Source organism: Gouania willdenowi, chromosome 8 (assembly GCF_900634775.1).
Source record: "Gouania willdenowi chromosome 8, fGouWil2.1, whole genome shotgun sequence".
NCBI lineage: Eukaryota > Metazoa > Chordata > Actinopteri > Blenniiformes > Gobiesocidae > Gouania > Gouania willdenowi.
This window is the reverse complement of record NC_041051.1, coordinates 32073378-32217556: the sequence shown is the minus strand read 5'-3', so window position 1 is coordinate 32217556 and position 144179 is coordinate 32073378. Positions and strand designations below refer to the sequence as shown.

The following is a 144179-nucleotide window of genomic DNA, read 5'->3' as shown; positions in this document are numbered from 1 at the left end:
TTTTTTGTCTATTTTATAGTTCTTTAGGTCTGTTTATAGTGTGTTTGGGGTTTTTTTTTTTTTTTTTTTTGAGTCCTCTGATTGTGTGTTTTAAGTATTTTCGTGGTGTTTTTTAGTCTGTTTTTGTACACTTCGGTGTTCTTTCAGTTTGGTTTTAGTACTTTGGGAGGGGTTTTAACCTGTTTTTGTGTTTATTAGGTTCAGTTTTAATGTGTTTAGTTATTTTTGTCTCTTTTTAGTCTGTTTTTAGCTTTTTTTAATCTAATTATAAAGTTTCTATAGTGACTTTTTGGTCATATTTTAGCCTGTTTATGGTGTTTTGGAGGGTTTGGAATCTTTTTTTTGTTTTTGTTCAATAGACGCTCTGGTAGTTTGAAAATTGACACATAAATTTCCTCCTAAAACCTGTTCTTTTTGTGTGTTTTTAGTATTTTAGGGTGCTTTTAACCTGTTATTTTTCTTTTTTTGCTTCAGTTTTAATGTGTTCAGGGCTTTTAGTCTGTTTTATAGTCCTTTAGGTCTGTTTATAATCTGTTTTTAGTATATTTGGAGGCTTTTTAACTTGTTTTTGTCTTTTTTATGGTTCAGTTTTAATGTGTTAGTCACATTTTAGTCTGTTTTTAGTCTATGATTATAATTTATGATAGACTAATTGTACTGAATGCTTCTCTTTATGCTGCTAGGAAACTGGACGCGTTCATCTACGACGCGGCGGTGCTGAACTACATGGCGGGTAAAGACGAAGGCTGTAAGCTGGTGACCATCGGCAGTGGGAAGGTTTTCGCCACCACCGGTTACGGCATCGCGCTGCAGAAGGACTCACGCTGGAAACGACCCATCGACCTGGCTCTGCTGCAGTTCTTAGCAGACGGTAAATTTATGCAAACATTAGGTTGTTTATTAGGTGGTAAAAGCATGACATAAAATAAAACAGAGACTGCATCACTGTCATGGGGGGGGGTTCTTGTCGTTTTACTATGTTTTGATCTGTTTTTGGTGGGTTTTTTTATCCTTTTGGTTTGTTTTAGTTCCTTTCAGTGTTTTATTTTGGTTTGTTTATCTGTTGTTGCAGCTCTAGGTCTTTGTAGTCTAGTTTTTAAACCTCAAGGAAAATTGAAAAATTCCCAAAAAGCTTCAAATCGTGCATAATTTAGCACTTATCTGAGCAGATATTTGCATGTCTTTCATGGAATAAGTTGATAATAAAACATATTTCTAAATGCAGACATCAGGACTTTAAAGGGGCGATGCTGAATACAGTTTATACAGTGAGGCTGTAGTAACTGTATTTACACTCTTCACATTTACAGGAATAGAAAGAGCAATAAAAGAAGACAATAAGCGCTGGTGTGCTCATAAAAACAGAGGAAATTTATGAACGACAGGCTCATAAAAGCATGTGAATAAAGTCCAGTTTAAAGGACGTTTTATTCCTGAGCTTCAGGCAAAGAAAACAGAGAGAAATAATAACGCTCAGAGTCGGAGGCCAAAGGAGCACAAAATGTTTATATCATTGAATAGAAAACACTTTGCTGAGTCATGGTTAACTGTATGTGTGACAGATCAAATGGATTATTAATATTAAAGCATTGAAATGTACATTTTCATACAGATTACATTTGCTTCTCCTTCCTTTGAATGAATAAGTGCGAAGACGCGTTTTTCAATTTGCAAACAGAGCGTTAGTTAATGGTATCCGGCCCGCTGCTTTCTCAAAACATTTCATTATCTCATGCAAATGTGTTTGAGTGGAGACGTGAGGCGGGATCATTACTCAGCGCTCTGCTTCGCGCTCCTCATTCACAGGTGACACACAGAAGCTGCAGACCGTGTGGCTCACCGGCATCTGTCGCAACGAGAAGAAGGAGGTGATGAGCAGCAAGCTGGACATCGACAACATGGCGGGTGTTTTCTACATGCTGCTGGTTGCCATGGGCCTGAGTCTGCTGGTGTTCGCCTGGGAACATCTGCTCTACTGGAAGCTACGCCACTCGGTCCGAAAACCTAACCGCCTGGATTTCCTCCTCGCCATCAGCAGAGTGAGTGACACGGTTTCTGTTTCCATCAAACGATCAAAACAAGTACAATCATGTCAAAGGCTGCTGGAAACACACATACAAGGACAGAAATTCACAAAACAATGACAAAATGACTCCCAAATCACACAAAAACACGGAAGATATTCAAAGATTTTCCTCAAATACAGTTCTTCCATAATTAGAGAAATACACAAGGGTAACAAAAATACTTAAAGCATCAACAAAAATATTTGAAAATTACTCACAAATCACACAAAATGCCTGCAAAAACACAAAAATCACAGAACAATAGTTATTCCAAAAACATGCAAAATTATTGAAAAACACACAAAAACACAACAAAACTACTTGCAAATCTCACAAAACTACTACAAAAATTACAGCATATACAAAATGATATCTATAATATGCAAATATTCTTCCAAATACATATAAAATTACAGGAAAAATACACAAAATGACAATAAAAATACGCAAAATTCCTCCTAAATCACACCAAATGTCTACAAAAACACAATAATCATAGAAAAATGACCAAAATAAAGTAAAATAATTCCCAAAAACTACATAAATATACACAAAATGAATCAAAAAAGATGCAGAATTAAAGAAACACGCACCAAAAGACAAAAGAAATATGCAAAACTACTACTAAAAATATACACGTTTAAAGGAAAAAACACACAAAACCAAATAAAACTTGTTGTTCTAATGCTGACATGAATGTTGATCATGTGACTCTTGTGTTCGTGCTGCGTCTGTAGCGGGTCAGTAGTCTCAGACTGACCCGTGTGTTTCTGTCTGTCTGTCTCAGGGTATCTACAGCTGCTTTAACGGTGTGGAGCAGACAGAGCGGAACGGGACCCTCCAGAACCCGGACGTGACCACGAACTACTCCCAGGCCAACATGTTGAAGATGCTGAAGACGGCCAAGGACATGGTTTCCTCCGCCCGTGTGGAGAACTCCCTGGACAACGCCACCAAAACCATCGAGAACTGGAGCAGACGAGGAGCCGACAACGTCCGGGCCGGACTCCCCCCCCGGGTCACAGCCGGGGACCTGAGCCTTGGCCGGGTGCCATACATCTCCAGCATCACGGATAACCACTCCCCCTTCCCTCAGCGGGCCCTCACCCCCACCTTTCCACTTCACTATGGCGACGCCTCTACCCAGCCGCTCCTGGACAAGCCGCGGGTGGTGACCCGCCCCAACGTGCTGCGCTACACGCTGCCCGCACGCAGCAGCCAGCACGTCTTTGAGAGGACACTGCCCATCTCCAGCCTCAGTAGTCCTCACCTGGCCATGAGGGATGCCTCAGCCCCGGGAACCCCAAACCCTCACCACAGCGGCAGGCTGTACGTGGACAGCCAGTCCCGGCACCCCTCCTCCCCGTTCGTCCCTTACAGGGAGTTCCAGGTGCCGGACATCTATGTGGAGCACAGAGGGCCGCTGAGGAGGAAACTCAGCTACCCGCCGGACTGCGTGAGCCGGGGCCGGCGCCCTCACAGCTACGTCTTTGACCCCGTGGACCCCAGAACAAGAGTGGAGTACGACGAGCCTCGGGCCTGCTTGGCAGAGCTCAGGGCCAATCATCTGATGAACAACCACAGCCCAGACGCAGCCGGACACTACCCGGCCGCTAGCAGCACCTGCAACTCCTGCATGAAGTCGTACCTGGAGCCAGAGACGGACGACGTGCCGCTCCTGGGGAAGGACAAGCTCAACCGGCGGGCTTCGTTCCTCAAAGCCACGTGGGGCAACGACCGGATCCGGCAGGTAGACGAAACCAAGCCGTCCACATCCTCGTCGCCTTCGGCCAGGGCAGACGTCCCCGATCTGTTTCCACGCGTGGTCGTGGCCAACCCCAGGCCTCACAAGCTTTACGGAAGTCTGGGACACAACCTTTCCTGCTACCCGTTGTCGGCCGAGCCTGCCTACCTGGACCCGGCCCACATGGGCTCCTATCCGTACAAGCAGAAGCTGAAGTACTCAGATTCCACCCGGCTGCCGTCGTACAGGGAAGCCATGCTGCAGAACGCGGCTGCCCTGCGCCGTTCCTCCTCCTCGGTGGTGCACAGACACTACTCCACCTACCTGAATTCGTACGCAGACTTACCGCTGTACGTTGGGCCCCTGGCTCAGGGAACGCACCAGTACTACGACGGCTCCAGGGACATGTGCCACTTGTTCCACTGCACGGGTCACTGCCCCGACAATGCCGCAGTGCCCCGTGTTAGCGCGAATGTGGCCGAGCGACCGCTGGTTTACCACAACAACCTGTTCGGGAGCTACGACGGCGCCGGGAAAAGGGAGGAGCCGAGCTGCAGGGACCGGAGGCAGGTGTTGGTGGCGCGCAGAGTCAATAGTCCCTTTGTGCCAAAGCCCTGGAGAAGGGTGTCCAGCCTGGAGTCTGAGGTGTGAACCCTCATCCTTACGGGTCCTCCATCGGTCCCTCGGAGGTGGGGGACGCCTGGAGGTTCCGCCCTCAGCGTCAAGCAAAAAGTAACACCGATAGTGTATTTGAGGGCGTGGCCCCTCATTGATCAGTGCAATAACACACGAGAAGGGGCGGACACTGAGACCGTCACTACTGCTGGGACTTTGTACGCCAAACATTACAAAAAGTTTCAAGTATTTATGATATAGAGAATTTAACCCCTTTATTGTTATCTTAAGGTTTTTAAATGCTTTGTGGGAGACGATATACTGTAGCCTCTCCATCGGAGACATTTGTGAAAGAGTGAGAAACATCTTCATCATCATCATCATCAAAGCAGCCACACGTCTTCCGTCTATTTTCTAAGTTAATGAGTGCTGGCTCTGCTTTGAGCAGGATTTAAAAAAGGGAACATTATTATCATGTGTATTTCCATTATTCCAGCAACCTTTAATAAAGACAAAGGCCTTCCCTGAGGCCTGTGAAATCTGCCTCAGTCCTTTAAATACTGTCTTATCTCACTATTAGACCGTTTGTCCTTTAGAAGCTTCTGGAAGCTATAGAAAGACAGAAAACTAGAACATTTAGGGTCGTCTTCTGATCGAGAGGTTGGGGGTTCGATCCCAGTACCTGACTATGTGTCGAAGTGTCCTTGGGCAAGACACTGAACCCTAAGTTGCTCCCAGTGGTCGACTAGCGCCTTGCATGGCAGTCCTGTCCCACTGGTGTGTGAATGTGAGAGTGATTGGGTGAATGAGCTGATATGTAAAGCGCTTTGAGACTGTTTCAGTTTGGTGATGAAGCGCTATATAAATCATGTCCATTTACCATTTAGGGAATGGAGGTGAGGTAAGGCAAAAAAGGGCCAAATGTCAAACGCCTGAAAACAGAGGTAAGTCATAAAAATTTTCAAAAAAAAAAAATGAGTTCAGACCATCATTAGACCCCAAAATTAAGGCATATATTTAAAAAAGTTTAAAAAAAATAAAAATTTTAGTTAAGACCATCATTAGATCCTAAAAACTACTGCAAATATAATGCATATACTTAAACAGGGCAAAGAATACAGTAAGGCACAAAAAACTAAAATCACCCAAATTCAAAAGTCAGGCTATAACAAGGCATATTTTTTCAAAAATTTCAAAAAAAAAAAAAAATTGAGTAAGGACCATTATTAGATCCTAAAAACTACTCTAAATATAATGCACATACTTAAACAGGGCAAAGAATACAGTAAGGCACAAAAAATCACAAAAAACTAAAATCACCCAAATTCAAAAGTAAGGCTATAACAAGGCATATTTTTTAAAAATTTCAAAAAAAAAAAAATTGAGTTAGGACCTTTATTAGATCCTAAAAATTACTGCAAACATAATGCACATACTTAAACAGGGCAAAGAAAGCAGTAAGGCACAAAAAACATAAAATCACCCAAATTCAAAAGTCAGGCTATTAGCAAGGCATATTTTTTCAAAAATTTCAAAAAAAAAAAAAATTGAGTTGGGACCTTTATTAGATCCTAAAAATTACTGCAAATATAATGCACATACTTAAACAGGGCAAAGAAAGCAGTAAGGCACAAAAAGTGACAAAAAACTAAAATCACCCAAATTCAAAAGTCAGGCTATAACAAGGCATATTTTTTCAAAAATTTCAAAAAAAAAAAAAAAATTGAGTTAGGACCATCAATTGACCCCAAAAACTACTGCAAATATAATGCATATACTTAAACAGGGCTAAGAAAGCAGTAAGGCACAAAAAATGACAAAAAACTAAAATCACCCAAAATCAAAAGTAAGGCTATTTTTTCAAAAAGGCATATTGTATATAGTAAGGCGTATTTTTTCAAAAATTTCAAAAAAAAAAAATTGAGTTGTGACCTTTATTAGATCCTAAAAATTACTGCAAATGTAATGCACATACTTAAACAGGGCTAAGAAAGCAGTAAGGCACAAAAAACTAAAATCACCCAAATTCAAAAGTCAGGCTATAACAAGGCATATTTTTTCAAAAATTTAAAAAAAAAAAAAAAATTGAGTTAGGACCATTATTCGATCCTAAAAACTACTGCAAACATAATGCACATACTTAAACAGGGCAAAGAAAGCAGTAAGGCACAAAAAATGACAAAAAACTAAAATCACCCAAAATCAAAAGTAAGGCTATAACAAGGCATATTTTTTCAAAAATTTCAAAAAAAAATTGAGTTAGGACCATTATTCGATCCTAAAAACTACTGCAAACATAATGCACATACTTAAACAGGGCAAAGAAAGCAGTAAGGCACAAAAAAATCACAAAAAACTAAAATCACCCAAATTCAAAAGCAAGGCATATATTTTCAAAAATTTCAAAAAAAAAAAAAAATTGAGTTAGGACCTTTATTAGATCCTAAAAATTACTGCAAATATAATGCACATACTTAAACAGGGCTAAGAAAGCAGTAAGGCACAAAAAATGACAAAAAACTAAAATCACCCAAAATCGGAAGTCATGCTATAATAAGGCATATATTACAAACATTTAAAAAAAAAAAAAAAATTGAGTTAGGACAATCATTAGACCCTAAAAACTACTGCAAACATAATGCACATACTTAAACAGGGCAAAGAAAGCAGTAAGGCACAAAAAATCACAAAAAACTAAAATCACCCAAAATCAAAAGTAAGGCTATAACAAGGCATATTTTTTCAAAAATTGCAAAAAAAAAAAGAATTGAGTTAGGACCATTATTAGATCCTAAAAACTACTGCAAATATAATGCATATACTTAAACAGGGCAAAGAATACAGTAAGGCACAAAAAATTATAAAAAACTAAAATCACCCAAAATCAAAAGTAAGGCTATAACAAGGCATATTTTTTCAAAAATTTAAAAAAAAAAAAAAAATTGAGTTAGGACCATTATTCGATCCTAAAAACTACTCTAAATATAATGCACATACTTAAACAGGGCAAAGAATACAGTAAGGCACAAAAAATCACAAAAAACTAAAATCACCCAAATTCAAAAGTAAGGCATATATTTTCAAAAATTTCAAAAAAAAAAAAAAATTGAGTTAGGACCTTTATTAGATCCTAAAAATTACTGCAAATATAATGCACATACTTAAACAGGGCTAAGAAAGCAGTAAGGCACAAAAAATGACAAAAAACTAAAATCACCCAAATTCAAAAGTCAGGCTATAAAAAGGCATATTTTTTCAAAAATTTAAAAAAAAAAAAAAAATTGAGTTAGGACCATTATTCGATCCTAAAAACTACTGCAAAAATAATGCACATACTTAAACAGGGCAAAGAAAGCAGTAAGGCACAAAAAATCACAAAAAACTAAAATCACCCAAAAACAAAAGTAAGGCTATAACAAGGCATATTTTTTCAAAATTGCAAAAAAAAAAAAAGAATTGAGTTAGGACCATTATTAGATCCTAAAAACTACTCTAAATATAATGCATATACTTAAACAGGGCAAAGAAAGCAGTAAGGCACAAAAAATTATAAAAAACTAAAATCACCCAAAATCAAAAGTAAGGCTATAACAAGGCATATTTTTTCAAAAATTTAAAAAAAAAAAAAAAATTGAGTTAGGACCATTATTAGATCCTAAAAACTACTCTAAATATAATGCACATACTTAAACAGGGCAAAGAATACAGTAAGGCACAAAAAATCACAAAAAACTAAAATCACCCAAATTCAAAAGTAAGGCTATAACAAGGCATATATTTTCAAAAATTTCAAAAAAAAAAAAAAAATTGAGTTAGGACCATCAATTGACCCCAAAAACTACTGCAAATATAATGCATATACTTAAACAGGGCAAAGAATACAGTAAGGCACAAAAAATCACAAAAAACTAAAATCACCCAAATTCAAAAGTAAGGCTATAACAAGGCATATTTTTTTAAAAATTTCAAAAAAAAAAAAATTGAGTTAGGACCTTTATTAGATCCTAAAAATTACTGCAAACATAATGCACATACTTAAACAGGGCAAAGAAAGCAGTAAGGCACAAAAAACATAAAATCACCCAAATTCAAAAGTCAGGCTATTAGCAAGGCATATTTTTTTAAAAATTTCAAAAAAAAAAAAATTGAGTTGGGACCTTTATTAGATCCTAAAAATTACTGCAAATATAATGCACATACTTAAACAGGGCTAAGAAAGCAGTAAGGCACAAAAAGTGACAAAAAACTAAAATCACCCAAATTCAAAAGTAAGGCTATAACAAGGCATATTTTTTCAAAAATTGCAAAAAAAAAAAGAATTGAGTTAGGACCATTATTAGATCCTAAAAACTACTCTAAATATAATGCACACACTTAAACAGGGCAAAGAATACAGTAAGGCACAAAAAATCACAAAAAACTAAAATCACCCAAATTCAAAAGTAAGGCTATAACAAGGCATATTTTTTCAAAAATTTCAAAAAAAAAAAAAAAATTGAGTTAGGACCATCAATTGACCCCAAAAACTACTGCAAATATAATGCATATACTTAAACAGGGCAAAGAATACAGTAAGGCACAAAAAATTATAAAAAACTAAAATCACCCAAAATCAAAAGTAAGGCTATAACAAGGCATATTTTTTCAAAAATTTAAAAAAAAAAAAAAAAATTGAGTTAGGACCATTATTAGATCCTAAAAACTACTCTAAATATAATGCACATACTTAAACAGGGCAAAGAATACAGTAAGGCACAAAAAATCACAAAAAACTAAAATCACCCAAATTCAAAAGTAAGGCTATAACAAGGCATATTTTTTCAAAAATTTAAAAAAAAAAAAAAAATTGAGTTAGGACCATTATTCGATCCTAAAAACTACTGCAAACATAATGCACATACTTAAACAGGGCAAAGAAAGCAGTAAGGCACAAAAAATCACAAAAAACTAAAATCACCCAAATTCAAAAGTAAGGCTATAACAAGGCATATTTTTTCAAAAATTTCAAAAAAAAAAAAATTGAGTTAGGACCTTTATTAGATCCTAAAAATTACTGCAAATATAATGCACATACTTAAACAGGGCTAAGAAAGCAGTAAGGCACAAAAAATGACAAAAAACTAAAATCACCCAAAATCAAAAGTCAGGCTATAACAAGGCATATTTTTTCAAAAATTTAAAAAAAAAAAAAAAAATTGAGTTAGGACCATTATTCGATCCTAAAAACTACTGCAAACATAATGCACATACTTAAACAGGGCAAAGAAAGCAGTAAGGCACAAAAAATGACAAAAAACTAAAATCACCCAAAATCAAAAGTCAGGCTATAACAAGGCATATTTTTTCAAAAATTTAAAAAAAAAAAAAAAATTGAGTTAGGACCATTATTAGATCCTAAAAACTACTCTAAATATAATGCACATACTTAAACAGGGCAAAGAATACAGTAAGGCACAAAAAATCACAAAAAACTAAAATCACCCAAATTCAAAAGTAAGGCTATAACAAGGCATATATTTTCAAAAATTTCAAAAAAAAAAAAAAAATTGAGTTAGGACCATCAATTGACCCCAAAAACTACTGCAAATATAATGCACATACTTAAACAGGGCTAAGAAAGCAGTAAGGCACAAAAAATGACAAAAAACTAAAATCACCCAAATTCAAAAGTCAGGCAAGGCATATTTTTTCAAAAATTTAAAAAAAAAAAAAAAATTGAGTTAGGACCATTATTCGATCCTAAAAACTACTGCAAACATAATGCACATACTTAAACAGGGCAAAGAAAGCAGTAAGGCACAAAAAATCACAAAAAACTAAAATCACCCAAAATCAAAAGTAAGGCTATAACAAGGCATATTTTTTCAAAAATTTCAAAAAAAAAAAAAAATTGAGTTAGGACCATTATTGGATCCTAAAAACTACTGCAAACATAATGCACATACTTAAACAGGGCAAAGAAAGCAGTAAGGCACAAAAAATCACAAAAAACTAAAATCACCCAAATTCAAAAGTCAGGCTATAGCAAGGCATATTTTTTCAAAAATTTAAAAAAAAAAAAAAATTGAGTTAGGACCATTATTAGATCCTAAAAACTACTGCAAACATAATGCACACACTTAAACAGGGCAAAGAATACAGTAAGGCACAAAAAATCACAAAAAACTAAAATCACCCAAATTCAAAAGTAAGGCTATAACAAGGCATATTTTTTCAAAAATTTCAAAAAAAAAAAAAAATTGAGTTAGGACCATCAATTGACCCCAAAAACTACTGCAAATATAATGCATATACTTAAACAGGGCAAAGAATACAGTAAGGCACAAAAAATTATAAAAAACTAAAATCACCCAAAATCAAAAGTAAGGCTATAACAAGGCATATTTTTTCAAAAATTTAAAAAAAAAAAAAAATTGAGTTAGGACCATTATTAGATCCTAAAAACTACTCTAAATATAATGCACATACTTAAACAGGGCAAAGAATACAGTAAGGCACAAAAAATCACAAAAAACTAAAATCACCCAAATTCAAAAGTAAGGCTATAACAAGGCATATATTTTCAAAAATTTCAAAAAAAAAAAAAAATTGAGTTAGGACCATTATTCGATCCTAAAAACTACTGCAAACATAATGCACATACTTAAACAGGGCAAAGAAAGCAGTAAGGCACAAAAAATCACAAAAAACTAAAATCACCCAAATTCAAAAGTCAGGCCAAAAGCAAGGCATATATTTTCAAAAATTTCAAAAAAAAAAAAAAATTGAGTTAGGACCTTTATTAGATCCTAAAAATTACTGCAAACATAATGCACATACTTAAACAGGGCAAAGAAAGCAGTAAGGCACAAAAAACATAAAATCACCCAAATTCAAAAGTCAGGCTATTAGCAAGGCATATTTTTTTAAAAATTTCAAAAAAAAAAAAAAATTGAGTTAGGACCATTATTAGATCCTAAAAACTACTCTAAATATAATGCACATACTTAAACAGGGCAAAGAAAGCAGTAAGGCACAAAAAGTGACAAAAAACTAAAATCACCCAAATTCAAAAGTAAGGCTATAACAAGGCATATTTTTTCAAAAATTTAAAAAAAAAAAAAAATTGAGTTGGGACCTTTATTAGATCCTAAAAATTACTGCAAATATAATGCACATACTTAAACAGGGCAAAGAAAGCAGTAAGGCACAAAAAATCACAAAAAACTAAAATCACCCAAATTCAAAAGTCAGGCTATAACAAGGCATATTTTTTCAAAAATTTCAAAAAAAAAAAAATTGAGTTAGGACCATTATTAGATCCTAAAAACTACTCTAAATATAATGCACATACTTAAACAGGGCAAAGAATACAGTAAGGCACAAAAAATCACAAAAAACTAAAATCACCCAAATTCAAAAGTAAGGCTATAACAAGGCATATTTTTTCAAAAATTTAAAAAAAAAAAAAAAATTGAGTTAGGACCATTATTCGATCCTAAAAACTACTGCAAACATAATGCACATACTTAAACAGGGCAAAGAAAGCAGTAAGGCACAAAAAATCACAAAAAACTAAAATCACCCAAATTCAAAAGTCAGGCCAAAAGCAAGGCATATATTTTCAAAAATTTCAAAAAAAAAAAATTGAGTTAGGACCTTTATTAGATCCTAAAAATTACTGCAAATATAATGCACATACTTAAACAGGGCTAAGAAAGCAGTAAGGCACAAAAAATGACAAAAAACTAAAATCACCCAAATTCAAAAGTCAGGCTATAACAAGGCATATTTTTTCAAAAATTTAAAAAAAAAAAAAAAAAATTGAGTTAGGACCATTATTCGATCCTAAAAACTACTGCAAACATAATGCACATACTTAAACAGGGCAAAGAAAGCAGTAAGGCACAAAAAATGACAAAAAACTAAAATCACCCAAAATCAAAAGTAAGGCTATAACAAGGCATATTTTTTCAAAAATTTCAAAAAAAAAAAAAAAATTGAGTTAGGACCATTATTGGATCCTAAAAACTACTGCAAACATAATGCACATACTTAAACAGGGCAAAGAAAGCAGTAAGGCACAAAAAATCACAAAAAACTAAAATCACCCAAATTCAAAAGTAAGGCTATAACAAGGCATATTTTTTCAAAAATTTCAAAAAAAAAATTGAGTTAGGACCATTATTCGATCCTAAAAACTACTGCAAACATAATGCACATACTTAAACAGGGCAAAGAAAACAGTAAGGCACAAAAAATCACAAAAAACTAAAATCACCCAAATTCAAAAGTCAGGCCAAAAGCAAGGCATATATTTTCAAAAATTTCAAAAAAAAAAAAAATTGAGTTAGGACCATTATTAGATCCTAAAAACTACTCTAAATATAATGCACATACTTAAATAGGGCAAAGAATACAGTAAGGCACAAAAAATCACAAAAAACTAAAATCACCCAAATTCAAAAGTAAGGCTATAACAAGGCATATTTTTTCAAAAATTTCGAAAAAAAAAAAAATTGAGTTAGGACCATCAATTGACCCTAAAAACTACTGCAAATATAATGCATATACTTAAACAGGGCTAAGAAAGCAGTAAGGCAAAAAAAATGACAAAAAACTAAAATCACCCAAATTCAAAATTAAGGCTATATAGTAAGGCATAATTTTAAAAAAGTTAAAAAAATTTCCAAAAAAAAAAATTGAGTTCAGACCATCATTAGACCTGCAAAACTACTGCCATTATGATGCACATACATAAACAGGGCTAATAAAGCAGTAAGGCACAAAAAATTACACAAATCAAAAAATCACCCAAAATCAAAATTAAGGCTATAGTTAGGCATACAGTATATTTAAAAAAGTAAAAAAAAAATTCCAAAAAAAAAATTGAGTTAAGACCATCATTAGACCCGGAAAACAACTGCAAATATGATGCACATACTTAAACAGGGTAAATTAAAGCAGTATGGCACAAAAAATGACAACAACAAAAAAAACATTCACCCAAAGTCAGAGGTAAGGCATAAATTTCAAAAATTTCAAAAAAACAAGGCAAAAAAAGGGTAAAAAACGGAGGTCAGGCTATAGTCAGGCAAAAAAAAAAGGGCAAAACATTTTTTAACATCTCAAATTAGACGTAAGGCTATAGTAAGCCATGAAAAAGGGCAAAAAAATGTGAAACGCCTCAAAATGGAGGTAAGTATATAGTAAGGCATTAAAAGTGGGCGAAAAGTCTACAAACGAAGGTGTTTTAGTTAGCTAAAAGCTTGTAGAAACAGGATAAACACCCTAATACAGGTGAAATGTTGGTTTCAGGAATGACTAATTAAAGTTTTAGGGCTTGTAGCATTAGCATTAATTAATTGCTGGTCGCATTAGCATTAATTAAAGACTGGTGGAAGCAGTGGGATTCTTTCAACAAACGGGGAGAGTGCAGATAACGTATAAGTGGTTAAAAGCTTTGGGAAACTCAACAGCGTGGTGCGTTCACTGTCCTCGTACATAACTCCTCGCCTGACGAGACACTAATTATACAAAAAAGATGAATGCTCCAAGTGACAAATCCCTGCTGAATGTGTATGATTGAAGGAGAGAACAGGAAGTCTTTATTTTCACACAGTAATTACTCAGATTTAATGCTGCAGTCGTTCTCATTTAACACAAAAGTCTCTGATCAACGCATTTCACTCTAACATGAGATGTTCTACATTTTTACACTAAAAAAGTCTTTCAACAAACCATTGACAAGATGAAAGAAAAAGTCATTGAGCAAAATATTCAAAGAAAGACTAAAGGAAAGACTGAGGATGAAATACTGTAAGTTAATAGTCATTTTATCAAAGAAAGCAAAAACAAGGAAATATAAGATTGGTGAAATGTGAGACGTACAAAAGGACAAACAGAATTTTCAGCTATAGTAACTTATGGAACACACTAAAATCTACAGTGACATCACAAAAAGGACAAAAACAGACAAAAACCCACAAAACGGCTACAAAGACATACTAAAAACACTGAAAACAACAACAAAAACCCACAAAATGACTCTAAGAACACACAGAAGCACAGACAAATACAAAAAATAACAAAAGCTTACAAAATGACTCAAAAATACTCAAAACAAAAGCATTCGACATGACAAAAACACACAAAAATACTCAAAACTAACAAAAAAAATCTGAAAAAAAACACAGGACAAACCACAACACACTAAATTACTAAAAATAAATAATACACAAAAGTGTAACAAAAACTCACAAAAAAGTAACAAACACAAATCACTAGCAAAATTGTTCAAAATTACAACAAAAACACACAAGACGATCCCAAAAAACATCATCCACAACACACAAAACAGCTACAGAGACACACAAAAGCATTCAAATAGCAACAACACACAAAAGGATTCTAAAGACACAAAAAATAATGTCAAAAACACACAAAACAGCAACAAGAAAATGACACCAAAATCACACAAAACAATTAAAACACTCAAACTCTTTGATGTTGTCTGTGTTCATGCTCTGATTGGTCGTTATTATAATGCTAACGTGAATGTTGATCATGTGACCCTCAGATCAGATACAATCACACGTTTGTGGCCCCGCCCACTGTGATATAAGTCTCTGCTCTACATAAAGTGAGCACGAGAAATATGAAAGATAAATTTAAATATATATGAAGAAAATATGTAATGAAAATAAAATGTTAATGTCTAACTTAAAGACAAGTAACATGAAATGAACATTAAATATGCAAGGTATTGACTTGTATATGAACTGTAAATATATTAAATAAAAAACTTCATATACACATTTATGTTTTCATTTGGGTTGTTTTATAACTTAGGAATGTTTATGGCATTTCAATGTCAACAAAGGTTGGTCTACCACATTCTAATCACCTGATTGTGTTAAATACGTTTTTGACAAGTGAATATTTTACATTTGTTGTACATCTGTCTTTTCTGGAGCTTGGTTGGGATGGTTGGACGGATCGTAGCGGGCGCCAGATTATTTACCATATTTTCTAAACCAAAACCTGACAGGTATGGTTTGTTATCATTTATTCATTATTTATCCATCATCACAGTCATTACCCAGGACTGTAGATAACTGCAGAGGTGTGTGTGTGTGTGTGTGTGTGTGTGTGTGTGTGTGTGTGTGTGTGTGTGTGTGTGTGTGTGTGTGTGTGTGTTTGTGTCTGTGTGTGTGTGTGTGTGCGTGTTACCTAGCCGGCGCTAACCTGTTAGCCACGGCTCAGAACTTGAAAGCACAGCGACCATATGTTTCCCCTCCTTAGTGCAGCTTTGATCTGTGAATTTTCCCAGCATGCATCAGGACATCAGAGGCGTGACCTGCTGTTTGATGCTCAGTAGAAAAAGGGTTCGTACTCCTGCACACAAGAAGAAATGATATGATACGCTAACATCTACACCATGCAGTCCATCAGTAAAAACATTATTAATGAAACAATTTAGTGATTTAGCCCAAATACAAATAAAATATTACTGTTTTTCTTCCTCTATCACATGAAAGTGGGATTTTCCTTCTTTGACCTCAATCATCTTATTTTATCTGAGGGTCACAATCAACATTCATAACCAATTAGAGCATTAACAGGAAACAACCATTTTTAAAACTTTTTTTTTTTTTTGTCATTTTGTGTATTTTATTTTATTTTGTATGTTTTTTTGTGTTTTTTTGTTGCGCTTTATTTGAATATTTTTGTAAAATTGTCGGCCTTTTCTTAGGAAGATTTTTTGTTGCCATTTATCTCCTATGTAGTATTTTTGTTGTTTTTATTTTGAATATTTTTTGTGTATTGTTGTTTTCCTTCATTTGGAATAATTTTGTTGTCTTTTTGCATGTATTTTAATCTTATTTTGTATGCTTTCAAGTTATTTTGTGTATTTTTGTCCGTTTGTTGAATATTTTTGTCTTTTTTTTGAATAAGTTTTGTGCGTTTTTGTTGCCTTTTTTTTTAGAATTTTTTTTGTGTATTTATTTTGTCCTTTTTTAGAATATTTCTGTATTTTTGTTGTCCTTTTTCAGAATATTTTTTTTGCCATTTTTATTGACAGATTGTTAAAATGCATAATGAAGGTGACTGACTTGAGTTGCCACTGATTTCAGATTTTTTTCAACCTTATGGACAATAAAAACTTATTTATTTCATATACTGTATTTTGCCGCAATGGATTCAAGGAAACATGGAGTACTTTGTGCATGACGAGGTCAGTCCAAGTGTCCTCTTGTTTAGGAATGAAAATATGGTCACTCGAGCTGATGTGAACGTTGGTCATGTTTGATCACTGCCCGTGTGTGTTACATGTGTAATAAATCAGCGGTGCTCTCATCATGTCTCTAATCCTCTCTCTGCTCACGGCTGTTTGAAGGTCAATGAAGGCGCTTTAATGGAATCCTTTCCTTTCCTTTTCCTCCGTCTGTGAGAGGAGGACTGAGAGCCACTAATGAGACACACACCAAGGTCACGTAAAGAAACCAACGTGTGTTGGTCCTGATTGTGTTAGTATGCGCACGCAGCAGCAGCCCTGCAGTAATCCACATTAAATCAATACAGGCTTAACGTCCCCTGAAGAAAGTACAATGTCAACATGGTCCTCCATTTAACCCCCCCATGTTTATCAAAGCAGCACATTACAGCATTCATCCATCCATCCATCCATCCATCTATCCATCCATCAATGAAGACACATCAATGCCACCAGATGAGACAGAAACGTTACACCGTCTATAGCGTTACATCTGTGCCACAAGTCTGAGCAAAAACAATAATAATAATAACAATCAAAGTTCCTGCTTTGTTCATATAAACCACATGTGTCAAACTCAAGGTCCGGGGGCCAAATTCGGCCCTCAACCTTGGCTTCGCGAGACACTTGCAGAGAGTCGCCAGATGCCTTCAAGAAACTATAATTGAGCTCATTTTACCCTTTTTCTGCAACAACACCAAACTTGTCATTTTTTAACCTATTTTCATCACTTTTTCTTGTCATATTTTTGCTTCTTTTAATGTATTTTTGCTTCATTATTTCCATTGCTGACACTTCTACATCAAATTTCGCGCAGTTTTCTGCAATTCTTTCCAATTTCAAGACATTTTTTGCCTCTTATAAACCTTTTCCACCACTTAACCACCTAATGTCATACGTATGTTGACCCAGTATTGTACTTTTAACCTCTTTTCACCATAGCTCATGCTAATCTTTGTCAATTTAACCACATTCATGATTTTTCATGCCCATTATTTGCCCATTATGTTCCAATATTGACACTTTGAACCCTTTTTACCACTTTTTCTGTCCATTTTTGCACACTCTAATTTGCAACTTTTAACCAATTTCTGTGGTTTTTAAATTTTCACCACCTTTTCCACCATTTTTTTTAGCAATTTTTATGATTAAAACAATGATTTACATCTTTAAGATGACTATGTACTATGGCACAAATAATAATACATTTCCTGGATAACAGTGGATTTTATTCAGATCAATAAATAAATGTGGATATCACAGATTCATACAACAATGGACCATAATTTTGAAATTTTATACAGAAGTGGCAGAAATGTAGCAAAAATTCATTTAAAGGAGCAAAAATATGGCAAGAAAAAGTGATGAAAATAGGTTAAAATATGGCAAGTTTGGTGCAGTTGCAGAAAAATGGTAAAAATAAGCAAAAATGGGCTCAAATTGTTCAAAAATATATTCTAGTTTCTTGACGGCTTCTGGCGACCCCCTCCCAGTGGCTTGTGATCCCAAATGGGGTCCTGGCCCCAAGGTTGAGAACCCCTGCAGTAAACAATGCACCAATATGCAGAAGTGGAGTCGTGAGGAGGAGCAGGTGAACCTCTGTTGGTCATGGGGGAAGCGTTCATCTTAACGTTGGAAAGTGGGCAACATACTGTGCACCTCTAGTCTGTGAAATACGGTAATTTTGCCTCAGCAGAAACAATACAAAGTGTTTTAAATACAAAGTGTTGCATTTCTTCGTCTAAATCAAAGCTTTGAGTAAACAGAGCGTGACGCTGTGCACCAGCACCATCAGTTTTCCAGGACAGGAAGTGTCTCCATCCATCAGAGGAACCACTGCTCCTCCATCACACACATTAAAGATGGCCGCCTGCTGAGCATGTTCTACATCAATCTGTGCGCTCACAAGGCCACACCCCCACCTCATCAATCTGAGACGCACGATTGGCTCAGAAAACCAGAGTGAGGACGAGAGGAGCCAATGAAAAGGAGCACCGACAGGAGAGGAAAGAGAGGAGAACATAGACATGTGGAGGATAGATCTACTCCTGCAAAGCTTTGTTACAGACATATACACAATGGATCTGCATCTGTTACAGGCATATAACAGGGTCAAAGGTTAAAAAGGGCGTGGCTATGTTATCATCTCCTCTTATTGGTTAAAACTGTTTATGATCACGTCTGATTTTTTCATGAATTTATTAAATATTTAAATATTAAGCTTTGAAGCAAAAGAGAAGGAGGCGAGAGAGTGTGTGCGTGTGTGTGTGTGTGTATGTGTGTACGTGTGTGTGTGCGTGTGTGTGTGTGTGTGTGCGTGTGTGTGTTTGTGTGTGTGTGTCCGTGCCCTCCGGTGCTCCCTGCACTCCCGCGAGCCTCTCCTCTCCTTTTCTACACAGATTCATTCCCGTGTGACTCGCCCTCTCGACTCCTCGTTTTATTTATTCTGTTTTATTTCTGAAACGTTTCAAAGTCACAGCACGAGGTCACATGAGAGAAGACTTGAAACTTTTAAACTAGACGCTGAAAAAGTCTGAAGTTTCTTTAAATCCTCTTTCTTCTTCAGCTGGTGTTAATGTTGTTCAGATAACAGACAGTTATTATTGCATTTACAGACCTTATGACCAGTCATAGGATAACATGAGGACCAGATAAACCAGAACACCAACTGGAACGTCATTTTTTGTTGTTTTGTATCTTTTCTGTCTGTTTTTGCTCTGATTTTGTATGTTTTTTTCTCTGATTTTGTGTATTTTCATCATGATTTTGTATGTTTTTCTTTTGGTTTTGTGTATTTTTTGATGCAATTTGTGTCATTTATTGTGTGTTTTTTGAGTAATTTTTGTATGTTTTTCTTCTGGTTTTGTGTGTTTTAAAAGTCAATTTGTGTTGTTTTTTCATGTGATTTTCTTTTTTAAGAGTAGTTTTTGTGTATTTTTTGTTTCTAATGTGTTTTTCAAGTAGATTTTGTATGATTTCCCTTTTCCTTTGCGTGTTTTAAGAGTAAATTTGTGTTGTTTTTTTCCTGTGATTTTCTTTTCTAAGAATAATTTCAGTGTGTTTTTTGTCGTCATCTTTTCTTGTCATTTTGTGTGTTTACTTTGGGGGCTGCATGAAATGTGTCCAAGAGCCACGTGTGGCTCCCGGGCCGGCAGTTGTTCATGTCTGGTCTAATTAAAGACCCCATGGTTGTCCCACGGGAATGTGCCGGTGTGTGTGTGTGTGTGTGTGCAGGTCTCCTCACCTACACACTCTTTGGGTCTTTGATGTCCCTCCTCTGAGCAGCAGCTTTATGAGCGATTGATGATGGACGGAGGAGGAGAAACATCTGTCTCCACTGTCCACGCTGACGGAGGAAACGTGTTCACTGAAAGGATTAAAACAACACAATAAGGACATTAGAACAACTTCTTCTGAGGAAATCCATCTTCTCATTCATGAACATTTTTTTTATTCAATCAAAAAGAAAAAGTCTTTTATTGAAATGTTTTACTTTTTGAATGACTCATAAAATGGCCCAAATACAAAAAAGTTTACTTCAATCAAAAAGAAAAACTTTTCAATCAAAAAAAATAAAGTGTTCAAATGCAATTATTTTGGTCTCAAATATTTTTCTGTATTTGAACACTTTTTTTTTTTGATTAAAAATATTAATATTTGATCTTTTTCATTGAAAAGTTGTTGTTGTTTTGTTTTTTTAATTAAATAATAAAGACACAAATCTACCTCCATAAAGGTGGCGCTACAGGAAAAATCTAAAGTTTAAACCTTTAAAAATTCACAGATAATCAATCGCATGTGAGACAGATTTACATCTTTCACCACAATATTACTGAATAAACTGTTTTACATATAAACTTATTAAAACTAAAATTTTGGAGTCCATTTCTGTGTTTTTATCAAAAACTGTAACTAATTCCTCCCACAATTTTTTATCAATTGACTCCAAACTGTCTACAGCTGCTCTTCAGATTGTTCAACATAAACCATCCACACACATTTAGGATTGATCAATAATTGATCCTACAGTGCATCAAAATGTTTGACTGTAAACAGTGAATAAACATATAATCAAAATTCAAATGTTCAAAAAACTTGGAGTCATTGTAGATGATTTTCGAAAAAACTATAATATTTAGATTTAACATTGACATTTACATTCAACATTTATATTTTATATTTATATTTAAATGTAACATTTAGATTTTTCATTTAACATTTACAATAAACAATTACATTTAATATTTAGATTTAGATTCTTCCAAGCTCCAACCAAGTCCACCATCCACTCTGCATAAACTGTAGCGCTCGTTTGAATCAATGAGCTTTTATTTTGGTACTTCCGGTGAATTTAGATATTAGCTAAACATTTAGATTTAGCATTGAGATTTAGATTTTATATTTAACATTTACATTTAACATTTAGATTTGATATTTATAATTAACATTAGCATTAAAATTTGATATTTAGAATTAAAATAAGAATTTAATATTCAGATTTAAATGTAATATTTAGAAAGTAAATATCCCAAATTTCACACATATTGCTGTGAATCTAGTCAAAAATAACATAAAAAAAAGTTCCATATATGTTTTTGAAATGTTTATTTTAGCGTTTGGAACTTTACAATCTGCGGCCCATAAATACAACTAAAAATGTTTTAATATTAAATCAGTAACACTGAGTGATGAAGGTCTCATTTCACCCGAATGATCAATAAGTTCAGCTTTAGCTCCTCTACAATCACAGACTAGTGTGAGCTTTTCCACAGGAAACAAAGTTATCCTCACAAATGACATCTTCACCAAAACCAACTCAGACGTAATTACCTCTGAGACTCAAAGTGGAAATGAGAAAACTACTGATCTGAACTCGGCTTTGTCACACGGTGCCGAGGAAGTGTTTCCAACATTCTGATGGATCTGGACTCCATTCCCACCAAAACCCAACGTCATTTACAGGTTGTTTTTGGACTAATTCAGGTCAATACGCCTTATCCTCCATTTATCCCAAATATAGTCATTGAAATTAGAAGTGTTTTTGGACCGTCCAACATAGTCCAATTTTAGCCCTTATTTAGTCATTGAAATTTGAGGTTTTTTTACACTCAAAATTGGTCCAAATTTAGTCACAATATTGTTGTTGAAATTTTGTTATTATTGGATTGTCCAACTAGGTCCAGTTTTATCCCTTATTTAGCCATTGAAATTGGGGGTTTTTGGATGGTCCAAATTGGTCAAATCATAGCTACAATATAGTCGTTGAAATTTAGATGTCATTGTATCTTCCAATGTAGTCAAATTTTAGCCCTTATTTAGTTGTAATAATTGTTTTTTGTTTTGTTTTGTTTTTGTTTTTTTGAACTTGGTCCAGATTTAGCCCATTTGGTCCAAGTGTGGCCCAAAAATAGTCAATGTAAATAAGATTTCTCATTTGGGGGTAAGTAAGTCAAATATTTTAACTTTGAGTTACTTTGAGAACAAAATGTATTTTAACAACTTCAAAAATACCTACCTACAAACAAGCTCATGCTGGTTTATACTGGTTCATACATTGTATGCTTGGTTCATACTGGTTTGTACAATTCATACTGTTTCATACTGGTTTTAACTTATACTAATAAACACATTCGTGAATAAATGCATAAATAGATAGATAAAGGAATAAATAAATAAATAAATAAATAAGGGGTGTGTCATTTTGTTGCACTTGATAAAGTCTTAAATTAAATCCAAGCAGGACTTTTTTTTTTTCTTTTTTATAATATTAAATGAGTTTTATGTAAATGAGGTAGAAAGTGTTGCTGCTTAGTCAGACGTTATTTGTAGTTTTGTTATCATTATTATTTATTAATTAATTAAAAATGTGCTGCTATTATTTGTTGTTAAGGTTAGTTCACTGAGAAATTGTGCTGCAGGACTGATCAGTGACTCCTGTGGTTAAATGACGACAAACCAAAGGAAGAAGGTTTTCTCTGGATGTGTGCGAACGTTTCCTCCTCAGGGATCGTCTGATAATTGTGTGGATCACAGCAGAACGCCTCAGTGAACTCACACAGGTCACACTGTTATACATAAACTATATAAATAAATATAAAATGAGTTCTCTTCATATTCACGGGAACAAACTTTCCTTTCCTCGAGCTGGCAACACAAACTCCATCATTCAAGCCTGAGCAGATTTACAATTAGAGCCTGAAATAAACCCTGAACATCTCAGCCAACAATCCTGAAAAGAGTGAGATCCAACAAACTTTGACGGAATAAGGACAAAGACCCAAAGTCTGTAAACATTGTGATAATTTAATATGAAGGGTTTTATTTAAATAAAGGCAATAACACAAAAAAAGACTGCAAAAAGACACAAAACGACAACAAAAACAACAGCAAAAATACAGATATGACTTCCCATAAAACAGAAAAAGGTTGTGAAACAGCCACAAAAACACAAAAATGACAAAGAAAATTCACAAAATAACACAAAGTCATATTGAGAAAACACAAAATGACATATCAAGAATACCTGGGAAAAAAAGAAGCTAAAAACATGACACACAACAAGAGAACATGAAACTCCACCAAGAAAGAAACACAAAATGTAAAATAAAAATAATCATACTCTGAACGACTCTAAAAAGGACATAAAATCCGGTTTACAAAATAAAAGTCCTTTGGAGCAACGTTAATAGAATGCTACATTCTAACAATATCTCATCTGAGCTACAGAAGATAGGATCATTTAAATTAGGTGACTTTAATGCTGTTCTCATACATCTTTATATGACATATTGATAATTAAAAAGGATCAGTCAGAATAACATGTCACTACAACTTATATCTACCTTTTAATTATATCTTACTTCATTTTTGACGTACATTTTTGTTTAATTATGGTTTCTTCTTTTATTTATTAGTATATATTTTGTTTCCTCAGAGGAGTTAAAAACTAGGACCTAGGTTTACATTATTATTATTATTATGGCTAAGCAGACATGAGCCAAAAGGACAATAATTCATGTGTTGTAGGTTTATCCACTTTAGGTTTTTTTGAAATGCATGTTTTGTTTGAAGGCCTAATGTAAATGAAAAACTTTTGCTATGCTTTTTTTTTGAAAAGCAAAGGCTATGGAATATTTTTTTTTTTTTAAAAATAGTGAAAAACTTAACTGCATTTGATATTCAGCCAAGCATTTAAATTTCATTTTGGTGCATCCCTAGAAGTTTGTGAATAGAAAAGTCCTTTCTCCGTGCTCTTTGTCTATGTGTGTGTGTGTGTGTGTGTGTGTGTGACTGATGGGACAGCGGAGAATTGGCTGTGGGACGTTTGTCTTCGTCCCTGCAGCTCAGAGCGTTAGTCTTCCTCTGGGAATGGCCGCTGATTGTGCAGCAAGAAGATGAAGAAGATTTTTGGAGCCGTTTGTTAACCTGGAGCTCAACACAGTCAGTGGGAGCCAAATGAGCCGAGAATGACCTTCAGAGTGTGTGTGTGTGTGTGTGTGGGGGTGTAAACAGCTTGAGTTTGTGATCAGGGCCTCAAAGACGAATGGTTTTAATTTGTTTCCTTTGTCATTTTTGTACATTTGTTGTTGTTTTGTGTGTTTGTGTTTCTTGTTGATGTCATCTTTAAAAAAAAAAAAGGAAACTTAAAGATGTTTCCTGTACTCTGCTAAACAGATTGTTTACATTTAATTACGGAGCTGAACATCTGCGAGGCTCAGAAACACAGACTCATGGGAGTTGTAGTCATTTAACACTAACGATGGATGTGAAGGAAAAACGTCTTCAAAGAAGATTTATTCATCACGTGTACGGCAGGGGTTCTCAACACAGGTGTCAGGGACCAAAAAGGAACCTTTATTCTTATTTAAAGAATCATGTTTGTTTTTACACAATTTTATCTTGACCTTTGTTTAAAAGCTTTACAAACTAAAGGCTTTATTAACTCGGGGCAGGCGCGTCTCACCCGTGGGGGATGCAACACTTTTACTTCCATAAAAGCAAAATTCATCCCCCTCACTTTTTACAAAGGGATTCAATGTTGAAAACGTATTGGTTTGATGATTGAATCCAATTACAACCAGCCATTTGATGAGAAGGTAAACGAAGGGTAAAGTGTAAGTCAAGTGTCAAAAAATGGTCCATAAGTGGCAAAAACACCGCAAGAAAAGAGTGAAAAGTGACTAAAACAGACCAAAAGCAGTCAAGAGTGGCACAAAAATTATTAAAAAAGAGGAAACAGGTGGTATGTAATGGAAAAAGTAGCTTAAATTAACCAAATATGGCAAACAATAGTGAAAAAAGGGCAAAAATGTAGAACCAAAAGAGGCAAAATGTAGGGAAAAAAGGAAACAAGTCTTATTTATTGGGCAAAAGGTAGATTATTTGATCAAAAGCGTCAAAAAGAACTTGCAAAAATTGACAAAAATTAGGAAAAAGGGATATTTATTGGCAAAAGGAAAATAACATCGGAAAAAACAAGGCATCAAATTTTTTGGAAAAGGGTCAAAAATGGGACAAAGAAATTTGCAAAACGGCCAAAGAAAAATAGCTTCAAAAGTTTCCCCTTTTGAGGTTTTCTGGTGGAATAATAGTTAAAGTGAAGACACAAAAATCCACATGTTGAATGTCATTGACGTAATAACAGCTTTATCATAGTTTTAGCAAATTAATTTATTAAACTACTTGGTAGTCGACGGTTACCCTAACCTTAGTACCCCCTCACTTTTAAAATCGCTGCTCCCCACCAGGCTCAGGGTTAGCGTGAAACGTTTTTGATGTAGGTTCTTAAAGAGTGACGTGTGGAGAAGCGCTGAAGTGTCTGTGTTTGTTGAATCTCTGAGGAGAACAAAGTGTGATCAAACTGTCAGTGAATGCAACACGACTTGGATCTTTAAAAGCCTCCTCCACGACACACGGATCAATGTGACGCATCGACTCCAGGCTGGAGGAGAATCATCACCTGACCACTGCGATGTAAAATACGTGTGAAAAAGACTGATGTCGTGCACAGAGAGGACAAAAAACACACAAAATGACAAAAACAACTAAAATAAAAGAAGATAGAAAATGACAACATTAAAGTCTAAAGTCTGAATGAGCTTTTATTGTGAAATGATTGCATTTAATAAATTCTCTTTCATGCATTATATTCACACACAAAACTGACATTTGGTCCCTTTTTAACATTTCATTAAAGTCCTGACAAAGGCACACACTGTCCCCACATAGTCTCCTCCCCATCCCTTCACTGTCCCCTCCCCGTTCCTTCACTAGTCCCCACACAGGCCCCTCCCCATCCCTTCACTAGTCCCCACACAGGCCCCTCCCTGTCCCGTGTCCTCTTTGGTGGCGTTACTTCTTCACGTCGGTCAGGATAATGTTCGCTGTGACGAACATCAGACACGATGCCGCCCACAGCAGAACGAACCAGACCCAGAAGGCGTGCCTGAAGGGCGATCGGTGCTTGTTGACAGCGTCCCTGCCCATCACGGGCTCTAGGTGGCGCCGGGCGTAGAAAACCAACAACGCAGGGACAATGTACTGGATCCCGGTGCCGGCGTACGCCCCGGTGATCCCCACCAGAATCTCCAGGTTGTTGGTGCAGAACGCCACCACGATGGGAGGCACCAACGTGATGAGCGGGAAGGCCACGCGGTCCACCACCCACGGGTAGGTGCCGCCGTCGCGGTGGAACAGCGTCTTCCAGTTATTCCTCAGCGTAACGGCGATGATGGGGAAGTTGGTGCTGATGGTGAAGACGGGGAAAAGGCCCAGGAAGTAGCGCAGCACCTGCACGTCCAGCACGTGGCAGTTGTCGGTGAAGTTGAGCGTGTACATGTCGTACAACCGCGCGCTGTCGAAGCAGAAGATGGCGGTGAGCGAGAGCAACACGTAGAAGCCCAGGATCAGCACGTAGTCGGCCAGCACCAGCGCGCCCACACGCTTCTTATCGGAGATGGGCGTGAGCAGCGAGGGCAGTGAGTGCTGACACATGAAAGAGTACACGCACACGCCAAACAGGTTGGGGACGCCCGACAGGGAGGCCACGGGGGGCCGACCCTCACCAGAGCCTTTACCAATCCGGATCAGAGCCAAGATGATCATCATGGTGAACGCTGCAGACATAGAAGAAGAAAGGAAAAAATGAAGATGACGAATAAGAAGAAAAACGAAAGTAAACAAAGAAAGAGAAAAAGAAGGTGACGAAAAAGAAAAACAGAGAAAGAAGACAAAGAAGAAAAAAGTGTCAGGGCAAAATTGTTAGTTATGTTTATTAACATATTTACTCATAGACCTTATTCTTTTTAAGGCTTTAAGTTGAGACTTTTCATTTCTGCTGTCTCATGTTTTCTGCTCTCTTCTCGAGGTCAGCTTCCCAAAACACATCTTATCCCTCAGACACAGAGGCATGACACACTCACATGCCTACACACACTCACATAGTCACACATACACATCCAACACACATCCATTCATACACACAAACACCATACACGCACACACCTCCAACACTCACGACAATCAGGAGATACCAGAGAACTGGTTGTTTTGACCTAAAGAAGAAACTGTCTCTTTTCACCCTCTTCTATCACCTCCACCCTGTCCTCTTTATCTCCTGGGGGGAGGAGGGAGGGGGACTGAGGGGGAATATACGTGATGCCACTCTGTCATCGGACGTCCGCCCGAGGCGGTCACTAATTTTGTCCATCTTTGTACTCCTTTTTATTTAGTTTTATAATAAACCTTTTTTATAAAATCATCAATGCCTCGCCTGGACTCCATCATTCAACCAGAGCAATAAATCATGTCTCCAAATGAGGTCAACCGCAAATTTGCCGTGACAAAAGAAAGAAGAAAGAGAAAAAGAGAAAAAAAAGAAATCAAAGAAAGGGAAGAAAAAAAGAAAGAAAAAGAAAACGGAGAAAGAGAAGAAGAAAAAGAAGACAACGAAGAAAAAGATGACGAAGAAGAAGAAAAAGAGAAAGAAATGAAAGGAAGAAAAAAGGAGAAAAAAGAAAGAAAAGAGAAGAAAAAGATGAAGAACAAGAAAATGAAGAAGAAGAAGATCTTCATTCAGTGTTTAAATTAACCTGAAACACTTTGTTACACAATAAACACACTTTAGTTTACAAACTGGCATTCATGTAAACATGTTACTACATTTGTGCGTAGAATCAGTCACAAGATAAAATGATTACTAGTCAAACTGCAACACCAGCCGCTCTTCAGCAGCATCATCTTGAGTTTAGGTTTTCATTCCTAAAGATGCTAAAAAATTATCACATTCTAACATTTTGGTTTTGCCCTTGAACGTGTTTCAGAATGAACCAAAAGGTGGAGTTTGACAGGTGAGAAAACACATTAAAAATGCTAACTTTAACATACATTATTATTAAAAAAGTTACAAGCTAATATAAAGTATAGAGCTGCACACATTCAGTTCATTGGTATGTAAATAGTATAGAGCGTAATAATGAGATTCAAACACATGCAGGCAGAACGTCACGGAGCTGCTTTCATCTCTAATGGGGTTTAAAGGAGACACACACCTCCATCATCATCATCATCATCAGCTGTGACTCCAGGATTTAGTCACAGCCGGCCGTGAAACCAGAATGAAGCCTCAACATTTCTCGCAGCCAGGCTTTAAAAACTTTTTACATTAGAAAACTGCGAGTGCACGAGTCACGTGACTTCAAAGCTCGTCCAGGACTCCTTTCCTTTGAACGGTAAGAAGTTCTCCCTCTACGCCGATGATACGTTGGTGTTCACTTCTGTTTGCCTGACTTCAACACTTCACTACAACATTAAGGACTTTAATAATATGTTTGAAAAGAGTTTACACATTTCAGTTTCATCACCTTTAACTTTTTAGATACTTAACTGTCTATTAAAACTACTGAAATCATACCAAACATGCTAAATACCATTAATAGTCAACTTCTGTCAATAATTTTGTAATTATATTAGTGGTGGGACTTCAGTTAAAAAATATAAAATTAATCAGAGACTTTGTAATAAATTTGTCTCAATTAAAGGCATTACAATAATTTACAAGAGAAGCATTTTTCCAATTTAAATACATTTTGGTATATTACTGAATCAATGAAAACAACAAATGAGTGTAAATAACTGAATAATGTTTATTATTTCAATCACAGTGCTAACATAATGTGCAATAAGAATAAAGAAAATTATGACTGCATTATTCACAAAGCACTAACTTAAATTTAACTAAGCTATATTCCGGATTTTTAGTAAACTTTCTAAAACAAACATGTGTTTGTGTATTAATTAAAATAAAAAAAGCACTTAGTACAGAACTGTACAGAAAAGTGGAAACTGAACACTGCAAAATAGTTAGTTGCTCTGTTTATTTCATGCCACAGATATTGTGATGAAGCTGATGAATTTAGATTGAAAAACGTTCTTTACATAGCAGTTCATAAGTTGGGTCAGACCAGGGGTTGTCAACCTTGGGGTCAGGTCCCCATTAGGGGTTGCAAAACACTGGGAGGGGGTCGCCAGATGCTTTAAAAATAACTAAGAATATTTGTTTAACAATTCGAGCCCATTTCTGCTTATTTTTACCAATTTTCTGCAACTACACCAAACTTTTCCACCTAATGTCACATAGGCTGAGCCATTATTGTCACCAAATTTCATGACATTTTTGCCAATTTAACCACATTCACAACTTGTCATGCCCATTATTTGCCAGTTTAAACCTTTGTCCGTGCTAGCTGCTACATGTTTAGCATTGAGCTGCTAGCTGAGGCTAGAAGAGCTCCGGTGATTCACAAACTCTTTCTTGCATAATTTGCATACAACTAGTCTTATGTTTTCCATCCGGTCTGTGCATCAGCATTATGAGTATACTGGGAACTCGTGGAATGAGAAACGTTCAAGCTGTTTTGAGTGCAAAAAAAAAAAGAAAAAGCAATTAACTGTGTTGTTTTGTTTTGTGTGTTGTTTTTCTGTAATTAATAAATCGCAATTGACGCGATAAAGTCCCAGCCCTAATTTATATGCTTCAGATAAAATCACGAGAGATCATGTCTTGTGAAATGTGTCGTGTCTGTTTGCTACACGTGTAGAATATCATGGATATGGATATTAGTCCACGTCATACAGATATTTCAATTCCATTTTGGACAAAATTCTGTACAGTTTCACAATAGTAAATTTCACATTTCCAGTGATCACTACAACGGCCAGCGCTTAAAGTTGTCCTCAGTCCGTCACATGAAACCGTTTCCTGTGCGTGGTGTTACACTCTCCAGCTCTAAGTGATCATGTGATATAAAGGAAGCCGCTTCTATCCTGATGTTAGAGAGTCTTTCATTTGTTCGTTGCTTTGAAGGAAATGATGATGTGACAAAACTGACAGCTTGCAAGTCCACGCTCGCAGCTTCTCGCCTCGCACACGCTGAGTGTCTGTGTGTCGATGCATCGCTGGCCTTCGTCCAATAGCCTCTGCTGCTCCGCCAACATTCTGACCTCACGCTCCTAATACGGAGAAGAGCCGCTCGACATGGACAGCGCAGCACATTCTCAAGGACGGACGTGGTTTATCTGCAGATACAATAAAGTCATCGGGGGAACTGAGGTTTTCCTTTACCAAGGAGGTTTCCACTGCTTCTGAACTGATAACAGCATTAAAAACACATCCAACTGGAATAATCCCAGAAAACCAGGAACAGGAACTACTGCTGTAATCACCAACGAAGAAGAAAGGGAAGTGCAAACTGAAATGATGGAGCTCCTCACTGGCACACGCAAACATGACCGCATTTCCCCGTCCTGTCTTCAAGTTACTTTTAGAATAGATTTTAAGAGTTTAATGTTTGTTTTTAAAGCTCTTAATGGTTTAGCCCCCCAGTATGGGACGCAACTTGACTCAATGTCTATGTACCCGGCAGGACATTAAGATCCTCTGGACAGATGTTACTCGTCACCTCCAAAACCAGATATAAGACCAAAGGTGACCGAGCTGCACCTCAGCTTTGGAACAACTTGCCCGGACATATCCGCTCTGCAAGATCAATCAAGGACTTTAAATCGGCTTTAAAAACACACCTCTTCTCATTGGCTTTTAATCAGAGTTAAATGAACATGGGAAATCTTAATTTTATTGTGTTTCTGCATTTCGTATTGTTCTTAAAGCTGCAGTATGTAGGCTTTTTATGGCGCAATATGTTCAAAAAATCCAAAATCATCTTTAAGCAAATTGCAATACAAAGTGCTCTGAGTGGACAGTGATTCTATTCTCCTTCTCCTGACACTCTAAATTAAGTTTAGAAAACCAGAAACTTGACGCTGGACCTTCAGCCAATCAAAGATATTTCTACAAACATGTGTGCTCCGTGTTTTGGCTGCTTGACTGAAGTCAGGCACCAAATGCAATGGAGTTCCTGCAGAAGTCTCCATAGGCACAACAGTTACAAGGCAAATCAAGCGGTAAAAGGCAGACAGAGGTTGAGAAGCAACAGTTTGAAGTCACAAAGATACTCGGGAGCAACGGAATGCTTTGCGTCCTCGCGGATCCTTGTGACTGTGCAGGGTCTGCCGCACGTACTGGTGTCAGAGGGAGAGTTAGAACAGATGGGATAAATCATATGTAAACCTAAGAGAAGCTGATTCAAGGTGAATTCATTTTACAGCCTCTGCTCCTTTTCAGTTTTGAAACGGAGCAGAGGGAGGATTATACATACTGCAGCTTTAACCATTGTAATCTGTACAGCATTTCATGTAAGAGCAGAAGAAACAGAGCGAAAGAAACAGAAAGAGCAGCCTGTGATTGATAATAGTGGCACCGCGGCGACCTTGTGAGGTGAGCGTCCACTTTAAAGTCCTCCGAGGGCAGGGGCGCATACTGCGTGTCATCTCCGCGCTGACAAACACAGGCAGCATTTAATCCGAGGACTGTTAAAGCACCGGACACTCAGCGAGGGAAACGTTAGAGTGGAAGACGGTAGACGAGGAGAGGTGATCCATCTCCTGTTCGACGGACGAAAGTCGCGTGGGAAAACGCCTTCTCGGACACTTGAACATGAGCGATTGGTGAGCTGAGGGTAATCTGCCCCGTGAGGTCACCAATTAAAACATCACAGCTGCTCGGGTTAAAGAGTCGAGTCTCTAAATCAGGAGCTGAAACAAAATTGACGTGACACACAGGATTGGCTCTTAGAGCGGCTCAAATCACAGCAACTGTAGAAAGAAATGACGTTGCAACATTACCGTCGTGATTGTGAAAGCAAGAAAAGAAGATGAGAACGGCAACAAACGTGGTTTCTGAATCTGAGAAACGTCTCATCAACGTCACACCTCCCATGCACTTCGGTTTCAAAAAATTCTGAAATTTCTATCAATTGTTCTTTAATTATTCAATAGGCACACTGTAATTTTTTTGTTTAATCGGATGAATGCTTTTTGAGATATATATAATTTAGTGAGGCGTCGATTTTCGTGCGTCCTTATTTTTCTTCCATTTTCAGCTTCCAATATATCAGGAAATACATCACATAGGAAACGGAATATTGGTCCAGTAATACAACTCCACCTACTCTCTCAGAATATACAAAAATAATTAGTCACATATCTGCATTGGTTCTTGGGTGACAGTCTCTGTCAAATTTACTATTTTCCTTGGTCCATAACTGCATGTGTGAATGTAAGAAAAAATCAGATTTGTGTTTTAAATTTTAGTATAACGGTTACTCTTTCTTGAGATACAAGACAATTTTTCTTCATGTGATGTCTACATTTTTATTTTGGACCCCAAGGTTGGGTTATTTCACCACTCAAGAATATTGAAAACCCTTTACATAAGGCTATTATAGCTTGCCTTGTCTTATGATTATTTGTTGTTTATTAGTTTTTCGCAAGTAACGTACAAAATATAAATTGTAGAAAATGTAGAACATGAGAAATTTGTTCATAATTAATAATATGTTTTGAAAATATTTTTTTTTCTGATGCAATGGTTTTCATATTTTTTACGCTTTCTTGTTTATTAGTTTTTCACCAGTAACAACTGGTAAAAATTTCAGAACTTTTTGAGATCAAAGTGTGTGGGCCATTTGAAACTTGTCCAGGTTTTCCCTCCACTTAGCATGTTACAGCGTTGCCTGAGCATGCAGGTCAAAGGATAAAGGGGTGGGGCTATGTCATCAGGTGACTTATCTGCTCAAATTGAAAAGTTTGGGACTGAAGTCTGCTGCATTCAGAGTGAATATGATCCAATGTTGATATTTTGCAGCTTTTTCCTTGTTTCCTCCTTAAACTCACTAGAATCACTTAGCGGCTGTGTAAACACCCGGTGGATAATTTCTATGATTGATTCCTCAGCAGGGTTTTGTGATTTCTGACTCTGGTAAACCTTTTATCACTTTAAACCAATCAGAGTGCTGCTGCCGCTCCCTAATGGGACGACTAGGTTCATAACCAGTCTGCTGATCGTAGCATCGGCACACACGGCACAGAGCGGCACGGCGGGGGGGCCGGCTGCGTGGATCGGAGGCGTGAGACGATCATCTAACAGCTTCATTAAACGCTCGTCTCTGTCCTCGACGCAGCAGGAGCACCAACGTTAGAAACTAAACAGCAGCACACGTGGACGAGCGTGATGGGAAACATCCACAGCAAAGATTGCGAATGAAAGATCAACCCAGGACGAGATTTTAGAGCTCGAGTATGGAATCAGATTTGTTCTAAAAAAGAAACAAACAAAAATTTGTGAATTGTAAACAAAAAAATAAGACTTTGCCAAAAAAGTCATCTCATTCTTTTACGACTGCGTCCGTTAAACGGAATGGGAGTGAGCCTATGCTTTTAGCTGGGATTCCATTACAGATTTTTGCAAAATAAAAGCGATATTGCTAAATGTTGACAAAGTATAATTGCGCTTTGAACATGTTTCCGTTGAAGGTTGTTTTGGTACCTCATAACTCCCGTGAAATCTCATCCCGTGAGACTTCGCCACAGGAAGATGGACGCTCCAAACCTCCTTATAACTCTCCGTGTTCCTTTGTTGATTTGCGTCTAATGTGGGACTAATAATTTTTAAGTTTAATGCTAAGAACTGTCCCATTCTCCTCTTCTGTCTACATGTACTGCATCATGTTTTCTCAGAGAGAAGTGGTCATGTGACCAGATACATCATGTTCTGATGTGTATTTGCAGAAAAGATGTTTCCATAGCACTTTTGGGACACATTTCAATATGGAAACATTGGAAATTCCTCCTCATGATAGCATAAAAACTTTTATTTCCATTACCAGTTGTTATTGAACTCAGTGGTAAAGTGGGTCGTCCAATAATCAAAGGGTTGGGGATTCGAATCCCGCTCTATCCAAGTCATTGCCGTTGTTTATTATGCGCAATATGCTGTTTTTAAGCCTTCAATCAGATTCTGCTCTGAGCTCTCCCAACCCCACCAGACCCGCCGGCGGGGGCAGCTCCAGCCTCCGTGACTCTTACAGGTCTTAATGTTTTAAAGATGTATCAAATCACACATTCTATACCTCTCCATAATCGTAAGAAACTCAGCTAAAACTGTAGCCAACCTACATTCTGAACAAAAGACAACAGCACACACACCAGGCCATATGTTCAAAGAGGGAAAAGTCAATAACTCTGCAAACTCAGCCTCTTTCCACTGCGGTGAGTCACAAAATAGTCGAGAAAACTGTCCAATGAGGCGCATAGCGCTCTTGAGTAAAATAGCCGGTCCCCAGTTTGGCAAAGTTGTGGCAAAGTGGGCTTTCGCCTGAACTTTTTTTCAAAAATATGTGTATCTTTGACCTATTGTTTATTATTATCCTCAAACTTGCTGCAGTTGACGTCCATACATTAGTTCAATTATTTCTGCTTTTACAGCACTCAATAATGAGAATTGGCTTCACATTTGATGCAAATCTCTAGTTTTTTTGGGCGGATTACAGATTTCTGTATTTAAAAAATGATTTACTGTCAGTATCATATATTTCTAAAATTTCACATCTGTAACCACTAAGGGTCCTACTTCAATCTGAACTAAAATTAGCCATGTAGGTCATGTACAAGCTTGGAAAAACATTATTTGTTATGGGTATGTGCTTTTAGGCGTAAAGTGGCTGGGGCTTAACAGATTAAGGAGACTAAGTAACGCCATAGTTATTCATCTTCTGTTGGTTTAATGCTGTGGTTGGGTTAATACTCCCGCTCAATGTCCCTCAAACACTAACTAGCAAATGAGGAAGTAGTCCGAATAAATTCCACCCACGCGAGACATTTGTCTCAAGAATCACAAGCAAAAAAAAAAGGACACACTAACAAAAAAGAAACCTGTTTGGAGTCGGGAGGACCAGACCTATCCACTGATACCAGGCACGATCCGATCCCAGCTCTCAATGTGTCAGAAACAGGCAGCTGAAGTCTAGTCCTCCCTATGACATCACAATACGGAAAAAAACGGAAAATTTGCCCTTTGGCAACCTTGTCATAATGTGGCCCCAAGCAAAATTAATTGGGAAACCTTGCATTTTTAATTTCATTAATAAATTTGCTGTAAGAATTTCTTTATTTTATTCACGCTTTTATGATAATTTGTTATTAACTGAATGTTGGATGCGTCGTTTCGAGCACAGGATCCATGCACTATTACACACACATACACACACTGATTAACGGTGTGTGTGTGTGTGTATCTGATTGTGGTCCTTTGTATCACTTAGAGGAGCCCTGTAGTGCTCTGTGTACACACCATGTAAACATGTAGGACCCTCATACATCATCGCCCCCCGATGGGTGCAATAACTCATACTGATGACCAGAGGACGGGTTAAAGACATGCAAACTGTGGGACGCACGAACTAATGAGGAAACAACAGGACGAGAGAAAAGAGAGGCTGAGGAGGAAAAGAAAAAAAAAAGACAAAAAAGAAAAAGGGTTGCCCTCCAAAGTGACTTCCCAACACATTTCTGGTGTTTTCACTGAAAACTGCAGCAGGTGGTATCACTGGGAACACCGGGAACAAATTAAACAAAAATGGAGTCAAGCCAATCATTATACTCTTGTCTGGAGAAAAAAAAAACACAAGAAATCACAGTAAAAAATTAAGTAAAAACACTTCTATGCATCCGTCTACAGCAGTGGTTCTCAACCTTTTCAGCCTGCAACCCGCAAAATAAAGGTTCCAGAGACCGGGGACCCCCATTGAAGGTGGTTGAACAAAGACATGAACATTGAAGAACAGTCATATGGTTGAAAAAATAGTTGAAAAGGTGGTGAAAGGGGATTTTAAAAAAAACAAATCAGAAATTAGTTAAAAGCTGCAAGTTGCACGGAAAAAGAGGTAAAAAGGGTTCAAAGTGTTAATATTGGCTTGAGTTGCAGAAAAAGTAGGAACAATTAGTTGAAACTGGAAAAAAATAGGCAAGACAAATAATGAATGTGGTTAAATTAGTTAAAAGTGACAATAATGAGTCAACATATGTCACATTAATTTTTAATGAATTAATTGATAAATCCCTCAGTAAAATAAGTATTTGGTCACCTACAAACAAGCAAGATTTCTGTCTCTCACAGACCTGTAACTTCTTCTTTAAGAGGCTCCTCTGTCCTCCACTTGTTACCTGTATTAATGGAACCTGTTTGAACTGGTTATCAGTATAAAACACACCTGTCCACAACCTCAAACAGTCACACTCCAAACTCCACTATGGCCAAGACCAGAGAGCTGTCAAAGGACACCAGAAACTAAATGGTAGACCTGCACCAGGCTGGGAAGACTGAATCTGCAATAGGTAAGCAGCTTGGTGTGAAGAAATCAACTGTGGGAGCAATTATTAGAAAATGGAAGACATACAAGACCACTGATAAACTCTCTCCATCTGGGGCTCCACGCAAGATCTCACCCCGTGGGGTCAAAATGATCACAAGAACGGTGAGCAAAAATCCCAGAACCACACGGGGGGGCCTAGTGAATGACCTGCAGAGAGCTGGGACCAATCAGTAACCATCAGTAACACACTACGTCACCAGGGACTCAAATCCTGCAGTACCAGACGTGTCGCCCTGCTTAAGCCACTACATGTCCAGGCCCGTCTGAGGTTTGCTAGAGAGCATTTGGATGATCCAGAAGACGATTGGGCGAATGTCATATGAAACCAAAATAAAACTTTTTGATAAAAACTCAACTCGTCATGTTTGGAGAAGAAAGAATGCTGAGTTGAAAGTCAGTGTTGCCCAGCGACAGCCCCAAAACATCACTGCTCTAGAGGAGATCTGCATGGAGGAATGGACCAAAATACCAGTAACAGTGTGTGAAAACCTTGTGAAGACTTTTGACCTCTGTCATTGCCAACAAAGAAAACATTACAAAGTATTGAGATTAACTTTTCTCATTGACCAAATACTTATTGTCCACCATAATTTGCAAAAAAATTCCTTAAAAATACTACAATGCGATTTTCTGGATTTTTTCCCTCATTTTGTCTCTCATAGTTGAAGTATACCTATGATGAAAATTACAGGCCCCACTGTAAGTGCTGTAAATGTCTTGAAAGTGGAAAAAATGTGCAGAAAAGGCATTGAAATTTGAGTGGCAGTAATGGGAGAAACGTAGCAAAAATGCATTAAAAAAAAAAAAGCAAAAAACATGGCAAGAAAAAGTGATGAAAATGAGGTAAATATGGAAAGTTTGGAGTAGTTGCAGAAAAAGGGTAAAAATAATAATAAATAAAAATTGGCACCAAACATTTGTTTACAGAAGAAACAAAGTTTCGAGCGGCAAATTAAACCTTTTACCTCTTTTTCAAAGTAAACTGATTTATTGATGTCTGAGGCCGACACCGTGTCTTTATCTGATATTAATGATTGTTTCCATCAGTTTTAAATACATATTATGCTTTAATCCTATATATATGCTTACAAAATAATAATATTTCACTAACGCACTCGGTAATGTCCATGTCAATTTACAGGTTTAGAGTTAACGGTGAATGAAAGTGGATTTTATTAAATGGAATTCATGGAATCTGTTAATCATGCTTCTCTAAATCAGGTAAAAACCCAATAATTATCATGCAGGTATGATTTCATCTCTATGTTCCTGGGTTTGTGTGAGGAAGCGATGGTTCTGATGGTTTGTGTACGTACTGAAGACTGAACGACTGCAGTCAGGATCCGAGCTGCTGACCTCTGATTGAACACCAGCCAACAACAGCAACAAGGGCTCGCCGTACAGTGAGGTGGCAGCATGGGAGGGCAGAGGGCGGGGCCTGGACACAAGCAGCCAGCTGCTACCCTCCACACGTGAGGTGAGCAACGGTCAGACAATAATCACAGTCTGCCACCCACAGCTTTAACACCACACACCTCAGACCGACTACAGTTCATTGTAATTAAAAAAAATCTGTAGCTGTTGTAATTGTAATTAAATTGTAATTGAGTTTAGATAATTGACAATGTAATTGTAATGCCATGAAAGTTCAATGAAAATTGTCAATTATAATTTAACACAAAACTGGGAAACCATATAACAGTTCTATGTACAGTTCTACACATATGTACTAGTTAACAATTATTAAAATATGTTTCATATCATGTTTCCCCACATTTTATCATTAAAAAAAATTGATATTGGTATAGTGACACAAAAAAGGCTCAGACGCCCACACTAAAAATATTAAAACCTATATTTTCACTGATTAGGAAGCCTAACAACATAGATAAGAAATAAATTAGATGATATATATTTGTTTTTAGTGTATTTTACAACTGATTTAGGACCCGTTAGTATGAGAGATGCTAACAGAAAGCTAACACAAGAGGACTTTGATGAGGTTATTTATTTCAGGCTCAGTAATTGTGATTAATTGTAATTGAACTTTACTAATTGAGAACGTAATTGTATTTAACTTTCTGAGGATAAAAAAAAATATTGTAATTTTATTGTAATTGGAAAAATGCTGGTAATTGTAATCGTAGCTGAGTTGTAATTGAACATGGGAAATTGAAAACGTAATTGTAACTGAAATATGTAATTGACCCCAACCCTGCCCTGGACATATCTATGTTTCAGAAGAAGGAAAAGAAGGAAGGAAATGACAAAATGTGTTTGACAATTAATTCATCTTTGGGTTTCAGGAAAATATAAAAACAAAAAGCTGCTGCAAAGGAGAATCAGAGAGGAGAGAGAGATATTCAGCCAGTCGGAGGTGACCGTGTGTGTGTGTGTGTGTGTGTGTGTGCGTGATGTGTCGCCCTCTGAGTGACGGTCCAATCAGGCTGAGGACGGCCTGTCAGGCCTGTCAGGCTGAGGAATGAGAGAAGATGGGATTCAGAGAGTCGGACCGTGATGGACGGAGCGGGGCAGCCATCACGGCGATAAAATGGAAATATGTGAGAAGCAGGATGAAGAAAAGGAGGAAGAGGAGGAGAGAACGCCGTAAACAAAGCTGATCTAGGAACCTGCAGGTGGATCAGTTCGAGGTTTAACTAAAACTAGCTGAGGGTTCATCATTAAACCACATTCCATGTTATTTCACAAATGAAATGAAATTAATTATTATCAGACACAGAGACGAGCTACATTGGTCTCATGGAAAGGATTTTCAATATCATTGAGTGGTGAAATAACACAAAGTTGGAGTCCAAAATAAAAATAAAGACGCATAAAGAAAAATTGTTATTAATTCCAAGAAAGAGTAACATTTATACTATAAATTCAAACACAGATCAGATTTTTTCTTACATTCCCACATGCAGTTATGGGTAAGAAGAAAAAAAAAAAAAGTAAAGTATTTTTTCAAATTTCCAGAGACTGTCACCAGGGTTGGGGTCAATTATAATTGTAATCACATAATTGCTAATTAATTACAAGTGTGGCTTAACTAAAATTGTGATTCTAAAAATCTGTTGCTGTCGTAATGGTAATGAAATTGTAATTGAGTTTAGATAATGACTTTGTAATTGTAATTACCATGAAAATTCGAAAAAAAAGGAAGAATATAGTGAGTGACACAAAAAAGGTTCAGACGCCCACACCAAAAATATTAAAATCTATATATTCATTGATTAAGAAGCCTAACAAGGTAACCAATAGTTAGGAACTGATTTAGGATCTATTATCATGAGAGATGCCAACAGAAAGCTAAGTGGTGGCCTAGTGGTTAAGGATGCTGGGCTTGTAATCGGAGGGTTGCCGGTTCAAGCCTCACCTGGGCCGTCACTGTGGGATGTTGAGCAAGTCCCTTAACCCCGAACTGCTCCCCAGGCGCCGCAAAAATGGCTGCCCACTGCTCCTCAGGGATGGGTTAAATGCAGAGGACGAATTCCATTAATGTACTAACATTACATGGCCAATTAAAGGCGAAAGCCCCGATTTAATCTTTAATCTTTAATCTAACACAAGAGGACTTTGATGAGGTTATTTATTTCAGGCTCAGTAATTGTGATCAATTTTAATTGAACTTTAGTAATTTAGAACGTAATTGTAATGGGCTTTCTGAGGATAACAAATAATCGTAATTTAATTGTAATTGGACAAAAATGCTGGTCACTGTAATCGTAATTGAGTTATAATTGAACAAGTGAAAAATGTAAGTGATCCCAACCCTGACTGTCACCCAAGAACCAAAGCATATATGTGACTAATCATTAGTGATGTGAGGTGAGACATATGCAAAATTGTTTACTGAAGGCCCAAACATGTTCCAGACCCAAACCCCAACAAGCTTTTTTCAAGTTTTGAGGGTCTGGCATGTCAACCAGATAGGATCTATAGTAGATCTTTTTATATATTCTGAGAGAATAGGTGGAGCTGTATTATTATATCATATTTACCTTTCCTATGTGGCCATACCAGCCTGTCATTGCCCGATCCCGTTAGATCTCGGAGGCTAAGCAGGTTTGGGCCTGGTTAGTAGTTGGATGGGAGACCACTGAGAATTCCAGGTGCCACAGTGGGGTGGCAGTCGCTGCAGTGGTATCTGTCATTGTGTCCTTGGGCAAGGCACCTACATTGCCTAGTATGAACGTAGTGTGTGAGTGAGTGTTGGTGGTGGTCGGAGGGTCCGATGGCGCACTATGGCAGCCTCGCTTCCGTCAGTATGCCCCAGGGCAGCTGTGGCTACAACAGTAGTTTGCCACCACTAAGTGTGGAGTGAAAGAATAATGCCTAAATTCTGTAAAGTGTCTTTGAGTGTCTATGATAAAGCGCTATATAAAATTGATGCATTATTATTATGTGATGGAGTTGAAATATTGGAAAGTGAAAATGGAAGAAAAAAAAAGTGTGAAAATCAACACATAACCCCTTCACTAAATTGTCTATATCTCAAAAATAATTTATCTGATTAAACTATAAATTTACAGTATAATAATTAAGTAAAAATTTCAGAATTTTTTGAAGTCAACAAATCAATAATCAAACGTTTCCTCTTACCAATCCAACGCATGAGCGAGGTGAGAATCTGAAGATATTTGGTCTTCTGGGCGTTGAAGAAAGTGAAAGGTCCCAGCAGCAGGGTGAAGATGCTCTGTGGAAAAAAACACCAACAAAGGGCTTTAGCCACAGCTTTAGCAGAAACATAGCAGCCTGTAAAACTAGTCCAGATCAGTGTAGAACTAGTTCTAAACTATTGTAAAAAAAAAAAACCAGTCCAAACACTGATCTAAAGCTGATTCAGAACCCTTTCTCAATGCTTGTCCAAAACAAAACCAAATGTGCTGTAAATGGGAAGGTATTGCTGTGAACCTGTTTGATTCCTGCACTAAACATTGGTTAAATAATAGTCTGAGACTAGTCCAAGTTAGTCCAAAACAAGTTCTAAACAAATCTAGAAGCAGTCCAAAGCTTTCAGTCAAAACTGCATTTTCTTGACTCTAATTTTGCTTTAGCGTCTGTTAGCGACACAGTTCGCTAGAGCACCGGACGGCTTAAGGTCGAGCTAAAGGTCGAGCCAAAGCACATCAAAACTTCCTAATCCTCCACAATCCTCAGCCATCCACTGGGTTTTCTATCCAAAGCCCTCGTGTAATATTTATTCCCCGTAGAGTTTGGAGATCTCAGAGGAAAGTGGGAAAAAGCAAAGACAGCCGGCTGGTTTCCAGGGTTCTGTGGGAAGAATGGACAACTTTGACAATCACCTTCTTCCTTTTTGTAAATGGGATTTATAATTAGAAAGTTTACATCGTAAACAGAGGACATTTTGGACTGGGATTAAACAAAACACATAGTGCTTTTATTTTGAAGGGGGATTACTTATCAAGTAATTAACTCTGCAGACAAGACAATTAGAACTTAATTTATCCAAAGCGCATTGGTTGGGACCCCAAAAACACAAATAGACAAGATAGAGAGAAATAACTGACAAATACACAAAAAAAACGTACTAAATGACATCAAGAACACACACGTGTCAAAATAAATACACAAAATGAGAGAAAAAATACTAAATGACATTAAAAAGACACAAAACAACAAAATAACAGGAAAATATACAAAAATGAGAAGACAAGAGAAATGCAGAGTACACCAAATGACAAAAAAACCACAAATGACAACAGAAACACACAAAATTAGAGAAACATGTCCTAAATGAGACCACAAAGACACGAACAACAAAAATACACAAATAAAATAAAAGAATGCTGAAAATGACACCAAAAACACACAAAAAGAAGAAAATTACATAAAATGGGAAAATACACAAAATGAAACAAAAACCACAAACAACAACAACAACACAAATACACAAAACAACAACAAAAATACATGAAAGTAACATGAAAATAAACACACAAACAACAATAATACACAAATAGGAGAATACTCGAAATCACCAAAAATACATAAATTACATAAAATGAGACAAAAACAGAGATGACGAGAAAAATCTACAAAATGAGGAAAATTTGCCAAATAAAGTAGAAAAACATAAAACGACAACACAAATACACAAAAGTAACATTAAATTATACAAAACAACAACAAAAACACACAAATGAGATCAGAAACACACAAAATGAGAGAAAAATGTACTAAGAGATACCAAAAACAGACAAAACAACAAAAAAATTACATAAAATGGGAGAAAGATTCACGAAAACATAGCAAGAACAAACAACAAAAATGAGAAAATACACAAAATGAAAAGAAAACACACAAACGCTGTCATGAGTGTTAATAATGTGGCCATTCTCTGGTCTACATTATTGACTGTTTATGGTCCACACACACTTCCTTTGTTGACCTGTGGGGGCAGCAACGTGCCTTTGCTGCTTATAGTCTACTCAAACAACAACAAGAACAATAACAAGAGCTTTTATTTTGAAGGAGGCTCTGTGCACAGAGTGGATATTAATTGGTCTTTGTAAAGTTTGATGGAGGTGCACAAGAACAAGCAGCTGGACACGCAGCAGGAGAGCAGAGACGACTCTGACGGACATCTGGACAATCGGCAGGAGAACCAGGTTTAATTCTGCTGAGTAATGCCCACATTGACGAGTCAGCACATTATTAAACCAGCAGCTGTGCTGTTGGCCAACGCTCAACCAACGGTTCACACAACGAGTGAAATATTTGGTTTGAATTGTCCGACCAGTGCAAAGGAGATCACGGAGCTCATGCTACGCTAACCCTAACGCTATAATCTCCACTGGGCTGTATTTGGTCAATTGTGGAGTGTTTTCCAATCACATTCATAGCTGTGACAGCGAGCTGACTGACAGTTGCAGCACAAGTAAAGTGAAGCAAAACAAACACTAAACTTTAAAAACAGCTGAAGCTCATCTGGAGACAGAAAGCAGTGAATAGAGGAAGGCGGGGCTTAAAGTCTGAGGAAACAGGAAAATATCCACCTTGAGCATGTTTACAACAGGCAATGCAGCTAAGATTTCCTGTGTTGTATATTTTTGCTTTCTTTTTATGCATTTCTTGTCATTTAATCTGTTTTAGAGTAATTATTGTATTTTGTTGGCCTATTGTGTATTATGTATTATGTATGAGACTCATTTCATGTATTCTTACTGTGATTTTGTGTGTTCTAAGGAGTTATTTAGTGTATTTTGGTTTTCCTTTTGTATTTTCCCGTGATTTAGTGTGTTTTTGGATTAATTTTGTGTGTTTTTGTTTGTCCCATGTGTATTTCTGTGATTTTGTGTGTTTTGGAGTAATTTTGTGTATTATTCTTTGATTTTGTGTTTATTAGGCCTTGTTTTGTATTTTTGTTGTCCCTGTGTGTATTCTTCTCTCATTTAATTGTTGTTTAACTATGCTGTGTATTTCTCTGTTATTTAGTGTATTTTTGTTGTCCCATAGAGTATTCATCTGTGATTTTGTGTATTTTGGAGTCATTTTGTGAGTTTTTTTAGTCCTTTTTGTGTATTTTTGTTGTCCCTATGTGTATTCTGTTATTTAATGTGTTTTTTGATAACATTTTGTGTATTTCTCCATCATTTAAAGTGTTTTTGGAATAATTTAGAATATTTATGCTGTCTAGTGCATTTTTCTGTTATGTTATTATTTTGTCCAATATTTTTTGGGACTAATTTCATGTATTCCTTTTGTCATTTTGTGTGTTCTTAAGAGTCCTTTAATGTCGTTTTGTTGTCCTATTGTGTATTTTTCTGTCATTTTGTGGGTTTTTTGGAGTCATTTTGTGAATTTTTGAAAGACCTCTGTGTAATTTGCTGTCATTTTGGACTGAATCATAAAATAATCTAGTCGCTAGAGCGGACATGGGCTCACATTTACTGGTTCAATAAACAGGGAGTGAGGCCCAAGACCAAGACAGGCTGACTTGATAATAATGTATCATGTTTTTCTGCAGTCAGTGTCTTCTCCTCGTCCTTCTCTCTCTGCTCTGTTTCAGGTGTCGTGAAGCTGATGATGTCAGTTCCTGATCTGTGGTTCACGGCTCAACTAGTCTGTGACACTCTGATGTTCTATCTCTCTATCCTGTTCTGTTGGTCCTTCTGTCCACTAACTCCAACCAGTCGACGCAGATGGCTGCCACCTCTGAACCTGGTTCTAATGGAGATTTCTTCCTGTTAAAAGGAAGTTGTTTCTTCCCACTGTCACTAAATGATGTTCATGTGAATCTTGTTGGTTTTTTCTTATCAATTTTATATTTTGATAAGCGCATTGAGATGACTGTTGTATATTGCACCATACAAATAAAGTTGAATTGAATTGAATTTTGTGTGTTTTGAAGTCATTTTGTGTATAATTTTATTAGTTTATTAGGCCTTTTTTGTTTTTTGTTCCTATGTGAATGTTTTTTGTTACTTAATTGACTAATTTTGTGTAATTTTTTTGTCATTTTGTGTGTTTTGATATCAGTTTGTCTATCTTTCTGTCATTTTGTGTATTTTTGCTGTCCCGTGAATATTTTTCTGTGATTTTGAGTAATTTTGTGTATTTTTCTGTAATTTTGTTAGTTCTTTTAATCATTTTGTGTATTTTTGTTGTCCTAATGTGTATTCTTCCATCATTTTTGTGTGTATTTTTGTATGATCTTTGTGTGTTTTTGGAGTCATATTGTGTATTTTTGTTGTCCCATTGAGTATTTTTCTGTGATTTGAAGTAATTTTGTGTATTTTTCTATGATTATGGGAGGGTTTTTTTTTTTTTTGTAATTTTGTGTATTCTTTCGTCATTGTAAGATGTCATTTTGTATATTTTTCTGTCATTTTGAGCATATTTGTGGTCCATTTTGTATTTTTTGGTCAATTAATGTGTTTTGGACTCATTGAGTATATTTGCTGTCCCCATTGTGTAATTTTCTGTGCTTTGGAGTAATTTTGTATTTTCCTGTCATTTTATGTGTTTTTTGGGATGTCATCAGACCGAGGGCCACATGTGGCCCACATGTGACACACACCCTATACTACACCATGGCCACTTAAAAGCCCGTCCGCTCCGTTGTGGTTTGTTGAGCGCCGAGTCTGACAGGCGGGAATAATGTTTGTGTTCCGTTCCTTTCTCCCTCCTCCTGCTGCTGTCCATCATAGGCTGCGACTCGTCTCAATTATTCCAGAGCAGTCAGACACAAACGGGGCTTAGATACGCTGAGTGATCTCCATCATTCCAAACAGGCAGCATTGATTAGCAAAGCAGGCTCCAACTGTCAATCAGCCTCACACTGGGCCACCAACTAAGATGGAAACGGTTTGTATGCAAATCCGACGCCGATCCGCTCTCACCATTTAACTAATGATCAGTAGCCGCCCGGTCATGTTCGGTGACACCACAGATGTCCTCAGTTCAGCCCACACCACCAGGGAGTGACCAGTTAGCCTTTTATTCCCCAAATGATGGGTGGGATTGGGAACAGGATTAAAGATCAAACGGGAACAAAACAATCAGCGACGACATTCTGGAAACAGCAGAACCATCAGACGTTCCCCGGTGGATCCATGTGGTGGTCCAGTCTGGACTGGACAATCCAGTCAACAATAAACACACAAAGAGGGATTATCCCTCCCAACGCCCACAGTTGGAATCTGATAATCTTTAAACACAAAAACACTTCAAAGAGGGAGTGACGCAACTAAACCATAATCATCATTTTAGTGCAGAATTCTGACTCCAAGTTATAATCTATTCACAATATCATTTAGTTTGTATCTTTTTATTTACAGTATTGGTACGTTCAGCCTTTAAATCCAAAAGTTTAGGAGGTCAAACATATAAAACTCCCATAAAACATGATGATAAACGTCAAACCAAACAAAAGACACAAGTTATTACAGTCCTTTGTTACAGACCTATAATGCATAGATCAGCATACATCCTTCGCTACAGACATAAAAATGATATATGTTCTTGTTCTTTGTCAACGATATATAAAGTATAGATCTGGTCTTATTCTTTGTTACAGACATATAAAGAATAGATTCACATTTTGATGTCATCAAAATAAATTAGAACTGGTCCACAACAATAAATTGGTTAGCTTAGCACGTAGCAACCACTCCCACATGTTTCCGTTAGCTTATTTGTCAATATCGGCTGTTAAGTTAGCAGAAATAGCTCTAAATGTTTATACAAGACCGCCCATTTTTGTCTTTACGAGAGTTTGTGATTAATTTTGTGTATATTTTGTATTTTTATCTAATCTACTTATTTACTCGGCTAAATAAAGGTTTGATAATCAAATAAATGGGAATTAATGACTACTGCCAAGACGACATTCAGCGCTAATGCTAAGTTAGCATTAATCAAACTGCAGACAAGTTTTAGGTATTTGTTCCCACGTGTGCTTCGTTTCGATCTGCAGTGACTCTACAGATGTGCAACATCATTTAAAGCTTCGTCACGCTGAATGAAGCTACGCACGTGATTTAAGTCACTCACGTGCATCATTTAGCCTTAATGAGAGGCCTGAGGTAAAGCAGTCACAGAAGCTTGTGAGTTTGACAGAAACTGAGACATCACTCCTGTTCTCCCGTGTTAAAGACCTTCCTTTTCATCAGCGCTCACGGGAATAATCAGCAGAAAGAAACGACTTCGGTATTGCACAGGCTGAAGGTGCAGATTGCTCACTGCCAAAGTTAGCAAAGAAAAGAGAATACACAGATTCCACAGCGATTCGTCAGCTTAATGACTCATAAAGGGAGAAAGTGCAGAGAGGAAGGATTCCCGGGACATTCCATCGCTCAGCACAGCCGAGTGGAATAGGAATGAGTCAGAAACAGGCCACAGAACAGCCAGAAGATACGAGCCAACACTGAGGACGCAAACAACATGGCTCAAGTTCCACTGGTTCCCTTCAGGGATCATCCATTCATCACCAACGAGGAACTACATTAAGAACAACAACTGAAGCCTTCAGACGGTGAGACCAGAACCAGAACCAGAACCAGATGGACCAGGAGAGTCCACAAACAAACATCTACACAGATACTAATGGAACCAGGACTGAGGTGGTTTAGTTCTTCACATTTTCATTCACTAAGTTCTGGTTGGTTGGCTATGTTTAAGACGGTCAGTTTATTTGGATTAGTTAGCTGGTTTTTGTCTTTCTGTATGTTGGTTATATTTCAGTTGGTTGGTTGGTTGATTGGTCGGTTTTCATTAACTGCTATGGTTTGTTTAGTGGCTTGCTTATGGATGGTTGGTTATATTTTAGATGGTTGGTTGGTTATTTTGGTTTATTCTATTTGATTGGTTATTTTGGATAGTTGTTTGGTTGGTTGGTTGGTTATATTTAGTTATTTGGTTGGGTAGTTGATTGGTTATATTTGGTTGGTTGGATGGTTATATTTAGGATGGTTGTTATATTTGGTTGATTGTATTTTTAATGGTTGTTATATTTTGTTGGTTATATTTAGTTGGTTGGTTATATTTGGTTAAGGATGGTTGTTATATTTGGTTGGTTATATTTATGATGGTTGGTTGTATTTATTTGGTTGGTTGGTTGGTTATATTTAGGATAGCTGATGGTATTTGGTTGGTTGACTGGCTTGTTTTAGTTATTTGCCATGTTTTGTTCACTCGCTTATTTTAGAGGACTTGTTGGTGTGTTTAGTTACTATGGGCACTAACTTCTGGTTACTGTCAGGATACTACAGCTTCAGTCGTTCTGTCTGTGATGAAGCAACAAATGAGCACATGTGACTAACACTATCTAATCTGTGTGTGTTTGTGCGTGCGTGTGTGCACAAAGCGACTATGACAGAGTGCTGATCTCCAGCAGCAAGTTGGTCTCCATCCATCTCCGTCTGCCTGGAGACGCCTCTCTCAACCCTCTGGGTCTGCAGGTCAACACTCAGCTTCATCAATTCAGACGCACAATGAACAGCTTGCGGCAACACACGCCATGACACACATACACCATAAGTGTTATAAGTGAAGGGGCATGTGTGGAATCCCAAGCTAAACATGAACCATCCTGAAACTGGTTAGTTGGTTATCAACCAGGGGTGGACTGGCCATTTGGCATACCAGGCATCGTCCCGAAGTAGGTCAGTCCCGTCCACTAAATTTTTTTTTTTTTTTTTTAATCAGCGAATGGAGGCAGACATGGTAACAGATGGCCAAAAATGGTCCAAAAGTGGCAAAAAAGAGTGTAAAGTGACTAAAATGGGCCAAAAGCAGTCAAGGATGGCCAAAAAATGGGCAAATAAAGAAAAACCAGGTGGTATGTAAAGTAATGGAAAAGGGTTGCTTAACTTAGCAAAATGTGGTAATAATTCAAAAAGGCAAAATGTGGCAAACACTAGTGAAAAAGGGCAAAGGTGAAACAAAAAGAGGCAAAATGTAGGGTAAAAGAGGAACAAGTGGTATTTATTGGGCAAAAGTTAGTTTTATTTTGGATGAGAAGTGGCCAAAAAAATTAAAGAAAGGACAAAAATTGGATAAAAGTGTAAAAAAGAACTTGCAAAAATGGACACAAAATAAGAAAAAATTGGTATTTATTTGCAAAAGGAGCAAAAGTCTGAAAATACTCAAAAATTAGACCAAGAAAATAGGTAAAAAATGGTTACTGAGGAAATAATTAATACAATTAAGACCACATAAAAAGCCTTATGTTGAGAATCACTGACTTAATAACGACTTCTACATGGTGTCCACTAATAATGTCGTAAAATAATCTGGATAAAAAATGCCAGGGCTAAAATTTTGTCCCAGTCCACTCCTGTTATCAACTGAGTGAGAGCAAACTGATCAACCAGAACATTAGGATCTTCCTGGTGGGAAAAGGGGCGGAGCTATTTTTTTTAGGTCAGGTTAAAATTGTCCAATAAAAAGGAGAAATGTTGTTATTAAAGCAATAATTATCAAGCTTCATTAATCATGTCAGATTAAATGACGCCTTTTATTTGTTAAAAAGGGATAAAAACAAAGTGAAACATGGCCATTATCAGACCTCATTACAGAACAAGACGAGGCCTGCTGTGCACGTACCATCTGTCAACACACAAGTCCAAACATTGGATGTTTTCATCAGCGATAGTGCAGCAGGTCACTGGATATTATACAGGCAGAGGCTCGATGGGAGGCCCTCATTTAAATATCCAATCAATTCAAAGGGACAACAAGCTGCACGAGGGGACGCCAAACGAGCTGAAGGTCAAACCCAAGGACAAACAACAGACACGTGGACCAACAGCTGATCGAACGTCACATCAGCTGATTTTCTACTCCGAGTCCAAGGAAGAGACAAAACAGTAGAATGACGATGCACTAAGTATTATATAACACGTGTGTACAAAGGCATCTTCACATTTGTAGGGCCTCTGACTTTCTGTTGGAAATGCATCTTGCGCTACGTAATCACATGGCTGTGCAGGATTTCACTAAAAATGAAAGTAAATGTATGCCTGACTTGCATATTTGTGAAGCAAACTGACATCATCGGCATGTACAAAAAAAAAAAAAAAAAAAAAAAAAAGTGAATGTAACCATGTCGGGAATAAACTGAATAAATAAATAAAATAAAAATAATACCCCATATAAATATAAAACAATTAGAATATTTATCACCAGAAAAAGGGTTATTGAATGTCTAGAACAGTTGTTGTCAAATGGGGGGGTCGCACCCCCTATGGGGGGACGTAACAGCATTACTAAACCTTGAGCATGAGGAACAAAAAAAATAATAATATTTGCACTTTATTAATAAAAGGCTTCTATTCCAAATTAAGTGATTTTAAATGTTACTTTATCTTTATGAGATTTTGAAGAATAGTGCCTTTTTTTAAATCACACTTTTTTTTTTTTACCTTTTATTTATGTATTTATTTTTTTAAATGTCACGATAGTGGGTCCCTGAGTGTTTTTCATTCTTCCAAGGGGGGCGCAGCAGAAAAAGTTTGAGAACCACTGGTCTAGAGAGTTACTGAATAGACGAATATGAATAATTTCCTCTAATCGTGTTCCAAATCTCACAACTCCCTGTTTGTGTAGCAAACGTGCATCATGGGAACGCATATACATTTAAACTTATCAACAGTAGTTGGCTCTATTAACACTATTTAGCATGTTTGCCACAATTTCAGGAAGATTATCAGCCATTAAAGTCAGAGAACGATGATTCTGAATTTTGAAACAGGAAATAGCAGAAAGGCAACTTCTCATATAAACTGCTCAACAGGAGAAACCTCCTTTTCATTTATTTTATTACGTTACATTATGTAGATTAAAAACAAGTTGATTGTATCATGAGGTTCTGTTTTGACATATAATACGTTTTTCTTCTCCTCATCCGTCCTCGCTCCTCCCGAGACGATGCTGGACCAGGACGGGACAGCTGTTCTCTAGACTAAATATAACTCACAATCTGTGAACACAACGCACCCTGAGTGCTGCACACCTCCAGTCCCAGGACAACCTGCCAACGCCACTCAACACGCTCACAACCAAAGTTAGAGGAGAAGAAAGGCAGAAAGGACGCCGACAAGTCTTCACCGACAACTTTAGAGTCGGTAATTATCTCAAACAGCTACAATAAAACATATTGGTCAGTATCCACTTTAAAATAAAACCTCGTCGCCAAAATAAAGGTTCAGGAGAGCGGGGACCCCCACTGTAGCTGAGGGTGGTTGAACACAGACATGAACAGTAAAGAACAGTCATGTGGAGACAGGACCATCTATAAGGGGGAATAAAGGGGAGAACCTATTGGGTTCATCCATCCATAAAGTCAGTAAAATGATGGTCCATTGTCGTGAATAATATCCACTGTTATCCAGGGCATTTATTATTATTCGTGCTATAGTAAATAGTCATGTTAAAGATGTAAATCCTTGTTAAAATCAGAAATAAAATGGGTCAAAAGTAACAAAAAATGGTGGAAAAGGTGGTGAAATGGGATTTTAAAAACAAAAGAAATGAATTAAAAGTTGTAAAGTGGCCAAAACAGACAGAAAAAGTGGTAAAAAAGTGTTCCAAAGTGTTAATATTGGAACAATTGGAGTAATGTAGCAAAAATGCATTAAAAGGAACAAAAATATGGCAAAAATGATTTGGTGGTGTTGCAGAAAACATGTAAAAATAAGGAAGAATTGGCTTGATTCATTCATAAAATAATTTATTGAAAACATCGGGCGACCCCCTCCCAGTGTCTCGTGACCCCAAATGGGGTTGAGAACCTTTGTCTACACGTATGAATGAAAATAATCTTTAATGTTCCTCAGGCAGAAGAAAAGCAGATAAACACTTTGACGATACTTTGTGACCTGAGGGTTTGTGGGCAGTTCAAAATAATAAGGCGTCCACCCTGCAGCGTGCAGACAGTAATAAAGTTGGATTGGATGAAGGCGACGCTTTGATAAAGTCTGATGTAACGTTTGAAACGCGCGAGCCAATGGGAGCGTCTGTGAGCGCTGCGGGGAACACTGAGATTAGATTTTCACAGACTAAAGGAAATCAAAGGTCAGATTTAAGAAACACGAGTTTTTATCTTTCAGCTTCTGCACAAACAGTAGCAGCAGAACAAAGGACACGATGATTAACGCTCGTCCTTTAACGCTGACTAGTTTAAGAGTCGGTATTTCAACAACCTATTGTGTGGCTTTTCCTTTGTAAAACTCAGTTTTTGCTCTATTGATCTAGCCATCCTCAAATCACGGAAATACATGGAAAACCAAGAATTTAGAAGAAATATGACCCCCAACACAACACACAGAATAAGTCCAAAAGTCAGAAAAAAAAAAAAAATCACAAAACAACAACAAAAACATTCTAAGAATAGTTGAAACGACAAAAAGAAAAACAACAACAGTAATCCCCAAACTGGGATCGTGTCCCCTAAGGGGGGGCATAACAGCATTGCTTGGACCTTGAGCATGAAAAATGGAAAATAGTTATTTTTCTTTGCACTTTATTATTACTGTACTAAAATATTAAATTTGTATCTTATTTTTATGAGATTTGAAGATGAATAGTCCAAATTTTTATTTTACCCTTTTTTTTTTCGATGTGGGGGAGGCTCTGAAAGTTTTTCATTCTTCAAATGGGGGCGCAGCAGAAAAAATAGACGAATACGTCAAAGCCCGCTCATAATTGCGTTTAAAATCTCTATAAATACATAAAAAGAAAGAAAAATACAAGAAAAACACACAAAACAACAAAAAGACACAAACAGGGGGTGCTAGAATGTATTTATTTTACATTTTTGTCACGATGGGGTGCTCTGAGAGTTTTTCATTTCTTAAATGGGGGCGCAGCAGAAAAAGGTCTAGAAAGTTTGTCAAATAGACAAATACATCAACGCCCGCTCATAATCGCATTTAAAATCTCTCGCTACGTAATTACACGACTGTGCAGGATTTCACTGAAAATAAAATCTAAATATCTTTATGACACAAACAAAAGCCTGACTTACATTTTTTGGGACCATATCACACAAAGACATACAAATTTTAAAAATTCATAAAACAACAAAAAGATTAAAAAAAGAATACAGAAAACAACAGAAAAATACAAGAAAAACACACAAAACAACAATAGAAAAGGACACAAACCTATGGTAATGCTCAGATTGGTCATCATTATAATGCTGACATGAATGTTGATGATCATGTGACCCTCAGATCAGACACAGTCACATGTTTGTGGCCCCGCCCACTGTGATAAAAGTTGCCCATCTCTGCTATAGATCCATCCAAAACCATCCAGGGATTATTTGAGCCACAAACACTTCCAGAAGTTGAAAATCTAAACATCAGCGTTATTTAAATGTGTACCATGCATCCCAGAGGAAAGGAAGAGGTGAGGAGGGGGAAACTTATCGACCAATTACGTATGGCCTGAGCTCCGTGTCAATATGCAAGGAGGGGGCGGAGTCATCTGAGGAGGGACATCACACATCCATCACTGTCACTGAATTAACAACTCACAGCATCACAAGGACACAAAAACAGGCCGTGATGAGGACGCAGTGTGTGTGTTACATTTTCTGCAATTACAATTGAAATTAAAATTACTTCCCCCTAAAAGTCAATTACAAAAATGTTCTCAATTACTAAATAATTTCAGAAAGTTTATTTTGTCTTCTTTTAATCATATATTTCTTTTTTTCAGGATGTTTACTTTGATCTCCTGACATGTTTCGACAGCAAACTGCCAGTCTTCCTCAGAGGCATCTGCTGATTGTTTTTTGCCCATGTTTCCGCATAATTAATCGGATAAGTTCATTTTGAACAATATGTTATGGTTTAAGGTCCAAGATTGGACACAACAAAATCCAGAAAAGCAAGAATATAGCTCAGTTAAATTAAAGTTTGTGCTTTGTGAACAATGCAATCATAATATTCTTTATTCATATTACACTTTATGTTAGCACTCAGTGATGGAAATAATAAACACTATTTTGTTGTTTAAGACCATTTATTGTTTTCATTGATTCAGTCATAATCCAAAATACATTTAACTGGAAAAATGTTTCTTTTCATGTCAAATATTTAGATCAATCAAGATGAATTAACTACAAAGTCTCTAATCAATTAGATAATTTTTTTTGATTGAGTCCCACCTCTAACTTGTATGGTTTAGTACCTAATTTTGGAGTTAAATTGTCTGTTCATAATCTTTTTTTCTAGTCGCATGAAGAAGAGAAAATGAAATTAGAGTATTGATCTTTTTCCACTGGTACCATCCAATGACAACGTCGGTATGGATGTTATTGATCCGCTGCCTGACTGAGTGAAGCGGTACTCACCAGAAACACCCGGTACGCGTCTTTTCTGGTGACCGAGCCCCAGCAGAGGTCAGTGTCATTGTATTGCACAGTCCCAGCACTGCACGAGTGGTTCCCGCTACACGCACACACACACACGCACACACACACACACACACACACACACACAGTTAAACAAAGGTTGGACTATTTAACCTGTTACGCCACAGCCAAAAATCACTTACCCATAAAAAATAACGTTTTCTAAGCTTCTACATGACCTATATCATCACAACGTTTAATTTTTTTTATATTATTAAAGTAAGACCCTTAGAGGTTACAGATGATATGAAATTTTGAGAATATATGATACTGTGTGACAATGAATCATGTTTAAAATACAAAAATCTGTAGTCAAATATAAAGCCAATGTTCATTATCAAAGGCTATAAAAGCAGAAATAATTGAACTAATATATGAACATGAACTGTAGCAAGTTTGGTGATAATGATAAACAATAGGCCAAAGATACACATGTTCTTGTGAAAAAAAAAAAGTTCAGGCGGTAGCCCACTTTGCCACAACTGTGCCAAAGTTTTCCACAAGTTTGGGAACAAGTGTGTAACTGTAAAATGTCAGTTAAATTGATTACGATCATTATTAGTCTTATTTTTGACCACTAGATGTTGCAATTTGGCTTGAAATAAACACATATTCATTTTTATTCAGGTTTCTGCTGTGCCATGCGTAATGCTATTTTTTCGAAAAAGGCAGAGTTTGCGGAGTTGTCGACTTTAACCAGTTGCCACTCACCAGGCCACCTCCATCAGTGATATGGGCACGGCAGCGGCGTAGATGGCCAGGTCTCCGTACAGGTAGATGATGATGCAGATGTAGAACATGTTTACTCCAACTGAAACACACACCGACATCATTACTCATCAGTACTTTCAGAGCAGGACAGACCACAATGACTGGAACGAGGCGCGTCTCACCCGTGGGGAATGACACCCACACTTTTATAAAAGCAAGCAAAAATGAATCCCCCTCACTCTTTTTACAGAGGGATTTATTGTTGAAAACCTATTGGTCCAGTTAGACTGATTGAATTGTGATCAAGCCAATCACAGCCATCCATTTGACAAAGCCGCTGTTCCAAGAAGGTAAACAGAGTAAACTGCAATGAGTAAAGTGTGGCAAAAACGTGGCAAGAGAAAAGTGACTAAAAGTCTTTTTGTGTATATTTGTTGTCATTTTGTGTTTTTAGGGATAGTTTTTGTGTGTTTTTGAAGTGATTCTGTGTATTGTTTGCACGTTTTCTCATTTTGTGAGTTTGTGGAGTCAGTTTTGTTGTCATTTACATTTGGGGTTGTGCAAGTTTTTCGCTCAGGGGAGGAGCTTTGAGTTTCCTAAGCTGTAGTTTAATGTTTGATAAATATTCTTCAGTAGAAGCTCCGCCTCTATAACTAAACCTGCTGCCAATGCGGGTTTCCAGTGTTTATCTTCTCCTAATCATCTCCTAAGATTCCGTGTTGGATCATTTGACTTTGGGTGCAATTAGAGCGATTTGTTTTAATTGGAGCTGAGTGATGACACTGAGATGAAGTGAGAAATCAAAGGATTAGGATGTGTCGTATCGTAGAACACATTTTGCAGACACGAGTCTCAGAGGAGACAGCACAGACACATTTTTCATTTTTGCAGCTGTCCAAACGCCTCACGGTGAAATATGCTTAATGGAGCATGTGTGTCAAACCGGCCCGTCTCCATTAAAAGCCACTCTGCTCTGAGCTTCCTCTGCCCCTGCTCTGGGACGCCCGTTTGTGCTAAACCGACTCGTCTGATTGGTTTGATGGAAAATATTAATGGTGTTAATTAAAGGGCTAATCACTGTACGCCGAAGGTTCCTCTTTGATGCTGGACAGTAACAAGATTTGAACCATCTGTTGTCCTGCAGACGAAGCAGACATCCGTCCATCGAATAAGGCCTTAAGTTGGGAGGACAAGTTTCAAATTAGTCTTTCAGTCGTTATTTTGATCCCCAGTCTTCAGGTCCCGAGTCGTCCTGTCCTGAGTCTTTCAGTCCTTAGTCTTCCAGTCCTTAGTCTTCCAGTCCTTAGTCTTCCAGTCCTTAGTCTTCCAGTCCTTAGTCTTTCAGTCCTTAGTCTTTGGTTTCTTTGGAGCTTTGTCCTTCCAGTCCTCTTCCTTGGGTCCTTCGTCTTCTTACTGTAACCTATGTCATTTGGTCTTGAATTTTTGGGTCCATTGGGTGTTTGTCCTCTGGGTCTCTCTCCCTGAGTATTCATCCTTGGGTCTTTTGTGTTTTTAACCTTTGTCCTTGAGTCTTTCATTCTTGCGTTATTTTAGCCTTGAGTCTTTTGTGTGAGCACCCTTTGGGTCTTAGCTCTTCTTGGTAAACCTTTGCCTTTCAATCTCTAGTCTTTGGGTCTTAGTCCTTGGTCTTCATCTTCATCATCTAAAAAAACTGAAGTAAGACATGAGGAATCACTGGGTCCATTCCCAGCGGACAAATAGACTCTTCTGGAGGCTAAAAGTGCTACTCGATGAGCTTTTGACGCAGGAATCGATTATTTCCTTCTGAAACATTTTTTTTCTAACTTTAAACCTTTGCAGAATGCCACAGATATTCAAGATCATCATGAGAAATCAGCAAAGAAGTCAAAGGTCAAAGCCCTCCAATTTTTCCACGATCACAAAAAACACAAAAAATACGAAATTCACTTCCTCAAATAGAAAAGGCAATATTGTTAATATTATTTATTTTTTAAATGAAATCAAAAAGAAACTGCAATCTAACCCTGAATACATGTGATAAGTAATTGATGTCCTAAAGACGTTGCATTCAGCTAGATTTTATTTATTGGTAATACATTAAGCACATTTTATGTGAAATGTTTACATACATTTTCTTTGTGTGAAATATGTGAAAAATCTGAGTTTTGAGACACAAAGCCTCGGTTTCTAAAGGATCTTGGGTTCAGGGAAACAAATTAAGCCTTCAGGCTACAAAGTGTCGCCCTCGCACTGAATATCGAGCTGTTGGGTTGAAACCGCAGGTCTTTCCTACTCCTGAAATTAAAGTAGAAACAGGACGCGTTGTGACGCTTTGGAGGAAACGATCGCAGCCCAGCAAACGATAATGACATCATTTATCTTCCTGAGGTTCGGCGTTCTCCTCATTTTCAGTTTTGGTTCTGTGAACAAGTGTGACATTTAGGTAAAAGGCACCAAGTAATTAGAAATGGATACTGGGCCAAATATATAACACTTTTTTCCTTGATCTGATTTTTTTTTAACATATCCATCAATGTAGACGAATGTTTGGCCACGATCTGATTTTTAAGTGTTGATTAATGGTCAAAATCTACCGAACCAACTTTTTGGGGTTTTGAGTATCTATCCATTGCTATTTTTTTGTTCCAAGATCCAATTTTTGGGGTTTTGGGTATTTGCCAATTTTTATAAATACAGTTTTATTATTTTTTTAGTTTCTGTCCATTTTTCCCCGATATTTTGCGTATTTGCAGATTTTCTGGTTTTGGGTATCTATTGATTTTTTTTCCCCGAAACTGTATCTGATTATTATTTCTAGTTTGTAGATTTGCAAACTGCTTTTGTAATTAATGAAATAATCAATTAGGTAATAAATGCAATTATAACGCGTTTAAAACTAAAAGCACCATCTTTATTTATTATGATTCTCACATAAAAACAAGTTAATAATAAGGATCTTAGGGCTTGGTGTCTTACCCGAGGACACTGCTACACATGAAGAGGTAAAGCCTTGGACATCAAACCTCCAACCTCTTGACATTCTACTACTTGTAGTTAAAAATGGCAGCTTTCCCATTCGTAGCAGCTTGGATCTGATCCAGACATCCCTAATATTCACCTGTTTGCGTGGTCAGTCAAGGTCAGAGAAAGTCCAAACACAGGAGGAAGTCAAACGCCCTCTAAAGAGCCGCTCGTCAGCAGCAGGAAAAATGCTTTTAATTGGCTTCAGAGGTGTGGAGGAGAGAGCTGAGGTGCCATCACGCCTCTCTTCATTATCTCTGAGCAGCTGTGACCTCGGGACGGCTTCACGTCTTCTTCTTCTCTTATCTGACGACTTTAGCAGTCACAGATCACAATCACGAGTTTCCTCTGACTGTTTGTTCCCAGAGCGAGAACAGAGCAGAGCCTCGGCCTCTTTCTAACGAAATAACCTTCAGCTGCACTTCAAGACCAAAAGTCACATGACTGTACGTTCAGTTAAAGCCTGGTTCGAGACTGAAAAAGAAGAGAACTGCTTATTTTGTCTTTGCTTTTCTGTGAGTTATTGGTGTTTGTCCAATAAAAGGTGATGTGTGTACACGATTCTGTGTGGATCAGATCTGACAGTCGACAGGAGAGAGAATATTTAGACATCGAGGCAATCCTTTCCTTTACCAACCTTACCGACATCCTATAGGAAACAGAGATTTTTATCTGACTGATAAGTAAAATAAGTCAGCTGATAAAGCCTGCATGCATCGGGCGCTTTCAGACTAATAAATTAATCAAATATTTAATTCATTAATTCATATGTTCTGGGGTAATGCAAAGAGCTTCGGTCCAGAAAGATAATGTCAAAAATAAATATATTCCACCTTATGATTTAGGTTGATCAGCATGAACGCAGCATCAGAGATACAGACAAGTTAAAAGTGAAAGTGATCAGAGTGTCTGTTTATTCTCAATTTATAACCTCATCAATTCCTGCATTACTACTTTCTGCTTTTACTGCAGCACCAGTGTGGTTTTTAGTCTGAATTATGGATTTTAATTCTTCATAATTTTTGAGAATTATTCGTCAATTGTGACGTAAGTTTCTCTGTGATTGTGATTGGTCTGAAGCTGTAAAATCCACCTCCGTCACTAGAGCATGCACGTAGCCAGGCTGGAATTAGCACGCTTAATTCAGCTTGTTGTAATCTAGATTCGTAGGACAGCTTCTGTCTGACGGACAATAGTTGGTTAGGTGAAGCTAACGGAGATAAAACCAGGATATAATTATCTAACTTCGTAGCATTAGTTTTGATCTTTTGGTGACTTTTTTTTATTTTATTTTATTATTTGAAGTAGTTTGTGATTTTGATGTATTGTGTATTTTCATTTTGTGTGCTAGTCAATTAATTTGTATCCTTTGTGGGTTTTTTTTTTAAAAACTTGTTTTTTATTTCAGCTTTTCTCGTATTTTTCTGAGGTAGTTTGTGTGGTTTTGTAATCAGTTTGTGCTTTGCAGCTTGTGTGTTTTTGCTGTAATTTTGTGTGTTTTTGTTGTCATTTTGTCTATTTTGTTATCAGTCTGGGTTTTTGTTGTTAGTTTGTGTGTTTTTAGTGTCAGTTTGTGAATCTTCCACCTGACAGTGTTCAGTCAGTGAGTTTAAATCGTGGTGAAGTAAGAAGTTCCGGCTGTTGTTTCTTAATCCTGATTTATTCTATATCAGCGTTTCAACAGACGAGGAGAAGCAGAGCAGAGCGGGGACACACACACACACACACACACACACACACACACACACACACACACACACACACACACACACACACACACACACACACACACACACACACACACACACACACACACACACACACACACACCCATGTGAGTGTGAACGTGAACACAGCGTGAGAGCGCCACCTGCTGTCAGAACTTCCTCCAAAATGTGAAAGTCAGTTCAGCACCACAGACAGCTCAGTTTCAAACCAATAAAACCATCATATATTGTTAATAACCAATAATAAAAACAAACTGTGTAAAAAAAAAACCCTACAAAAAAAAAAAACATTCTGAAAAAGTTCACAATATATAAATTAATTAACACCATTTATTTTGTTTAATGTTTGTTCAGAATCGAGTTGTTTACAAAACTTGCCAAATTCTGTCTGTGGAATATTTATTTTTAATCAAAATATCAACATAACTTTTGTTTAAACTAATGAAGTCATCAAGTCTTTCTGTCATTTAGTTCATTAAAATAATTTCATTAATTAAAATGTGATCAAACTTTCAGTTTATTTGTTTAATTTGGAAATAAATGTTTCACTTTGTGTCTCATCATGTCTGAATCTGAACAGAAAGAGTCCCCCCCCACCCCCTTCAGAGGATGAATCAAGCCTGATCTTATCCAGGCTTGTTTTATCTCATCATATGAAATCCTCACCTTTGTTGAAGAACATGGAGGCCATCTGACCCATCTCCACCCGCTCCAAGATGTCAAAGTGATCCGTGTGACCCGACCGCTCTGAGGACACAACACGAGCATCAGCATTAGCATTATCATCACCATTAATCTCATTATTAATGCTACTATTATTATGATTGTTAAGTAAGTAAGCTTTATTTGTTTATTCTAGTTCAGGAGCCAAAAACAGAGGGGTTTGACCTAAAGAGGGCCACAGATTTTAGGCGGGAAAACGAGCAATGTCAACACTGACGTTGCCCTCGTTTGCACATATAAATGATACGTAAAGTATGTGAGACAGACAATTATGACCAAACAATAAACAACCTTAAACTCTTAATCAGATAAATACATAGGAGCAGATTCACTAACGGTTTAGGGGTATTAAAACGTGTGCAAACGTCACTCCAAGTGCTAATAAGCCGTACAATCTCCAGAATCAGCAAAGCGCCCTCAGTCCATTTAGCGCGTTTCCCTCTAATGAATATGTAAAATAGGCGGAGCTCACAAGGCGAGCAAAAAAATGGGAGGAGGAAATGAAAATAAATGAATGCAGTGGGCGCAATGCAATTCATCAAACCTGGAACTGTTTGCAGTGATTGTTTTAGCACCGGAAAATAGTACGACTGACAAGCAGGTGCAAACACGCACGCAGAGATCAGCTGCAGTAAATGTTGATCCAAAATACAGCGGAGATGGAAAAAAAAGGCTCCAGTTAACCTTTATAGTATAAGAAAATAATTCAAATCAAACAATAGTCAATATTTAACATCCAGTAAAGTGTGTGTGAGGGAGAGAAAAAGCTGGATGCTGTGCGTGGACCCCCATGGAGGTCGCTTCGGATGCACAGCTCCAGTGAGCTTCTGTGTCTTTCTCTCCATGTTTTGGCCGTCAATAAACTCGTTGATGAAGGAGCATCAGACCAGAATCAGCTGATCAGATACATAATTTACGCAGTGATGGCACAATGTTCACATATGAGATTGTGGTGACACAGCGCTACTCAGGAGCTCAGACCTGCTGGATGATGGTCAGTAGATCATCTTCAAATGGTGCTGATTGATTGATTGTCAGACTGTGTTGCTGCATTAACTCAGATCAATAGGACAGTTTGTGTCCAAATCTGCCTGTTTTTCATGGACTGATCAGAGCAAAGTCACGGGACCTGATGGAGCAACCACATTAAATTAGGGGGAAAAATATCATTAGGTTTTGAAGTTGTTTAAAAAATAAAATTAAATTTTTTTTTTATTTAGTTTTCTTCATTATTAAATGTTTGTGCAGCAGACAGAGAAGCCCATCTGCGATTCTCAACTGGTGGGTTGGGACCCAAAAGTGGGTCGCAGACCTTTACTGGGTGGGTCGCGGACAGCTGGTCAAAAAATAAATAAATACTTATATCTCTCATATTGGACTTGTCTTTTATTTTGAAAGACACTTTTTTTTACAGGCATGATGTGAACTGTATGTTGCACAGGAAAATATACAGATTTATGTAAAAAAACATATATATACAGTATATATATATATATGTGTGTGTTTTCAACATTTTTGAAAAACTACATTTGATTGGTTGAATTAAAAAAGATAAAATAAAATTGGGTCGCGATTTAATGACGAGGGCAAAATGTGGGTCCCAGGGTGAGACCAGTTGAGAACCGCTGTTCTAAAGGGCCTATGTTACGAATTTAGTTTAGATTAATCTACGCTAGCTGGTTTCAACTAACCAAACATTCCCTGTCAGACAGGAGCTGTCTTACGACCGTCGATCACCTATGATAACACGCTAATTGAAGCCGTGTTTACAGCCTCGCTACGTGCACGTGCACATGAAAGGGGTGGAGATTGCAGCGTCTGACCAATCAATGGAGAGAACAGGCAGACTGAGCGTCTTTACAATGAATGAAGGAACTGCTTTTGATCTTAAACAAATATAATGAATATAAATCCACAATGACAGTGAAGAGCAACAGTGAATCAGTGCAGCGCAGCAGGAGGCGGAGCTTTTATATTCGCTCAGATCTGATCCACTTCATAACTTGGTACCGACCAGGTTAGGTGTTCAGCTTAAGTTTAAAATGATGAATAATTAAAATCCATAATTCAGACCAAAGACAACCCTGTTGTTACAGAAAAGGCAGGAATGAGAGAACTCAGACAGGAAGTTGCTGACACTGTGCAAAGCACGAGATTGTTTATTACATTAATCCATTGGATGATAAACAGATAGCGCTCTGCAGTTAAACTTTATTACAGCACACACATGTTTCTATTCAAGTAGATCTCTATCACACACACTGGGATGAGAACACAATGTGCATGTTCCTGCTAATAATGTCATCCCCAGCGTATGAATGAATGAATGAATGAATTAAATTATTGATTTCACCCGTCCGCACACACGGATGGACACACAGGCTTCATCAGCTGACAGCAAATCAGTCTATTGGATATAAATCTATATCTTTCCTAAAGGATGTCGACGGTAAATGAAAGGATTAATTTATCATTAATAATCTTCTTTCCTAAACTCAGCTGTCAGATCTGCACCAACCAGGATCATCTGTCAATGGGCAGGTCATTTTCTAAAATATCTGATTGGTCAGGAGGCGGGGCTTCAGGACTCGCTAACGTCCAAGCCAGAGCCAAACCTGCTGTCGACCAGGTTAGCCATTCAGCATTAATTGCCGTAGTGATAAAGCTCCAGTGAGCTTCATAGTCCAGTACACACTGATTAAATCTCGGAAGTTAGCGCGATAAGAGGTAATCTAGATTCGTAGCATACCCCCTAAAGGGCCGGATTTGGCCCTCGGGCCTTGAGTTGGACACAGTGATGCTGTGTGCTGAAGTGTGAATAAATACTCACGGACTGACAGGATTGGTCGGCTCTCCGGCTCTGATCGGCCTCGAATCACCACGTCGTCGTCGGAGTAATCAGAGGTGGAGTCGCTGTCGTCAGACTAAATAAACAAACGCACCCAGGGTTGGGGTCAATTATAATTGTAATTGTGAAATTGATAATTACAACTATGACGTTATCATAATCATAATCTGTTGCTGTTGTAATTGTAATTAAATTATTATCGAGTTCAGATAACTGACTTTGTATTTGTAATTGAAAATGAAAATTCTATGAAAACAGTAAATTACAAATTAATTAAATGCAAAAACGGGGAAACCGTTACAGTTCTTAGGCTTACACACACGTAGTTAACATTCAATAAAATATGATTCATATTAACTTTTCTCTTGAGGATCACTTTACCATTTAAAAAAAATGTGAAATCTATGAGTATAGTGACAGAAAAAAGGCTCAAATGCCCACAACAAAAATATTAAAAACCAACATTTTCATGGATAAAGAAGATTAACAGTAACCAAAGTATGAAAAACAAATTAGATGATAGACAATGTTTTTAGGGTATTTTACAGCTGATTTAAGACCCCTTATCATAAGAGATGCTAACATAAAGCTAACACAAGAGGAATATTGCGTTTAATAAGAGTTATTTATTAAAGGCTCAGTAATTGTGATTAATCATAATTTAACTTAGTAAGTAATTGAGAACATAATTGTAATTTACTTTCAGAGAGGTGAATAATAATTCTAAGTTTTATTGTAATTGGGAAAAATGCCGGTCACCATAATCATAACTAAGTTGTAATTGAACATGGATAACTGAAAACATAAATGTAATTTCAAAATGTAATTGAACTCAACCATGACACACACTCGTCTTCACATTTTACGTCATGTGACACCTGCAGGCGGGCTTAGGTCATGTTTCAGTTTATTTGTTTCAGTCGAACAAAAACATATTCAAACATAAATCACAATTTAAAAATATATAAGAAGATTGAAACAGGCAATGAACAAAAATGCTTTTATACCTGACATAAATCATTACAATCAAGTCACTTTTTTCAATAATTCACACAAAAGAAATGCAAGCATTCAACAAGTACATTCGAGTTGCCTTTTTTCAAGCAATGCAAAAAATATATGTATATACATATACACACAGATGCATCATCTTTTCTATACAACATTTAACAAAAAACACAAACGTATTTCTACTGCTTCACATAACTAACATATAAAATAATATAAAATAAAATATATTGACATGTCACTCATTTTTATTTCTTTATCAAAATGAATCCACAAATTAACCCCTAGAATAAACAGACGTCTTTGTTTTACTTGCTTTTGGTAAAATAAACATAAATTGATCTCTGAGGCTGTAGTGAGAAGTATTTTTGAAAACCTTCTGAAAGAGTATTTATTCTTGCTTCCAACATTATCTGTGTTATTTTATCATAAACAATATGTTTAAATTTCATAGATTTTGATTTAACGAATAACGGATGTGTGTGGTCATAAAATCATGTGACCCGGGCTCTCACCTCCTCCTGTTCTCTCCTCTTGTAGCGTAGCTGAGCGTTAGCTGCCGCCATTGCCTCGATCACGAACGTGGTCGTCATGTAACTGCAGACAAAGCATTAAGAATCACAACATTTAGTAAATACCTGCTCCCTGATTGGATAATAAACAGATAACATCCTGTTATTACAAGAAGAGGAAAAAGTCTTTTAAATTGTACAATAAGATGCTCATTTTATTTTCATTTTCATTTATTTTTAAAAAGCAAGAGTTTCTCAAACTTCATTCAATTGATTCAGTATTTTTGGAAAATGTTGCACTTTAGTTAACATACAAGAAATCCTGATTTGTGAAAAATATTTAAGGAATTGTATCCAGGACTCATAGAATAATTAAATGGTAAAGTAAACTATAATGAATAATAAAAGCTGCAAGCAGTGATGAACGGGTCCTCGCACTCACACGCATGTTGGGACGTGGCGCACGTTGAGGTGTGTTCCATGTCGGGGTGTGGCAGAAATGTTAAAGTGTTGAGACGTAGCTGATCATTTTCAAGTATTATATCACAAACTTTCCTGCAATGTTCTGTGCAAATATAATGTCTATGACTTCCTTTTTCCAATAGGTGGCGCTATGACTATGAATGACAGTCGGGTTAAACCACAACTCATTTCTTGGGCATACAAATGAAAGTTGCTATAATTAATTAGCATCTACAAACTCTTCATAACGTCCATAAACGTGGCACATCATCTAAGTGAACAGGCTGCTAAGAGGAATATTTCAATCTATAAAGATTAAACTCTATTGTCTATTGTTTAATAACAACCAAATAAACATGTATGTTTAAAACAAAAATATCAATGTGTGAAGTACTTTAACAGTGCAGTGTTGAATGAAAGACGTATCTCTCTATAAAAGCAAGGAATGTCTGTCTGTCTGTGATGATGATGTCATCATAAAGCTGGGCAATTTGTAGGTAAAAATATTTTTTTATTTTGCAAAGTTGCGTTTAAAAAAAAAAAATTGACTTTTTTTTTCTGACTTTTTTGCGTTCCGTCCTTGTGGGTTACCGTAGCGCGATATGAGCCAGCCCGCTCTTTGTTTTACATTTGTTCACTACGGTGGCTGGGAAGTGTCAGGTGAATGCATTTACAGAAACAAACACAAATGCAAAAAGGTCACAACACGAATGCAAAATGGCCGCAACAGAAGTGTTTCCGACGGGCCGGTATTACAGACGAACACGTTTCTGGCGGATGTTTTCAACACGCCAAAACAGAGAAAATCAAGAAGAAGACATCGAAACACATATGAAAGTAAGTGAAAGTTGCTTAGGATACTCTTATATTTTTTATATCAGGCTATCATATCATAATACCGGTCCGTCGGAAACACTTCCGTTGTGGCCATTTTGCATTCGTGTTGTGACCTTTTTGCATTTGTGTTCGTTTCTGTAAATGCATTCACCTGACACTTCCCAGCCACTGTAGTTTACCCTTTGAGTAGGCTATGTGTGTGCAACAGGCATGTTTAATTTTTTATTCGCACTATGCTGAGATGTTAAGGGAAGAGTTTATCATTTTTCCAATTGTACTGTTACATGTTATAAAATATGTAGTTATCTGATTTCTTAATCAGAAAATTTAAGCTACTGTTTCAAGCTTTAACCTGGGTTAAAGCTTGAAATTGTTGAATGACAGAGCCTCATTTACTTTTTATTTTGGGATTGTTCTATACATTTTAACTCTTGAGGAGAATCACAGCATTAAAGTTGCACTTTTGAACATATATCTGATGTCTGCAGTCATTTTTAAATGCATTGAAAAAAAAAAAAAAAAAATCGAATCAAAAATAATTTTTTTCTTTAAGGCAAAATCGTCCAGCCCTATGTCATCACTGTAGAGAGTGATGATATCAGAATTTTGCAGAAAGTTCCACAGTGATGATGTCATCAGTTCCAGGTGGGAGAAAATACAATTTTCAAGGGGGGGCGCCATTGGGTCATTTTTCCATTCACATGTCAAATTCCCCCAAAATATTAAATTTTGGGTTCAAATTTCCATGAGTTTTTTAACGTGTTTAGGCACTCAAAAATGTGATCACTTTTTTATAGGGTCCTACGCACCGTTGTGCTCGCGCCCTAATCATGAAGATAATTAGGGTGCATGTGACTGACCTCATAAAGCCTAAGAAGGAGATGAGAGCCAGACTGACGACCCAACCCGCCGCCGCAAACGCTTTAGGCATCGTCAGAGCTCCGGTTCCCACAATCAGATTAAACATGTAGACCAGCCCCACCTGCGCACACGCACATACACACACAAGTCAAGTTTATTTATATAGCACCTTTCATATACAAAACAGTTCAAAGTGCTTTACACAAACCAAACATCATAGTAGCACAATACAAAATTACATTTAAAAAACAAGGAAGAATCAAAACATGTAAAACATCAATCAATAAAACAGGATAATATCAGATTAAATAGCGTGACTGTTTATTTATAAGAAGTGTCGAACAAAAATGTCTAACATTAACTTAAAAGCGCTGAGAGTTTGGGCAGACCTGCAGCTTTCTGGGAGTTTATTCCAGAGATGAGGAACATAAAAATGAAATGCTGCTTGAATTACAAAGTCTCTAATTATTTAGATAGAACATTTTAATCAATATTCAAGTCCATCTACTAATATATATATATCTGTATATATACACATAATCAAAGGAACTCACAAAAGCGGAGTACGGCTCTCCTGTGTCTGTGATTCCTCCGGCCATGGCTGAAGCCTTTTGTCCTCACCTACACAACAACAACAACAAAACAACAACAATAACAACAACAGGCCTGTGTTTGCCTCTGTGCTTCACTTAACAGGTTAAAAAAGACTGTTTCACACTTTAAAAAAAAAAAGAGAGGCCTAAACACAAGACCTGAAACAGTTCAACAGGCCCAGTCAACTTTATTTCATGACTTTTTGGTAGTGATATTATTGTGAACAATAAACCTTAAATTTCCCAATATTCAAATTGAATTTCTAATATTTAAAAAATAAAATAAAATCATTCATTTTAATTCATTAATTTGTGCATTGTGCTGACGAATATTTAACATAACCACATTTTAAAGTGCTAATTATTAATATTATTATTATTATTATTGAATACAAGAGATACTAGATTCATTTTTTATTTTTTTATTTTAAACAACTAAATAAACCCTAAATTTGATTTATTTATTTATTAATTGCTGGTTAATACCCGGAAGTTGTAAATGTGCTAAAAAGGAAAAGTAACAGCCGAATAGGAAAACGATTTGTGAACTTTATTGACAAATTTAAAAAAAACTATGTATGTTTGTATTTTTTACAATAATGACGCAGAATCTTAAACTGCACATTATTCAAACGGAATTCTGTGGTCATGAAAAAACCATTCTAAAAAAAAATTAAAATAGCCCAATATGAAAACGCTTCATTATGTGTATTAACAAACAAGAAACCAAAGTATAATGTTTGTATTTCTTAATAATGAAGCTGAACGTTTAACTGCACATTATTTAAACGGAGCTATATTGTTATATATAAAATAAGATAAGTAAAGGTACGTAAATAGTAAGAGTAACAAAGCACTGCTCACCTCCTCTCTCCCAGTCAGTTAGCTTTGCTTGAAGCTAAACTATCGTAGCTGCTGTTGGTTTAAATCGCGTCCTTCCGTTATTGAGCACCGTAAAGCAAACATTAGCCTCTGTTTAATTTAATTTAGTACTAACTAGTATAACTGCACTCAAAGTGCAAGCTAAGCACTAGCTGTGGGTAAATAAAACCAAAAACCAGCTGACATACTTCCTCATTATCACGTGTCACTCCAACATCCGCCAGGCACTTTCAAAATAAATACCAATTTTATTTTATTTATTTATTTATTTTCCCCCGATCTGGTTTGGATTTTGATTTGATTAAAGTTTAAATAGATCTGTACAGACATTAATAATGAAAATTATTCAACAGTAAGTTCACCCCTAATGTTGAAGTACTACGATGAAGATTTTGACTTCTTTATTTTACTTAAGTTAATTTTTTTACTGTAATTTTTATTATTTATCATTATATTTCATTATATTTATTATTTTTTATTTAATTTACAGTCTTTTACTTAATTATATACTCTTTCTTTTCTTTGTTTAGTATAGTGGCTAATTGGGGCCACATTAAAATGAATAAAAATCTTGGCAGTACGAGATTAAAGTCGTAATATTTCGAGAATGAAGTTGTAATTTTATGAGAATAGAGTGGTATCTTTATAAAATCTTAATATTTCGAGATTAAAGTTGTAATATTTCAAGATTAAATACTGCTTTATTCTCTTAAAATTACAACTTTATTCTCAAATAATATGACTCTAATCCTGAAATATTACGACTTTAATGTAATAGAATTACGGCTTTATTATTATAAAATGAATTATAACTTTATTCTCAAATATTATGACTCTAATCATGAAATATTACGACGTTAATATTGTAGCACTTTTTTTTTTTTTTTTTTTTTTTTTTTTAAATGTTGCCCTGTTTCGTCTTTTCATCTGTAATATTTCTCGGGGTTTCTGTAAAAAAGCACTTTCCCACTGGAATAACAATTAGTGTTTCTGATTTTTAAACCCGTCTGGTAGACACATACAGGGTCTTAAACTATACCCCATAAAAATACTCAATATTAAATTCATATGTTTGCATGTACGCCTGTCTGGAAACCATATAAAGCAAAAAAATTTATCGTTTTGTTTTTTTTTTTCTGTTATTATATTATTTATTAAATTGTCCAACACAAGTACTATCGTTTTGCTAAAAACATTGAATAAATTAAAAGTGATGCCAAGATAAAAAGATAAGACTGTTGAATGTTTTGTGTTTTTGTTGTTAAATGTATCTTATTCACAGCACGCTCGTCTTTTATTCAAATATTTACCAGGAAGTTTTGAAGTGGCTGTCTGTCACATGACATGTGGGTGTCACATGACATGCTCACCTGTCGTCAAACCGGTTTGCAAATCAAACAAGATAAAATATTTAAAAACTATATCAAACCAATATCCGTATGATAATGTATATGATTTATTGAATGTTTTTGTTATATACGTTTTGTTATAATTTAGAAACTAAAAATCAGTGTTTCTTTCATATCAAGGTTTATTATTATTATTATTATTATTATTATTATTATTATTATTTTATTTATTTATTTTTTTATATTATATAATAACGTGCGTGTGCGTGTGTGTGTGTGTGCGTAAAATAATTCATAGTTGACAAAGTTTCCACACGTTCATGTTTCTTTAATCCAAATTAAAATCAGGTAAAGACACATTTTGGTCATTAAACAAACTTAAAGTTGAGCTTTTAAATGAAAAAAAACATGCAAAGTAAAATAAATCATCAATCTGCGTGTGTGCGTGTGCTATCAGTCCAACAAGTTCCTCATCCAGATCATGTACATGTAGATCAGGAACACCGTCACGGTGACAAAGTAGAAGAAGAAGAAGAGGTGGTCGAGCACCTCGGCTAAATGCTTGTATGTCTTCTTCTTCTTCTTCGTGGTGGTGGTCTTCTTCTTCTTCCCCGAGGTCCTCCGAAACCCCCTCACCTCCTCCAGGATCTTCTTCAGAACGTCGTGATCCGACAACGCCTCCAAGGGCAGGAAAACCTTCCCCGGGTTCTCCTGGACCTTCTCATCCAACTCCATCGACCCTGAGAGGAAAAACAGCTTAAGATATTTTAAGACAAGATTACATTAGTAACATGGTTAGGTTAGGTTAGGTTAAGTTAAAATAGGTGAATCTGTATGAAGTTCAGATGACAAGAGTTAAGATATTAATTTTAAAAATAAAGTTCCATAATACTAGAATTTATTTAAGATAAAATTGAAAAAGTAAATGATAAGATACGATAACTTTAGTTTAGATACTGTGACACTACTTAAGTTAACATAAGTTCAGTATTGATAAGATGAAATAAGTCAAGATAATGAAATGAAATAAAGTTAAGTCTGGTTAATTCAATATAAAAGTTATGATAACATAATTTGAGTTAAGTCAGGTTAAGCTAAAACAAGATAATGAAAGATGAGCTAAATTAGAATAAAATTAGTTATGGTCAAATAAAATGTATGATAAGTTAAGATCAGGGATGTTTATTGTGATGTATTGCATTCGTTACGTCTTCTTTTACCTGATTTGAAATATTCCACCTCCAGGGGATGGTCCTCCTCCTCTTCCTCCTCCTTTTGATTTTTGATTGCACCACAATAATTGTCCAGATCCACTAAGAAGGTGACCAGCATGGACTCTAGCACGCTGATTCCCACCAGGGCGAAGATCCCGATACAGTAGGATGCTGAAAGCACGAGGACACAATGTCACTCAGTGACATTCTACGCTCATACGTCTATGTCCATTAGTTGTGATGATGTTGACACATTTATGACAAACTTCAATAGCCACTGTTTGACTGTTTTGGACACAGTGGCACCAGCTAAAAATACTCCAGTTTCTCATAAGAAACCTTGTCCGTGGATGAATTAAGCTATTTTTAGCTTTAGGAGAAGCTGTCAGAAAGTGGAACGGTTGTGGAAAACCACTAAACTAGAGGTGCATAGACTCCGTCTTAAAGAAAAGATAATGGAGCTAAATGAAATAAAGATGAAACCCTCATCGAGCGATGTAGACATTGTTCCTACTTCACTGCTCTTAAATGTTCTTGACGTTATCGGTCCTTGGGTGGTAAAATTGAGAAACCTTTTACTTTTATCTGGCTTGGTCCCCAGCTTCTTTAAACATGCGATAGTGAATCTTATTCTTAAAAAAAAAACAATATTGATCTGGGGGAGCCTCTAAACTACCGGCCCATATCTAAGCTTCCCTTCATGTCAAAAATCAAGTAGAAAGTGGTTGCTAAGCAGCTAACCTAATACTGTCGATTCACTTAAATCTGAGATGGGTTTTCTGGGGCGGTTCTCCAGTGGTTTACTTATATAAATGAAAGAACTTCTAGTGTTGCTATTAATGATGTAATGTCCAATATGTCCAACCTGTCATGTGGAGTAGCCCAGGGCTCTGTTCTGGGGCCTGTTTTGTTTTTACTGTATCAGATGCCTCTTGGCCGGTTCATCCGTGGTTTTAAAAATGTGTCTTATCATTTTTATGCTAGTTGTACTGCTCCTTTAATGACTCAGAGTTTCACTTTTTATCTGAGTTCTTAGATTGTATATCCTGTATGTGACATCTTTTATCAAAATCAGATCTGGAACTGGTCATACACACATTTATATTGTCATGCATTGATTATTGTAATTCTGTTTTCACTTGTTTTAATAAGTCGACCCTAAACAGACTCCAGATCGTACAGACGCTGCTGCCAGACTTTTAACTGGTGCTTCTAGAACGTCCCACATCACCACCATTTTTTCTACTCTGCACTGTCTTCCAGTTAAGTTTTGAATAGATTTTAAAATCTTAGTTCTGACTTTCTGAGCATTACATGGTCAGGCTCCTCAATATATCTCGGACTTGTTGTACCCCTACACTTTGGGACGCAGTCTTCTGTGTTCAGGTCAGGGTCTCCTAAAGACCCCAAAAACTAAATGTAAAACCAGAGGAGACCTGGCGTTCCAGGCTGTAGCTCCCAGACTCTGGATTAACCTGCACCAGTCTCTCAGGGAGCTCAACTGTGTGGTCACTTTTAAAAAACTGCTGAAGACTACACTTTACAGTAAAGCTTTTAGTTACTGGATTTAAAATTTTTATTATCCTTTTATGTTGCTGCTCCTATGATTTATATGCACCCATGTTTTATTATTCTATTATGATGTTGCACTTGTATTAATTTCTCCAGCTCTGTATAGCACTTTGTGATTTTATCTGCAAAAAGCGTTTTATAAAAAAATAACTTACTTACTTCCATTACATCAAAGAGTTTTCACTAAATTTGTCTATAAAATACAGTTGAACCTTCATCGATTCATCTGCCAGCAAATTCCCTTCAAAGGGATCCTCTATTGTTTTTACAAATTTGGCCTAAACTTTTAAAAATGTACTTAGTAGATTATGTTGTATTAGTAGAGTATAGTATATATATTATATGTTATATTATTAGAGTATATTAGTAGATCTATGCCTAACAAAACACATTATGCACCAAATTTATTTAATTGCCTTTTAAAAATGGGACTACTTTACACTTCTAGAGCCTGTGTTCCTCCATCTTGAAATCACGTGATTGATGATGTCACACGGCCCCACTGCCTGTAAACATCCCATTGTTTTCTCTTCGAGTGAAGCATTCAGCCTGATTTTTTAGATAATTTAGCAGCTTTTTAGATCATTTAGTAGCTTTTTAAGTCAAAATAACAACTTGTGCTGCTTTTGTTTGCTCGCTCTAAAAAATACAGGAAATGTGAAAGATGTCAATGTAAACCTCTTTTGTTTACAGAAAAAGGATGACTGCAGGGGGCGACAGTTCCAACTCTGCAGTTTCGTAGTAGACAATAAAGCAGAGAAGAAGAGCTCTCCTAAGGGACCTTTACTCTCCCTTAAACAGTGTGCTGACACGCTCTGGTGGCTGCAGTTAGCAAACAAATCACGGACTGTCGAAGACACACAAACCCTGAGGATAGAAGTCCTTTTAGGTGGGAACCCTTCAAAGTAAAATGGTCCCATTTTCAAAAGGCAATTAAATGAACATGGTGCATAATAATGTGTTTTGTTACAGTAGATCTTCTAATAAGGACATTTCAATGATTTTAGGCCACATTGAAAAAATGGTGGAGGATCCATTTAGGTCATTTTTTTTAGTATTTGTAATACTTTGTAAAGTAACAGCTGCTTTCATTATTTAACTGCTTTGTCTTAACTTCTGATTGGCTCATTTAAAATATGTTCCCGCCACATGATTGGACAAACATGGTTACCTTTGAAGTTATTTAGTAAAATAATTTTCTTTACTGGCAATTTTAAATTTTCATGCATTTCAATCACAGTTTTAGGAAACAGCTGTAGGTCGGTCAGTCAATACGTGTAGTAGATCAGTAGGTCAGCAGGTAGGTAGTAATAACATAGGACGTTCACCAATGTGGGGCAGGTTGTCTTCGGTGGACGGCAGCAGATCCTTGAGGATCAGCAGGAGGACGGAGATGGACAGTAGGATGGTGATCTTAAAGCTCATCTTCTCTCCTCGAGCTTCGCTGATGAAGAACGACGTCAGGTCCAGGATCAGGAGGTAGAAGAGCGGAATGATGAAGTTTATCACGTAGAGCAGAGGCTTCCTCTCAAAGCAAACCTGAAGATGGGGGAGAGCAGCGGTCACCAGTTAGCACCATCTCCACTTGTGAAACATCAGCAGCATTTTTTAGAGTTTCACGCTGAGCAAACGAGCCACTACTCAATGGTAAGCTCTCAGACGTTCTCCTACCTCGTAGGTGAGCTTGCACTTATCCGTGTGGTTTGGAGAAATGAGGCAGTATTTGGTTTGGATGTCGATGAGGCTCCATTCCCCACGAGTGATCACGATACGATCAGAGAGGGTTGACAATTTGGTGTCATTAAACAAGGTGCCCAGCAGCAGTGTGTTAGCTACACACACACACACATCAAGAGAACATCAGGAGAACATCAAAAAAGACAGTCAGAACAATAACAGAATATTAAGATAACATCAGGAGAGCATCATGAGAACATGAGAATGTTTGAAGAGCACAAGGAGAACATAAGAAGAATGTCAGGAGATTATCTAGAGACTATTGTAAGGACAATATCAGAGAAACGTAATAGAGGAGATTAGTAACAGAATGCCAAGAGAAACATGGGAAAACATTTATGTGAAGGAGAAAATCAGTCGAACATCAGGAGAGCATCAGAGGAACGTCAGGAGAATATGAGGAGAACATGATGTCCTACAATTGGCGCTATGTGAGAGGAAGGTGATCTTGCAGTTCTGCCGGTCGAAGGGGAACATCAGGAGATTGAGCTGACAGGTGTAGGTGAGTTTCTGACGAAGTTCTGTCCTGATGGTTCCATTGGGATAAACGTTGACGAACTGTCCAACGTGAACGCTGCTGGTGTCCGTTGTACTGACAATGAAACCATTAGAACACAGAAAATAAAACAATTCCATAATAATAATAAAACAGACAGTTCATAATGGTTAATACAGATTTGTACTGGTTCATAACACTATTTCAAGTTTTTTTTCATGGTATTCCTCAGTTAATATGACAAAAATTACTATACTGGTTTGTACTAATTGATACTGGTTTATAATAATTGATACTGTTTATATTAGTTCATACTGGCTTATATTGGTTCATATTGGTTCTACTGGTTTATACTGGTTATACTAGTTGATACTGGTTCACACTGGCCATACTGGTTATGCTGGTTATACCGGGTCATACTGGCTTATACTAGTTGATACTGGTTGTACTGGTTTAAACCGGCGTATAGTGGTTCATAGTTCCTAATGAAGGACGGTTGACGACAGAGTCAGAAAGTTGTGTCTGTGTTGGTGTTTTCAGACTTCATTGCTTCAGATGAGGCTGATTAACAGCACCAGCACCGCTCTACACTCAGATCAACGTGTGTGTGTGTGTGTGTGTGTGTGTGTGTGTGTGTGTGTGTGTGTGTGTGTGTGTGTGTGTGAGTTGACGACTCACTCCTCCTGGATGCCGATGTCTGGAAGCCAAAGGTTCGACCTGAGAACGGAGATCATGCTAATCCCACAGAAGTCTGCAGGGTTCCACGCCAGGAACTCATTCTCCCACGACTGTTCAAACCATTAGAAACCATTAGAAACCATTAGACACCAACAAACACCATCAGGCAAGGCAAGGCAAATGTATTTGTATAGCGCATTTTATACACAAGGCAACTCAATGTGCTTTACATGATCAAAAAGTGCAACAGAAAACATTCAACAGCTTAAAAATCAATACGAACATTTAAAATCATCAGTAAAATCATTTGACAGTTTGTTCCACTTCTTTGCAGCATAACAACTAAAAGCAGCATCACCATGTTTACTGTGAGCTCTGGGCTCCACTATCTGACCTGTGTCCATAGATCTCAGAGACCTGCTGGGTTCATACCTGACTAACATCTCACTGATGTATTCTGGACCAAACCCATTCACACATTTATAACCAGCAGCAGAACTTTACAGTCTCCTCTGAGGCTGACTGGGAGCCAGTGTAAAGACTTTAAAACTGGACTAATGTGTTCTGACCTCTTTGTTCTGGTTCAGACCTGAGCTGCAGCGTTCTGAACCAGCTGTAGATGTTTGATGAAGACCATTACAATAGTCCAGTCTGCTGGAGATAAAAGCATGGACCAGTTTCTCCTGATCTTTCTGAGTCATTAAACCTTTCACTCTGGAGATGTTCTTTAGGTGGTAGAAGATGTTTTTGTGATAGATTTGATCTGATGCTGAATGTCAGATCTGAGTCAATCAGAACACCAAGGTTTTTGACTTGGTCTTTATCTTCTAAAGATCCAGACTCAGATACTTGCTGACAGCAGTCCTCTTTTCCTTGTTACCAAAGACAATCACCTCCATCTTGTCATGGTTTAGTTAAAGGAAGTTTTCACTCATCCATCAGTTTACTTTTTCTAAGCAGTCACACAACACCTCAATGGGACCATAGTCATCTGGGTTCAGTGATAGATATAGTTGTGTGTCATCTGCGTAGCATTAGACATCATTAGACACCATTACACTTACTATGCTGAGCCAAATGTGGTTGGTCACCGTTTGAAGCTTTTCATCCTGCAAACAGTCAACAGCAGACAGAATTAAGTCGAATCTAACTTCAACCTGAGTCACAGATTTACTCTGAGATTAAAGATAAATTTGGCTTCATCTCCCCAACCATCGCAGTAAAAACACCTCAGGAAGGAAGGTTTAGTCATTCATGAGTTAAGTTAATATGAAACTAGGTAACAAGATCAGATCAGATAAGATCAAATGACATATGATGAGAAATAAGATATGGGAAGAAAAGACACGTTAAGATTGGATAAGTAAAGACAAGATAAGAAAGATAAGATAGGATAAGTTAAGATGGGACAAGGGAAGACAAGATAAGTTAAAATAAAATAAGTTAAGATAAAATAAGTTATGATGATGGATAAGATAGGATAGGATAAATTGAACAAGATAAGGAGGAGGCCCTGCTATGTTATGACTACCTCTATCAGCTACATACATAACACTGAATAAACAATAAAGATACATTTTCTGTTCCACCTTGGACTCACTGAAAACAGATTGACTGATTGAGAACCTGTAAACCTCTCCTCATGTGTTCATTTATGTGGGAATGTAACCAAACTTTCTCTGAGGTTCTCTATGGTCGTCTGAGCTTCTCCAAGGATCTCTGTGGTCCTTTTCTGAGGCTCTCTGTGGTTTTACAAGGTTCTCTCATCTTCTCTAAGGTTCTCTGAGGACTCACCACCTCCAGGATTCCAAATATCAACATGTCGAGCCACACAATCGTAGACGTGGTCCAGTTCTTTACAGGCCGGATCGCCTGCAGGGTGACGTTAGTGTTTATCAGCCCTAAATGATTCAGCAGGCTCATGTAGGTGCAGTCTGAGCTACTGGGAGTACTGGGAGTACTGGGAACTCCAGTCGTGTGGGACATCAGACCTTTGAAAACAGAGAAAAGCAGTTTAGATTTAGAGGCAGACTTCAACAGAGGTAAAGTTACTGAACGTTAGCATGAAATCAGCTTTATTAGACAGGAAATATTGCTACAGTCACCAAAATAAAAGACCCCCCCTAACACACACACACACACACCACTGACTCATCCTCTGTTCATCTGAATGTATTATTATTATTGTATTTTTGATCATTCCTGGACCGTTACGCACTGATCACTGATAACTGCTCTCCTAGGGGTGTTATGGGATGTAGGGATGGATTGATCAGGAGATTTGGGGGAAAAACCAAAAAACAAAAGGAAGTTCTCTTTTTTTCAAAGCTTCTTCTGCATTACACTTTGTTGTATTGTTACTTGTGAAACTGCTTCCAATAAAAAGAGTTATTAAAAATACACAAAATGACAACAGAAATGTACAAAACTACACCAAAAAAGATACAGAAATACACAAAATGACTCCAGAATCACACGACAATGGCAACAAAATACTATAATTATACAAAATGCACAAAAACACAACAGAAAGATGCAAAAATACACATAATGACCACAAAAAACATACATTACAGAAAAATACGGGTAAAAACAACAGCAAAGACATTTGTCATGCGCATGTCCCATAGAATTTAACCAGGGAAATTACACATGCTATTTTACTTACATACTTCCGACAGGCACTGTATTATATAATTTAAGACTTTTGAAATAAGTATTTAAGACATTGTAATGACAATAAAGGCCTTATTTTTGGATTCATTAATGTAATGCCTTTTAAGACTTTTTAAGATATTTTTAAAATTACAATTATAATTGACCCCAACCCGGGTGTGTGTGTGTGTGTGTGTGTGTGTGTATCACTCACAGGCCACAGACAGCAGTAGTCCAGTCATCCTCACAGCCTCCATGATGGTCCAGTGATGCTCAGCAGCAGCAGCGACGCTTTTTAAACACAAAGCAGCGTCCGTGACAGCCTTTGATCAACCACCTCCTGCCTTTTGTTTGAAGGAACAACTGCAGCTCAACCCAAAGTCAACAGTAGGTATTAATTTGTCCATCAGACACACACACGAACACACACACACACACACACACACACAAATAATATGTAATATCCAACAAATCCCCTAAGGACCAAACATTAGGTACAATCCTAATGTCTATGGTACTTTTGTTATCTCTAGGTTAATGCATTTTTATGTTTTATGGATCATTATCACTACATTACTATGAATATTCATTTATTTACTAATCATTGTTTCATCATTATTTCATTCAGTTAAATTCTGTTTTATTTTTTGGTTTTCTGTTATTTTATTTTGTATTATTATTTTGTTATTGTTGTTATTTCTTATAACTGTTACTTAATAATCCATCCATCCATTTTCAGACCCGTGCACAGGCTGACAACAATTCACACTCACTCCTGCAGGCAATTTAGAGACCACTTCATTAGTATTATTACTATTATACATGTTTTTCTTTTTCTTCTATGACATATGGTTATGATTTGATTGTTACTATACAGTCATGTACTTCTATATTACCGCTGGGTTATAGCTAATGTTATATTCATAATAGTTTTTCACATAATTCTACTCATATTTACACTACTTTGTTGTATGTTATATTTATTTTTTATATAATTAACCATTTACACTGTTATCATGTATGTCATATGTGTGTTTTATTGGCATTATTCAGAGCTCTAATGTCTAGTTCATGTGTGTACATACAGTATGCAGATATCATTGTACACACAGAGAAAGAGAGTAGACTATGGACTCTACGTGATCGCTCCTGAGGCTGATAGTTCATGATAAGAAGAACGGAGGGAGTGAGTGGTGGATCTAAATGTAAAGGGACTGATATGCAGACGTGGAACAGTGAGGATGAGACTTCATGTGGGGATTGAAACTCATCAGCTGAAACAAATCAGTTATTAAAACTCCAGGCTTGTCTTAATGACATCACATCCTGGATGAGCCGTAACTTTCTCCTTCTTAACCAGGATAAAACCGAAGTGATTTTATTTGGTCCAAAACACCTCAGAGATAAATTATCAGAGCAAATAGTGTCTCTGGATGGCATTACTCTGTCACCTAGCAACCACAGTAAAAAAGTGATACTGACTTATCTTTTAATTCTCATATTAAACAAATCACAAGGACAGCCTTCTTCCACCTCTGTAATATCTCTAAAATCAGGAATATCTTGGCCCAGAGTGATGCTGAAAAACTAATCCATGCATTTGTTACATCTAGAATAGATTATTGTAACTCTCTACTGTCAGGATGTTCTAGTAACTCACTAAAAAGTCTCCAGTTAATTCAGAACGCTGCAGCTAGAATACTAACAGGTACTAACAGGAGAGAGCATATTTCTACAGTATTGGGTTTTCTTCATTGGCTTCCTGTAAAATCTAGAATAGAGTTTAAAATCATCATGTTAGCATACAAAGCTCTACATGATCAAGCTCCTGTGTATCTTAAAGACCTGTTAGTGCCCCATTGTCCAGGCAGAAGACTCCGCTCTCAGTCTGCTGGTCTTCTAAAAGTTCCTAAAGTGTCTAGAAGTAGAACAGGAGGCAGAGTGTTCAACTACCAGGCTCCTCCCCTTTGGAACCAGCTCCCAGTCTTAGTAAGGAAAGCTGTTACTCTCTCCACCTTTAAAAATAAACTCATAACCTACTTATATACTGAAGCGTATACCGTATAATAGTGTTAACTCAACCGCTAGAGCAGACATGGGCTCGTCCGTAGACGGTCGCATTTACAGTCCTTGGAGTCGCTGTTAGATTACAAATAAACAGGAAGAGATTCAAATTCTGATGTAGTTGGTTATGATTTACAGTCTGCATAAACAGGACTGAATCATAACATAACATAACATAACATAACATAACCACTAGAGCGGACATGGGCTCGTCTGTGAACAGTTGCATTGTTAGCTTACCAATAAACAGGAAGAGATTCATCACATTTATAAATAAGTGCTGACTAGGCACAGGGAGTGAGGCCCAAGGCCAAGACAGGCTGACTTGATAATAATGTATCATGTTTTTCTGCAGTCAGTGTCTTCTCCTCGTCCTTCTCTCTCTGCTCTGTTTCAGGTGAAGCTGATGATGTCAGTTCCTGATCTGTGGTTCACGGCTCAACTAGTCTGGAAAACTCTGATGTTCTATCTCACTATCCTGTTCTGTTGGTCCTTCTGTTTACTAACCACAACCAGTCCACGCAGATGGCTGCCACCTCTGAACCTGGTTCTAACGGACATTTCTTCCTGTTAAAAGGGAGTTGTTTCTTCCCGCTGTCACTAAATGCTTGTTGGGTTTTTTTTCTTTTGAATAAAGAATTTTATATTTTGATAAGCGCATTGAGATGACTTTGAAGTAATTTGCGCTATACAAATAAAGTAGAATTGAGTTTGAATCCCTCTTTAGCCAAGTCGTTGTCGTTGTGTCCTTGGGCAAGGCACTTTACCCACATTGCTTAATTTGAATGTGGTGTGCCCGAGTTTTGGTGGTGGTCAGAGGGATAGATGGCTTCTGTCAGTCTACCACAGGGCAGCTGTGGCTACAATAGTAGCTTACCACCACCGTGTGTGGAGTGAAATAATGCACATCAATGTAAAGCGCTTTGAGTGTCTATGAAAAAGCACTATATAACATTCAATGCATTATTAGTATTTTCATTATTAATACAGCGGTGCGTTCAAAAGCCCGGAAAATATAGTATTTTACGTAGTTTTGTACGTTATTGATTGATTTGTGTGTTTTTGGAGTAATTTTGTTTGCTTTTGTTTTGGGGACACCTGTTGCCTGTGTGTGCGTGTAATGGGATTTGGCGCACAAACTTTTCTACTTCCTGGATATGGGGAAAAGGAAGTGTAGCTGCTGGGAACGATGAGAGTTGGGCTGCATCTGAATATTCCCTCCTATCTCCTTTTCCTTAACCCTGTATACAACATTAAAGGGTTAAGGAAAGGTGTTAGGAGAATTCCTGAAGGAGTTAGGAAAAGGCGATCACGTTGTTTTGACAATCAGACCCACTTCCACTAGGTGACCGACAGCGGTGAAAAACTACAAATTTCCAAAAAAGCTCATTTATAACACTTTTTGCTGCTATAAGCTCAAATATCACAAGGTTTGAATTGAAATCAAAGTAAAAGAACACAAGTAAAACTAAGAGAATGTCACATTGAGAATGGCTGCTCACACTCACCTTCCAAATCGACATTAATCCAAAAATAAGTATGATTTTAATAAATTGTTACATTTATGCAAGAAATAGGCCTACATACCGTTGTAAACATACAAATGTACAACCGCACAAAGCATTCCTAGATGAATGAAATATGTTGAATAAAACAATGTGGATAAAAATGTCTCTGATCTATTTTTCCTGAACCAGTGTGTCTGTTTTATGTCAGTTATAATCTGAAATGTCTGCATATCATAAGATATAGTATAGTTGTTCAAGGCATATTATTGCATTGATAACTTATAGGTTATGAGTCCCTTTTCAGTCATCGTGAGTTTCCGTGAACACTCTAATGAATGAGTCCCTTTAAATGTTGTTGCTGCAATGAATTGTGGGTCAGCATTATGTGGTCTCCTTTAGTAAAGGATGCATCAGTGTTTTCTATAGGCTAAAGGAGGTTATAAAGGAAGCATTGAGCCTCCTTTCCCTAGCTTTTAGAAAATTAGAACACTCCTTATTATGGGCGCCACTTTAACACTTCCAGGGGTTAAGGAAAAGTGGATAGGAAAGGAGATAGGAGGGAATATTCGGACCTGGTGAATGTTCTGCAGCATCCAGAACGAGATCAGAGCAGTTCACAGACACGTAGTGAGACATCACAGGGTGCTGAGTCATTAGACAGGTGTCCATGAACAGAAACCAGGTGCACTGTGAATACTTCCATGTGAATTCATGAACAAACCTTAAGAGTTTATAAGAAACACATCTCTACAGATCTGGTTTATTCTACTCCTCTACTACTCATTGATCTGGTTTCAATAGATGATCGATTACATAAAACAATAATAATTATTATAAAAGCAGGACAAAGGAAAACAATGATAAACATGTTGACACTGATGAATGTCCTGTGTCCTCAGGAGAAGACGTCTCTGGGCAGGTGGAAGTCTTTGAAGGTGTAGAAGGAGATGTCTCCATAGTCCACCACGGCTACGACCACCGGTACGTCCTCACCGCTCTGACGGCTCAGAACCTTCAGAGCACGCAGGTCAGGGACCGGATCATCAAAGCTGAGACACAAAGAGACACGAGACGTCCAGAACTCAGAGATTAAATTAAATTCTACGGCAGAAAACGATCGAAGACAAGTTCCTTTCAAAAACATTTTGTGCATCTTTTGGTCATTTTGAATCTTTTCCAAGACCTTTTGCGTATTTTTTGGTCGTTTTGTGTCTTTTCAAAGACTTATTGCATATTTTTTTGGTCATTTCTTGGTTGTATTTCATGCCAAAAAACAATCACTACAAAAAGTCCTGAAATAGATCATAGACGTATAAAGAATAGGTCTGTCCCTGTCCTTTATTTACAGACGTATGAATAATAGATCTGTTCCTGTACTTTGTCACAGACATATAAAGAATAGATCTGTTCTAGGGATGCTTTGAAATGAAAATTTGTGGCCGAAGCTGAATAAAATAAACGCTTGACCGAATACGGAATGTGGTTAAGTTTTTCACTATTTTTTAAATAATGCATAAATATCCTAGAAAAAATTTTTCGAAATGTTTTTTTAAAGAAAGCAAATGTTTATTGAATATTAAGACATTTTTTTTTAATATTCCAGTAGCCTTTGCCTTTTTAAAAAAAAGCACAAAGTTTTTCATTTATATTAGCCTTTCAAATAAAACAAAACATGCATTACAAAAAAAGCTAAAGTGCATTAAAGGGGAGGTATGATGAAAAAAAAATCACTTTATAATGTTTTAGCTACAGTGATAAACATCATTTAGCCTCATTCAGAGAGACAAAGTGTAAACAGGACAGTTGGATTTTTCCCCAAAGTTGGCAGGTGACATCACCTAACACGCCTCCTACGATGTGAGCTCCTCCCTCTCCAACTATCTAACAGCTAAAACAAACACTGCTGTTTAATATAGAATATATATTATACTTTATTGCCATATATGTAAATACAAACTGCACTACTTTTTCTGCTGCCAATCTTGTTGGGAGTCACTGCTTGGAGCCACGGACCCATTGTTTATTGTTTTTACATCAGCTGTTAGCACTCCGTGCTAATGCTACACCAGTTTATGCAGCGAGACCCAACATCGCTTGTGAACTGAGGAGGAAACGATGGGGATGTTTACGGATTTGTGGCTCACAGCGCTAACAACGGGCTCAGTTTCCAACTCTTACGCGGTGACGGATGATGGAGAGCGGTAAGCGGAAAGGAGAGAGTCTAAATCACTGAACGTTGTTTGATTGCATCATTGCGTCACACGCTACTATTCGGCCTTGATTTTAACTCACTAAACCGAAGGCCGAATGTGGATTTTTTTTGCAATATTCCGCCGAATATACTCAATTAGCGAATATTCGGTGCATCGCTAATCTGTCCCTGTCCTTTGTCACAGATGTATAAGAATAGATCAGTTCCTGTCCTTTGTTTACAGACATATTACAGAATAGATCTGTTCCTGTACTTTGTCACAGACATATAAAGAATAGATCAGTTCCTGTCCTTTGTCACAGACATATAAGAATAGATCTGTTCCTGTCCTTTGTTTACAGACATATTACAGAATAGATCAGTTCCTGTCCTTTGTCACAGACATATAAAGAATAGATCTGTTCCTGTCCTTTGTTTACAGACATATTATAGAATAGATCTGTTTCTGTGCTTTGTCACAGATATATAATGAATAGATTGTGAGAAAACATTCTAGGTTGAATCCTGGTCAGTGCGTAACTCTAATAATAATTACTGAGCTGACAACTAAAGGCTTCATTATGAATTACTGAGAGCTTTATTGACTGTCGCGTGTCCTTTGTTACGCTAACACACACACACACAGCTCGTACCTGCACACACACATGCGACAGTGCGGTTTCCCCGGGCGGCTCTTCTTAAAGTCACAAACCGTGTCGGGCTGGTAAACATTGAAGGTGATAGTCCACGGGGGCCACGGCTGCAGGCTGAGGGACACAAAGGCACAAAGAGTTCATTAAAGCTCTGAGAACCACAGAAAGCCAGCATGACATCCGACACCATCCAACACACACTCATTCATCCTTTACAGCAGCGCTTTTCAACCTTTCATAACCTTCATCCCTTTTAATCCCTCAGTTCATCTCATGTATTGATTCTTTGAGTCAGCTCCAATATTAACTTATAGACCTGTGGCACTAGAAAAACAATCTGATCCCCATGGTAGAACAAAACCCAACTGTATTTTTTTCAAGTATGATGTATAAAAAGTAAGAAATGGTTCTTGTGGTCGCCTGAATTGGTGGCAGGGGTGTTTTTGTTTTGTTAGGCATAGATCTTCAAAGTACATTTTAAGCCCAAAACGTGTAAAATGTCTCTGGATAATGTGCCCCAGGGGAAGCATATATAAAAAAAGAAAATTGGTCCTAAGATTGACCCCTGAGGTACACCATAGTTAATAAAAGAAAATGATGACCTGTAGCAGTTTGCCAAAACGCAGAACCTCCTAACTGATAAATAGTATAAAAACATCTCAAAACTGTCCCAGACATCCCGACCCACTGTCTCAATCTTTCCAGCACGTTATTGTGGTCAATTGTATCCAATGCCGCACTTAGGTCAAACAACAGTGTATCTAATGGACGGAAAAACAGACCTGGAGGTGTCCTGGAGAAGGTCGGTGGATCTGATGATACTGATTTTCTCCAACAGCTCAACTGGAATAAAGCACAGTATCAGGTAATGCTGTGCAATACAACAATATATATCAGATTATACCAGATTAGATCCCCCAGAGTGACCGAAATCAGCAATTAGTCTGGTTACAAACTGTGTCACTACAGCCAATATGACTCTTCCAAGCCAAAGAGCTGCAAACGTGTCTCACAAATGGAAGTGTTAATTTATCTCCTATTGCTCGGGAAGGACTTTTAGAGAATAGAACATAACCAAACCTCTACTGTCATATATGAACTTTGATGGAGTAAAATTCACTACAGGTACGGTTTTAAAGGATAGCAGTGGCCATTAATGTTGGTTTTTGCGCCCCATGGTGGCATTTCCACATACAAATTTACAAATCAGAACACATATGTAGCAAAAGTCATGAATATTCCATCATTGCAAAGATTCTTAAAGGAGAAACACCAATTATTTTTAGATTTTATTTTTAATAATAATAGGAATGCATTGGAGTTTATATAGCGCTTTATCATAGACACTCAAAGCGCTTTACACAATTAAGGCATTATTCTTTCACTGCACACTTGGTGGTGGTAAGCTACTATTGTAGCCACAGCTGCCCTGAGGCAGACTGACGGAAGCGAGGCTGCCATAGTGCGCCATCGGCTCCTCCCACCACCAACACTCACTCACACACTACATTCAGACTAGGCAATGTGGGTGAAGTGCCTTGCCCAAGGACACAATGACAGATACCACTAGAGCGATTGGGAGCGACTGTCCCCTGGAATTCTCAGTGGTCTCCATTCAACGACTAACCAGGACCAGACCTGCTTAGCTTCAGAGATCTAAACAGATCAAGCAATGACATGAATTCATGTTGGGTGTGGGATACATATGTATGTGTTTATACGTATTTATGCATATGTGTGTATCCATAAAATGAAGAGTCCGTCCTTAAGACTGCTCTACTGTAAAGTGTTTTGAGATACCATTGGTTATGATTTGGCGCTATACAAATAAAAGATTGATTGATTGATTGGTTGATTGATTGACAGAATATAATGAATAGTAATTTTCCATTCATTTCATGTCATTTTAATGAAGAAATACTATATTGTGATCTATATCGTTATCAGGAAATAAATCTACCTTTATCTTGATATATATCGTTATCAGGAAATACCTACCTATATCATGATATATATACTGTATATATAAATATATAGTTTTGGGGCTATTAATCTATCTATAACTTGATATAACATTTTTTCCATATCGCACAGCACAATTGTCAGGGTTCAAAGTTCAGGTTCAGATAAGCCCAACTCATTTAAACCTGCTTTTCTCACCGGTGGAGATGGGCTGGTGGGGGTCGTGTAGGGGCGTGACCTCTCCGCTCCATAGATGATCTGCAGCTTGTTGCTCTCGCTCCGACGCTCGTCTCGACCGCAGCGCTTCGTACTCGCTCCAGTTCCTGCAGCGTCGAACCTGAAACCCACGTTCAGCCTTCAACAGCAGTTCTTATTATCCACCGAAACCAAGCAAGAACACAAAACAACTGAAACTTGCGCTTCACATTTATGAAACTGATCCAGATTGACGCTTAAAATCTAATCACTCTTTCCTCATCCCTTTTGGATTATTTCCTGAAAATGTCAAATATCAGTCCATTAGTTTCAGTTCACAGAATACCAGTGTGAAACTAATCCTAAAATGAGCGTGAAACTAGTCCGAAAACTAGTGCGAAACTAATCCAAAACCTAGCATGAAAACCAGTGTGAAACCAGTCTAAAAACTAGTGTGAAACTCGTCTGGAAACCAGGGTAAAACAGGAAACGAGTTAGCCGCCACCACCGCTAGAATTTTTAAAGAGTAAATCAGAATCCCTGGTACTTCAGTCTGCCCATATAAAACAACAAAACAATGACAAAGACAAAAAAACCACAACAAAATGAAACAAAATGACAAAAAGGTTCCCAGAGAAAGCTAACTAGCTAACTAGTTTTTCTATCTTGTTGTCAGACTGAAGATAAACACACCTCCATGTCTTCATTGACGTCCTTTGGTTCTGTCCGCTGCTCCTTTGGAGACATCTTCACCGCACGCAGGTTAACCCTCTGGCTCCAGGGGGCCGTGTCACAGTAGCCCACGCTCACACTCCCAGGAAGTAGAGAAGGATCAGGAGCTTCCTGCTGGGCTCCTCCTGAGCCCACGTCAGGAAACCAGATGGAGCTGAAGTCCCACCGTGAGGAACTGGAATAGGGACGACCATGATCTGAGTCCATGGGGGGGTGAGGCGTCCACCAGCTTCTGACTCTGCCCTCTTCAGCAGGACTCATGGAGGTGGTCTGATCTTCAGAGATCTCCCTGAGGGGAACATCAGGAAGGTTTCCATCCTTCCCTGATTCCTCAGTGTGGGACTTAACATGACTGAAGAAAAAATAAACATGTCGTACCAGGACCAGTGTGAAACCAGTCCATAGACCAGTGTGAAACCAGTGTGCTAATGGGGTTCTACCTGCAGGTCTGGCTGGTTGAAGCTTCTTCTGGGCTCGGACTGCGTTTCCTCTTCAGCTGCTTTGCCGCGCGCTCACGTGCAGAAGGTAGGTTGAGACGTCTGACGTATGACGTTGTCTCTGAACTGACAGAAGAAGAGGAATCAGCCAATCAGAGAAAGGCATGAGGTGAACCTGGTCTGCAGGGAGAAGTCTCACCTGGAATCAAACCTCAGGACCACGTATCCAAGTCTCTTCAGATGTCCAAAAACCTTCAGCAAAACAGCCATTGATTATTTTATGATCAATCAATTAAAAGTTTCAACAGATCAGTAAGCCTGGTAACAACATAGCCCCGCCCCTTTAACCGTTGACCTTAACCAGTTGACTACGGTCACTAGTTGACGACGCTAGTTGTGATGACTAACTAGTTGTGATGGCAAACTAGCAGTGGTGGCTAACTTGCAGTAGTGGCTCGCTAGAGCTGGTGGCTAACTAGCACTGGTTGCTCACTACCTGTGGTGGCTAACTATTGGTGACGGCTAACTAGCAGTGGTGGCTAACTAGCAGTGGTGGCTAACTAGCAGTGGTGGCTAACTAGCAGTGGTGGCTAACTAGCTGTGGTGGCTAACTAGCTGTGGTGGCTAACTAGTGGTGGTGGCTAACTAGTGGTGGTAGATAACTAGTGGTGGTAGCTAACTGTGATGGCTGAGTAACTGTGGTGGCTAACTATTGGTGGTGGCTAACTATTGATGGTGGCTAACAAGCAGTGGTGGCTAACTAGCTGTGGTGGCTAACTAGCTGTGGTGGCTAACGAGTGGTGGTAGCAAACTAGTGGCGGTAGCTAACTAACTGTGGTGGCTGACTAACTGTGGTGGCTAACTAGCAGTGGTGGCTAACTAACGCTGGTACCTGGTACTGCTGCAGGCTGACTGAGCTGGACGACAGAAAGTGTTCGTAACCGTCCTGGATGGAAAACGGCAAATCCTGATAGAACACCTGTACATTCCCCTGCATACACACAAATGATTATACATTAAACATTGATTTTTTATGTATGACTAAATCCTGGTTACACTCAAACTCTGCTACAGAAGCTTGCGCGTACCAGGCTACAAAATATTCAGGCGTGACATGCCAAATGAATTAGAATGTATTGGGCTCAACGCAAGTCTATCTCCCCAAATGTCAATTATACAGATCAGAAAATATAGGCCCCCATCGACCTTGAGTGTTTTCTATGATGAACGACTTAATCTTAAAAATCTCCAGGTGATATGATTTCCTTCTTCCTGTTGCATTCTTTTATGTTAAAAAATCTAATCTTAAAAATCTTAAATCAGTTGTAAATAATCATAATTTATCTCAAATAAGAGAAAGCCAAACCAGAATAAACAAATCACCTGAAATATGTATTGATCTGGTATTCTCTAACAGAATGGATAGAATCCTTAAAACCTACATCATGGTTACTGGTTTATCTGATCATAACTTGATCTTGGTGATCTAAAAATAGCCATGTCCGCCCCTTTAATAAATAATCTGAATGGCTAAAAATAACAAAAAGTGAAATAAACAACTTAGAAAGAGCCTTAAATAAAATATACTGGTCCATCTATCTCTCACATGATCATTTAGATCAGGGGTCTGCAATCAGCGGCTCTGGAGCCTCATGTGGCTCTTTGACTCTTATGCAATGGCTCCCTATAGCTTTAAAAAAAACTACTGAAATACAGTGTATTTTTTTTACAGAGGCTATTAATGATTAATGACAAATAAAATCAAGATATAACAATTTGTTAACCTAAAAATAAATCACGTTGTGTAATGACCGTGAAAAACACCAAGTGCAGGGACAGTCCCAGGAAAATTATTTCCTGTGAAGGGGACAACATGCTCTTGTAAAAAGTTGTCCGGGTTAGATTTCAAATAGTGAACCTCTCGATAACTTTCGACTTGAAAGCAAACCCTACTAATTTCTTCCTAGTACACTGCACAAAATCTTCAAAAATTCAAACAAAAACCATTGTTCACATTGCATTTATAGCTTTTAGAATTATGATGAAAGTAACAACTGACTGAGTCTGTGTGATGGTTGCTGAGGAGCTGGCCTGACCTGTTTTGATTGCAACACAAGCAGAGAAACACAAGCAGATTACTTGGAAACAGGAGGTATGAGGAAAGATAACGATGACCGACAAGCATGATGGGTGTGACCCATCAGAAAGTTAGTTAACACAGGTTAGGTTTAGCATTCTACCAGTAAGCGAGACACGAGACTGACCGAGGTGCCATTTACTCATTGGCTATCTTCGCACTTCCCTACCTGTGTAGGTGAGTCGTGTATCTAGATCTTTGAATAACTGCTCTACTTAGAAGAAAATTACTACACTAATTTGGGTTAAATTAAATCAAATTCTTAAGAAGTATTTTGAAAACTCTGGAAAATACATCTTAAGCTTTATTCATGATGAAAAATTGAAGGACCAAGAAATATGTTCAATAGTCGTCAAGGTTCTCGCCAGCGCTGTTTAGCGTAGGGACCCCGACGTTGTAATTTTGCTCCCCTACGGAGCGATGCCTCCCCCTACGTTCACTTTTCAGCAACGTAGGGAAGATTTTCTCTTTTGAAATTTTTTTAATCGGTACCGTCGTAATAATTGTTGCTCACATGAACACAAAAGGGACTTACAGATGTGCACGGGTTGTTTTAACCCAGAAACACATACATGAGCCGCATCGTCAATTTAATACAAGCGATTTGCTTGGATGCACCCATCTTCAACTGAGGACCCCTGCAGCCAGCCACTTACAGTAGCTGCCCCCGATGCTGCACGTGTGCTGTGTACCGTCCAATATAAACTGTAGCTTCAACCAGACATAGCACACATGAAGCTGCTAGTCATGGTTATAGCTCGCAACAGATCTTTCTACATGCACGCGCACAGATGTGAACACCATCGAGTGGCCGGGTCTTCTTTTTTCGGCCTGATTAAAGCTTTACTGCAGAGATGTACAACACGTCGATCGCTGAGGCAATTTGTGTCGACCGCGCACGTGGGCTGCAAGACCTCATAAATGAATGAGAACGGCACAGTCACGTACTGTTTACTAAAAATGAAACTTAACAATTCAGCTTTTAACCTCAGTTTGGGGGGCACTAGTGCACCTATGTGGTCATTTATAACCTCTAACAATCAATAGAAGACCCTCCTCCAGCCCTAAAGTCGCTCACACACGCGCTCACAGCGGTCTGACCAGGTACCATATTTTTTGGACTATAAGGCGCACTAGCAATGAATGGGTCTGACTGGGTCTATTTTCATACATAAGGCGCACCGGTTTGTTTATTATTAAGACGCATTAAGTGAAATAAAATAGTCAGATAAGTCAAACTTTATTCATTTCATTAACAATAACTCTCAACATTATTCAGGTTTAACACACAAAATACAGAACAATACACTCACTTTTTCAGTTCAGTACGTTGAAGCACAGTAGTTAATTTCATACATAAGGCGCACCTGATTATAAGGCACACTGTTCATTTTTGAGAAAATTAAAGGATTTTAAGTGCGCCTTATAGTCCAAAAAATACGGTACATTTATTATCAGCATCTTCAGACAACCTACATGTGTGGAAGCCACTGAAGTTCTTCGAAAGAAAGGGTTCCCAAACTTTTCAGCCCCTGACCCCCAAAATAACGGTGACAGAGACTGGCGACCCCCACTATGTGGTGATTGAAATGTGAAGAAAAAAAAAAAACATGCACACAGGACTCGTGCATTGACGGCCAGGGGAGAACGCCGTGCCCGCCGGCACAAAGTGGGGTTTTAGTTACAAGCGAAGGACGGCAAACCGGGCCTTGGACGGTGCCCGCACACCCCCATCAGCGCGTGCGCGGCGAGCCCGCCTCTTGATGGGAGAGGCCAAGGGGCACGAAGTAGCTTCGCGGAGGGAGCCGAAGCCGTCTGTGGGGGGCGAGAAGGTGAGACCCAGAACCCTACGGAGGAAGCGGGTCGGTCAGTGAGGAGGGGGGACCGCAGAGCCACGGGGTTGTGTGTGTTCGCAGCGGTATTTCTGCACTCTTCTCTGTGCCTTTCTGTTTTGTCTTTGGTTGGTATTACTATAAACCAAGGCTTTATTTTTAAATATTTTAATTTTAAACACAGACCATTTATAATATGAACCTTATTCAAGCTTCGACCAGAACCCTTCAAAGCAAAAGTGAAACCTACAGGTGCGACAGACAATAGGTATTTTTATCAGAGCCCGACATGAATCTGACAATTAAAATCTATTTTTCCCTCATACAAATAACATATTTACGTTTGTTTTAGTGATAAGCCTGCTTTTATTAATAAACTGTTAATGTCAACATCAGATCAGCGCACAGAAAAACAAACGCACGTCAAACACAGGTGCACAGTGTGCCTGGCGGCGCCAGAGACAGAAGTGGATCTATTTACATAATCCACGTATCAAATATCAGGATAATCCATGTTGTTGTGCAGAAAAAAAATTGATTTAACAGTGGATAATTGTGTGTCTTAATTTGTTCTCTCTCTGCTCTGAGGACAGCACAGTGACAGCTGAAGCGCATCACTTTTTTTCTTTTTTGCATCGCAGCACGCACTCACACACAGCTGTTGCTGGACATAGAATCATGTTTAGGCATAAAATACATTATATTGATGTTTAATCCTTGTCACCTATATAAATGCATTGCATTTTTTTTTTACGGTATTGAAACTGACACCGTTGCTGGTCGACCAATGAAAATCTTGGTCGACCAGGACGGCATCGACCAATTAGTCGACTAAATGACCAAAGTTGGCAGCCCTACTCAACTCACAAAGTCCTTCCGTGTGCAAACGTCACTCCATGCACTAATATGGAGTACAAAGCCCAGGGAATCAGGACTGCGCGTCAGAACGCGCCCTAATTCCATTTACCGCGTTTCCCTCTAAGTAATATGCATAGTAGGCAAATCTCCCAGGGGGAGCAAAAACATGGGAGGAGGAAATGCAAATAAATTAATGCAAGGGACGCAAAACGATTCATGAAATCTGGAAATGTTTAAGGTGATTGTTTTAGTACGGAAAATACTACAACTGAGAAGCAAGTGAAAACACACATGCAGTTGACAGAAAACACAGTGGAGATGAAAAATGCTCCAGTTGTGTGTGTGTGTGTGTGTGTATGAGAGAGAGAGAAAAAAGCTAGACGTGCGGCGGGTGCAGTGCAGAGGGTCGCTGTACGTATAGATGGATGTATGAATATGACCATGGATCGATGTAGCTTCGGACGCTTTGATAAAAGAAAAGTCTGATAAAAGACATAAATTTGTACATTTCTTTAGCATTTAATATTTTTTAGTGCAGGGAGTGCACTGCAGTGCTGTTTATTGTAGGTGTTAAGGTGCTGTTAAAACCTTTTCTCTTCGTGGTTGTGGTACCGCGTAGAAAGAATGGGCAGAGTGTGTGTCTCGCGACCTGTCCATCTCTCCTCCGTGGGCTCGCTCACTCTCACTCACACAACAGCCGCACCCGTGCATGCACTCAGTGACTCAAATGAGGTTGAAATGCACCTCAAGTCTCACGCCCAATGCGTGAGACTTGAGGGCTTTGCTAGGATATATCAGTGCGAGCGTGGCTGCTGAGATGCCCCTCCCCCTCTACGGTCTAACCCTCCGTCTGGTGTAACCTCCGGTTATTCCGCAGTGATTTCTAAATAAAAAGAAAATTAACATTTTGCAACACCAAAAAAGTCAAAAATAATGGATAAACAAACTTGTGCTATGCGCACGCTGTCAAAAAAGCTTTCAGGTCGACCAGACACTGCGTAAGTGAGATATTCGCTCCACATACACACACGCACACAACACATTCTTCCAGAATAGTGTTTTTGTTGGTTTAGTTACCTTACCAGGGATTTAAAAGGGTAGCCACAGGTGCAGGAAAGTTAATGATCTGTAGATGTTGCAGGAGATGAAGTAGGAAGGTGTTGAGTCATTGCACAACGTGATTTATTTTAGGTTAACAAATTGTCATGTCATTATATTATTTGTCTTTAATCATTAATAGCTTCTGTAAGTAAATAACTATTTCAATATTTTTTAAAGCTATAGGGAGCCATTGCAAAAGAGTCAAAGAGCCACATGAGGCTTCAGAGCTGCAGGTTGCAGACCCCTGGTATATGCTGTGAAAAAATCCTGGTGAGAACCCTGACACACAAACATTATTATACACGCACAGACACATGCAAACACGGTGAATGTGTGTATAATATTTGTGTGCACGTGCATGATACACAGTAAACTGCAAACCCAGCTGTGTAAATAGGAGGTGTGTATGTGTGTGTGTGGTACACTCACACACTCCATCAGGTACAGAGCCTCTTCAGGGTGAAGGAACTGTCGACCCTCTGAGGAGAATCCCATCGTCTGCCAAAACTTTCCCTAGAAGGAAACGAGTGACACACCATCCTTTAATAAGCGTATTGTTAGAAAAAGGACTTTTATTTTGAAAAACACATTCTGTAACCATGACTGTTAAAAGAGTTCATGAGTCAACTCACAGCAGGAGACTGAAGCTCCACCACATGGTCCTCAGGGATCCACAAGGCCTTCACCAGGTTCCCCCTGTAGGTACACACGGAACCATGGATAGATGGAAGGAAGAACGACAGGAAGGAACAATGGATGGAGTGAAACAAGGAAGAAAAGAAGGACGACAAGAAAGAAGGAAGGAATTATGAAAGTATGAAAGAGAGGAAGGAAAAAATGAATCAGAATCTTTTTATTTGCACAAATGCACGTTGATATTTTTAAAAATAGCAACTCTCAAACAGTGTAGAAAAAAACAATAGTGCAAAAGATGTAGACAATAATAAAAGATAAAAAAATAAAGCATACTATATATATATATATATCATATGAAATAAATATAATGAATGAAGGAAAGAAGGAAGGGAGAACAAAATGAAAAAAGGAAGAATGAAAGAAAGACAGACTCACGTCCTCTCCACCCTCTCCTCTGACAGGAGACTCCAATGTTCTCTCAGACTTTGCTCCAAACGCTGCTGCTGATCTTCAGACTCATCAGGAACAAAGTCCTTCTGTCCTCTGACGGGAATCTTATGAGTCCTGGACCGAGCTGCAAACAGCTGAGTGGGACTGAAGGGGTTAAACACCAGTTATATTACTAACCTCTACCCCGTTAATCATTCAATAACAAATAACAACATAACGTCAAACAAATACACTACTTTAGTAACACTGGTACAGCATAGTGGAACACAAAAAAAATCAACTAAAGGAAAAATAATACAATTTTGTAATAATAGCAAAACATAAGCAGTATTAATAATTTCCTTTTAAAAAATAATTATAATATAAATAATTAAATGTAATAATAATAGCAAAGCATGAAAAAAATAATTGTGAAATTATCAGGCACTGATAATAATTAGTAATTAAAGCTGCAAGCACGTGTTGAAACGTAGCTGATCATTTTCAGGGATTATATCAAACTTTTCTGCAATGTTCTGTAAAAATATAATGTCTATGACTTCCTTTTACCAATAGATGGAGTTATGACTATGAATAACAGTCGGGTTAAACCATAATTCATTTTTTTTTTCAGAACTGAGTGAACTCATCCTTTAGTGACTCAGTAAGTTTATCATTTATACTGAAAAAACGGTGTTGCTTATGATAAGGGCGGTGATCCGCCAGTTGTCTCCCCCTGCTGCACACACGCGCGCGCGATAAGCATCCCTGCACTAAAAAATGTTAAATACTAAATAAATAGTTTTATTTATACGACTTTGTGTCTTTTATCAGATTTTACAATAACTGCCGCTCACTCGGAACTGAGTTTAAAACTTAACAGCCCTGTTTACAGAAAAAAGTAATCAATTAATGGTCGTCACTAACTTGGTGAAAAATCTTCTCCTGTATCGCGATTCGTCGATAACCCGTTTAATAAACACTGTGTTTGGGAACACAAACGAACATTGGAGGACACACACGAAGCAATAACATCGCTGTTCTCACAAACAAGCTGAAAAACAAGTGAATAAAGTCAGTTTTCACCTCAAAACCTCGTTGTAAAACTCTTCATCGACGTTTGGCTTGTTTTGGTCCGCCATGATGGAAACCAAGGACAAGGCATCCCCCGGGTCCTAAAGCCCGCCCGAACAGGGACTTATTTTTACAATTTTTTTTTGTATTTTATAACTTTATTAAAATGTGAACAAATATGCTTCATTTGACTAAGATATGTACAAATACGAACTCTTTACATATTTATTTGAAATGTATTTGTGTACGATAATTTATTTACATTATTCCTAAATTACATCTATTGTAAAATCATAATGTTTCGCAGAAGTAGGTGTAAAAATCTAATTTGTAGGGTAAAAAATAAAACATTATTTTAATTTTGAAGCCACAAAAAAATCAAAGGATGCATTTTAAAGAGAAATAGTGATGAGTGGTTGATGATGATGATGATGATATGTTGTATAAATCACCTTCAAAGTAAAAGCAAAGGTCTGTTTCTTTGTTTGGAGACTCTCTAATGTAAATAGAGACAATGCACAAAAACAACATTTAACTTATGTAGAGCTGAAGCTACTTTACACAGTTACACAGAGAAAGACAAATACGGCTAAATTCATGTGTTGTGTAATATAAGAAAAAGGGTAAAACTAAGTAAAAATGGGCTCAAATTGTTCAAAAAAGAAACATAGTTTCTCAAAGGCAACTTGCAAACCCCTCCCAGTCTCGCGACCACAAATGGGGTCCTGACCCCAAGTTTGAGAACCCTAGAGGGACACTGAAGCGCTTTAACCTTTACCCTACAGGTTAATCACCCATAAGCTTCAATTGCAGTTTACAAAATGAGATCCTGAAATATGTTTCAACTTACTCATGCAGTTGAATTAATTATTATTCTCAAAAAAAGGGAACAAATAAATGAAATTGATAATAGTGATTTAGTCCAATTTTAATATCAGATATTGGTCCAATATATATCGGCCTATGTCTGCAATCTCACTCTAAAATCAGCACGTTTATCCATAATATTCTGTTTTTATTTTATTGACGTTATTTTTCAGGGTCCTCTCATTTATTTATTTATTTGATTAAATTGTATAATATTCCTTTGATTAAGGTTTAAATGTCTATAACCTGTTGGTTAATCATAAGCGAGTCAGTTTTTCTAAATCCTACTGTTGCTGAAATGTTAAGAAGGACATTTCTGCCCTTTACTTGTTATTTGATGTATTTAGCGTCGAAGATGAGCACACAAACTTTTTTATAAAGATCTGCCTTTGGCTGTAGGGCACGTGTGTCAAACAAATGCCCTTTGGAGCTTCCAATTCGGCCCGCAGGAGACAGAAAAAAATTACAGGGAAAACATGAATTATTGTGTAAATTAAACTCAACAATATTTGTAGGGGCTGCTTCACAGTTTTCCCAGTGCCTATGTCGCATGATTGCAGTCATTTTTAATGTTTTTGTACGAATCGGGCAAACCTGTCGGTCATGCGGTTCCATTGTATTTTTGGCGTCTATAGTCATGCGCGCATATTTTTAGCAATTTTTCTGATTGCGTCAAAATACCTAATTGTTCAGCAGGTCTGAGGTGCGTGCAAATTTTGGTGAGACTTTGGGCATCTTAAAAGGCAAAACCAAAAATACCCAAGAAAAGCAAAAACAATAGGTTCCTTCTACGGCCAGTATGGCCTACGGACACTATTAATAAAGCGTCTTATTAAATCGCTGTCGTTAAACATACAGAAAATGTATGTCTATGTTTTTAAGTCCTCGTTACTACTCCTAACAGTTTTTCACCTTAGTAACAGAAGCTTTGTGAATTACTTTTATCCTAACAGGGAAAAATGCTAAGAAAAAATCTTAAAATTCAAGGATTTCTAAGATTTTTCTAAGAGTGACATCATCAAGAGCTACTTTTAGCCTGAGGATGTTTTGTGAATATGGACACAGTATTGTAAGTACTTGTAATCTGTTACTTGACCTTTGCTTATTTCTCTGGTAAGGTCGGTTTCTTACATGCTTTGTACTTTATATATACGTAGAAGTGCAAACTAGGGCACAAGAATGTTGAAATTACTCATTTTCTTGCATAAAATATGTGGCCCACTGGGATCAACCTGCGGTGTATTTGGTCCCTGAGCTAAATGAGTTCAACACCCCAGATGTACGGGAAGGAAGTAATCGATCGATATTTAAAATTGTTGGTTTTTTTAATTACACAAAGTCTTCATTAATAAAAGATAATCGTTTCCACAGAGTAGGCACGGACGGGGTTCGAACCCGCGATCTTCGGTTTACGAGACCGACGCCTTACCACTTGGCCACCGCGCCTGGTAGTCCTGACCGGGGCTCAGGTGCAACTTTATAGGCAGTCTAACCATCTTGAAATACGAAACAAAAATAACTTTTTAATTGAGCCGATATTTCCAATTGAGCCCAATTTTATTTAGCATAAACCCTAAATTAAATTTAATTTCATAGCTTTCTTCTCTACGGAGCAATCTACTGGGAAGTATCTATTTATTTACAAGACTTTGGTTTTTATCGCTAACAGCCTGTGGGGGAGGGATGTGAACAGACACTTCCGGTGCTAGCTGAGGTGGCTAACAGCAGCACAGATGTTCTGCTGATTAAAAGACAGTTTCTGTTTGTTTTATGGCAGTGGCTAGCCGTACGGCTGCCGTATCAATATACCAATATTCTATCCGTACGCAGCGCTCCTGTTTGGCCAGTTTACGTCACGTGATGGGTCAGTCATTGGTCAGTTTAGGTCGCGTGACTAAGACCAAAGACGGTTGCCGTACGGATTGTCCGTACGGCAACCGTACGAATAGACACTTTCTAATTTCATTCATACAATGATTGAGTGAAAACCTGGGTTCGGATCAGTTTATTGTTTTCTTCTTTTTTTTAAAAAAAGTGTTTTTCTGCTTTGAAATACATTTTTAAGTCACATTAGATCTTGTATAAATATCTTACCACATTTTTTTTCTGATCGCATTAAAGCCACAATTCAAAAACCAGGACCCAAGTGCAGGAAAATGAGAAGTTTCTTGAATATGTTTATTATTATTATTATTATTATTATTAATAATAATAATAATAATAATAATAATAATAAGGTTTTTCTATGGAAGCCCGTTTCCACCACTAAAAAAAAATCACCAAAGAAAGTCATAATTATGAGAAAGAAAGTCATAATTATGAGATAGAAAGTCATAATTATGAGAAAGAAAGTCATAATTATGAGTTAGTAAAGTCATAATTATGACTGTTTCTCATAATTATGACTTTACTAACTCATAATTATGACTTTGTTTCTCATAATTAACTTTCTAACTCATAATTTGGTGATTTTTAATTTTTTTAGTGGCGGAAACGGGCTTCCATATTTTTCAGATTGAACTTGATCATAAGGAAACTTAAAAAAAAAACAAAAAAAAAAAATACTTTGTTCATATTGCTTGTGTAAACACGTGATCAAATAAAACCGGGTCCGCAACCCATGAGTTGAGAATCTGTGAAATATTTTTTTTTATATTTGAATCGCATCCAAAAAAATAAAATAACACCATATTTAATACTGTGATTAATAAATATTGGACGACGTTAAAACCTGATCCGGTATGGGTTGTTTTTCAGTCCCTGACCTCGGACCCCCGTCTTTTCCCCATCATGCCATTGCCCGTGGTGCCGAGCAGCGTGTGGGCGTTGTGGAGCGTCTCCACCACAATCTACGACTACTTCAGCAACGGCAACACCGTGGACCAGAGGATCAACACGCTGGAGACCGCTCTGTACATCCAATCTGGGATCGCCTGCCTGTCGCTGGGACTCCTCCTACTCCTCACCTACCGCCTGTTGAAGAAGCGCTGAGGGGCGGGGCTTACCGCTTTCTGAAGAGTCAAATTTAAGGTCCACGGGCCAAATCCGGCCCTTTAGAGCAGAGATGGGCAACTGGTAGACCCCAAAAATTGTGATTTAAGAAATTGTAAGGAATATGAATCCCAAACAAAATGAATTACAAAAACACACAAAACAACACAGAATAGCTCCAAAGACACAAAAATGTTCAGAAAATGACAGGAAAATACAGAAAACAACATAAATACAGAAAGTGACCTAAAAAACGCACAAACCAACAACAAAAAATGCAGAAAATGACAGAAAAATACGTTCACTTACACCAAGAACACAAACATTTGTTTACAAAAACACACAAAATGGAAAAAAAGACCCCTCCCCCACTGTTAATGCTCTGATTGGTCATCATTCTAAATGCTGACAGGAATATTGATCATGTGACCTTCGGATCAAATACAATCACGTCTGTGGCTCTCGCTGTGATAGAGATGCTCATCAGTGCTTCAGAGCATCCAATTCGACCCGCATGAAAAAGTAAAAATGACAAAGAAAACATGGATTATTATGTAAATTATCAAATAATCCAGTTTGTACAGATCTCAAATTCACCAACTCCCCAATATTTTACAAGGACTTCCAGTTTTCCTTTGTTTATATCACATGAATGGAGACATTTTTAATTGCAAATTGTGAAACCTCAATTTTTCCACAATTCCACTAAATAAAATTACACAAAAATTGGTCACAAAATCTAGGATACAATAATGTTAGTTATTTTCTCCTCACCTAAAATCTATGGCCCACTTAAGGTCAAAGTGGTCCATATTTGGCCCCTGAACTAAAGTTTGACACCCCTGCTCTAACTGCATCACCTTTGTCTCGATTTCTAGTTTTTGAAAAAACACATAAGAATGAACTTGGTTTGCTATGTCATATTTGTTTTAAGTTTAACTACATTTATTAAACGGATAAATATTTTTTTTGTGTGCCATTAAATGAATATTAAGTCAATTTCTGATTTATTTTTTTTTCTGTAATTTTTTATTTTGACCCCCTAAAAAAAAATCAGAGCATGAGAACAAACTGAAGAACTGCAGCAACAAAGTCACTTTTGGGGAAAAAACCCAAAAGTTGGTGTTTGATATTTAATAATCACTTTGTTTTCATTTATTGGTGTCAAAACAAGCCAATGTTTGTTTGTAATCGACGGCGTTTACGATTTTAAATCTTCTTTGTGCCAAAGTTGGGCTCACGTTTGTTCTGTAATCGTTCTCTGTCTGAGCTGAACTAATAAAGAGAAAATGTGTGACAATTGTATTACTTTAATTACTTTTAGGGCAAGTACTACAAAGTTTTTAATCAGAAATAAAATGGGTTAAAGGTGACCAGAAATGGTGGATAAGGTGGTGAAATGGAGTTTAAAAACCACAGAAATTGGTTCAAATTTGGCCAAAAACAGACAGAAAAAGTGGTAGAAAGGATTCAAAGTGTCAATATTGGAACAATTAGTTTAAACTGGCAAATACTGGGTATGACAAATGATGAATGTGGTTAAATTGGCAAAAAATAATCATGAAATATGGTGAAAAGATGTTAAAAGTGACATTAATGGGTCAACATGTGACATTAGGTGGAAAAGTGGTGGAAAGGGTTTATAAGTGCTGAACACGTCTAGAAAGTAGAAACAATGTGGAGAAAAGAAATTGAAATTTGATGGAGAAATGACAGAAACTGGAGTAATGTAGCAAAAATGAATTAAAAGTAGCAAAAATATGTCAAGAAAAAGTGATGAAAATAGATTAAAATTTGTTAAGTTTGGTGTAGTTGCAGAAAAAGGGTAAAAATAGGCAAAAATGGGCTCAAATTGTTCAAAACATATTTTAAATTTCTTGAAGGCATCTGGCGACTCCCTTCCAATGTCTCGCGACCCCAAATGGGGTCCTGACCCCGAGGTTGAGAACCCCTGACTTAAACTGAAGACAAAACGTTGGAAATAATTTGTGACCTTTTAATGATTTTAACAGAAACGAAACCAAATGCTTTCGTCCACATTTTGACAAAATCGTTCTTTATTAGAAAACCTTCCCGACACGAAGACCTCACAGTTCGTCCATCATCATCGCGTTGGTTTTTTTTAAATGCTAAAAAAAAAAAAGGTTTGGTTTCACCAGTTTGTGCTGCTGGTGTCTGCGCCAGGTCGGACTCTTCTTCAAACTGGTTTTTAACAAAGTCCATTTAAACATCTGGAAACACCAAACTGCCTCGTTGCTAACTCAATGACTTATTTACAAAAAATGCTTTTTTTCCTCAAACTGTGCACCAGATCAACTAGAACGACGCAGAAGGCTGTGAAACAAAAGAAACATCCAATAAAAGTCTGATTTTAGAGAGGAAAAAAAGACAAAAGTTTATCACTTTAGCGCCCCTAGTGGCCACAGCTGGAAAATAACTCACCTTACGTTTTAAACGGAGTTAAATTACGTCCTAAATTAAATTTTAGTTATTTATCAGACACTCATTAAAGTTGGTAGAAAAACATGATTAAATGAAGCAAATTCTCAAAAAATGTTTTCCTTAGTGCATTTTGTATGCTCCTAGTGGCCACCACTGGGAACTACAATGCACAATTATATGGAGGTAAACAACCCCAAAATTTGACTCATTTATTAGAAACTAAAGATGATTTGGTCAAACGTAAACTGTAGAATTATTGATCACTCCAGTGTGTGACCACCAGATGGCAGAAGTGTAAAAAGATACCTTTATTTTGTTGTTTGCGTAAGAAAATAAGACTCACTGTAGGAGATGTGGATTTTTTTTGTGTGTTTTTAAAGAGCAACAACATTGTTTACGGCAAAAGAAAAACAATCACCTGATGAGTCCGGTGTTAAATTACTTGGTAGGGACTAAAGCTGAACGAGTACAAATTCAATTTATGGCAAAACAAAAAAAAAAAGATTAGACTTTAAGATGTCTGAAGCTCAAACTAGATCTAATTATTATATATTAGAAAGGATGTTTTCGGGGCTAATTTTTTATTTTTTTGTGTGCAAGACTGATTTTAAAAAATACCCGAAACGTGTTTTTTTTCTATTTTTATGAAGTCATTGTGAAGCCTGAGGTTTGCTTGGAGTCCCTGAATGTTTGTGTGGAGTACGACAGACGATTAAAATATCCTGAGACGAAGACAAACCTGCGTTAGTTTTGGAGGAAAAGTTGAAGTCAGAGTCGACGCAATGTCAGAAGTAATAAAAAGTCGACAACTCTGGGTTTCTGTTTCAGTAGAAAATAGGAAAAGGTTTGTTCTCTACTGCCCCCTTGAGGGGGGCAGAACAAGGTCAGACAAGATTGACGAAAACAAGAATGTTTGCATCGTTTCTGGGACTCTTCACTATAAACTTCCATCAGAACTCGAGATGTAATGAGATTTGGGGTTATACACGTTTGGTTTACGTCGTATCTTCCTTGTTTCTTCATCACAGCTGGAAAATATGACAACGTTTCGGTTCTTCTCGGTATCTAGTTGCCGCCCCCTTCAGGCCCTGCGTGGACACTGCAGGTCAGACACAAACGTTTCTAAATAAAAAGAAAATGAAAGTGAGAAAATGAAAATAGTTTTTTCAAAGCTTTGGGTTTTTCTTTCTGCTGTGACTTTGTAGAAAAATGTGAAAAGGTTAAAAAACAGCCGCTCTGACGACCGTTTCAGAGTCTCTTTGTAGATTTGAAAGAAACTATCCAACGTGAGGTCAGAAAATACGGAAAAGTCAAAGTATGAAGCCCTGTGTTGTGGTGTTTTCTCCTTCAGTTTTCAGTTTCCGTCTCCTCGTCGCCCCCTTCAGGTTCAGTTTGGTAGGTGCAGGATTTGAACTCCAGCTCAGGCTCTGGTTGGGACTCTGCCGCCGTCTCCCAGTTGTCCTCCTCTTCCTCCACCTCCTGCCCGTCCCTGTGGCGGAGGAGGCGGAGCCTGTTGGCGGCGCAGTCGATGGTGGCTGTGCTGATCAGGTTGAAGTCGTGCATGCTGACCAGGTGCAGCAGGAAGTTGTGGCCAAGGTTTCTCTGGACGATGAGGTCGGCGTGGAGCTCAGCGAACAGCAGGCACGCGTCGTTCATCTGGTTGTCTGCGATGAAGCTGGAAAAAGAAGAAGAAACGTCACACGCTCTCATAGGTCAGAATAAGATAAGCTACATGTTAGGCTATAAGATAAGCTACATGTTAGGCTATAAGATAAGCTACATGTTAGGCTATAAAATAAGCTACATGTTAGGCTATAAGATAAGCTACATGTTAGGCTATAAGATAGGCTACATGTTACGTTATAAGATAGGCTACATGTTACGTTACATTCTAGGCTATATGTTAGGCTACATGCTAAGCTATAAGATTGACTACATGCTAGGTTGCATGCTAGATCATACGCTAGGCTAAATGGTAAGCTACGTGCTAGGCTATAAGCTAGGCTAAATGCTAGGCTTTTAGTCTGTTGTTAATCCATTTTAAGTCTTACATTGGTCTGTTTTTAGTCTAATATTGATCTATATTTAGTGTGTTTTTCAGTCTGTTTTTAGTGTGTTTTAAGGTCTGTTGTTGGTCTGTTTTCAATCTATTCTTAGTCTGAATTATATTGTGTTTTTTGACTAATATTTGTCTATATTTAGTCAATTTTATAGTTTATTGTTTGTACATTTTTGCACTACTTTTCAGAATTGTTTAAAAGTAAAACATATTAATTTATTATTGTATCGACACAAAGATGATCTCAGGGTTTGTTCTTGATCTGATCGTAAACCTTATTCATTGTTTTAAAGCTAACACTAAAGCAGACATACTGCCACATGTGGCCCTCTGTCTACGTTTGTGCGGCTCCCAGAACAAAGCTGTATTTCAAGAAGTTGGAAGGAATATGAAGCCCAATTTGATACAAAAAATAACTCCCAAAACACACATATCGACACAAAAAAATTCAAAAATACATAAAATGGCACCAAAGATATACACAACAACCACTTAAATGAATACGAATTACAGAAAAGCTCCAAAAACACACAAACTGCCAACAAAATTACACAAAATGCCAGGAAAACATAGGAAACGACAAGCAAAATACAGAGAGTGACCCCATAAATGCAGAAAATTACACAAAATTACAACAAAAAAACTTAAAAGCTGACAAAACAACAAAGACAATATCCATTTCCCTCCATGTATTAATGCTCAAAAATCATTATTCTAATGCTGAGATAAATGTTGATCATGTGGCCTTCAGATCAGATACAATCACATTATTGTGGCCCAGGCTGAGTGTTGCCCATCCCTACACTAAAGTGTGTAACTGTTTTTATAAAATGTGTGTCTCAATGGGACCGTCTCTGTAAATACATGTTGAATGGATGGATGATGGATGAATGGTTGAAACCAACCCGTGTTTCATGACGTGAAGGTTCCACAGCTTCATGATCTCTTTCTCTCCTTCATTAACGTCAGAGAATTCTTCAATTTGCTACGAGACAAAAACAACAAACATGTGATCTATGTCCATAGATCTATATATCATAGACATGTCTTCTTTAGATCCGTTTAGTCTCCCCTTACTTTAACGGTCTTCTCCTTCAACCAGTCGGGGAAGCGTTCGTCCTCGCTGTCCTCCTCCATCTCCTGAGGTCTGAGGGGTCTGCAGCAGTCACTGTGGAAGTAGAGGCGGTTGTGTCCACTGATGTACGTCCTCTGCTGCTCACGCTCACTGTCCTCCAGCTCCAGGAACTCAGACAGGCTGGGCTTCGTCCTGCGGGGTCTGAAGACGGAGAACAGGGAAATCTCTGACGTTGGACACAGCTTCACAGTGAGACACTCCAAAGCTTTACAGACGTGAACATCATGGACACATCTGTCCTTTAGGACATAAATGTTCTTCATGCGAAAAAAAAAGTCCTGTACGTCACGTGTCAAACTCAAGGTCCAGGGCCAAATCCGGCCGTTTAGAGCAGAGGTCCCCAACCCCAACATAATTTACATTATTTCCGTTGTATTATTATCTGAGCCTGAACGATGTTTTATTTTGGAAAATGATCAGATTCTCTCTGCTACATCCCTCACTCTTGACACATGTCAAGGTGCCGGCCTCGGTCACCGGCCAGAGCATCTACTTTAAGCACATCTTAAAGGGGATGCTCTAGCCGCTAAATAATCGCTTAAGTGAAATCTTCATAATAGCAAAATCTACAAAAAACAAGCTTTGTGAAGGGAAAAAGAGCCAATCAGGACACAGAAGGAGAGCTTACGACTTCAGAGAAAAACAAAGCTGCATTTAACAGACAATACTAGGAGTTCTACTTCAAATATGGATTTATTGCGACAGGTAGTTCCCACGCACCAAGCCCACGATGGGATCGTCTCGTTGCAGAGAAACAAGCTCAGGGCTCCCACTGATTTAGCGTTAGGGTGACTTGTATTTCTCATGCACTTTATATTTGCTTTTGTGGCGTATCTTATGGTGAAAGCAAGTTTAACCTTGACTCTGCTAATAAAGTTGTATACAGTGGATTCACATTTAATATTATATTTAGAAAATGATTTTTTTTTGTTTTTTTGCCACATCTTAAAAGACCGGTCCGAGAAAACATTGTCCGACAATAAACTGGTCCATGGGGCAAAAAAGTTTGGGGACCGCTGCTTTAGAGCATCCAATAAAAAGTGAAAAGAAAAGATGAATTATTGTGTAAATCAGTGTTTCTCAAATTGGGTTACGTGTACCCCTAGGGGCACACGATGGCAAAACATCAAAAATGTCCATTGCGATGATGAACCTCCGTGTGGACGAACACAGTATATTTATCTGAATGTAGCTGTATGCTTTATGTGTAAAAGTAAAAAGCGGGGGCTCCTGGGGGTACCTGCAGACAAGCACGTGGGTGACGGCCGCTCGTTTGACGGGTCCGTTCCTGCTGAAGGCGAATCCCGGCTGGTTGTGGACATCCTGAGGGTTTCCTGCGTACGAGCCGTCGTAACACTTGTTGATGGAAACCTCGATCTTTGCTCCTTTGGGATGAGGCTGAAACAAAAGGAACGAGATCAAAGCATTAGTGCATCATCAATAAGCTCCGCCCACTGCATCACAAAGCCACAACATGTGAGAAATCAAAGGGGAGATGGGAGTGGGCAGGACTGTTGGTGGGAGGAGCTAAAGGTCCTTTGACGATGATCTCACCACGTAGTTGAAGATGAAGCGCGAGTGTGACAGTTTCAGGTGTTTGAGCAGACTGTAGAGCTTCCTGCAGTTCAACGTGCACCACGGACAGTGCACATCGTCCCTGGCCTCCGTCTGCTGCCGCGTGTTGTTGTTGTACTGGAACTGAACACACACACACAGAAGAAAGGAGCTTCAGTTGTCGACAATTTTATCGTACAATTTTCCACAAAAATATTTTGATATGTAAAGTACATTTATGTCGCACATGTTATTTTTGTGTTTTACGGTCTGTTGTTGGTCTGTTTTTTGACTAAAATTGTTCTATTTTTAATCTGTTTTAACTCAGATTTTCAGTCTCTTATTGGTTAATCCTTTGGTCTGTTTTTAGTCTGTTTTAAGTTAGATTTTCTGTCTGTTGTTGGTCCATTTTTAATCTAAGGTTGAACCTATTTTAGTCTGTTTTATGATCAGTTGGTAAATTTTTAGACTATTTTAAGTCTGATTTTTAGTCTGTTATTAGTTCATTTTGTTAGTCTATTCTTAGTCAAAAAACAGATCAACAACAGACTAAGAAGGACCGTAAATCAGACTAATGTTTTTTTTATTTTTACTCTCTTAACTCTGATTTTCTCTCTGTTGTTGGTCCATTTTTAATCTAATGTTTTTTTTATTCTACTTTTCAAAATGTAATTGTAATATCCTGGGTTCTACCCATAGAAGGCCGTCACTCTCACATTTTACAACTAAATACGACAAATTGAAAAACAGCACTATTTAATACACAAACACATTTGTTCTCACAGAAAAAAAAAGTTATTTTGGTGTTTAGTTATTCATTTTCCCTAAAACCAAACCTGGTAGAAGATGCGAAGTTTCTGTCGAGGCTCGGCTGCGATCGGCTCCGCCTTCGTCTGCACGTCCGAACTCAGCGACTCTTTCACGGCTGCAGTGACGTCAACACACACACTTTACACACGTGTTACACAAAAATGAGAAGTGATCTTTGATGTGTGTGTGTGTGTGTGTTTGTTGCTCACGGGAAGCGTGAACGGCCCTCGGCGCACTCAGCCGTGCGTCCTGGTTGGTGTCGGTGTTACGTGTGGCGAGCGGCTTGGCGACGGGTGCCGTGGAGCGGTCGGAGGAGTCGGTCGTCCATCGCAGGCTGAACTGAAGTGTGGGACCGTGGGAGAAACTCTCAAAGGGAGGAAGACGCTGCAGGAAGTGGAGACGGACGTCAGGAAATGAAGAAAAAAAAAAGTTTGGCATCAATTTCCTGTCACAGCGCCCTCTAGTGTGGCAGCAGTTAACGTCACAGCTAACCAATGAGGAAAAAACGCACAAAAAACCTCAGAAACACAACAAAAGGACACAAATCTACAATAATGATGCACAAAAGGTTCTCAAAAAGAAAAAAACAACAGCACAAAAATGACCTTAAAAAAAAACAAAAATTACACTATAAATCAAAAAACACAAAATACACACTAAAACCCAACAAAAATACAAACCTGACCTAAAAAAAATTACACAAAATAATTTTAAAAATATACGAAATACACAAAAAAAATCAACAAAAATACAGAACTGATCTTAAAAGAAAAACTAAAATGAACCAATATATAAAACTGAAAAATAAATGAATCACACAATAAATCAAAAAATACGAAATACACACAAAAAAACAAAACTGATTTTAAACAAACTTTAAAATTAACACAATAAATACAAAAAAACACAACCTTGTCACAATTTAACCCTGAATTGTCTTAATGGTCAGACTTCATTTGAATTACAATTATCAAGATTTATATCGTATATCACCATTTTGAGAAAAATATAAAAATGAGTTTTGTTTGATATCGCCCAGCCCTATGTGACGCTCACCTTCCCATCCAGCATAGTTTCCCACGTGGCTCTCTTCCTGCTTACGGGAACGTCGTCCATCTGCTGCATGGACAGCTCGTACTCGCCATCCAGCAGCTGCAGACGTCTGCGGAGCAACACTACGTTACATCATGTACTTTGAAGGCTGTGTGTGTGTGTGTGTCACCTGTTTTTGTCAAAGACCGACATCTGAGCCACAAACAGAGTTTCTCCATCCTCCTGCAGAGTGGAACTCCGCCTCTTCCTGTTCATCACTTCCTCTGAAAAGTCTGAGAGCACAAAGAGAGGAAGTTTGATTCTGTGTTTCACAATGTTTTGCGTTAAAAATTAAGATTTTTCTTTTGTTTCTTGTTCCCGGGTGTATCGGTTCTACTGGTGATGGGTGTATCTGGTGATAAAACGATCACCAGTGGAACCAATATGCAAACCAGTCTGAGTGCCCAGCATCCTCCTCCTTAAAGGGGAGGAAAACACATCCCATTGTTTTCTACTGGAGTGAAGCATTCAGCCTGATTTTTAGAACATTTAGTAGCTTTTTCTGTCAAAATTACAAGTTGTGCTGCTTTTGGTTGCTTTAAAAAAAAAAAAAAAAAAACAGGAAAAGTTAAAGATGTCAATGTAAACCTCTTGTTTACAATAAGAGAATAAACACAGTGACAAAAATCTGTGAAGACAAACAAGCCCTGAGAATAAAAGTACTGTAACTGTACATGATTACTCGCTAACTTCAGCCACCAGAGCGTGTCAGCGCACTATTTAAGGGAGAGTAAAAGTCCCTTAGGAGAGCTCTTCTTCTCTGCTTCATTGTCTACTACCAAACCGCAGAGTTGGAACTGTCGCCCCCTGCAGTCACAGATTATTTTTCAGGGTTTTTTGGCACCGAATGTGGGGCCTGAACCCAGTTAGTGCAGTTACTGTTTTTATCCTTTTTCTGTAAACAAAAGAGGTTTAAATCGACATATTTAACTTTTCCTGGTTCTTTAGAGCAACCAAAAGCAGCACAAGTTGTCATTTTGACTAAAAAAAGCTGCTAAATGATCTAAAAAGCTGCTAAATAATCTAAAAATCAGGCTGAATGTTTCACTCCAATAGAAAACAATGGGATGTTTACAGGCAGTGGGGCCGTGTGACATCATCAATCATGTGATTTAAAAATGGAGGAAAACAGGCTCTAGAACTGTAAAGTAGTCCCATTTTTTAAAGTTAATATTAAAAAAATATGGTACAAAATAAGTGTTCTATTTAGACATAGATCTACTAATAAGTACATTTTAAAGATTTTAATCCATATTTGTAAAAACAGTGGAGAATCCATTTAACAATTGAACAATTTTGGGACGTTTCCGTGGCTTTAATTGCCGTTATCCCTGAGCGTCATCTGTCAGGATGAGGCACTCTGCGTTCCTCACCTCTGCCGTGCAGGTTCTCCCCGTTGCTCAGGCCGTTGACCGCCGCCGCCTGCGAGTACCCGGGTATGGAAACTCTGAAGAGCAGTGAATAGGACTTGACCATGTGGGAGTTGCTGGGTTCGAACTCGGTGCTGGGAACCAGCAGCGACTGGGAGGAGCCCGGCTTGGGCTGGACGTCGACGTCAGGGTTCAGAGGAACCTGCTTCTTCCCAGTAGGGACCTGCTTCACCGGACAGCTGACGTCCTGCAGGTGGAACACACACAACCGCTCAGAAACTCAACAAAAGAAGACACACAACAACAAATTAAATAAAAAAAAAAAAAACACACACAATGACTCTAAATAGACAAATACACAAAAAGACTCCAAAAATGCACAATTTCAACAACAAAAACACAAATCAACAGCAATGAGACACAAAAAAAAGAAAGACAAATAGCATTAACAGGCACATACAATAAAATAAATCACACAAAACAACAACAAAAACACTCATTGAGTCACTGCATCTATTTTTTTAACGGTAACCTAATCTATTCATTATTTTGTAAACTGTTTTTTTACTTTTATTTATTAATAAGAACTTTTTATATTTACAGTATTTAAATTAATCAATTCAAATTTGTTTTTGAATTAATTAAGTTAATTAAGACTCACCTTCCTCTTCTTGTGACAAACTTTGACCAGCAGCACCTCCAGAGTCACAGAGTTCTGCTCATTCTCACAGTCCTGGGACGGCTTTTCTGAGCACGGAAACAAAAACCACAAGGATTCGATACAAAAACAACAAGGATTGGACACACATTGTCAGTAAGGACACGCACGCACGCACACGCACGCACACACAGTACCTGCTTTATGAAAGAAGCCGGTGAAGGTGAGCTGAAGGTTTGACGCCAAGCTGTGGACACAAAGAGTGTTTATTTTACAGTGTAACTCAAAGGGAGGGGGATTCACTTTACTACAGAGGGACACACAAATGTAAAACTGTCCAATCAGATCACCGCAGAATAGAATCATGACCAACAGAGGAAAGAACAAAAGGTATTTGTGCATTTGCAGTGTAGTTTTCTGACATTCTGTGCTTTATTTCTGTATTTTTCTGTAATTTTGTGGGGTTTTTTTTGCTGTCTTTCTGTGCATTTATTTTAAGTTTTGTGCATTTTATTTTGCTTAGTGTGTTTTTATGTAAATTTGTGTTTTTCTTGTTGAAATTGTGCATTTTGTGTCATTTTGTGTATTTTAGTTTTCGCTTTGTGTACCTATATTTTATTTTGTGTATTTTTCAGTGTTTGCAGGGTTGGTTTTTTTTCACTTTGTGTTTTTTGTGTGTGTTTATTTCTGTAATTTTGTGGTTTGTTGTTGACATTCTGTGCATTTATGGAGTCATTTGGTGTATATTTCCTTCCTTGTCTATTTTTCTGTAATTTTGTGTGTTTTTTTTGTTGACGTTCTGTGCATTTCTGTTTTTTCTTTTTGTACTTTTCTTTCATTGTGTATTTTTCTGCAGTTTTGTGTATTTGTTTGTTTCAGCACAAAGTTTCCCATAATGCCCATGTCTGGTTTAGTTATTATGACTCATCCTGGGTCAGTTCTACCTTCTCTCTTCTGATTTAAACCAAATCATTCCTGATATTCGTGATGTGAGTCCTTTTATTTAGAAAGGAATGAGTGTGTGGAAAAGCTGAAGTGCTCCTCTCCACCTTTAATGCACGGTTCAAACAGCAGAGGAAGGTTCATCTCATGCATGTTTTCAGGACGCTTCACTAATAACCCTGAAACAGTAGCTATTGTTCACCTGTGAGTCTCAGCGTCTCCTCTCATCTTCTCCACCTGGAACAGCAGACTGTCCACTTTGAAGCTTCTCCTGCAGAGCAAACAAACACAAACCACAGAAGAAGAAGAGAATGGTTACGGCACAGATGTGAGATATTTATCTCTAATTTTGTGGACATTCTGTGCATTTTTGGAGTCATTTTGTCTATTTCTGTTTTTGATAGGAATGTAACGATTCACTCAACTCCCGATACGATTCAATTCACGATATTGGGTTCACGATACGATTCTCTCACGATTTATTTTACAAAATAGGACTGTCGACAAATTTTTTTTTTGGGAAAAAAAACTAGAAAATACTGTACTATTTTCCTTTTATTTTTCATTGTCAAAAGAATTCCTTGATAAACTATTCAAAACAATGCAATTTAACTAAAAATAAATCTTGTATGAAATAAATAAAGGAATAATACAAATGAAAATGAAGCCTATTCATTTAAATTCTGGTTCTATAATAAACAATGCAAAACTGCATAATAGTTCTTTTTCTTTTAAAAGTGAAACTGAAAATGTATTTTGTGCCTTAACAATTGGACTTAAAAAACAAACAAAAAAAAAACGTGATTACACTGATTTACGTCATATTTGTTTGGACCAGCAGAGGGCCCTGGTAACCCAGTGGTCGGTTGACATGCAGATATCTTGCAGTGAAGAAGAGAAGCTATGCTAGCAGACAGAGCTAATAGAAAAACGTGACTTTTACAGATATTCAAGTAATATTACAGATGTTCTTTCGGTGCTAAAGGGGTAATGAATCATTTATTAACATATTTAAGAGTAGAAGGCGGCCAGAAAGAAAGTATTAGCAGACTCCGCCCGCCGCCTACACCACCTCTGCTGGTTAAAAAAGTACTGCGATTCAATTTTCAGAAAATCAATATCAACCGTGATACCTATGAATCGATTTTTAACTGCCTTACGATTAATCGTTACATCCCTAGTTTTCGATGTGTATTTTTTCTTTCATTTTGGTTTTGGGTGTTTTTAAAGCCATTTTGTGTATTTTTCTATAATTTTGTGGGGTCTTTTGGACATTCTGTGCATTTTTGGAGAAACTTTTAGTATTTTTTGTAATTTTTGGTTGACATTCTGTGTATTTCTGTGTTATCTTTTGTAATTTTGTGTTTATTTGTTGACATTCTGTGTGTTTTTGGAGTCATTTTGTTTATTTTTGTTTTTTCACAAACAATTTTCAAACAATTTTGTAGTTTTCTTTTGGTTGACATTCTGTGCATTTTTGTCATTCTTTGCTTTGTGTATTTATGTTTTTGCTTTGTGTATTCATGTTTTTGCTTTGTGCGGTTTTTGTAATGTTGTTGTGGTTGTTGTTGTTGACATTCTGTGTGTTATTGAAGCCATTTTGTGTATTTTTCTATAATTTTGCAGTTTTTTTTGGTTGACATTCTGTGCATTTTTTGCTTTGTGTATTTATGTTTTTGCTTTGTGTATTTTTTGTAATGTTGTTGTTGTTGACATTCTGTGTGTTGTTGAAGTCATTTTGTTTATTTTAGTTTTTTCCTTTGTGTATTTTTCTTTCCTTTTTGTTTCTGAAGTCATTTTGTGTATTTTTCTGCAATTTTGTGGGAGTTTTGTCAACATTCTGTGCATTGTTTGTGTAATTTTTTGTATTTTTAACAGCCTAAAGAAATGTGTTTTTTTCTATCCAAAGATGATCAAACTGTTTCTCGAGCTACTTCCTTAGTTAAAAACTACTTCCTGTCTTTGTTTTTTGCAGTATTCAGTTTGTCTATGATGATAAACGGTGTTGTAATGAAAGTCCTGCTTTAACCCTCTCCTGACCAGATGAAGAACAACCAGGAAAAACCCTGCGGTCGGATTGATGGGAATGGTTTTCATTTCCCCCTCCTGTGATTGGGTGTCTTTTCAAAGTAAAGTGCTCTCCTGCTTTCCCGCTGGGCTCGGAGGCCTCGCATAAATCTGAGCTCGAGCCTAATGAGCTCAGGTAACTGGAAACACGTGTGAGGCGGCGTTTAAAGCCCCCCCATCCCGTCCAACAGGGAGGAAACGTAATGTCCACGCCGTTTGAAATCTACACTCGAATGTTATGAACGCAGAGTTTTCCCTCCCAAACGCTTCAGAGAAAAACATCTAAACAAAGAACATCAGTGTTTCTGTACACTGTCACAGATGTACAAATAGTAGATCTGTTCCTGTCCTTTGGCCGTTATTTATTACTAATAATTAAGGATGCACCAATCGATTAACCCATCTGTTTGGTTTTTAGGTTAATATTTTTACATTTAAATATCCACAAAACTGCTGCATTTGGACATTTTTTATTTTTACCTAAAACTCGGACACAAAAAGGATTTTGCAAAACATTTAAAAGTCCAAATGTGATGTATGTAAATTCCCCTTTTTTTCCTTGGACACTGAACGCACCATGGTATAAGAAAGATTTGAGCGGTTCGTAGAGCTACGGACCAAAATTCATATCCATATTTTTTCTCAAAATGGCCGATATGATATAAATCTTGATATTTGTAACTCAACAAAGTTTAATCAGAAAGACATTTCTAGGTTAAATTTGCTGATGCAAAACGCCACACAGACACATTTATAAACAAACAGCTGCACAATATTAGACACTTTTGGCTTTTTCCTTCTAAGGCAGGGGTTCTCATACTTGTTTGGCTCCAGTACCTCATTTCTGAATCCATGTACCCCCTTTATGTCCGACGACAACATTATGCTCAGAATTCTATGCTAAAATATCTATAGATCATAATGATGGAATAAATGAGTGATAATACATTTTAAAGAATCTCAATTTGTAAATCAGTGAATGAAACAGTATTTAGTGCCTACTGATTAGGTTTATTTATTTCTAGTCGCTCCCTCATGGTGTGGGACCAAGACTGACATTTGTATTTTCAGTTTATGTTCTAGTCAAGATTATGTCTCTCATTATTTTGTGTATTTTGGGTGTCATTTTTGTGTATTTTGTTGTCATTTGTCTGTTCTTTTTATTATTCAGTATTCTTCTGTGTGTTTTTGTTGTCATTGTGTGTCGTTGGTATTATTGAAATTATTCTGTTTTTTTATGTTATTTGGTTGTTTCTTATGTCGTTTTGTATGTTTCACTGTTATTTCTGAGTAATTTGTAGTAATCTTGTTGTATTTTTCTCTCATTTAGTGTTTTTTTGGTTTCATTTTGTGTTTTTGTGAGTTGCTGGTAATATTTAGTACAATTATCATGAACTAAAATTAAAACTTATAAAAGCCCAATTTGTTTAATTATCCTCTCTCTCTCTCTCTCTAATAGCAATATGTTTGTTTAGGTGAAGGTCTGGGTTAAGACACACTCATTAATTTGTCTAACTGTGCTTTGCATGTTCTGAGAAGTATCCTCAAAATAGAAAACTTGATATATCTTGAATAAATATCAATATATTCCCCAGCCCTAGGCCTGGAGCAGCGTTTGTGATGCAAAGCTGAGAAATTTTAAGTTTTCAAAGACCCTCTGAAGGCGTTTTTCACCTGCTGACGTTGGTCCTGGAGTTCCTGTGAGACATGTAGGTGAGCGTCCTGTGCAGGAAGATAGGCTAAAGAAACACAAAAAAAAAACAACCAAACACTACGTTACAACTACGACGTAAAAAGAAAACATCAAAAAATATCAGGTGAACTCACGGCGATCAGGTTCCTGGTGCGGAGGAATCTGTAGATCTGTGTCGGCTCTGCAAAAATCAAGGTGAGAACGGTGGGTCAGCGAGGACGGGAAATCAACTCAGACAAGCAGCGGAACGAGACGCTGAGATGACGTACAACACGTTGTGAAGTGCTTCACGTGACAGAATAAAAGCTGGGGTGGATAATTATTAGACAGCATCACAAGCTGTGTTTCCATTACTCTTAGAAATGCTCAACATCTAAATATACATTTATATATAATCTAAATATCTCAATAAAAACTGGTCAAAGAAACACCTGAGGAATTAAAAACACACTTAAACATCACAGAAAACTTTTTACTCTTTCATGATGAGGTTTTACAGACGTTTCCATTTTAAAATGTATCGTTAAAGCTCAATGGAAACACAATTACATGTCACATGACGTGACGTACGTGTGGCAGGGTCGGGGTCAATTATGATTGTAATCACGTAAGTGATAATTAATTACTATTATGATGTAATTATAATTGTAAAAAAAGTTACTATTATAATCGTAATTGAATTGAAATTGAGTTCAGATAATTGACTTTGTAAATTTTTGCATGGAAATTCTATAAAAATGTAATTAAACACAAAACTGTGGAACTGTGTTATAGTTCTGTCTTACACATACATAGTTAATGATTAAAATATGTTTCATATCAATAAGTAAAGGTTTCATTTATTAGGACAGCTTTTTTTTTTCCAGGAAATTTGATCTCCTGACATGCCAACTGTCAGTCTTCCTCATAGGTGATTGCTATGATGTATCCCTGATTTTATATCAACTTTACTTGTTGGTTCTCTGGAGGATCATTTTACTATATACATATAAAAAAAACGGAGCCGTGTCTGTTGTTTGGAATCCGACGTTGACCAAACAACCATTTTATACAAGTGTTGTCGGGCTAAAGTTGTCGCCGGTGGCGGCAACACGAGCAATTTGCTCCAGCACCTTAGCGCCACCATGTGGTGGAATATGAAGAATGTATTGAGTTAAAGTCGCGGCCGTCCACATCAGCAGGAAGCACGGAGAAAGACGCGTTTGCTAGAGGGACTCACTACGACAGCAAAAGCAAACGGTGAATCGAGATTACAAACTCTAAACTATCCATATTTACTTATTCCTAATATATTCTATAATAAAACAATATTAATAAGTAAACAACGTTTTTGTTGTTGTTTAGTGTCTTTTTTCAGTCATTTTAATTATTTATTTGGTCATTTTGTGGGCTTCTGGAGTCAGAGTTTAAACTGTTTTCTTATTTTGAGTGGTTTTGTTGCGTTTATGTTTTTGGTGTAATTTATATGTACTTATTTTGTATTCTTTTAATAGTCTTTTGTGTATGTTTGAGTAAATATGCATTTTGCTTTTGGAGTCATTTGGGGTAATTTTGTTGTCTTGATGTAAATCTTGTGTGTTTTTAGAATCCTTTAGTGTGTGTGTGATTTTTTTTTTACTCAATTTGTGTATATTGTGTATGTTTCTGTTATTTTGTGTGCATTTTTAGTCATTTTCTAAATTATTCTCTAACTGTGTGTATTCCTATAGTCATTTTGTGGGGTTCACAGGAGGACATTTGACCAGACTTACGAGGCTCCTAAACAACATTCAATGGAAACACGTTCAAAGGCAAATTTTACTTTGTATATATCACTTTTATTTTGTGAAAAACAGTGATGGAAACACAACTACTGTCACTTTTAAGCTCATTATTATTTCTCTCAGATTCGATGAATATTCTCGTATTAACTGAATAGTTCCAAACATATGATACAAGATATAATTACATTTTTTAAGCTCTTTAAGTGTCACAGCGTAGAGAAGTAGACTAATTAATAACTGTGTCAAACTTAAGGTCCGGGGGCACAATCCTAAACAACTGTATTCTATACTTTCACAAACATAAATCTGTCACTAATCTTAGCTACTCTATAATTCTAGAAAATGATGTCTTTAGGGTCGATAGAAATTGTCGATATAAAAATGGGGTCACGATCCAAAAAAGGTTGGGAAGGGAACCACTGATTTAGTTTGACATTTGTTAGTAGGGCTAGACAATAGATCGAGATTTAAGATATATAGAATTTTCTATTTTGACGATATAGAAAATTTCAATATTGACTATATTGATATATATATATATTTAGCTTATTAAAATACTTGTTTTAGGAGTAGCTGCTTTAACTACTTCTCAGACCAGCATGAAAAGCTCAGAGGGATTTTTGAGTGCGTTCTAACACAAACCTTCCCTAAACAAGCCACACTACAGAACTCACTCACACGTGCTGTCCCTTATTAAAAAAAAAAAAAAAGCCAAAAAATGAGCAAGAAAAAAAATATCAAGATATTTTGGTAGTTTTGGTCCCTATAGCCCAGCCCTAATTGTTAGTTATCCAAGAACCTTTAAAACATTTCTTGAAATTGTGTTAAAAATCAGAACTTGTTAAGAAATGACAGTTATTAGCTATACAAGTTTAAAGCTATCCTGTTTTAAGTGAGTTTCTATGGTTCATTATTGCACTGCAACGTTTATAATAAAAACATTCCAATTTATTCTGGAACTAATGTAGAGATATGACAGTAAAACATTACCCTCCTTTTACTGACTGAATACACATTGGATACATCGTTAATAGAGATACACTATGACAGCGGTGGGACTCACTCTCGAAGGCCTGCAGGAACAACTCGTGGTCGGCTTGGATGAGCTGCATGTTGGGCTTCCTGGCTGCGGGCGGCTGGTACAACCCGTTGGTTCTCCTCTCGGAGCCCAGGCTCACCGGCTGACCGCCGGCCTGCTTGTGTGGAGCCATGATAGGTGGGGAAAAAATGTAGTTTCAAAGTCGAAAAAATACCCCCTCCAAAAAAATCCAAAATTGACTGAAAACAAACTCCCTTTGTCAAAAAAAACAAAACAAAAGAGCAGCGCTTTTCAGCTCAAACCACCCGGATCATTCATGTTATAAACACTTTACAGTAACTTTACACAACCGTGTAAATCATTAAAGACACGTATATATCACCAATTCTCATTTTTTATCCAAAAAATACCTCCGACGCGCCGCAAATGCGCGAAACAACGGGATGCTAGCCGGAGCGGCTAACTTCCGTAGCCTGAAACTATTAGCATGCGCCGGGCTAACCGGTTAGCATCACTTTACCGCCATAAAATATAACAAACTATTTAGGAAACAGAGTTGAACACGCTGATAACACGGCAAAGTCGCAAAAAGGACACACGTTAAACGAATAATTCCGTTATTCGTTGCCCGCCGGGTGTCGGCAGGTGTTTGGGTTTTAGTGAGGCTAAGGGTTAGCAACAAGTAGCAAAGACAGCCTACTGTGGTGGCCTTCAAAATAAAACAATGTTTTTTTCTTTCTTATACAAAAACGGATTACACATACAGCTTCAGTTGTTTTCAGATTTTATTTTCCTCATAAGTAATTAAAAAATTATAATAAAATGATAAATCACCGTAGCATGTTTCAAACATATAAAACAAACATTTATTTGTTGTACAGTATCACATTTAAAATAAAAAACAATCCATTAAACCTTCTTAAAACATTTATTTCTCTCTACTTTTACTATATAGAAGTATTTACTGATGTTATTTCTTTTTCAAGCCTATTTTTTTATTTTTTATTCTTTATTGTCAGTATTTTCTTTCTCTTGTATCTTTACTTCTATTAATTTCCTACAAACATAACATTCCCTAACATTTATCCTAGTTTTCTTATTGGTATATACATATTGTGTGTAATTTGTGACGTTTTTTCTACCTGGATTTTACTTTTTACGTGTATTTTTAATCCATCGTGCGATAGCGTGTGTGCCTTTATTTTGAAGCTTCCTCCTGCTCTACTCTTTATTTCCTTTGTCACCTTGAATAAATTGACCAATCTCCGGTTGCGGCTTTTCCGCTCATCCCGTTGAAAGATCCCGCCTTCGGACGCCATTACCCAATCAGCGCGCTAGTCAGTCAAATGCCGGACCATCATTGGACAGAACGTTAGCCAGTCGTGTTTTATGAATGAGTAAGTGGGCGGGGCTTGAGGGACACGTTTTGCCGCCTGCAGAACAGAATGTGACGAACATCAACGATACGATTTTATACAAACGATTAAACACGGACAACATGATCGTTTTCTACAATTTTTTTTTACTTTCAAACAGTTTTTATAAAATGTTTTATATTCACTCCAAACACCCTAATTTTCTTGTTATTTTTGTCGTCTTTTTGTGTGTTTTAGGAGTCATTGTGTGTGTTGTGATACATGTTGTGGCATTTTTTCAGGTAAGGGAAAATAAAAGAACTTTTCCTCCTCTGGGAATCTTTGAATTCTACAAAAATGAATGTGTTGTTTTGTGTTATTTTTTGGTGTAATTTTGTGTATTTTTTCCCCGTTGGACTTAATTGAAAACAAAGTGAGGTTAATAAAACAAAATACAAAAAGAAGAACGTGAGCAGTGAACTTTATTGCAATACAGAATCACACCAGCAGGTGTCAATGTGTCAGGTTAACAGTTAGTTTAAAGATTAAATCGGGGCTTTCGCCTTTAATTGGCCATGTAATGTTAGTACATTAATGGATTTGTCCTCTGCATTTAACCCATCCCTGAGGAGCAGTGGGCAGCCATTTTGCGGCGCCTGGGGAGCAGTTCGGGGTTAAGGGACTTGCTCAACATCAACATGTTGGTTTGAGGATATTTGTACCATAAAACGACTTCAGCTCTTCAAAAATAACACAAACATCGGCCGATGTTTGAGTTGATTTCCAATTAAAAAAAAATAAACGTGTCCCCAGTTGTTATTTCTGAGTAAAACATAGAAATTCACACTAAACATCATGGCAAAACAAGTCGGAAACCTTCCGAGTCCCTGTAAAGAAATCCTCTGAAAACACAACAGCTGTTTGTAAAATCACAGCATTAAAACAAATCTGTGAAATGAAGTCAAACCTTTAATAAAACAAATTACTGACGTTTTTAGTATGAGGTGAAAAACACAGACACTCCCACACTTCCATTTAAAGTGATTTTCAGAATCACAAATGTAAAAATATGTGGAAAAAAGAAGATAGAAAAAAACACACGCACAGACAAACACACCAGCTGAAAGGACGGGACATAAGAAGCACATTACAACTCCTTTGATATCAGAGACATCAAAGGAAAAACGTCCGGAGTTGATCCAGAACTCACAGATAAGGACAAGAATAATTCAAAAGTAATGTTTTACATTTGAGCGGCACATGTTATCGACTTTCGTTCTTTACATCACGTTTAAAACGATACAAACGGGTTGTTTTTTATAATTATCAGCGCTGTTCCATCTACTGTTTTGTTTTTGAAAAGCCGACCTATGATGGAGCCAAATTTATTTTGGAGTCATTTAGTACATTTTTTTCTTATTTGTGAATATTTGTAGTCTTGTGTGTTATGGGAGTCATTTCGTGAATTTTTGTTGTGGTTTTGTGTACTTCTGAGAGTCATTTTGCTGTAATTTTGCATCTTTTTGGAATTATTTAGTGTGTTTTTGTTGTCACTGTATATTTTTTGCTAATTTTCTTTGTTTTTTGTGAATATTTGTAGTCTTGTGTTATGGGAGTCATTTTGTGTGTTTTTGTGTGCTTTCAGGAGTGTGTTTTTGTTGTCACTGTATATTTTTTTGCTCATTTTGTTTGGTTTTTGTGTATATTTGTAATCTTGTGTAGTCAGTTTGTCGTCACTTTCATTCTTGTATGATGTGTATGTATGATAACAATAAAACTATCTATATACCCATCTTCTTTGTATATTAATTTTTCATTTTGTGTATATTTGTCGTCTTGTGTGTTATGGGAGTCATTTTGTGTATTTCTGTTGTGGTTTTATGTGCTTTTGGGAGTCATTTGGTGTGTTTTTGTTATCACTTTGTATATATTTTTTGCTCATTTTGTGTATTTTTCTGTATATTTGTAGCCTTGCGTGTCATGGGAGTCATTTTGTGTATTTCTGTTTTGGTTTTGTGTGCTCTTTAGGAGTCATTTTGTGTGTTTTTGAAGTCATGTTGTTTGGTTACATTTTTGGAATCTTTTTGTATCGCAACAACTGTTACATAAAATATTTCAAGTATCAATTGGAACATTCCAGAATTCACAATAACTCGCTAGAATTTCAACATCTCGGTGCGTTAAAAATATCAAAAACTGCTGAAAGAGTCGTACTGATGCACGATCGCAATCACACCAAAAGTAACCGAGGCAACACTTTATTCGAAACATTCCAGAATTTAAAACATAAACAACGTAAGTGCAACGTGTGACTGAAACTTTAGTTCCAGAAGTTGGCACAACTTTAAATGATTGTTATGTTTTAAAAAAAAAAAATGCTGATGCACGGTCGCAATCACACCGAAATGAACAAACAATGCTCTACCTTCACTATTTGGAATATTCAACAATTTGAAACACATTTTAATGATCAAAAAACATCTAGAAAAGATTGTGCTGACATACGTGAGTTATGCACAACACGATCGTATCGTTTTAAATGTAACGAAAGTGACTTTCGACTCATTCCTGAAACTTTAAAGCACCATTTGCATTAATTCCAACATTAAACCTCACCGACAATTGGAAAAAAAATCCATCTAAAGCTCGTTATGTAAGAAAACAAAGGTGAACATAACAGAACGACACAAAAAAAAGTATCAAACAACTCAAAAAAACACAGCGATACTTTAAGAATAAGATCGTATTGCATAAAACGTGAAAACAGCGACTGGAATAATTTCCATCATTTTAAACCATTTTAAATAATTTCACCATTTTGCGACATTGGACAATAAACAAAAAGCTAAACCGGGTTTTTGCCGCTCGCGCACAAAGCGACGGTATGGCTTTAAATGTAACATTGTTAATCCTAAAGCAACAATGGCGTGCTGTGGATATGGTTTGAGGTCCGATTTACTGTCACAGAGTTGCGTTACGCTGAACGGCGTCGTGTACGTTAACCACAGAGAAATTTATTTGCATCAGAAGTGAGAGACGAACTGAGCCGACCTCCACTATTGATTTTAAAAAGAGCCTCAGATTTTCAATAATCCCGGAAAACTGATGGAAAATACTAATTTCACTTCCTGAAACGGAAATATTGTTATTATTCAATATTCAGGGGGCGACAGTTCCAACTCTGACAATGAAGCAGAGAAGAAGAGCTCTCCTAAGAGACCTTTACCACCCCCTTAAAGGGATCCTCCACTGTTTTTTACAAATTTGGCCTACAACCTTTGGAATGTACCAATTAGAAGATCTATGTCTAACAAAACACATTATTATGCACCATATTAATTTGATTAACTTTTAAAAATGTATACTTTTTTACATTTTAGAGCCTGTGTTCCTCCATCTTAAAATCATGTGATTGATGATGTCACACGGCCCCACTGCCTGTAAACATCCCATTGTTTTCTATTGGAGTGAAACGTTCAGCCTGATTATTAGATTATTATTATTATAACAGATTTTTAGATCATTTAGTAGCTTTTTTCATGAAAATGACAACTTGTGCTGCTTTCGGTTGTTTTTAAAAACCAGGAAAAGTTAAAGATGGCAATGTTTACCGAAAGAGGTTAAAAACAGTCTGTAATTACTCTTCTTCTCTGCATCTTTAACTTTTCCTGGTTTTTAGAGCAACCAAAAGCAGCACAAGTTGTCATTTTGATTGAAAAAGCTGCTAAATGATCTAATAATCAGACTGAATGCTTCACCCCAATAAAAAACAAAGAGATGTTTACAGTTAGTGGGGCTCTGTGACATCATCAATCACGTGATTTCAAGATGGCAGAACACAGGCTCTAAAATGGTTCAATTTTTAAAAGTTAATAAAACAAATAAGGTGCATAATAATATATTTTGTTAGGCATAGATCTACTAATAAGTACATTTCAAAGGTTTTAGGCCAAACTTGTAAAAAAAGTGGAGGATCCCTTTAAACAGTGCACTGACACGCTCTGGTGGCTGAAGTTAGAGGGTAAATCACGTACTGTTGAAGAACTCACACCCAAAAGCACTTCTATCTTCAGACAGGACATTAAATCTCACGTGAGCTCAGTTTGTTTCAGTGCATTTCTGCTGTGAATAAATATGAAAATAATGACAATAGTTAACTAATTTACTATTTTACGCACAATTACAGGAAGTTTTATAACCTGTGATGGTAAAGACAATGAAACAAACGAAACAGAAAGGTGTAAATGGAATTGGAGACATTTGGAAAGTGAAAATCTGAAACTCTCCATGTTTGGATTTGTATAAAAGTAATGTGACAAACACTTCTTCAAAGGATGCAAACACCTGGAAATCACGTCACGTCGTACGTTTTCACCTAAACTCTCCGTTGTCGGCTCAGGAAACAGCGGGAAAGAAGTAAACGGCTCGTGGTCGTGGTTGTTTTCCACCTTGTTGGCATTCCCGAGGGTCTCTGAATACTGTGCGTCGCCTTTAAAACACCAGAACCTTCCAGCCCGAGTGGACAAAAGAACAGCCGAAGTAAAGGCAGTCCGCCGTGTGCTCCAGCAGCCAATCAAACACCACCTCTCTGTTCCCCGAGCCAATGGTTACCCTCAGCTTGAAGCCGTCGTGGTTGTTGTGGGGGATCAGATGGACCAGCTCCATGTCGAAGGTGACGGAGGAACCAACAGTGACGGCCGGGAGCTGGTTGGTCATTTCTTTACCGTTAACGAACACGGCGCCTGAATCAAGAGAAAACGACAAAAAACGGTTTACATCAATGCTCGTAGCATCGGAAATATTAAGTCTCACCTGTGTTTAAGTCACGACTGAGTGACAATGTGCTGATTTGGATTCTTAAGTTTATTTTAGTTTGTTTTTGTACCGCTTTAAGTGTATTCAGTCTTTTTTTTTGGTATTTTCAGTCTATTTTAGTCTGTTTTTATTCTATTTTTGTACTGAGTTAAGTGTGTTCAGTCTGTTTTTGGTATTTTTAGTCAGTTATTTGGCATTTTTGATCAATTTATAGTTGGTTCTTGGTATTTTTAGTCTGTTTTTGTACTGCTTTACATGTGTTCAGTCTGTTTTTGGTATTTCCCGTCTGTTGTCAAGTCTTTTATTGTCCATTTTAATCTGTATTTGCCTTTCAAGAGCACTTCATATAACATATTAGGTCCAATTCACATGCTAAATATAAGTCCCAACCTAAATTTTAAATGACAAGGTCTCAACTCATATGCTGAAAAATAAGGTAATTTTAAATAATGACGTGCACGTAGGGCAGGGACACAGTTTTAAACCATTTTAGAGTTAATAATGTCTCATTATACTATTTTTATATAATTTATCTCTCCGTCTCTATTTAAATCCATTCAGAGTAATAAATATGTTAAATGTAATGAAACGTTCTAACTGTACCGTTGGTGGAAACGCAGACGGCTCTGTCTCTCTGAAGTGTCGCCCCCTGCTGGTCGCCGTCGATGCAAACACCCAGACTGTCAAGGCGATCCATCAGACCGACCGCAGTGATCCTACACAACAAACAAACAAACAAACATAAAGCATTAGCAAATAAATACAATAGAAACTAACAAAAATACATAAACGTAGTGAAATGTCAAAACTATGTCAACAAATCATCTAAACACACAAAAACTAAATTTGCATAATTTGTAAAAGTGTGTGTGTGTTTACTTGAAGGTGAGAGTCTGGCCGCAGTAGTACGAGGGTGCGTTGGAGTAAAGGACGGGGCAGCGCGTGTGGGTGGAGTCATTGCGCAGTGCGATGTTCCTGCGGCTACTCAGGATGTAGCCGTCTGTTCCTGGACGCCACTCTGACATACACACACACACACACACAATAATAACACATGAGCAACACACTAATGACACACTAACAATGAAATAACATTAACAACACATTAATTACACACTAACACATTCATAACAAAATATCACATAGACAACATAATAACAAAATAATAACAATACTAACACATTGACTATACATTAAACACATTACCAACACAATAATAACACACTAAACACACTAACAACACATTAATGACACATTAATAACACATAATTCTGTCTGTTAGCAGTGAATCCACCGTGTGCGTTGAGCGAGGTGAATCCCGTCTGAGGGACGCTCCATGGGCTCCACTCCGTGCGTCCCTCACCACGCGCACACACCCTGAACAGGAAGTCGGTGTGTGGGTCCAGGTGGAGAACCAGGAACTCACAGTCCCGGCCGATGTAGGCGTCTTCGTACTGGCTCCCCCCGCTGGAGGAGCGCCGGTACTGCAGACGGTAATCCGCCGCCGCAAAGTCCTCGTCCACCTGAGGAGAGAAAGTTTCTGAAACGTGAACCGGAGAAGGTTCAGTTTCCTACTTCTTTGTGATTGTTGCAGACAATCAGGTGATCAAAGTGTGGCCCTGACCTTGCACCAGCGCACCAGGACTCCGCCCGGCCTCTCCTGCAGCTCTTCGATCTGGACGGGGGGGCGTGAGGAGACGGAACCATGGCGGGACACGCCCTCTCTCAGCAGACCCAGCAGGGAATCGTCCAGCTGAGCTGACACGCTCGGGACGTCCGCCAGTGCCGGCACCTCCGGGAGGCTGTAAAACACGGAGAGCAATCACCATGGAGCGGTTAGCTGTTGGTATTTTGTATCTTTGATGTGGTTTTATTAAGGATGTAAGAACAAAATCGATTTGGTGATATTTCACCGCGTGATAATCGTATTGATCCCAAAAATTTCCAAATCAATTTTTTTAAATCTGATTTTTCAGCAAAAAAAAACATTTAATTAAAGTCTGGGGTCCAAATTTGTCCTTTCAGAGTAAAATATTTGCAACTTATTTTGCTGATGTTGTGGAAAACATAATTTTTCTAAAGTAAAATTCACTCACGTGAACATTTAATGACTTTTTCTTGTCAGATTTCAAATAGTTAATAAATTAAGTGTGTGAGAAGATTCAGCGATATATCGCAATATTTCACTGCGTGATAATCGTATCGATCCAAAAAATGTCCAAATTGAAAACCCATTTTTTTAAGACAGGTGTCACGGTCTGAGTTCACATCGGTCTGAGATCGGTTATGAGCATGCGCACAACCGGAAAATTAATTTATGCTACTTCCGCTTAGCTTTTTTCTACTTACGACGTGCTGAGATAAAAATATAATTTCAAAGCTAATGTTATTTGACGAGTGCCGAATGGCTCCTTTTCTTGTACAAAAATGTACAACTGCTCAATATACGAGGCAGGAGAGGTGTATTGAGTTTGTATTAAAAATATGTTTTATAATTTATTCTATGCAGTTTTGAATATTATTACTTGTATTCTGTTTGGATAAAAATAAAGCACGTTGGAAAAAACATTATTGTAATAAATCTCCATACAAAAATAAATAATTTATTTTCCAAAAAAAACATGTAATATACATTGCAGTAAAAAACAGTTAAACTAATGTAACTTTATTTTTTAAAATAAGTGTAACCCAGTATGGGTATATCTCAGTACGTAGCAGTGAACTCAGACCGTGACACCGGGGTCCAAATTTGGCCCTCCAAAGTAAAAGATTTGCAACTTTTCTGCTGATGTTGTGAAATTCACTTACATTTACTAAAATATTTCAAATGGTTTATAGATTAAGGGTGTAAGAAAATAATTATTGTCTCTATCCAAAACATTTTAAAATCAATTTTTTTGATTATATAAATAAAAACAAAAAATATCTAATTGTGCTAACATCTGCAAAACACGTAAACAACGATCACAAGGTGTCAGTGAACGCACCATCAGACCTTGTTAAACTACCTCACCCCTCAATACGTATTAGCTTTTAAGTTAATTGTACTTTATTTTCATAAAACATACTGGGCACTTATAGAAATGTATGTGGTTACTTTTATTTTATTATTTTTTAAAATAATTTAAGAACTTAACAGAATCAGAATCTGTTGCACAAGCAAAAGTTGAACTTTTTAGAAAAATGTAATTTTACAGTTTGATAAACAAACCACTTGTTTTTTTACATTTGTGCTTGAATTACAGTTAGTTGCCAGTTATTTGTTCTGACAAGTTTAAAAAACATGAAATAAATTGTATTTAATACCACTTTGTACTTGTAAAAGTGAAATTTGTAATCATTGATATTGCGCTGTATATCGGGATATATCGTATTGTGACATGCAAATCATGAATCGTATCGTCAGATTCATGGCAATGTGCAGCCCTAGTTTTATGTATTTTTGTCTTCAGGTTGTCGTGTTTCTTTGAGCAAATTTGGTCATTTTTTGGTTTAATTTTTTCTCTTTGTTGAAGTTTTACTGAGTGTGTTTCACTAAATGTCACAGAGCGTGTCCCAGTGTTAAGACTAGTGTGTGTGTGTGTGTGTGTGTGTGTGTGTGTGTGTGTGTGTGTGTGTGTGTGTGTCCTACCTGTCCAGTTGGATGTGCAGAGCTTTCTTGGTGAAACTTCCCAGTTTGTCCTCCTTCTCTCCCAGTCCACAGCGCAGAGCTGCTTCTCCTAAACACAGCATCACAGCCGTCGCACAAAAAATGAACAAACATATGGAAAAACGCACACAAGACATTTCATTCAAATCCAACATTGAATGAAGTTTACAAGACATTTATATAACTTATTTATTTATCTTGTTTTTTTATGTTTATTTATTTAAGTGTAACACTGAAAATATGTTTAATTTGCATTTCTTATTTATTGTAGTTAAATATAAAATATATTTCCTAATTTCCAATTTTATCATTTAATTTTTCTTTATAAATTGATAATTACATATTTGTTGATATTTTTAGTCTTTTTTTGTTCATTTTTTATTTGAAAATGTTTTGAATTCAAATTTCTTATTTATAGTATTTAAATATATAATTTTTCTGTCTTCATTTTCTAATTTCATTATTACATTTTATTTATACATTGATAATTATGTATTTTCATTACTAAGTCACTAATTAATATTCTTATTAACCACTCAATTTGTAGCTTTAGCGTTAACTTCAGTTCTATTTTTTAATTATCCAAATTAATCATTATTATTTTCTTTTTATTATTTGTATTATTATGAAAGTTTATTGTTTTTTAGCAACTTGTAGAACAAAACCATGGTTTAAAAATGGATTTGCTATTGTTAACAATATTTATGGATGCATTTCATCTTTAATAAAAAAAAAATCTAATTAATAAATAATGTATAAATAATAAATAATGAATTATAAGCAGATCATATAAATAAATGAATAAAATAAAATAAAATAAAATAAATAAAATAAATAAAATAAATAAAATAAATAAAATAAATAAAATAAATAAAGGGTTAGATTTATAAGGACACATCTGGGAACATCAGGTCTGATCCGTCTCACCGTCTCTCAGCAGCTCGTCCGCCTGCCCGACGCCGTGCTCGATCACGCTCTGACAGTCGTCCAGCGGCTTGATGCTGTCGGCCTCGATGGCGTCCACCTCGGCCAGCAGCGCGTCCAGACGCTCCGTCAGCAGCCGAGCCGTCGCCGCCTGCAGCTCCGTGAAGTGCCTGCGGAGGGCGTCGCGTGCCTGACCCGAACTGCCCCGCACCTGGGACACAAAGTCTGCTCAGAGTCGGGACCATTTCACGCACAGTGGGAAAGATACGGGAAGTCAAACCAGGATCCACGTCACTCATTTTGTTTTTGTCGAACAACATCCTGTGTGTGTGTGTGTGTGTGCGCGCGCTGAGAGAATGGCGTGATCTAAAGCACACACTACTGAAACATCCTGAAATGGTTCAAATGTGTGAATGCGTGTCCCTTGGACCAGAAAAATCCAGAGCACAATCCTCGGACACGTGGATGTTACAATTTGACTGGAAATCATGTTATCTTGTGACTGATTCAAAGGACAGACGTTAACAAATCACAAAGTAATTCAGATGAATGAGTGAGAACATTTAATGCTTCACTTCTCCTGAGATTCATCACCAGTTATAATGATCACCAGTTCAGCTGTTACACCCATCATTACAGTGGATTCGTTTCCAGCCGAATGTTTGGACTCTGAGAGAAGAACGATGATGCAGTGATAGCATTGTCTCAGTTAGCGTAAACACATCGTGAGAGAGAGAGTGTGTGTGTGTGTCACTAACTCAGGGTTAGCTTGAATTCCTAAAGCTAAAATAAAGTATAAATGTGGTTAATGGAGCTATATTTATGTTAAAGACTAGTTTATGGAGCTAAACTCAGGTTTAACTCTGGTTTATGGAGCTAAACTCAGGTTTAACTCTGGTTTATGGAGCTAAACTCGGGTTTAACTCTGTTTAACTCTGGTTTATGGAGCTAAACTCGGGTTTAACTCTGGTTAATGGAGCTAAACTCAGATTTAACTCTGGTTTATGGAGCTAAACTCAGATTTAACTCTAGTTTATGGAGCTAAAGTAAGATTTAAATATGGTTTATGGAGGTAAACTCAGGTTTAACTCTCATTTGTGAGCTAAACTTAGGGTTAGGTCTAGTTTCTAAAGCTAAAATAAAGTAGAACTATGGCGAAAGGAGTTATATTAATGTTTAACTTTTTTTGGAGTTTTTGGAGCTGAAATCATTGTTTAACTCTGGTTTAGATGTTTTTTGGGGGGCGTACCTGTTTGCGAGCCTGGTTGAGGCCATGCAGGCGCTGCTGCAGCTCGCTGCGGTAATTCTGAGCTGCCTCGATGCTTTCTTTGGCCTCCTGCAGCAGAAGGTCCACCTCCACTGACATCCTAGGTCCTCCTGAAGCCCACAGAGAGACAGAGTCAGATCTCTGTATGTTTGCTTAAGTAAACGTCACAGTGTGAAACCTGTCGTTGGTAGGAAGTGGTTTCTTCTTGCTTCACATCCTCTCTTAGTTCTTCACTGAGAGGAACATGTTGCTGAACTTTAGGGCTGAAGCAGTTGGAGAACTTAAAGATGTGTAAAACATTTTTCCTTCATAATGTCCAACATTTTTTTCCACTCTGGAAATCTTTGCTCTACAATTTTTTTCCTAAAATATAGAAATGTGTTTATAGACTGTTAGAAAGTGTGAATGAGTTAAACATTATTTATTGGATCACTTTTAATCAGAGGATTTTTGGCTTTAAACGAGGCATGAGCAACAGGCGGTCTGAGGGCCACATGCGGCTCTCGGACTCATTTTGCACGGCCCCCAAAGTAAGCACACAAAATGTCTCCAACAGCACAGAAAACAGCTAAAAAATTCACATAATTATAGCAAAATAGACAAAAGGACAACAAAAATACACAAGATTACTACAAAAATACACATAAAAACCAGAAAATATACAAAATGACTACAATAATACACATAAATAACAAAAAATATACACATGCATCACTACAAAAATACATATCACAGAAATTATACAAATTGGCAATTGAAAAAGAAAATACTGTAAAAACACACATGAAAACGGAAAATATACAAAACGACAACAAAATACACAAAGTGACTACAAAAATACATAGAAATTACATAACAGAAATTATACAAAATGACAATAAAAAATACTATAAAAAACGTAAAATGTACAAAATGATAATAAATACACGTAAAAAACAGAAATTATGACAAAAATGACAAAAAAATAGAAAAAAAATACTACAAAAATACACAAATAACAGAAAATATACAAAATCTCTTCAAAAATACAAAAACAAAAACAACAGTAAATATACATGGAATGACTCCAAAAAAAATAAACATACAAAACCGTTGTGATTAGTTATTTCCTTCATGTCTGATTTAATATAAGTATGAGACGGCAACTATGCTTTAATGTCTATGTTCCTCCTCCTGCTGCTTTGCTTTTTAATCCCACTCAGTTTATAATCCCTCTCAGTGAAGTGACATCCGCTCTGCAGACAAACAGTAAATCTATTTTATGATTTTAGATCAGTGGGACAAACTCTCACATAGATTCAATAAAAATAAATATTATTACAGCAATCATAGAAAACTTTGTGCAGCCCCAGCAGTACATGTACAAAATGACTCAGAAATGACACAAAACAATAATAGTAATACACAAAATGACCCCAAAAAAGTAGAAATACAAAAGAGAACTGCAAAAAATACACAGAAACACACTAAATTCCAGAAAATACACTCAAATATACAAAAGGATAAAAACATACAAAAGAAAACAACAAACAACAACAAAAACAAATAATTACAGAAAAATATTACAAAACAAAAATACACAAAAGTATTCCAAAAATCACACAAGACGACTTCAGGAATACACAAAGAAACACAAATATACTGAAATATACAAAGGGACAAAAGTGCACAACAAAAATACAGAAAATTACATTACAAAAAATGACAGAGAAATACACAAAAGGACAACAAAAACACATGACAAAAAAACTCTCCAAATGGAATATACAAATGACAAACAAGTATACACACAAAACACAACAAAAATACACAAAAATGAGTCCAAAAAATACAAAATTACCAGAAAAAAAAATCAATTACACAAAACAAATTGACAACAAAAAGACAGCAAACAAAGATATACAAAAATTACTCCAAAAAACACACAAACCAAAATAAAAATGTCAAAACAAACAACAAAAAAAGCACAAAAAAAACTCTTTTCCTGCATCAATGCTCAGATTATTGTGGCCCTGCTCTGATAAAAGTTGCCCATCTTTGGTTCACAGTGATGTGCATTTTAAAAACACTGAATAACTAGGATCAATAGCAAAAAAAATACCCTTCACAATAAAAGCACAGGATTGCCACTTTTTGAGATATTCAACAACAGAAATCACCAAAATAAATGGAACATTAGATACAAGTTCAGTCAGCGTCCATTAAAAAAACATCACATTATTAAACATCCTGAGACAAACCAAACAAACTGAAATATCCTGAAAGCATACACATTTATTAATAATTAATCTAAAGAGAACAATCTGATTAAATATTTATTCTACAAATCACCCACAAAAAAAACGCTTCAGTTACTTCATAAAAATGTATCTAAATTAACAAATAAATAGCAGAAAATAGACTCACGTTATTAAACAATTCTTCAAATCTGATTAACTTAGCCAGACTCCATTCAAATATTGTAATTTTAAAGAGATAAACATCTCTGCTGTCTACCATTAGCAATCACTGTATTTTCATATAAACATTTATTTATTAATACATTGTTCTCCCTCCTGCTTGTTTTTCTTCTCTATAAATGACAAACTTTTACCATCAAACTGGGACAAACCACCAATGCACAGGTCAATTAACAGCTGATATTTAATAATCTAATGCCTCACTGTGCTGTGACCCCATTTTAATCATAGGTTATACACACACACACAGTGACTCACTCACTGACATGTTTGTCTGTTTTTTTGGAACACAGCAGTGAGAAAAGGAGATTCCCGACACGTCTGAACTGGTTTCCAGCAGCTTCCTTATTTTGTCGTTATTTTTAAGTGAAACTCAAAAAGCTCAGGAATGTCAACTATTGCATAAATACACATTTGTTATATAAATACACACGTTTTATATAAATATACACACACGTGCGTGCACTTAGGAAGCTCCAGTTGTGTACTTTGTCACGTTGTCGTGCTTGGATATCACATGATGTGTGTGCGTGTGTGTGTATGTATTTGTACAAAAATGTAAATATCCACATATGAGGTGAATGGAGAGCCCTCCACCAGAGTCCATTTAAAAAACACAAGTTTTTACACTGAAGGATCTTACAGTGACACACAAATATATATATATATACATAAAACAGATACACACAAATATAGACACACTCGTACAAATAAACCCACACAAAGGTCCATTTAAAAAACACGTTTTTACACTAAGGGATCATACAGTGACACACAAATATAAATACATACAAAAACACGTACACACAAATAGACAGACACATGTACAAACAAACCCACACCCATAGTAATACACACACTAACACAAAAACACATACATACATGTATGTAACAAATAAAATTAAAACTCTGAGTGATTCTGTATTTAATGAATACAACACGATGATAAATAAACAATGTTTACACAACAATATCAAAAAAACTTTAAAATGTGGCACAAAAACCTGAAAATATTGAAAAACGAACTCACGAGGAAAAGCAATCAAGTCGTTACAAACAACTGGGATTGAGCCGGTGTAACTGGTAATAAAATATTAGACACAAAATGTATCATTTGTTTAGGATTTGAAGAACCAACCAGCCTCAATGTAAAAAATCATGCATTTCAAAGATTGCACAGCTTTTAACAAACACACAAAAATAAATCACAATTACAAATAATATTTATTGTCTCCTGAATTTGTCAGGCAAACTTCGGCATCATTGGACACTTCTTCGCAAATTGTATTTTTGTGTCATTTGTGTTTAAATGGGCCCTAAAATGTGACTAAAAGGACATGAGAAAGTAAGTCCATGCAAATTAATCTGATCAGTTATCAATATAGTTGATTCAACTAGAATGATGATTTTTTTCTTCTTCTTAAATTCAATCAATAATTTGGAAATAAATTGGTGCAACAAACTATCAGAAATAAATAATGATAATTACATTTAAACTAAATAATTGATCCATTGAAGCCATTATATTGACAGACCAATAAACCAGACTTTTTAAATTGAAACAAAACAAATTAAAAACAATAAAAAACGATTTCCTTATATGACCAACACTGAATATTGTCAACTTCCTCTTTTTAAGACCTTTTTCCTCCATTACCTTATCTTAAACAGGAAAATAGTGGAAATAATTATGTGGAAAATATCACAGAAACTATAAAAGATAGCTGAACAAATAAAGTCAATATGTGAAATTAAAAGTATAATGTAACACGGTTGAAAACAACAAAATCCACAAGATTTATACTTTCAGAAACACCCTTATTATTATAAACAGCAGAAAGCGGAACATTAACCGGACTCCGTTCAATAATCCTACATTTTAAGCTTTCAGGGCTTTGAGGAAACACAAAAAACACACAGACAGAAGAAGAAGAGAAAGAAATAGAGACACGTAGTTAAAAAATTATCCGCATGAACGTAAACTTTGTAACTACTTGTGTTTCTGCGCAGTGTTAACTATTAGAGGAAAAAAGAGAAAGTTTTAGCTAGTTGTAGTCAGATAGCGGTCAAACTCGTGACAAGCTTCAGCATACGGAGTGAACATAGATTTGTGAAACACACTAAGATGTCAGACAGTGTGTGGGGAGATTATTTAGGACGTACCGTGAGTTATAAACCGATAACAGACATTTCTTTTCCGAATCTGTGGATCAAGCTCGAAGCCTCCGCAGCAGTCAGATGAGTCCAAAAATGACACTGCACAAGCTTCCAGCGCAGCAGCCAATCACAGGGCAGGGATTTTTGAGCGACGCCACTCTGGGCCAATTAAAACAGGAGTTTTAGTGTTTGTCCAGCCCTCGTAACAAAAATCGTCAGAAATGAGAGAAACTGATGACACACACACACACACACACACACACACACACACACACACACACACACACACACACACACGCACACACACAGACGCACACACACACACACACACACACACACACACACACACACACACACACACACACACACGAGCACGCACGCGCACACATTAAAAAAATGTTGCTTTGTATATAATCTTTTTTTTTGTCATTCTGTGTATTTTTGTAGACATCTTGTGTTTTGGACTCTTTTTTGTTCTCATTATGTTTATCTTTCTATTATTTTTGTGTATATTTGTAGTCGTCCTATGGGTTTTGGAATAAATTAGTGTGTTTTTGTTCTTGTTTTTGTGCTATTTTTAGTACTATTTTGTTTTTTATTTTATTTTTTGTAATTTTGTATAGGTTTTTAAGGAATTTTGGGTATGTTTTGTGTGCTTTAGGAGTCATTATGAGTCAGTATTTCTTCGTAATTTTCAATTTTCTTTGTAACTTAGTGCAATTGTTTTATTTTGTATGTTTTTTGGAGTAATTTTGTGCATTTTTGTCATTTTGTGTATTTTTTGAATTATTTTTGTTCTTATTTTGTTTACCTTTCTGTTATTTCTGTGTATATTTGTAGTCGTCCTATGGGTTTTTGGAGTAAATTGGTGTGGTTTTGTTGTCTTTTCCTTGCAATGTTTGTAAAACATTTTTTAAATTTCTATTGTTTTTTTAAGTAATTTTGTGTACATTTAGCTGTTTTGTGTGATTTAGGAATTATCATGTGTCATTATTTCTTTTCAGTTTTCAATTTTCTTTGTATTTTGTGCATGTTTTGTAATTTTGTGCAATTTTTTTTATTTTGTATGGTTTATTGAGTATTTTTGTATATTTTAAGTTGTTTTGTGTGCTTTAGGAGTCATTACATGTCATCTTCAATTTTTTTGTAATTTTGTGCATTTTATTATAATTTTATGCAATTTTTTGTAATTTTGTGCATTTCGTTGTTATTTTGTATAATTTTTTGAGTAATTATGTGTATTTTTTTAGCTGTTTTGTGTGCATTAGGAGTCTTTTTTTAAGTAAAATTTTGGGGCCTCACAAAAGTATTCCATGGAGTACATCTGGCCCCCTGGCCGCCTGTTGCCTATATCCTCTGTAGCATAAGGAAAGCCTCTTGTGGCAAGTGTAAGTGTGTTTTTCCCTTGGGTTGCTAATGCTAACACTGTGACAGGCTTAACGAGAGTGAGGGGGGAGGAGTGTCCATCTGTGACGCGTCCTCAGATTATTGTTCGTCCTGTAGGATTTTCCACCTGAATCCCTCTGAGCGTCTCCAATGGGGTTGGCAGAACCCTGGGGTGGGCTTGGATTGGGTCGAGCTCTGATGCGGTGAAGCTGGAAGCCCTTAATCCGGCCTCCCAGTAGGGGGATTGGTGGTGCCAAACATGAGGAGGGCGGTCCTGAAGGAGGCCGCTAAGAGGTTCCCGTGGCTGGCCAATGTCACCCTGTATGGGTGCCTGTTCTCGGGCGGGGACCTGGTCCACCAGCTGATGGCTCAGAGGGAGAGTCTGGACTGGAGACACACCAGGAACGTGGCCATCGTGGCCATCAGCTTTCACGGGAACTTTAACTACTTCTGGCTGCGTGCGCTGGAGAAACGCTTCCCCGGGAAGTCTGCGGGAATGGTTTTCAGGAAGCTGCTGCTAGATCAGAGCTTCGCCTCACCTTTGGGAACCAGTGTCTTCTACACAGGTGGGAACTGGGAAGGTTTCTACACAGGTGGGAACTGGGAAGGTTTCTACACAGGTGGGAACTGGGAAGGTTTCTACACAGGTGGGAACTGGGAAGGTTTCTACACAGGTGGGAACTGGGAAGGTTTCTACACAGGTGGGAACTGGGAAGGTTTCTACACAGGTGGGAACTGGGAAGGTTTCTACACAGGTGGGAACTGGGAAGGTTTTTGTGTGAGGTGAGAACATCACCTGATTCCTTTAAGAAAGTTAGATTTTAACAATAGCAACGACTAAAGAATTGTATTTATTTAATTGAAATATATCGACTACAATTCATTCAAACTAACTGTTTTCAGAATCAGAATCAGAAATGTTTTAATGGCCAAGTACAGTTTTTAGGACAGTTCAAGGAATTTGTCTTGGTAGTCATTGCACGAAACAAAAAACAAAGAACATTTACATTTAACTGAATATGAGTCTAAATTAATTGAGTATAATTGAATTTAAATCCATTTTATTCAAATGAAATCAGTTAAATTGTATTAAAATGAGTTTAACTGATTTGAGTTGATTTGAATCATTGATCAGTTGATTTGAATCATTGATCAATTGATTTAAATTGAATTCAACTGATTAGAATTGAATTAGATATTATTATGATTATTATATTGAGTTGAATTAAATTGAAATATATTAATTACATTCAATGAAGAAGGAAAGCTGCTAAAGGAGCTAAACTCAGATTTAAATTAGTTTATAGACCTAAACTGAGGTTTAACTCTGGTTTAGGGAGCTAAACTCAGGTTCAACTCTCTTTTGTGAAGCTAAATTTAGGGTTTATTCTAGTTTCTTAAGCTAAAATAAAGTTTAAATGTGGTTAATGGAGCTATATACATGTTTAAATCTAGTTCATGGGGCTAAACTCAGGTTTAACTCAGGTTTATGGATCTGTGAGGGAGAGTGTCATCAGCACAAACTTTGATTTCAATTATTGGTTGCTGAAGTTACCAGTGGAGCAGACGCACATTGTGCAGGTGGTCACGACTGTAATTGTGCACCAGCCTCACTCGCCCTCTCACTCCCACCGCAGGGGTGAGTTTCCTGGAGGGAAAAGAAGACGTCCTGGAAGACTGGAGGGAAAAGTTCTTCAACACGTGGAAGGTAAGAGGAAGGAAAGTCACCTTTGTGTCCCGTCCTGGCTGCAGCACGGCTCACGGTGGGATTAACCCAGATCAGGGGCGAGCGATGGGGGAGGGAGAGAGAAAATCACGGTGTCACTCACGCTATACTGGAAAAAAAACAATCCCATGTTATCTTTTCTTTCCTACTTCAGCTTTTGTTCATCATGTTTGAGTCTTGTTTAGTTTATTGTTTGTAAAGTTTGTTTAGTTTTTAGCTCTCTGTTCTGTTTATTGGTGATGGTTTTCCACTCAAGTGTTCCTCATCCCCTGATTAGCTCCGCCCACTATATGGGTTGTAAAGTGTCTTATCTCTGAATCCAACCTGGCAACGCTTTTCCCTCTCCCTGTAATGTTTATACCTAGAGTCAGGTTTTTTTTCTGCCGTAAACGTGAAAACGCTTTGGTTGTAGTTGTCGCTATGCAGACGATGTGTGTGTGTTTGTTTCAGATAACTGAATGGAAAAACAGGACAAATGTTCATAAAAGGTGGACTGTCGTAATATGTCTTTAACTTGTGTTTGGAAACAGTCAGCCCTTACTTTTTTCAGTATTTAACAGATCCACTAGTGAAGTGTTTTCTCTTTCAGACTGGACTCATGTACTGGCCCTTCATGCAGGTAAACATTTCACTCTCTTTCTTTACACAATGAGGTATCCTACATTTAACTTTAAGTGATTCCCAAACTTTATTATTTGGTTAGGAATGGGGCGCCGATTGTAAAGTTTAACATGCTAAAATAAAAAACAACATTTAGCAACAACCATGTTTAAAAAAAGATCATGTGAATTTTCTTATGTTACATTTGACCAGATTTTCAGCAATATTTGTGAAATTTGTGATATTTTTTTTCCTCGTAAAAATATTATGTAAATGTTAAATCTAAACCTAAATCCAAATCTAAAATGGCAAATATTAAGTCTAAATTTGAATGTTAAATCAAAATATTAAATATCAAATCTGAATAGTAAATATTAAATCCATATCTAAATGTTAACTATAAATGTTAAATATTAAATCCAAAACTAAATGTTTACTATAAATGTTAAATCTAAATATGAAATATTAAATCCAAATCTAAATGTTAAATCTAAGTTTAAATGTTAAATTTAAGTTTAAATGTTAAATCTAAATGTTACATTTAAATATTTTGGTACGAGCGGTTAATTTGCATATGCATATTAGCTAAGTATTTAGATTCACCCGTGACATTTAGATTTAACATTTAACATTTAGATTTAATATTTAGATTTAACATCTAATATTTTGATTTAGATTTAACATCTAACATTTAAGATTTAGATTTAAAGGTATAGAGGGCAAATTTCCTGAAGTTTAGAAAATAAATGCCCTCTGCACATGCGCAACGCTCAACCTGCTCAAGAGGGAATGCCTATGTGTGCGAGAGAGCGTGCACAAGCCCAGTTTTCCTCGTGCACAGCTCTGTTTACAAGTTGGAGTCGGCATCGGTCATACAAGCTTACCTTCCAAAAGAAGATTTGCACTTTTCCACTATGTCAGACTAGCCCCCGGTAAGTGAAAATCAATTTTCAAAGGACCCGGTGCGCACCGGGCACGAGCACGTATGACATCCTTACGTAAACATATCATAATGATTGACAATTAGGAGGACCAATAGTCTTGATGATCCACCAGGAAGTTGAAGCCAAAGTAACATTAGCCACAATACCTTGAAGATTTAGATTTCAAATTTTGAGTTAAGATTTAGATTTAAGATTTAGATTTAAGATTTAAGATATAGATTTAGATTTAAGATTTAAGATTTAGATTTAAGATTTAGATTTAAGATTGAAGGTTTAAAATTTAAGATTTCGCATTTAGATTCAACATTTCGCATTTAGATTTTACATGTAAATGTGGTCAAAAGTAACGTAAAAAAAATCCACATACGTTTTTTTAAATGTGGTTTGTTGCTAAATGTTGCAAAAAGTTGCTGTCTATTTTAGCATGTCCCACTTTACAATCGACGCCCCATTAGTTAGAAGATACAAAAGTCATGAATACGAAATGACAAACTTGTAAAACTAAAAAGTCAAAAGTTGTGTGAATAAATTTACAAAATATATAAAAAAAAAATTAAAAAAAAAAATAAATCTAAATTATGAAATATAAAAGCATGAGCTGTTCTCCTCCTCAGTTCCTGAACTTCGTGCTGATGCCGCCCTACATGCGGACGGCCTTCATGGGCTGTTGCGCCTTCCTCTGGGCCTCCTTCCTCTGCTTCTCTCGGCAGAGTGGCGACGGCACGGCTGGCGTGGCCTTTGCCTTCGTCCTGGACCCCAGGGGCACCCTGGAGGAGATGAGGGAGGCGCGGCTGGCCAGAAAGAGACAGAGAGACAGAAGGAGAGACACTTGAAGAAGAGGAGGAACGTCCTCGTCTTGTCACATACGCACAAGTAGAAAAGCCATCGACGCCTCCTCTGACTGAGTCCTGCTTATAATAAACCATTGGAAGCAACCTGGGCTTTTATTTTGAAGGGGATGTGTTGTTATTCACAGATATAACTAATGTTAATATTAATCAAAGTCAGGTTATAGTAACTGATGTCTGTTAAATTAATCAGTCTCAAATAATTCACAAAGATGTGAATTAATTTGATTTCCAGTGACTTTGGAGTACGTTCCTTTCTAATAATCACATGGTTTATGATTATAATTGATTTACCATTATTTAAAGTGAAAGAACATGGACAACAACGGGTTAAGAACATGACTCTGAATGACATTCCTAATAGCATTATTCCATGTTATTTCAAATAGCTCACACCATGTTTTACCGATTGTTTCGTGATTATTCAATAGGAACACTGTAAATGTTTAGTTTGATCAGATAAATAATGTATCTCAAGAATTACATCACAAAGGAAACTGTAATGTGGTGCAGTAATACAGCTCCACCTACTCTCTCAGAATATACAGAAATATCTGATATCCATCCTATGTGGTGGACATGCCAGCTCCTCAAAATAGGAAAACAGTTTGTGTGGGTTTGGGGCTGGAACATGGAGGTGGGTTAACAATTTAAAGCTGTTCTGAAACAATGGAGGTTGAATCAGCCTTTGAAAGCTGGCGCTACTCATTCCTACAGGTGTTCCAACTTTTCTTGGTTCCTTCCAAACTCCTCTGTCTGCATAAAAGCAGTGTTGGAACACACTGTGGTACCAGACCCTCGTGAGCATCAGCTGGACAGTATTGTTCATGGATTCCATCGTTTCTTTTTAAACTCAAATTGCTTATTTGTTCTATGCTTTCATTTCAGAGAGCAATGACACAATGAATCATTTTCAGTAAAAAACTGGAAAAAGTGTGGTGTTCTGAAACTTTTGACAGATAGTGTATGTACTTAGACTGTTCACATCACTAATGATTAGTCACATGTATGCATTGGTTCTTGGGTGACACGCTCTTGAAATCTGAAAAAATACTTTTTTTTTTTTTTTTTTACTATTTACATTGGCCCATAACAGCATGTGGGAATGTAAAAAAAAATCTGATCTTTGATTTAATTTATAGTATAAATGTTACTCTTTCTTGGGAAATAAAACGTATTTTTTTTTGCAGCTTCGTCATTTTTATTTTGCACCCCATCTCAGGGTTATTTCACCACATGAGGCCATTGTAGCTTGGCTCTGTGTCTGATAATCATGCCTCCTGCATCCTCACTAATGCTAATGCTAATACTAGCTAATGCTAATCCTAGTTCTCTAGCTCATCTAGTTTTTAGTAATGCAGGTTTGATTGATGACTTTCAGAACTAATGCTCATGCAAATGTTAATGCTCACTAATGCTAATGCTAATGTTAATGCTAGTTAAAGCTAATACTAATGCTAAGCTAATGCAGTGTGTTGCGGGCCAGCACATGTATCCTCACTTATGTTTTCTTCAGGAAATGCAAATATTCTAGTTATTTATTCGTTTTTCACTAGTAACGTAAAAAATATAATAACCATTGCATCCGAAAAAACATTCGTTTTTGAAAACACAATATTTATAGTGAACAAATTTCAGTTTCTTTTGTGATATAGTTCCTGAGATATTGGAAGCTGAAAAAGGGAAGAAAAATAAGGATGCACAAAAATCAACACATACCCCCCTCATTAAACTGGCCATATCACAAAAAGTGTTCATCTGATTAAAATAAATTTACAGTTAATTAGTAAAAGATCCAGATTTTTTTTTTATACCAAAGTGCGTGGGATGTTCTGAAAATGTGTTGAAATGACATGGAATGATCCAATAAGAGAATGAACAGTGTTAGAATTGATCTGTTGACGTGACTTTGTGTGAACCTGGACCACAACGAGGAAAGAACATTGTTTGTAGAAGAACCTGTCAGAGTTCAGGTTTAAGGAGAACTTTAATTTTGAGCTGCTCTATATTAATTCAAGTATCTTGGTTTAATAATCTGACAATCTCTTATTTCCTGTAACTGATAAAATGTGGAAAAATTTATGTTTTTTTTTTTTCTCACTTTCCACACACACATTTATCACCATAATAATTCATTGGCAAGTGAAGCAGCTTTGAGTGTAAAAACGGTTTGTAGATATGATGCTGGCTTTATGACCAAAATGAAGTTCATGTGGACTGAGGTTTGTGGTTATTTTTTAAAGAAATAACTTAATGAAACATTTAAAAATGAAATAACACAGATAAATGCTAATTCAAGAGATGGATAATTAGGATTAAAATAGTTCAAATTGAAGTATATATATATTGAATTCGTTTTTTGTTCGTTTGTTATATTGTATTTTTATGCATGCCCAGCACATGTTGAAAAATTGACAATAAAGATGACTTCGACTATTAAGTAGAGTAAGTGTAAGTATAGAATACAGTTCTTTACGATTGTTTTAAAAGATACAAGAATAATTACAAAATTTTAAAAATAAATTTTCAGTCAGTTAAATTACATTTTTTAGATCAATTACTAGACATTTCAGGTGACCCCAAGGTTTAAAAACACTGATTTAATGTAATCACTGCTATAGAAATATGATTGTGTGTGATTTTTTGAAACATCCTGAATGTATTTTAGCTTTATCATCTGAACGAGGCTTTTATTTATTATTTAATATTTTTGGTTAATGGCTTACACACATACACACGCTGCCTCACACTCCTCACAAAAGAAAGAAAAACCCACAATGGTCAGTGAAATAACTTGAAATGACTAAAGTAAGAAATAAAAAATTAACTAATGAAAATCAGATATTGAATTGCAGTTTAACAGAATTATTAATAAATAAATAAATAAATATTGAAACTGTCCTGTAGATTCTCTTCAGTCGCTGTATTTTTTTTTTTTTTATTTCTCAAAGGGTCACGATGATGAATAAAAAGTGAAAAGACACGAGTCCGACTAACACACTTTAATTCTTTAATCATTTTCTGAATCTGTAGTGCCTTTAAAATACATCGATCAGCAGTGTGTAGGAAAAATACTGTACAAAAAGAACAAGGTATAGAATAGGTTCATATAAACATCTCTTCTGTAACCAATATATCATCTCTGCGGCAAAGCTTTTTAAGGGGAAAAGGAGAAAAAAAAAAAAAAAGAAGAAACACACAGTATCCCACCTATTACATTCAGAACAGCCATCTCGAGAAGAAGGCAGATGGAGGCGGAGCTAAAAATGGAGGCGGAGCTAATAAACGACTGACGCTCTACATGAAAAACACGGTCTCAACAGAAGCAAAGAAAACAAAAAAAACAGAAAACCTGTGAAAGAAGTCATGCTTTAAAATGTGAGGATGAGGAGAAACAACAACGTAGCAGAGAGCTGCATCAAGACTAACGATTATATCAGCAGAATATATGTATATATATATATATATTTATATTTATATAGAAGGTTTTTAT

General features: G+C 37.0%; 7 protein-coding genes, 1 non-coding gene and 1 pseudogene across 11 annotated transcripts in view; 3 read left to right on the top strand and 6 right to left on the bottom strand.

Moving 5' to 3' along the window:
• The window catches only part of grin2ca (glutamate receptor, ionotropic, N-methyl D-aspartate 2Ca), a 72708-nt gene extending 67791 nt beyond the window's left edge, over window positions 1-4917 (top strand). For 2 of the 3 annotated variants that reach the window (XM_028455600.1, XM_028455599.1), the window contains 3 exons: window positions 684-871; window positions 1807-2039; window positions 2854-4917. In XM_028455600.1, the coding sequence (XP_028311401.1) occupies window positions 684-871; window positions 1807-2039; window positions 2854-4461 (2029 nt within the window). In that variant the 3' untranslated portion in view covers window positions 4462-4917. Of the gene's footprint in view, window positions 1-683; window positions 872-1806; window positions 2040-2803 lie in introns of all 3 variants that reach the window. The other variant, XM_028455601.1, reaches the window with a different exon arrangement.
• Window positions 4918-25995: 21078 nt separating this feature from the next.
• On the bottom strand, window positions 25996-68771 carry tmem104 (transmembrane protein 104). The gene is made up of 10 exons (XM_028455135.1): window positions 68547-68771; window positions 67644-67710; window positions 67089-67210; window positions 64933-65014; window positions 63392-63485; window positions 60505-60585; window positions 55109-55208; window positions 54338-54434; window positions 41113-41206; window positions 25996-26796 (listed from the first exon to the last, which is right to left on the bottom strand). The coding sequence occupies exons 2-10, from the start codon at window positions 67686-67688 to the stop codon at window positions 26033-26035; spliced, it is 1479 nt and encodes a 492-aa protein (XP_028310936.1). The 5' UTR covers window positions 67689-67710; window positions 68547-68771; the 3' UTR covers window positions 25996-26032.
• LOC114469108 (uncharacterized) lies at window positions 40517-40634 on the top strand (annotated as a pseudogene).
• A 1449-nt stretch (window positions 68772-70220) lies between the features above and the next one.
• Window positions 70221-78615, bottom strand: LOC114468533 (5-hydroxytryptamine receptor 3A). Of its 2 annotated transcripts, none has more exons than XM_028455497.1 (9): window positions 78480-78615; window positions 77405-77601; window positions 76675-76719; window positions 75611-75720; window positions 74856-75028; window positions 74371-74531; window positions 74028-74238; window positions 71134-71298; window positions 70221-70653 (listed from the first exon to the last, which is right to left on the bottom strand). In XM_028455497.1, the coding sequence occupies exons 1-9, from the start codon at window positions 78520-78522 to the stop codon at window positions 70367-70369; spliced, it is 1392 nt and encodes a 463-aa protein (XP_028311298.1). In that variant the 5' UTR covers window positions 78523-78615; the 3' UTR covers window positions 70221-70366. The 2 variants fall into 2 exon arrangements, with proteins under 2 accessions (XP_028311298.1, XP_028311299.1); XM_028455498.1 differs by having other exon boundaries at window positions 70496-70669.
• A 3242-nt stretch (window positions 78616-81857) lies between these two features.
• On the bottom strand, window positions 81858-96156 carry tsen54 (TSEN54 tRNA splicing endonuclease subunit). The gene is made up of 12 exons (XM_028455296.1): window positions 96087-96156; window positions 95007-95165; window positions 94568-94631; window positions 94365-94448; window positions 88900-88998; window positions 88207-88259; window positions 88011-88133; window positions 87532-87922; window positions 86842-86980; window positions 85464-85524; window positions 84682-84795; window positions 81858-82886 (listed from the first exon to the last, which is right to left on the bottom strand). The coding sequence occupies exons 1-12, from the start codon at window positions 96140-96142 to the stop codon at window positions 82733-82735; spliced, it is 1497 nt and encodes a 498-aa protein (XP_028311097.1). The 5' UTR covers window positions 96143-96156; the 3' UTR covers window positions 81858-82732.
• A 2159-nt stretch (window positions 96157-98315) lies between these two features.
• trnat-cgu (transfer RNA threonine (anticodon CGU)) lies at window positions 98316-98387 on the bottom strand. The gene has a single exon. It is a non-coding gene; the product is annotated as a tRNA-Thr (tRNA).
• A 3582-nt stretch (window positions 98388-101969) lies between these two features.
• LOC114468824 (polycomb protein suz12-B-like) lies at window positions 101970-119224 on the bottom strand. Its single transcript, XM_028455925.1, has 16 exons — window positions 118581-119224; window positions 115889-115935; window positions 115736-115800; window positions 112197-112265; window positions 111250-111299; window positions 111056-111141; window positions 110398-110641; window positions 109155-109257; window positions 108989-109094; window positions 108142-108316; window positions 107959-108047; window positions 107123-107266; window positions 106809-106966; window positions 105511-105709; window positions 105339-105418; window positions 101970-104049 (listed from the first exon to the last, which is right to left on the bottom strand). Exons 1-16 carry the CDS (start codon window positions 118726-118728, stop codon window positions 103722-103724), a joined length of 2091 nt encoding a protein of 696 aa, XP_028311726.1. The 5' UTR covers window positions 118729-119224; the 3' UTR covers window positions 101970-103721.
• A 4557-nt stretch (window positions 119225-123781) lies between these two features.
• On the bottom strand, window positions 123782-135270 carry crlf3 (cytokine receptor-like factor 3). Its single transcript, XM_028455261.1, has 9 exons — window positions 135189-135270; window positions 130549-130676; window positions 129303-129510; window positions 128358-128445; window positions 126351-126528; window positions 126021-126249; window positions 125606-125744; window positions 125330-125442; window positions 123782-124653 (listed from the first exon to the last, which is right to left on the bottom strand). The coding sequence occupies exons 2-9, from the start codon at window positions 130663-130665 to the stop codon at window positions 124403-124405; spliced, it is 1323 nt and encodes a 440-aa protein (XP_028311062.1). The 5' UTR covers window positions 130666-130676; window positions 135189-135270; the 3' UTR covers window positions 123782-124402.
• A 1557-nt stretch (window positions 135271-136827) lies between these two features.
• Window positions 136828-140671, top strand: LOC114468979 (mpv17-like protein). The gene is made up of 4 exons (XM_028456166.1): window positions 136828-137134; window positions 138206-138276; window positions 138884-138913; window positions 140453-140671. The coding sequence occupies exons 1-4, from the start codon at window positions 136828-136830 to the stop codon at window positions 140669-140671; spliced, it is 627 nt and encodes a 208-aa protein (XP_028311967.1).
• Window positions 140672-144179: the final 3508 nt, after the last annotated feature.

Bases quoted from the DNA above. Each gene is read 5' to 3' on its own strand.
- tmem104 (XM_028455135.1), bottom strand. From the start codon at position 67,688: ATGGCCGGAGGAATCACAGACACAGGAGAGCCGTACTCCGCTTTT. The intron at 63,486-64,932 runs GTGAGAGCCCGG...TTGTTTATTTAG, and splicing joins AGAGGAGAGAACAGGAGGAG to TCTGACGACAGCGACTCCAC. The intron at 54,435-55,108 runs GTGAGTGGCAAC...GTGTGCGTGTAG, and splicing joins TCACTGATGGAGGTGGCCTG to CGGGAACCACTCGTGCAGTG.
- LOC114468533 (XM_028455497.1), bottom strand. From the start codon at position 78,522: ATGGAGGCTGTGAGGATGACTGGACTACTGCTGTCTGTGGCCT. The intron at 71,299-74,027 runs GTGAACGTCCTA...TCGTGCTTTCAG, and splicing joins AGACAACCTGCCCCACATTG to CATCCTACTGTATCGGGATC. The intron at 70,654-71,133 runs GTAAAAGAAGAC...TTTTCCTCTCAG, and splicing joins GGTGGAATATTTCAAATCAG to GGTCGATGGAGTTGGATGAG.
- tsen54 (XM_028455296.1), bottom strand. From the start codon at position 96,142: ATGGCGGACCAAAACAAGCCAAACGTCGATGAAGAGTTTTACAACGAG. The intron at 94,632-95,006 runs GTGAGTCTGTCT...GTGTACCTACAG, and splicing joins GAGGAGAGGGTGGAGAGGAC to GGGGAACCTGGTGAAGGCCT. The intron at 85,525-86,841 runs GTGAGAAAAGCA...GCTTTATTCCAG, and splicing joins CCACCAGCCCATCTCCACCG to TTGAGCTGTTGGAGAAAATC.
- LOC114468824 (XM_028455925.1), bottom strand. From the start codon at position 118,728: ATGGCTCCACACAAGCAGGCCGGCGGTCAGCCGGTGAGCCTGGGCTCC. The intron at 109,095-109,154 runs GTGACACACACA...GTTGCTCCGCAG, and splicing joins TCGGTCTTTGACAAAAACAG to ACGTCTGCAGCTGCTGGATG. The intron at 108,317-108,988 runs GTGAGCGTCACA...CACTTCCTGCAG, and splicing joins AAACTATGCTGGATGGGAAG to CGTCTTCCTCCCTTTGAGAG.
- crlf3 (XM_028455261.1), bottom strand. From the start codon at position 130,665: ATGTCAGTGGAGGTGGACCTTCTGCTGCAGGAGGCCAAAGAAAGCATC. The intron at 126,250-126,350 runs GTCAGGGCCACA...TTCTCTCCTCAG, and splicing joins TCCTGGTGCGCTGGTGCAAG to GTGGACGAGGACTTTGCGGC. The intron at 125,745-126,020 runs GTGGATTCACTG...TGTGTATGTCAG, and splicing joins CACCTCGCTCAACGCACACG to AGTGGCGTCCAGGAACAGAC.
- LOC114468979 (XM_028456166.1), top strand. From the start codon at position 136,828: ATGAGGAGGGCGGTCCTGAAGGAGGCCGCTAAGAGGTTCCCGTGGCTG. The intron at 138,277-138,883 runs GTAAGAGGAAGG...TTTCTCTTTCAG, and splicing joins AGTTCTTCAACACGTGGAAG to ACTGGACTCATGTACTGGCC. The intron at 138,914-140,452 runs GTAAACATTTCA...TCTCCTCCTCAG, and splicing joins TGTACTGGCCCTTCATGCAG to TTCCTGAACTTCGTGCTGAT.